Source organism: Podarcis bocagei, assembly GCF_964188305.1.
Source record: "Podarcis bocagei genome assembly, chromosome: 8".
NCBI lineage: Eukaryota > Metazoa > Chordata > Lepidosauria > Squamata > Lacertidae > Podarcis > Podarcis bocagei.
In genome coordinates this window covers 90,182,509-90,283,966 of record NC_138133.1, presented here as the reverse complement: position 1 = coordinate 90,283,966, position 101,458 = coordinate 90,182,509, and the positions used below count along the sequence as shown (strand labels likewise).

At 47.8% G+C, this 101,458-nt stretch overlaps 3 protein-coding genes across 4 annotated transcripts; 1 reads left to right on the top strand and 2 right to left on the bottom strand.

Moving 5' to 3' along the window:
• Positions 1–7,367: 7,367 nt before the first annotated feature.
• Positions 7,368–17,265, bottom strand: PYCR3 (pyrroline-5-carboxylate reductase 3). 2 transcript variants are annotated; one of them, XM_081204925.1, is made up of 7 exons: positions 17,080–17,265; positions 13,838–14,137; positions 13,030–13,094; positions 12,106–12,285; positions 9,652–9,864; positions 8,997–9,089; positions 7,368–7,850 (listed from the first exon to the last, which is right to left on the bottom strand). In XM_081204925.1, exons 1-7 carry the CDS (start codon positions 17,162–17,164, stop codon positions 7,668–7,670), a joined length of 1,119 nt encoding a protein of 372 aa, XP_081061051.1. In that variant the 5' UTR covers positions 17,165–17,265; the 3' UTR covers positions 7,368–7,667. The 2 variants fall into 2 exon arrangements, with proteins under 2 accessions (XP_081061051.1, XP_081061052.1); XM_081204926.1 differs by lacking the exon at positions 13,838–14,137 and having other exon boundaries at positions 17,080–17,251.
• Positions 17,266–17,497: 232 nt separating this feature from the next.
• LOC308592795 (protein brambleberry-like) lies at positions 17,498–46,050 on the top strand. Its single transcript, XM_081204649.1, has 13 exons — positions 17,498–17,558; positions 23,459–23,718; positions 24,902–25,030; positions 26,040–26,225; positions 26,922–27,144; positions 28,661–28,777; positions 28,902–29,081; positions 30,400–30,606; positions 32,414–32,567; positions 39,289–39,353; positions 40,543–40,703; positions 44,013–44,110; positions 45,348–46,050. The coding sequence occupies exons 2-13, from the start codon at positions 23,473–23,475 to the stop codon at positions 45,499–45,501; spliced, it is 1,920 nt and encodes a 639-aa protein (XP_081060775.1). The 5' UTR covers positions 17,498–17,558; positions 23,459–23,472; the 3' UTR covers positions 45,502–46,050.
• Positions 46,051–46,739: 689 nt separating this feature from the next.
• Positions 46,740–75,986, bottom strand: GFUS (GDP-L-fucose synthase). Its single transcript, XM_081205047.1, has 11 exons — positions 75,872–75,986; positions 73,189–73,345; positions 72,158–72,272; positions 68,765–68,893; positions 67,291–67,364; positions 60,413–60,546; positions 58,129–58,193; positions 56,989–57,055; positions 53,961–54,040; positions 53,214–53,313; positions 46,740–47,886 (listed from the first exon to the last, which is right to left on the bottom strand). Exons 2-11 carry the CDS (start codon positions 73,332–73,334, stop codon positions 47,831–47,833), a joined length of 966 nt encoding a protein of 321 aa, XP_081061173.1. The 5' UTR covers positions 73,335–73,345; positions 75,872–75,986; the 3' UTR covers positions 46,740–47,830.
• Between the last annotated feature and the right edge of the window lie 25,472 nt (positions 75,987–101,458).

Sequence of the window (101,458 nt, the reverse complement as noted above, 5' to 3'; positions counted from 1 at the left end):
TGCTAATCTCCTTCCGATTCTGCAATTCTACCTATAAAAGGGCCTCTTTCCTAACCCGCCTCCTGCTTCCATACATAGGGGGGGGGGGGGATAAGAAATTTAAAGACTATTTACAGAAATATTGTAAAATTAATGAATGCTAGAAGGATGTTGGACAGAAACTAAGTGGTTTCCAGCTGTAATGCTTTAAGAGATAGGAAAAAAGGTTTACAAAAGGGTAAAAGCTTAATGGTAAGGATTTGCTGAACTAACAAACTGAAGTGGAATACAAAAAAGGGAGGTACGAGGAGGTCCGGGGAAATAAGTGTAAGGAAGATATGTTATGGAAAATCAATGTTTTTTTTTAACTGTTTTTATTTTGTATGTTTCTTTTTATTTTTCATTTTTACTGTTATACTTTAAAAACTTTAATAAATATATTTTTAAAAAAGAAAAGGGAAAAAAATGACAATAAAACCAGGAGAAAAAAAAACCCTGAAGCAAAGGGGGTCAGACTAGATGGCCCTCTGGGTTCCCATTCCACCTGTAAGGGGCGCCCTTCTCCCCCCCCCCCGTTTTGGCGGTCCAACGTCAGGCCCCCGCGGTGCATGATGGGACGTGGGGGGGGACGGTTTCTGGTCAAGCCCATTTTTGAAGTATCCGGGCCCCCCCTCTTTTTTGCCGGTAAAGCGTCGCCTAGCAACCCCTTCTCACCTTCCCCCCCCGTAAGAAGAAATGGTCTCTACTCACGCAATAACCGTTAGGTGAGAGGAGGGAAACGGTACTTTTTTTGAGGGGGGGGACCCGAGAGGAAGAACCAGCAGCTGCTCCGCTCCGCGCGGTCTCCGCCTGAGGAAAGAGAGAAGGCACGCGCCGCGCGGGGGGTTCTGGGAACGCGGCTGCTCGGAACGCGCCATCCCCGCTTGGAAATAGGGGGGGAGGGAATGGGTGCAAGGAGAGAAAAAGGAGGAAGTTGGGGAGCCGCGGAGCAAATGGAGTATGGAATGGTTTTTTAGAGGGGGGGTTAATAATCTTATTAACGGTCAACAATGTGCAGGTGAAGTTAATCCGTTTTCTTTTCTTTTCTTCTCCCCCTACCAGAGATGTCGTCGATGGAATAGCCCGGTCCGGTGAAAGTGGGTGGGGGGGAGTGAAAAGGCAAAACAGGATGACGGCAGCGTGAGGCTAAACTTTTAGCTTCTTTTTTAGAAAGATTATTTTTGTTACGTTTTTCTTAAGGCAACATATGCGGTGAAAGAGACTTGCGGATTTTAGAAGGCAGAAATCCCAGTTTCACTGGCGGATCCCCCCACCCTCCCCGGATTGGAATGATCCAAAAGAGAGCGTGAGAGAGTCCAACAGACCGCCAAACACGGGGGAGAGCAGCAGAGGAGAGGAAGATTCCACGGAGAGAAGAGGGTGGGGGGACGGAAAGGGAGCTGTCCCGCGGCGCATGCGCCTTCTCGGCCTGCCTGCCCTATCGGAAGGCGAGAGAGGCAGAGAAGACAAAGGCGGCCGCTCCGCCCCTCCCGCCCCTCCCTCGCTTTTCAGCTCTCCCCGGATATAACGCGCCCCGCTTTTCCCGCGCTCCCCCCCCCCACAATAAGCCTCCCTCTCGCTTGTTTGGGGCGCTTCCTCAGGGGGGCTTTGAAAGGAGCCCGCCATGGCAGGGGGGCAAGGTGCCCTCCTCCCTGCAGTGGAAGGGATCGGGGCCCCAGGCAGCCCTGGGGGGGACCAGGCCTCCCCCATGAAACAGCCACCAGCGTCAGGTGAGCCTGCAGGCTCCTCGCGCCGGCCCTGCGGCAAGCCTGACGACGACCTTGCGAGGCGGGCCCCCCGTGCCGCCCCATCTTCCCCGCTGCCGGCGTCCAAGATGGCTTTCCGCCGGGCCTACTCCATCAAGGACAAGCTGCAGGCCATCGAGCGCGTGAAGAGGGGCGAGCGGCAGGCCTCGGTGTGCCGGGATTTCGGGGTCCCCGGCGGCACCCTCCGCGGCTGGCTGAAGGACGAAAGCAAGCTGCGCTGGTTCCTGGACCAGTTAGGGGGCGAGGTGGGCACCCACCGCAAGAAAATGCGCCTGGCCAACGAGGAGGAGATTGACCGCGCCGTCTACACGTGGTTCCTCGCCTTGCGCCAGCACGGCGTGCCGCTCTCCGGACCCGCCATCCAGGCCCAAGCCGAAGCCTTTGCCCGGCAGATCTACGGGCCCGAGTGCACCTTCAAGGCCAGCCACGGGTGGTTCTGGCGGTGGCAGAAGCGGCACGGCATTTCCAGCCAACGCGAGGGGGGCGGCCTAGGGGCAGCAGGCGACACGCCTGCCCTCCGAGCCGAAGCAGACACTGCTTCCCCCTGTTCGGCCTTCTCCGGCCATACCCGGCCTCCCACGGCTGCTGCGCCACCAGACGAAGGCGGCTACAGCGACGACCAAATCTACAACGCTAACATCACCGGGCTTTATTGGAAGCTGTTGCCTGGCCAGGCCCGACTGCCGCAGCCTCTCCCATCGTGGGCGGGAGACGGGGTCACGGTCTTGCTCGCCGCAAATCTAACCGGCTCCCATAAGCTGAAACCGCTGGTCGTGGGAGGCCTGCGGGACCCTCCTTGCCTCCGGTGCCGCAAGAGGGAGACACTCCCGGCTTGCTACCGCTACAGCCCCCGGGCCCGGCTGGACCGCTCCCTGCTGCGGATTTGGTTCTTCGACGATTTCGTGCCTAGCGTGAAGCGCTTTTTGCGCCGCAGCTGCCTCCAGCAGAAAGCCATCCTCCTGCTCAGCTGTGCCTCCGCGCACTCTGAGGAGTCACCCCATCTTCAAACTCCGGACGGGTCTATCCGAGCGCTCTTCCTTTCCAAGGCGGCAGGAGGGTCTTTAGGAGGCAGAGGCCGGATTTTGCCACCGCTGGAAAAAGGCGTTGTGTCGGCCTTCAAGCTGCTGTACAAGCGGGAGTTGTTGCGCTTGGCCGTGGCCTGCCTAGCAAGAGGAGCAGCCGTGGGGGAGTCCGAAAAACCTGGCGGAGAGCTGGACTTTGGCCGCTCTTTTCTCCTGGAGGATATGCTCTGCCTAGCTGGCCTGTCTTGGGATCTCATCCCGGCTGGATCCATTGAGAAATGTTGGCTGCTTGGCTTGCGTGCCGCCTTTGAGCCCCACTCCAGAGGGGAAGAGGAGGAGTCGGGAGAGGCCTCTGCAGGTGTGGACAACCTGGACTTTGCTGACCTCGTACACCTGGCTGCCCTTACCTGCAAACGGCTGGTTCCGGAAGAAGTGGCCGATTGGCTCCACTTAGATGATGTCATTCCGGACACAGAGGAAGGGGAAGGCGAGGAGGAGGAAGAAACAGTTGGGACAAGAGATGGTGGAGGTGGTGGGAGTGATGGAATGGGAGATACTCCGCCGCCCACTGCCCGGGAAGCAATACAAGGCCTGCAGAAGGCCTTGCTCTGGCTGGAGAGCCAGGATCCCCAGGAAGTTGGGACGCTGAAGGTGGTCCAACTCCGGTCCTTCATCAGCATGGCGCAAAGGCTGCAGAAGGCAGCTGAACCCGACTCATGGCAAGGCGGCTCAGAGCAAAACAGCTAACCAGATTATTGCACTCACCTACACATCTGGTGGAAGTGTTTACTTTGTGCAGCAATAGGGGATGGTGCCGTGTGCCCACTGGGAGGTGCAGATACGGCACAATCAGGGCAGAACAGGATAGTTCCTTCCCCCTCCCTATGAGCATTGGGATGAGGCTGTTAAAGGGGCTCAACTCCCTAAGTTCTGGGGGTTGGAAAAAGTGGCTATCAACAGCAGAGAGGCAGGAGGCGTACCTCTGCTCCCTAAACCGTTTGCTCAGGGTGCAATTCTTGCCTGTTCCGTGTGGTGGAACCACATGGACTTCCTTCTTACTTAGAATTTATGCATGGCGGAGGTTTCCTTTCGAACACACTCTACACAGGGTAAAATTAAAGACTTGTCCTGTCCAGCAAACAGGTTGAAAAAGTTGTCCCAAGGTGGAGACAATCTCGTTGCAAGTTCAAAGAGGTTTGGGGGGAGGGATGCTCCCTGAAAAAGGGGTGGGGAGTTTGCAGTGGTTTTCAAGTGTCAAACAAAAGATTGAGGTGTGAGTTGGCCATGTAGGCATACTTGAATAGAAAAGGGAATGCACAGAAGTACAGGAGAGGGCTCTAGAATTCAAATGTTACCTAAAAAGCTGAGTTATGTATGAAAGCAGCAGAGCTGTGCAATGGGAAGAGCGCCTAGGCAGGAGTATAGTACAGTGGTGCCTCGCAAGACGAAAAGAATCCGTTCTGAGAGTCTCTTCGTCTAGTGGTTTTTTCATCTTGCGAAGCAAGCCCATTGACGGATTAGCGCTATTAGCGGCTTTTATCGGCTTATCGGATCAGCTGATAAGCGGCTTAGCGGCTTAGAAAAAGGGGGGGAAGTGGGGAACCCGCAGGAACTCGCAAGACATTTTCGTCTTGCGAAGGAAGCCCATAGGAGATTCGTTTTGCGAAGCACCTCCAAAACGGAAAACTCTTTCGTCTAGCGAGTTTTCCGTCTTGCAAGGCATTCGTCTTGCGGGGCACCACTGTACTCCCTGATTTTATGCCATCCACAGCATCAGAACTATTTGGTAACTCCCCTCACCCAACCACCTTTTTTGTAAGCTTATCACACTTGTTGAAAGGGCTGCTTGCTATTCCCCTCCATATTTCCTCCTGAGTTTCTTGCGGAATGTCCTCTTTTAAAAAAAAAATCATGCCTTTCCAAGAAGCACACTGGATCAGGACTGGTGAGATGCTCAGGAAGCTTTGGGTGACATACAGAGATGAGGTGGCGCTAACCCTCTATGGGTTCGGAGTTACTTGGATGCTTTGGAAATAAGAGACCCACCCTGCCTGCCGGCCAAAGAATTAATTTAATAAACTGAAATGGTACAGCTACTGGACTCTCATTTGTGAAGACTTGAATTGGACTTCAGAGACTTGAATTTTCACATTGTGTGTGTGTTTGGAGCTTTTGGGGGGTTAATGCTGTCCTATTACAGAATTGAAAAAACCCCAAAATGATTCCTGAACATCCTCAATGTGTTCCTCAAGAAGCAGACTCTTTTCCATTTCAGAGTACAGCGGTACCTCGGGTTACATACGCTTCAGGTTACAGACTCTGCTAACCCAGAAATAGTACCTCGGGTTAAGAACTTTACTTCAGGATAAGAACAGGAATCGTGTGGCGGTGGCGCGGCAGCAGAGGGAGGCCCCATTAGCTAAAGTGGTGCTTCAGGTTTAGAACAGTTTCAGGTTAAGTTCTTAACCCAAGGTACCACTGTACAGCAATTATTGGGAAATAGAAGCCTTTTATTCAATTTACAGTGGTACCTCTGGTTGCGAACAGGATCCGTTCCGGAGCCCAGTTCGCCACCTGAGCAGAACGCAACCCACGTCTGCGAGTCATGATTCGCTGCTTCTGCGCATGACGTCATTTTGAGCGTCTGCGCGTGCGTGAGTGACGAAACCCAGAAGTAACCCTTTCCGGTACTTCTGGGTTGCAGCCTGAAAACGCTCAACCTGAAGCAAACGCAACACGAGGTATGACTGTAATGTTTTCCCAGTTCTGTGATAGAGATCAGCAGTGGGATCCAGTTGTTTTAATGTAATGGATTTATGCCTCTCCTTTTGCACCCTGGCTGCAATAAGACAGTCGCACCCAGTGGCACACGCACAAACTTTGAATGAAGCACACTTGCCTGGGCCTGATAAGAACCTATGAAAGGAAAAGTCCCGTCTCCCTTGCACTGTGTGAGCAGTGTACAATTTTGGTCCCCTGTGCAGCGTTAGACCCGCGTAGGACAGCTCTAGCGCAGTGGCAGAGCACATTTAGAAAGTCTCAGGCCCCATTCCCAGCCAACCCCAGGAAGAGGTGGGAAAGAACTCTGAAACGGTGCTGCTTTGTCAGCGTAAATATTGATTCAATATACCGTATTTTTCGCTCCATAAGATGCATCTGACCATAAGACGCACCTAGTTTTTAGAGGACCAGTTCACAGTTGTGCATCTTCTTTTGCAAAGGAGAAAAGCCTCTTTTTAAAAGGATCAGCTCAAAGTTGTTGAGCTTACTTGCAAAGGGGGGAAATCCTGTTTTTATGGGGTTCAACTCACAGTTCTGCAGCTTCTTTAGGATAGGAAAGGAAAGGGAGCCATTTCTACAGTTTCCAGACAGATAATCTAATCAACAAGTCACATGTCGCTGGGGAAACAAACAGCCTCCGTCTGCAGAACATTCAACAATGGAGGCCTGGGCAAGGGGCCGGAAGGGGAGCCAGCGATCAACCACACATTCGTTCCATAAGACGCACAGACATTTCCCCATACTTTTTAGGAGGAAAAAAGTGTGTCTTATGGAGCGAAAAATACCGTAATGCAGCTTCTATGCTCCTAAGCTTCAGTGCACTACCGATGGCTGTGAGCCACAAGGGCTCTGCTCTGCCTCCACAATTGGGAGGCAGAGATGATTCTGACTCCCAGTTTGCTGGAAGCCACAGGAAAGGAGAGGGCTTTGTGCCCGGATCCTGCTTACGGGCTTCCCAATAGAGGAGGAATTTGGTTGGCCACTGAGAGAACGGGATGCTGGACTAGATAGGCCGCTGGACTGATCCAGCAGCCTCTCCTTACGTTCTTATTTAACCAGCCGGCCTTTGGTTTGTCTGCAATTGAAGTTTACTCGGCCAGATGTGTTCCTATGCTACTTCCATCAACACCATCCTCTGTACTGGAAGTGCAGCTTCTTTTAAAGCCGCCTTTCTCAACCTGTGCATCCCCAGATGTTGTTGAACTACAACTCCCATCATCCCTAGCTAGCAAGGCCAGAGCTCGGGGATGGTGGGAGTTGTAGTCCATCAACATCTGGGGACCCACAGGTTGAGAACCACTGTTTTAAAGCGAGGTACAGTGTGAAAACAGGGACGCGGGTGGCGCTGTGGTCTAAACCACTGAGCCTAGGGCATGCCGATCAGAAGGTTGGAGGTTCGAATCCCTGCGGCGGGGTGAGCTCCTGTTGCTCGGTCCCTGCTCCTGCCAACCTAGCAGTTCGAAAGCATGTCAAAGTGCAAGTAGATAAATAGGTACCGCTCTGGCAGGAAGGAAAACAGCGTTTCCGTACGCTGCTCTGGTTTCGCCAAAAGCGGCTTAGTCATGCTGGCCACATGACCTGGAAGCTGTCTGCGGACAAACGTCAGCTCCCTCGGCCAGTAAAGTGAGATGAGCAGCGCAACCCCAGAGTCATTCGCGACTTGACTTAACTGTCGGGTCCTTCACCTTTACCTTTTACAGTGCAAAAGGCTAGTTTCTGCTAGTGCTTGTACGCTCAGGTAACATTGGTACATAATAAGGACACAAGAGAAGCTAACATGTCAATAGGAAGCCTAGAGTTAGGTGTGTTTAATAATATTGAGGGCTTGGAGAGAGATGATGATTGTCACTGGTGTGGATTATTCCCTTGCTGTTGAGTCATGCGGTGGGGGCGGGAGGGGGGGAGAAAATCCCATAAGTGTCAATCTTCCAAAGAAAAAACAGACTGCCATTGTGAAGTTCACATGTGCAACAGCTCCAGGCCATCTGCCCCAGAATTCTTCCAGGTGGTTCTCTATCCTGATCCCACGCATAAGATGTGGGGGCCTCCATCGCCAAGGCCACCACATGCCCACCCCCTCCTATCGCTTGCCCAATGTCTGAGCGCGGCAGGTGGCTGCCTCCACAGCGTTCATGACAGTAGAGCGTAGAGACCCCTTCTCCAGCTCATGCAAGGCGTGGATGGTTGTTCCCCCTGGGGTGCAAACAGCACTTCTCAGAACCGCTGGGTGCTCTCCTGTTTCAAGGATCATTCTTCCTGCTCCCTGGAAGAAAAGACAACAAATACAGTTTCAGATATGACGATGGGGGGGGGGAGTGGATAGCGCATTGGATTTCCACACAAGGAACCAAAGTTCAGATCACTGCTCAATCACAGTGTTAGAAACTCAGATATATAATCTAATTGCCAAATGGCACCTTAAACCTAGGTTATGGTCACCACAATGAAATGTCTAGGCTCTGCCCCCCCCCCCCCGCAATAGAGTTTTGTTGGAAGCCGCCCAGAGTGGCTGGGGGGAAAAAAATTATTATTAACATTATTTTCATTTCTATACTGCTCCCCCCCCCCCCGCAATAGAGTTTTGTTGGAAGCCGCCCAGAGTGGCTGGGGGAAAAAAATTTATTATTAACGTTATTATCATTTCTATACTGCTTTATAGAGTCATACCTCATGTTACGTTCTTTCAGGTTACGTCCCGCAGCAACCCAGAAGTACTGGAAAGGGTTACTTCCGGGTTTCGCCGCTCGCGCATGCTCAGATGTGCAAAATGACGTCATGAGCAGAAGCGGCAAATTGCAACCTGCGTGTGCAAAGACACGCCGCTGTGAGTTGCATTCTTTTCATGTTGCGAACGGGCCTCCGGAACGGATCCCATTTGCAACCAGAGGTACCACTGCATTTTAAATAGCAAATCTCAAAGCAGTTTACAACAATGAAAACATCAAATTAAAAAGTATCCAGGAGAAATTCAATCTTCGAGGAAAGAATTATAGATCCTTAGCTCGGTCTGTAGAGCATGTGACTCTTAACCCTAGGGTTTTGTGGGTTCAAGATCTATGTTAGGCAAAAGATCCCTGTGTTGTGGGATGATTGCAGGGTCTGGGTTGGTTCCTATAGAGAGAGGCAGTCCTTGAGGTATTGCAGCCCTGAGCGGTTTAACCAGCACTTTGAACTGGGCCCATAACCTACAGTAATTGGCAGCCCTTGCAGTTGGGCTGCAAACCATCTTGCCCCAGTGAGCAGCCTGGCTGCTGAATTCTGCACCAGCTGAAGTTTCCGAACTGTCTTGAGAGGCATCCCTACATATAACACATTACAATCATTTAAACCTAGAGGTTACCAAGTGAGATTATGGAGGGATGGGATGGTGGAGGGACGGAGGAGGTTGGCAGGAATCACAGCCCCTTACCAAGAGGGTCTGAGCAGCAATCTTCTGGGCCATAGCCCCCGGCATCCCCATCTTTACAGCTCCTTCCGCCAATGCTTCAGCAAACATGTATGCCTGTGGCGATGGGGAGAGAATAAAGAAGAGGAAACCATTACCAGACCGTCCAATTAGATTACAATAATCACTTTCTGGAGTTCAAAGGCTTTATTCATGCAGGAACTATTTATGGCATGAGGAGATGAGAGAGCAAAAGTAGCAGGCATCTTGGTCTCAGCAAGCGGGGAGAGAAAAGTAAACAAAATGCCTCCGCTTTTAGGGGCAGAGTTAACTTAAAGCAAAGATTATAAGCAAGTACTGTCTAGGTTGCTAGACAAACAGTGTGGTTTAAACTAACACATGCATTGACTTGAAGCTCAAGGCAAGGGTTTGCTAACTTGTGCTTGGCTAATTTGAATATGATGTTGGACTCCAACTTTCATCTTCCCCACTGCCATGCCAAAGCAATAAGATGATGGGGAGCTGTACTCCAGCAACAGCTGAAGTGGGCAGCCATGCACAATAGGGGACCCCGAACGTAGAAAGGCCAAGGCGAGAACTGCAGAATATGTGTTTAAGCCCAATGCCGTGCCTACTATTTAAGAGGCCACTCGCAGACCCAACAGAAAAGGCAGCTCACATAGGCAACGCCGCTGCCGCTCAGCCCCGTGTGGATGTCGATGTAGGATTCGGGGCCCTCTTCACACAGCCCACTGTGAGACAGCAGCCTCTTCAGCAGGGCCACATCCTCTTCCTCAGCGCAGGTGCCCCGAGCCAGAACGATGGCGCCCGACTGGACCACGCAGGGAAGGTTGGGCATGATCCGCAGCACTTTGGTCCCAGTCGGAAGCAGCTGTGGAACCCCAGAAAAGAAGAAGAGGGAATGTGCATTTAGTGTTGCAGTCAGGGATGCTTTACCTAACATTTAGCCACAAGGATTGAGCTTAAGTTGCAACATTCTGCACGGATTCCTTGCAATCGGAACAGGTTGTTTAATGAGATGTTGTTTAAGCTGAGTGGATAATGTGATTACCACCTAGAAGTTATGGGGAATTTAAGGCAGTGGTTTCCCAATGTTTTAGGGCCACCACCCACTTTGTTCCATAAACTCACCCCCGGTGCCCCCTATCCTATTAAAAACATTCAGAACAGCAGCCAGCATGACCATAGCTGTCAACTTACAGATTTGAAAATAAGGGACCAGCAGCCTCGAAAATAAGGGATCAGCAGCCAAAATAAGGGATTTTCCAGGCAGAGGTATGTTCGACTTCTGAGCCCCTCTGACCCAAGGGCAGAAAGCCCAGCCAGCAGCCAAATGAAGCCTCAAGCGGTGGTTCCCACAGCGCAGCAACCCGGCAAAGGGGATGCAGCAAGGAAAACCACCGTCACCTCTCCACTGGGAAGCGCTGAGCAAAGGTGAGTCCCCAGGCAACGAGGTCGATTTGATTGGCACAAGGCAGGCAAGCTCCACCCCCCAGTCGTTCTTAGACTCCTTATTGGGTGAGCAACGCAGCCAAGCAACACAGTTGGAGCCTCCCTCCTCCCTGGCCGGCAGGGAGGGAGGGAGAGGAGCTGCTTCCTTTGAAACTCGGGATAAGGGACTGTCCCGCGAAATAAGGGACGCTTGACAGCTATGAGCATGACCCACTAAGATAATGTTAGAAGCATAGAATTGTAGTTGGGAGGGACCACAAGGGTCATCTAGTCCAGCCCCCTTCAATGCAGGAATCTTTTGCCCAACATGGGGCTCGAACCCACAACCCTGAGATTTAAGAGCCTTATGCTCTACCGACTGAGCTCTCTAAAACTGAAAACCATAATTACTCATTTATTCAAAATCCAATTAAAACTGTTTGGTTTAATTAATTGAACGAAACAGATGAACTTAGTCCAGCGATGCCAGCTTTCAAAGCCTGATAGTCATTTCTCCCTGCCACCCCTTGCCTCTTAGCACCCCCCAAGTAATCCCAATACCCCCCCAGGGGGGCAGTACCGCCCACTTTGGGAACCACTGATCTAAGAGTTGTGCCCGACCAAGTTTTACTCTGAGCAAACCCATTGAAATTAAGTAGACAATCCTTTGCAGTATGAATTTCCTTCTTAACCAACATGTATTCACTTATGCTTTTTGATGGATTTTTTCCCCTTACATGTTGCAAACCGCCTCAATATGTTTATTTTTATTTTTTTTATGAAAGTTCAGATTACAAATAAATAAAGTAAATAATGGGCCCAGGTTAGTCTTACGCCTTCATTTCAGCGGGTCTGTTCTGAGGAGGACTAGCACTCGCTAACAGAGATTATGTTTAAACTGCAGGTGCCAAGGATTTGACATGATGTCAAATGATGTATACCTGAAGGAGCGTCTCCACCCCCATCGTTCAGCCCGGACGCTGAGGTCCAGCACCGAGGGCCTTGTTGCGGTTCCCTCCCTACAAGAAGCGAAGTTACAGGGAACCAGGCAGAGGGCCTTCTCAGTGGTGGCGCCCACCCTGTGGAACGCCCTCCCATCAGATGTCAAAGAGATAAACAATTACCTGACATTCAGAAGACATCTTAAGGCAGCCCTGTTCAGGGAAGTTTTTAATATGTAATGCTGTACTGTTTTTAACACTTGATTGGGAGCTGCCCAGAGTGGCTGGGGAAACTCAGCCAGATGGGCGGGGTATAAATAATAAATTTATATTATATTATTATTTTTATTTTTATTATTATTATTATTATTATTATTATTATTATTATTATTATTATTATTATTATTATTATTATTATTATTATGTGTGCAAAACCTGGGATCTTCCAGCGAGCTGCAGCCTCACCCTATACCTGCACATACCAGGTAGCGGTGGCACTAATAATAATAATAATTTATACCCTGCCCATCTGGCTGGCTTCCAACAAAATATTAAAATACAGTGGTCTGTTAAACATTAAAAGCTTCCCTAAACTTGTACAATCAAGTTCCAGCCCAAAGCAAATTCAATGGAGAGTACAGTGATGATTGGACTGCAAGGTTCACTAACGCCCTACTTCACCATGCTGGGTGTGCCTATGGGGATGATGGGCCCGTGGGCTCGCTCCTCCAAGAACTCACCTCTTCTAAGGCCTGCAGTGTGACTCCAGCTGCCATGGAGACGACGACGTGTTTTTTGGTGACCGCAGATGCGATCTCTCGCAGAACCGCGGGGAGCACATGGGGCTTGGTAGCCAGGAATACGATGGTGCAGTTCTCCAGAATCTCCAGGTTAGAGTGCGTCGTCTTGCACTCAAAGGTCTTTATTCAAAAGAGAGATCACAAGGTAAGAACATGAGAACTTCATGCCCTGCAGGTGGATCAGACCATAGGCCTATGTTGAGCACATGGCTCTAGGAAAGCCACAACTGCGACGAGTCCAACAGCGCACACAGCTCCCCCACTCATGTGCTCTGGCTAACTGGTGTTTAGACACTCAGTGATGTGGGGCAGAACATTTCCCAGTGCTTAATTTTCCCATGGATCAACAGATCTGAATTGCTCATTTCTTTTTTTAATGTAATTTCTATTGAATTTTCAAATTTTTGCAAACTGACTTCAAATTAAATAGCAACATCATTTCATGTATTGCCATCCCACTCACACCTCCAGAATGGTTTTGTTCATACCCTTTTCTACTGCATTATAGATCAAACACTTGTCTATTACAGAAATCCCTCTAATACATTTACTTTGTCATTTTACTTCCGCTGCTCCCATCTCTAATCCTGCCCACAACTTCATTTGACTATACTGTAGTGCTTTTCCAAATAGTCCAAAAAGGGCTTCCCTCCTTCTATAAGAATTCCATCATTTCAATCTCTTAATATTGCTGTCAGTTTGCCATTTCAACATAGTCCATTACTTTTAAAAGCCATTCCTCCTTTGTTAGAATGAATTCCCCTTTCCAAGCCATCCAAGTTAGTGGCTGCCACTGAACGGACGGTGTTTAGCATTTCACGGCCCTTTTGATTCAGGTCCTGTTGACATTTGGATTTCACTTACCTGGAACTTGTCCAGGTTCCTGTTGGATGGAGCACTGGCAAAGATGTTCACTGCCTGGACTTCTCCTGCGAGAGATGGAGAGAAAGAAAGCTTGGCTGAATGTACGACACCTTATGCTTTGCCCAAACACGAGCCCAGCAGAAGAAAGACCATTCTGTTTTTGCAAGCTGTCTTGCCAAAAAAAAAAAAGGGGGGGGCAAGGCAACAAGTTCAACTTCATCAGATCTAAGTAATAGTCAGAATGGACTCATCTGTAGCTCACAAAACTCTCTGGAAAAACATTCGTTCCCCACTATTGATAAAGGAAAGTTTTGACCATGAGCAGATTCCAGAGGGCACAACTGACATCTTCACCTCTTTGGGAAAAAGGGAAACACCCTTAGAGGATTTCCCTTCTGCAATCTCAAGGAATTTGGGCTGCAAGTGGTTCAGGGCAGGGGTGCACAACCTGTTGCCTTCCAGGTGTGCAAGACTCTACCTGCCATCTTCCCTAACCATTGGAACGGAAAGGAGTTGGGAGCATATAGAAGACATCTGGAGGCAGCCCTGTTTAGGGAAGTTTTTTATGTTTGATGTTTTGCTGTGGTTTCATAATTTGTTGGAAGCCACCCAGAGTGGCTGGCAATCCAGGATATAAATATATTATTATTATTATTATTAATCCAAACCCTGCTTCCCTGACTTAGATGGTGAGGATTAATGTATCTGTGAAAGTGTGTCCACACTTTGCTAGCTAACTATATAACACTGTAGTAGTTCATCCTTTGCTAAAGAAACTCTCCAGACCCCTAAGAATATCAGCATTTACCGTCTGGTCTCCAACTTTCCGTTTTTGAGCAAGATGCTTGGGTGTGTGGTGATGACCCTACTCCAGGACTTCCTGGGAGAGGGAGATTATCTTCAGCCATTTTAGTCTGGTTTCCAACCTGGTTTGGGGACTGAAACTGCCTCGGTCGCCCTGGCTGATGATTGATGCTGGACGCTGGACCCGGGCAGAACGTCCCTGTTCTTTCCGATGGCGTCCTGAGCCACTTTCGGTGCCATCGGCCCTGCTGTCCTTCCTGGGATGGGGTTTCTGGGTGCCGTAATAAAGAGACTCCGGCTTTTCCTGGAGGGCAGATTCCAGAAGGTAGTTCCGAGGGGCAGCCCCTGCTCGGCACTTTTGTTTTCGGGTGTCCCCCCCAAACTTCCACCTTGCCCTCTACCTACCCAACATCAACATGAAACCCACACAGAAAGAGAATCTAGAGTTTTGGAGTTCACAGTCACCAATAGGCAGATGGCACACATCTCTGGATCTCCTGAACAGGCGTGAATGGACTGGATGCAGATGAACAAGCTGAAACTCAGACTGCACAAGCCAGGTGTGTTCTCGCCAGGGGATGAACAAGCCCAGTGATAGGGTTACACTCCCCCTGAAAGATGGGGCTTGCCGTTTTGGTGTGTTCCTGGACACAGCTCTGCCCCTGTTGGTCAGGCGGCAGCTGTGGTCAGGAGTGCCTTGCTGCAGCAACCAATTGTGGAAGGCTCCTGGAGTGGTCAGGGGCACGGGTGGCACTGTGGGCTAAACCACAGAGCCTAGGACTTGCCAATCAGAAGGTCGGCGGTTCAAATCCCCGCGACGGGGTGAGCTCCCGTTGCTCAGTCCCTGCTCCTGCCAACCTAGCAGTTTGAAAGCACATCAAAGTGCAAGTAGATAAATAGGTACCGCTCTGGCGGGAAGGTAAACGGCGTTTCCGTGCGCTGCTCTGGTTCGCCAGAAGCGGCTTAGTCATGCTGGCCACATGACTGGGAAGCTGTACGCCGGCTCCCTCGGCCAATAAAGCGAGATGAGGGCTGCAACCCCAGAGTCAACCATGACTGGACCTGATGGTCAGCGGTCCCTTTACCTTTAATGAGTCTGTATGGGAGTACTGTATATTGTATTTAAAAATGGGGTATCAGAGTTTTTAGGGGCTAACCAGGTTGGGATAGCTGGGATAGGAGGCTTGTTGGGTTTTGAATGTCTTATGTAGATTTTTCAATTTCGTTGTTCTGTATGGGACTATGACAATAAAGATTATCGTATCGTAAACCAACTCTATATGGGACTGCCCATGGAGTATGTTTGGAAATTTTGGAAACCCCTCCTGGCACATAATGCCTTTCAAGAGCATGTTCCTCCTGGCTCTATCAGCTGCTGGTCATTTCCCATGTGCAATTAGATGTCCTGCTTATCATCTTGACTGTGCAACCGGCATGCTGTTAGCCAAGTTTCCCCTGCACAACTTTCTAGGCAATTTGGCCCTTCCATGGGACAGGATTTAGTTGGGGGTTTCTGCACGGGGTGTTACGTGCTACAAGGAAGGGAATCATCAAAGACAGATGAGTATCTTTCCATGAGCCGGAGTAATTTTCCATGATGGATGTAAAGCAATAAAAAGCTCAGTTACACTCGGTTACAAAACTTTCCCCCACCTCCCATTCTGGGACACAATTTGCAGTACACTTACTCTGAAGTAAGCCCCACCTATTTTGCAGCCCAGAACTAGATATCTTAAAGATGTTACTGAGCTACTGTTTATAAAACACACAATTCTGTATTGCTTAATACACATGGAGGTTGTTGTTGTTACTCAAGTTTTCTCATGTCTGAAGGCCTTGGAAAAATTCTTCCACTTGGAGGTATTTCACAGGACAAAGTTTGGCCTAAGGGTGGGGGGTGGGGACTCCACTTACCCCTTCTAGAAAAAAAACCCTCCTCTGAACCCGTGACTGAAATGGCCTTTGGTATTTTAGGGTCAGTTTATATTTTACCTTTCACTTTTAAATCCTATTCTACTTGCAATCCTGTAGCACTTTCTCAGAGTAAGCCCCATTAGACTCGATGGAACTTAAGCGTACGTAGGCTTACACTGTGCTGTAAAATTAAACGAGCTCGCTAACAATGCTATTAAGCTGCAGCTGGGCTCCGAATACTGAATTCCATGCAAAAAAAGAAGTCCTGTAGCACACAGACTCATGAATCTGTACATAGTGAGAATTTTTTAGATTGTTTAGGGAAGCTTTTAATATTTGATGTTTTATTGTGTTTTTAATATTCTTTAGGAAGCCGTCCAGAGTGGCTGGGGAGGCCTGGCCAGATGGGTGGGGTAAAATATATCATTATTATTAAGATTTTACCCATCTAATGCAACATTATCTGACTTGGGTGTAGGGAACCTTTGGCCCACCTGGCGTTGTGGAACTATAATTCTCATCACTCCTGGCTTTTGGCTATGCTAGCAGGGGCTGATGGGAATTGTAGTTCAGCACCATCTGCAAAACCAAAGTTCCAGCACACCTGAACTAGCTTGGCAGCAGAGACCTCACCATCTCCTACCACAGGGGCCAGCAAACTTTTGCAGCAGGGGGCCGGTCCACTGTCCCTCAGACCTTGTGGGGGGCTGGACTATATTGAACGAATTCCTATGCCCCACAAATAACCCACAGATGCATTTTAAATAAAAGGACACATTCTACTCATGTAAAAACACGCCGATTCCCAGACCCTCTGCGGGCCAGATTTATAAAGCGACTGGGCCAGATCCGGCCCCCGGGCCTCAGTTTGCCTACCCATCTTCTCAAAACAAGGCACCTGCTGTTGCAATGCCTCTTCCCAACAGATATAGAGGCTGCCTTACCCAAAGACAGTTCAGCCAGGGGGTGGGTCTTTCCCAGCCTCATAGAAACACAGAACTGCAGATTCTGACGAGTCCCCCCCAACCCCCGGGTCACCTAGCCGAGCGCTCTGCAAATATTCTAACCAGAAATCATATTTAGCCTGTCTTTCAACCTACGCCCTTTGCACCGTGCAACAGATCCGCCACCTTTGGCCTCTGGACCCCTCATCGCTTACAGCAGGTTTACTCAAAAGCAAGCCTCATTTGCAATCCGACGGCGTTCCTTTTTCCTGCAAGGGGTTTTGAAGATCCCAGCCCCCTGCTGATTTGGGCTTTTTCTAGGATTTTGTGCATGCAGGAGATTTCCCCTCCCCCCACAACACACCTTGCCTCTCCTACCTGCCCTTACCTGCCAGCAGGATCGCCTGGGCCACAGCGCTGGCCATGCGCCCCGCCCCGATGAAGCCCACACGCAGCTCCCGCAGCTTCTCCATCTCCGCAACCTGCCACAGATGGACCGGATTCTCTCTTTTATTTCACCTCCTTCGGATCAGCCGAGCTCATAATACCCACGTGGCCCGGCCCAGACTCCGCCCCCCGCTCGAGCCAGGGAGCCAATCAAGCCGCGCGGTTCCTCCCCACGCGGTGAGCGCGAATGAATCCCACGCCGCCATTCAGAACGCGGCCATTCATCTTTCGCCTCCGCTCTCCTGATTGGCCGTCGCTGGATTCCAAGCGGGGCGTGGGAGGGCCGGCGCGGCTGCGGGTTGGCTGGGCCGGCTCTGACGTCACCAGCAGAAGTGTTCATAAGAATGGATTTGGCAGCGCTTTTGCCGGGAAACTTTCGAAATGCGCGTTTGGGGGAATCCGGAGACGCCGGCGAGGCAGGTGGGGAGATGATTGGTCGAGGGGTTTTGTTTTGTTTTGTTTCGTTTTTTATTGACTTAAGAAAATTGTACAGAAAGCAAAACGAAGAAGCCTAAATTAACATTGCCTTCTCCAGATAAGAAATAATAATTATTGTCCCTGTCTATCTTCTCTTTTGAGATCCTTCCAAGGTGCTTAAAGGATACTTGCAAAACCATATTGAAAAATCAGAACTCCTATTAGAACAAACAAGTTCCGTTTTAAAAATACTAGAATACTAAATAAGATGGATAACGAGGTGTAATAGAAAAAGAAGCATGAAATTGGGTTAAAGGCGTGTGAAAGAAAGTAATGGAAGTGGAAAGAAATTGCAATTGAGTAGATTGGAAGTCTAACACAAAGGTGGGGTGAGGGTGGTGGATGGTGATGGGAAAAGGAATTATCTTTGGGATTGAGTGTAGGTATATTTGAACATTTTTAAGGGTTGTACGAAATGTATGTTTGTACATTCGCAATATGTGTGTATTAATGCTGAATTATTTTAACAATAAAAACTTTTCAAAAATTAAAAAAAATTATTATTACCATAATGAAAATGCTAAAAATACATTTACTTCCCCTTTTGAACTTCTATTCTGGTTACAATATATTACTATTCTATAATAATCTATTATATCCTTTGCTGTCCCATATATTATTTTATTTCCCAAATTCAACCTAACCCTCCCCTCCTCCCCACTGCTTCCCTTCACCTGTGTGAGATCTTCCCATCATCTTTTTTTCTAGTTGCTTTAACAAAATAGAATAACTTGAAAACTGTTAGATTATAATTACTTCTTTTGTCCTTACACGCTTAACAATTGCCTATTAAGAGTTCTACTTTAACACCATATTTCTTCATGTATTCCCCTATGCATTCCCATTCTGTATAGAATTTTTGATTGGAGCAGGTATTTTATTTTATTTTTATTTTATTGCATTCATATTCCTCCTCCTTCCTCCAAGGATTTCAAGGGGGCATGCATGCTTCTCCCCCTTCTCCTTTTAATAATCACAACAGCCCTGTGAGGTAGGGCAGGCCAGCGAGGCCCAAAGACACACCCAGTGAGCTTCAGGATGGCCGAGGGGGGATTTGAACCCTGGTCTCTCAGGTCCTAGTCTGACAGGCTAACCACTATGCCACACTTCTGCTGCCTAGAGGGGTGTAACACCTTTCTGGGAGTGGTCAACATTCTTCTGTCTCCCAAATTACATGGGATTTTTAGCGTTTCAGTGTCCAGCTTTAGCTTATTGCTTCTATTTTATTTTTTCCCTTAATTTTTTTATTAACAATTTCAACATAATATATCAAAACATAGCATATTCATTATTTCCCCCCTTTCCCCCCACCCCATCAAACCCACCCTCCCCCCGCTGAGACTTCCCTCTGTTCCTCTCTGTTTTGTCAACCCATGTCGCTCTCTGCATATTATAAAATTATTTCCATCCTTATATTATCTATTTACCATGTTACCAATCACTAAATTTGTATATGTTTATTCAAAACCTGCCAAGGAGTCTAATTTATTTTGTTGTCTTTTTAAATACTTTGTAAAAAGTTCCCATTCTTCTTTGAAGTCACGGTTGTCCTTATCTCGCAGTTTGTATGTCAATTTAGCCAATTCCTCATAGTTAATCAATTTCTCTTGCCACTGTTCTTTTGTCGGGGTTTCTTCGTTCTTCCATCCTTGTGCTATCAAGACTCTTGCCGCTGTTGTAGCATACATGAAAAAATAGCTCATTGCTTCTAGAGCTGCTACTGGCTCCCCGAAAATATCCAGATGCCAAGCCTTAAAATCATAAGGCACCACGAGGGTCGTCTAGTCCAACGTGCTTCAATGCAGCAATCTTGACATGGTTTTTGAAGGTGGTAGGCACCCCAAACCCTCTGCAGTTTACCTAGTATGGGTCTTTTAAAAATAAAATAAAATCATAATCTCATTTTCTAAAGAATTTCCTGTTTGATGGACAGGAAACTGCCTTATGGGACTATTGGTCAGTCTACCTCTGTATCGTCCACACTGGTTGGCAGCAGTTCCCCAGGGATTTCAGGCAGGGTATTTGTGTGTGTGGATTTCCAGTCCTCCTTGGACATGCCAGGGATTAAACCTAGGACCTTCTGAGTCCTTTCCCACCTATTTCTGCTCAAATAGTGTTTCCCTGAAAATTTCCAGGATGCCTTGTTGTTTAGTCGCTTAGTCGTGTCCGACTCCTCGTGACCCCCTGGACCAGAGCACGCCAGGCCCTCCTGTCTTCCACAGCCTTCCACAGTTTGGTCAATTCAGGTTCGTAGCTTCAAGAACACTGTCCCACCATCTCGTCCTCTGTCGTCCCCTTCTCCCTGTGCCCTCCATCTTTCCCAACACCAGGGTCTTTTCCAGGGAGTCTTCTCTTCTCATGAGGTGGCCAAAGTCTTGGAGCCTCAGCTTCAGGCTCTGTCCTTCCAGGAAGCACTCAGGGCTGATTTCCTTCAGAATGGATAGGCTGGATCTTCTTGCAGTCCATGGGACTCTCAAGAGTCTCCTCCAGCACCAGAATTCAAAAGCATCCATTCTTTGGCGATCAGCCTTCTTTATGGTCCAGCTCTCACTTCCATACATCACTACTGGGAAAACCATAGCTTGAACTATACGGGCCTTTGTCGACAAGGTGATGTCTCTGCTTTTTAAGATGCTGTCCAGGTTTGTCATTGCTTTTCTCCCAAGAAGCAGACGTCTTTTAATTTCCTGACTGCTGTCACCATCTGCAGTGATCATGGAGCCCAAGAAAGTAAAATTTCTCACTGCGTCCGTTTCTTCCCCATCTTGCCATCTCATTTTTGACCACATCCAGCTTACCAAGGTTCCTGGTTCTTCCAGGATGCCTTACTGCGTGTAATAACATGTCTGGCTATGTCAGGAAGAGCATGCAGCCTGGTCTGTTTCTGGAGCAAAGGTGAAACTTTTCGTTCTTATTCCTATAAAAATGTCTTTAACTGCTTACCTAAAGAAAGAAAGCAGTGAAAGCTCCAGGCATGCCTGCTCATGCTGTTGGGCAGTGCTTTTTTCCCTTAAAAAAACATGTTTAGGTGTACCCTGATTTTCCAACTCATATTGAAATACTGCCCCTCAATGAGGCCAAACCTAGAATCACAAAATGTTTAGGGGGGGGTGTACCCCCAGGAAAAAAAGCACTGATGTTAGGTATGTTGGCTAGCAAAATGAAACCTCCATGTTCTTGGGCAGTCTATCTTGGAATGCCAGGTGCTGCAACAGGAGGGAATGGGGGAAGCTATTGCTTTCATGCTCTGTGAAATATACCGGTACTCAGAGTCGCAAAGTGATTTCATGCTCTACAGAGAAAAATGTCTTGTCTTGTTTCTTACTCTGTATTGTCTACACTGAGTCCAAAGTTTGAAAAGAATTTCTTCCACCTCTCCTCTCCTAGGAGATGCTAGGGCGTGAACCAAGGACTGCCTGAATGCAGGGCAGTTGCTCTTTGGTGGCCAAACTTGGCCCTCCAGCTGTTTTGGGACTACAATTCCCATCATCCCTAACCACTGGTCTTGTTAGCTAGGGATGATGGGAGTTTTAGTCCCCAAACAGCTGGAGGGCCAGGTTTGGCCACCACTGCAGTCTATGCAGTAAAGGTAAAGGGACCCCTGACCATTAGGTCCAGTCGTGGGCGACTCTGGGGTTGCGGCGCTCATCTCGCTTTACTGGCCAAGGGAGCCAGCGTACAGCTTCCGGATCATGTGGCCAGCATGACAAAGCCACTTCTGGCGAACCAGAGCAGCACACAGAAACAACATTTACCTTCCTGCCGGAGCGGTACCTATTTATCTATTTGCACTTTGATGTGCTTTCGAACTGCTAGGTTGGCAGGAGCAATGGGAGCTCACCCCGTTGCGGGGATTCGAACCGCCGATCTTCTGATTGGCAAGTCCTAGGCTCTGTGGTTTAGACCACAGTGCCATCCGACGCTGAACCCTTCCCTATATTGGGGGATGGAGAGAGCCTGTGATTGACCACTGTGGGAAAATCACATGGTCGATCCCATGAGCCTCAAAGTCTCATCCTGAAGGGCTACTTCTATGGTTTTTTTCCAAGGGCTGCCTTTGCTGGAATATACCCCAAACAATTGGCTATCTTGGTCTATTGTGGAGCCAGATAGAATAATCTTTGGAAAACAATAGCTTTCAACAGGGCAGCAGTGCTATTGAAGTGCTATTAATTACCTTTATGGGACACCCGCCCCCCTTTCTCCCAAGGCTCGTTGAGCAACAGGGAATGTGAATTTTCCCCTTTCCCCTTAATTTTGGACAAAGGACCCAGCTGGAGAAAATGTCTCCCTCTTCACTTTCCCCCTAAAGTTTTCCTGTTAGCAGCAGAAGTTTATGGTCTGGTTCCCCACCATCACCACCCAATGTCTGCGTATTTTTCTAGGTGGCATCCTGGCTGCAGACCAGATGGCTTCTTTGATTTATGTATTAGTAATTTGCTGCAAAAGACTCTCTAAGCCACTTACAAAAAATTAACAGCCGAAGGCACAGCATAAAAGGAAAGAGAATACATTGCAACGTGAAACCATTAACAGGGTGTGTCGTTTTAGGGGGCGAAACTTACTTTTTGCAAATTTATTCAGTGGGGGGGGGCTTAAAATTTGTTTTTGGGTATGAGAAATTCAAATCTATTATTTTTGTGATGCGACATTTGCTTGCTACATCTAGGTTTGATGAAGAAGCACATAAACTGCTTTCGGAAAACAAAAGCATTTTGATTTTGCCTTCTGAAAATGTCATGTGGCCAGCATGACTAAGCCGCTTCTGGTGAACCAGAGCAGCGCACGGAAACGCCGTTTACCTTCCCGCCAAAGTGGTACCTATTTATCTACTTGCACTTTGACGTGCTTTTGAACTGCTAGGTTGGCAGGAGCAGGGACCGAGCAACGGGAGCTCACCCCATCGCAGGGATTCGAACCACCGACCTTCTGATCGGCAAGCCCTAGGCTCTGTGGTTACAACTTCTTAGCACCCCTCATTTTTGGTAATTTGAAAGCTGGAAAATTCAACACGCCCAGCTCAGTCGGTAAAAGCATGAGACTCATAATGTCAGAGTTGTGTGGGTTTGAGTTCCACGTTGAACAAAAAGATTCCTCCATTGCAGGGGCGTTGTACTAGATGGGTTCCTTCCAGCTCTAAAACTCTGATTACAGTGACCCACATACAGACCTAGCAAAACTTTAGCATCAGGAAACGGCAACAAACCACGACATACGTAGAATCATAGAACTGCAGGATAATAAACTGTTTCTATATAACGGCAGCAAGAGTACTATTGGCACAGAAATGGAAAGCAGAATTACCGACAAAAGAACAACGGCAGACGAAATTAATGGACTATGCAGAATTAGACAAGATGACAGGAAGGATTTGAAACCTGCGGGATCAGAGATTCTCAGAGGACTGGAGTAAATATGTGAACTATATCTGAAAAGCAATTGTAATCAACAGATTACGCTAGTAGGATTGCAAGAAGTTTTGTAAGGAGGACTATGTGAAATATTGCAGAGAAAAGTATGAAGAGAACTGTTAGTGGAGGACTATTAAAAGTAATAGTGAAATTAAGGAAATGCAGATTAAGTGATGATAATGGTAATAATAATATTGAAATAATAATAAAGTTTGAAAAATCTTCAGATGTGGTTGATGGAAGTCCAAAACATTGAATAAGATGAGAAAATACATTGCAATTTTTATTTTTATTTTTGGAAATTTCATGTAAAAATTAATAAAAATATTTTTTTTAAAAAAAATCATAGAACGGCAGATCTGGGAGGGACCCTTGGGTCATCTAGTCCAACCCTCCGCAATGCATATATCACTGTCCTTGTCTCCCTTGCAGGATACGCTCTGAAGATGCTGCTTCTTGATCGCTGGGCCTTCTGCCTCTCGCTTCTCCTGCTCCTGGCTGCGCCCTCCTCTGGGTTTTTCGGCTGGCTCACTCGAAGTGGAACCCCAGAAAAAGCCCCTGTGCCCCCCGCACCCCCTCTGGACCCAGCTCACCTGTCCCATGTGCCTTTTGAGATGACCACGGCAGATGAGAGGTTCTTAGCTGAGGCCCGGCGGCTGGATCTCTCGCCCCTGGACTCCTGCCACCATAAGGTCCGCCTGCAGTTTATAAACATCAGGGTGGTCTTCTCCCTGCAGTGTGGGCCATCTTGCATGCTGTCATGGAGGTTTGCCCCGGAGTTTTACGCTCTGCATTCTACAACGGATCGTAGAATTGTAGAGTCGGAAGGGGACCCTGACAATCAACTAGTCCAGCCCCCGCAATTCAGGAACACGCAGCTGCTCCAGGGGATCGAACCTGCGACCTTTGCATTATCGGCACCACGCTCCAAACAACTGAGCCATCCAGGCCCCAATAATAATACAGTGGACGCTCGGGTTGCGAACGTGATCTGTGCGGGATGCACGTTCGCAACCCGCATCTGCGCATGTGTGGGTTGTGATTCGGTGCTTCTGCGCATGCACGACCGCCAAAACCTGGAAGTAACCTGTTCGGGTACTTCTCGGTTTAGGCGGTCCACAACCCAAAAAAACGCAACCTGAAGCGTCTATAACCCGAGGTATGACTGTTGTTGTTGTTGTTGTTGTTGTTGTTATTTATTAATATATACCCTGCCCATCTGGCTGGATTTCCCCAGCCACTCTAGGCAGCTTACAACACATAAAAACCACTGGAAAAACATCAACCATTAAAAGCTTCCCTAAACAGGGATGCCTTCAGATGTCTTCCAGAAGTCAGTTGTTTATCTCCTTGACATCTGTTGGGAGGGCGTTCCACAAGGCGGGCGTCACCACCGACAAGGCCCTGCTTAGTTCTGTGTAACCTCACTTCTCACAGTGAAGGAACCGCCAGAAGGCCCTTTGGAGCTGGACCTCAGTGTCCAGGCTGAACGTTGGGGGTGGCGACGCTCCTTCAGGTACAATTCCAAAGAATTATAGAAGCTTCCTTTTTCTATAGCAGTGCTCACGAAGCATGTGTAGACCTAGAACAAAATAAGATTTTTGCGTTGCCTCTAAATGTCCATTGTGGAATAATGATAATAGTAATAATAATAATAGTAATAGTAATAATAATAATAATAATAATAATAATAATTTATTACTTATACCAAGCTTATCTGGCTGGGTTTCCCCAGCCACTCTGGGCGGCTGGTTGGTCTCGGATTACAAATACCAACTTTATATTCCCTTTTGCACTAAAGTGCTGTAGCAAAACAGGAGATACCTCCCCTTTCTGCCTGGTTATTTCCCTTCTCTCTCTTACCTTCATTGCTAGGTGGTTGCACAGCTTCGGTCGTCTTGCACGGACCTGACAGAAGAGGAGCTGGCCAAGCTGGGAGTCTCCCTGTTCAACTGCCAGGCCAGCGTCGAAGGACGTGGGACTTACCTGTGCACTGCCGACATGGTACCTAATCCGGTTTGGGAACCTACCTAGAATCTTACTGTAATAAACGGAAATCTGCCTTTATTCCCTTATGGGGGACACAAGAGCCCTTATAGAGTCCTTTGCAGGTTCTCCATCGGTAGGAGAAAATAACAGAGGCCAACCAGAGAATATTGAGAAGCAAAGCAGCTAGTAAGCCTGATCTTTATTGAACTGTTGCAACAGGGTGCTCCCCTCACACGCAGGAGAAGGAGGAGGACCCAGAACCCAGGTGTGCCCGCCCTTATATAGACATTTTAAATTGCCCATCCTGGAGTCCAAGACCACCCCCAGACACATCATACCTACATCACAGAAAGGGCAGTCTACAACAGAAATCTGAGTGCATTGTTTATCTCCTGTCTGGCAGGTTACCTGTTAATGGTCACTTGATTGGATACCCTGGGAAGCCCTGCCAGTCTTTTGTAATGATAAATACTTAGTTCCTGAGCCAGGTCACAGGCTCACCCTATTCACGCACAGATATACCCTTAAGACAGGATTTGTGAATGAAAAGGAAAAGACAATGGGGAGGCTTTTCCATTTTCCTTTGACCTTGCAGAGAAAACATTTGGTCAGTTTGGGAGCCAAAATGGCTCCAGGGCTGCCCTCCTGTGCTGCCTCAGACATGTGGCCCATACATTTATGTACGTGTTTGCCTGGCACATCCATGAACATTTATTATATATATATATAAGCCTTAATTTTTTTTTTATTTCATTACAAAGCAGCACTTGCCTACAAAAACAGCTGCTGGAGGCGTGGGCAGCAACCATAGCTCCTTTCCCAGAGCTATGCCGGCTGCATTTCCTTGTTTTAATGACCTGGTTCAGACAGCAAGGGTGAGGCCGATGCCCCGTTACGTAAATAAAATTAAAATTAACCAATCTAAACAGAGTTGCATGAATCCTGGGGTCTCGGATGAGCTGTAGGGTTCCCGCAATGATTCATTCAATCGCCATCTGCCGCTCCCTTTCTGTTGTCCCAACAGACTCTAGCAGAATGCACCGCGGGGATGGATCCAGACACCTGGAACGCCTACCACATCGTGAGCAACCGAGCCCGGGCTGTCTGCTATGCCACCCGTCAGATGCAGTTCAAGCGCCGAGCGGAGCACACCGTCAACGCCTTGGTCTCCACTGCCGTCAGCCAGCTGGAAGCGATGAAAATGCTTAAGGCTTGTACTGCTTGGGATTTGATATATATAAAAATTAGGATCTTCCTTAGGGGGCTGGAGGACTATCTGTGGCTTAGGACCCTCGTATCTACAGGACTGCCTCTCCTGGTCTGCCCCACAGAGGACCTTAAGGTCCATGAATAACCATAGTTTAGAGGTCCCAGGCCCTAAGGAAGTCAGATTATCCTTCACCAGGGCCAGGGCTCCGACCTGGTGCAATGCTCTGTCCCATGAGACCAGGGCCCTTCAGGATTTAACCTCCTTCCGTTGGCCTGTAAGACAGAGCTATTCCGCCTGGCCTTTAATTTGAATTCCGCCTGATCGTTTATTTCCCTTCTCTTCCCTCCCCTTTTATGAAGATCACCCTCTCCGAGACCCCACAGCTAATTCTCCCCTGGCCTCCTCGCTGGCCCAAGTAGGACCAATTCAGCCAGCTAGCCCTGGGGATTATCTAATGCTTATTTCCCCTAAATTGATTTTTGAATTTTATTGTTATTCGTGTTTTTATACTATATTTTATGCTGCTTTTACAATTAAGTGTTTTAACCCTGGAGAGCTGCTGCCGGTCCGTGCAGACAATATTGAGACAGGTGGAGCAATTTATGGATTCTGTCGTTGGGCAGCTTTATCTATTCTTCCGTTCGGCTGCCTCGCTTCTTCTGACGCTCCTTATTCTCCGACTTCCCACCCCTGCAGAGCGGGCAGGAGGAGCTGAAGGAGCTGACGTCGGAATCGCTGCAGAAAGTGGCCACCAGCCAGGAGGCGATCTTAGCCCAGCAGGAGAAGTTGCAAGGCAGCCAGGTGCAGATGGAGGAATCCATCCACGACAACCTGGACCAACTGGTTCGGGAGAAGGCTCTCATTGCCAGTGGGCAGCAGCAGGTGGCAGAACTGATTGAGGGCATCACAAAGAGGATGGGTAATAAGAATAAGAATAGTTTATTATTTATACCCCACCCATCTGGCTGGGTCTCCCCAGCCACTCTGGGTGGCTTCCAACAGAATATTAAAATACAATAATCTATTAAACATTAAAAGCTTCCCTAAACAGGGCTGCCTTCAGATGTCTTCTAAATGTCAGATTATTTATTTCTTTGACATCTGATGGCAGGGTGTTCCACAGGGCAGGCGCCACCACCGAGAAGGCCCTCTGTCTGGTTCCCTGTAACCTCACTTCTTGCAGCAAGGGAACGGCCAGAAGGCCCTCTGTGGTGGACCTCAGTGTCCGGGCTGAACGATGGGGATGGAGACGCTCCTTCAGGTATACTGGACCGAGGCTGTTTAGGGCTTTAAAGGTCAGCACCAACACTTTGAATTGGGCTCGGAAACGTCCTGGACCAGTGTTCTATGGTCTTGGCAGCCACTCCCAGTCACCAGTCTAGCTGCCGCATTGTGGATTAATTGCAGAAGGATGTCAATGAAATAGTGCTGCCACTGTATTCTGCTCTTGCCACTGTTTTTTGCTCTGGTCAGACCTCACCTGGAGTACTGTGTCCAGTTCTGGGCACCACAATTCAAGAAGGACACTGACAAACTGGAACGTGTCCAAGCCTTGTGTCCTCAAAGGCTTGCTCCCGTCTTGGGGGGCGGGGGCAGGTTAGAGTGCCAAATCCTGCCTTGGGAGTTCATGTTTTGACCCTATAGAAAGGAGCTTTCTGGCTTTGGGGGGGGTGTCAGTCTCCAGACCTTACTTACCCACCACTGAAATAAATGGGGCATGTTTGGCTTTCGGCAGTTCTCAACCTGTGGGTCCCCAGATGTTGTTGAACTACAACTCCCATCACCCCCTAGCTAGCAAGGTCAGAGCTCAGGGATGATGGGAGTTGTAGTCCAACAAAAGAAATTATTTCATCTCCTTCAATGCACATGTCTTGAGGCAATGCAAGAAATGCAATGAAAACAGCTACAGAAAGGCTGAAAACACAGAAAATAAGAGCAACTAACTTTAAAAGCTGTACGCACAGCACAGACCCTGGGAAGACTTGGCAGAACAGAGATGTCTTCAATTTCTGCAGAGTTGGAAGAGACACAAAGGGTCATCTAGACCCCTGATGGGGTTTCTTGGAAGAGCAGATAGGGGACTCTAGTCATATCCCGACGTAAACTGCGGTTTGTTGGGTATCGCAGCAGAAATTCCAAAAAGCAAGGGCTGCCCGTGTTCCTCTCTGTTATGTACTGAAGTTCTCACCCTGGGCCAGCAGGGGATACTGTAGATAGTTTTCACTCGGGTCCACATATGCAAATAAGGAATTGAAAGTGACTTTCAGTGATTGGATAGTTACAGAAAGTTTTTACTGTTGCTTTGTAGTTGAGCTCTATATAAGCAGGTTGGCTGAACCCTTCAGTTCTGTTCTGTTCTGGCCTGTGAATAAACAAGAGCTGTCTGAAGAATCGCTGTGTTGTCTGATACGTTCAACCTAACACTCTCCTTGCAGAAAACGTGAGCCGTCACCTAGATCAGCAGGACCTGGAGCTTCAAGAAGGTCACAGGGCCATCCTTGAGGACCTGTCCCAAGTGCAGAGGCGAGCTCAAGAAGTCTACTCCAAGACAGGTTGGTGGTGGGAGGTGGCGTTCAAACCCTCCTCGCCTCTGCCCCGGGCCACGGAGCCAAGACTGCCTCTCCGCTTGCACTCTGAACGCGGTCGCTTCTCTTCCCCCTCCGCCCTCCATCCCAGAGACCAACCTGGGCTTGTTCGCGGCCTACCAGAACCAGACGGCCTTGTATTACGAGGAGCTGATGCAGAAACTGCAGAAGATGAATCAGAGTCTGGGAGTGTTGCTGAACGCCATGGACCGGATGCAAGCGAGTGTGGAAGGGCAGCTGCAACACATCCGGAGGTTCATCAGCTGGGCAGGTAAGACGATTTTGGGAGGGCAGAGGCAGGAGGCTGAATGGAGCAAAGTCGATTCAACGCCTTCCGATTGTGCAAGGAAACTCCCCTCTCTTTTCTCCGCCCCAAATCTGATCTCGGCAGAACTCCAAAGAAGATTTGGGGCTTGCGGGGGAAAAGGGGTCAGGTTCTCATTTTGATTTCCGTTTCATCACTTCCCTGGCAGCCTCTGATCTCCACAGGCAGGTCAAAGCTTCAAATGTTGTCCAGGGTTGTAAAGACTGCAGAGAGAATAATTGGGTGCACTCTTCCCACCTTGGATCAAATCTACGCTTCCAGGTGCCATAAGGAAGCTGCAGAGATAGCACAGGATAGTGCGCACCCCGGAAATGATCTCTTTCAGCCTCTGCCTTCTGGAAGAAGGTACAGGGTTATAAAGATTAGGACTAGCCGCCTGAGAAACAGTTTCTACCCAAATGCGATTTTAGTTTTAAACACAGTGTAAGGTAGTCTCTAGGGATACGGGTGGCGCTGTGGGTTAAACCACAGAACCTAGGACTTGCTGATCAGAAGGTCGGCGGTTCAAATCCCTGCGACAGGGTGAGCTCCCATTGCTTGGTCCCTGCTCCTCCCAACCTAGCAGTTCGAAAGCACATCAAAGTGCAAGTAGATAAATAGGTACCGCTACGGCGGGAAGGTAAACGGTGTTTCGGTGCACTGCTCTGGTTTGCCAGAAGCGGCTTAGTCATGCTGGCCACATGACCCGGAAGCTGTACGCCGGCTCCCTCGGTCAGTAAAGCGAGATGAGCGCCGCAACCCCAGAGTCGGCAGCAACTGGACCTAACGGTCAGGGGTCACTTTACTTTTAAGGTAGTCTCTATGGGAGTATATTGTATTTAATTATGGGGTATCAGAGTTTTTAGGGGGCTAACCAGGCTGGGATAGCTGGTATAGCAGGCTTGTTGGTTTTTGAATGTCTGATGTAGATTTTTTCAATTTCGTTGTTCTGTATGGGACTATGACAATAAAGACTATTGTATCAGTAAGGTAAAGGAACCCCTGACCATTAGGTCCAGTCGTGGCTGACCTATTTATCTACTTGCACTTTGACATGCTTTCGAACTGCTAGGTTGGCAGGAGCAGGGACCGAGCAACGGGAGCTCACCCCGTCATTGCGGGGATTCGAACCGCCGACCTTCTGATCGGCAAGCCCAAGGCTCTGTGGTTTAACCCACAGCGCCATTGCAAAATGCAAAGCTTTAAACAATGCAGAATCACAACAGCTTAGCAAATAAGCGAAATACGGGAATTAGAGCTTTTTGTGCCCACCTCTGTCTCGCAGGATTCAGCCTCAGCTCCATCTATACCTGTGTCCTACACGGCAGCTATTTCCTCCTGGCAGCCCTCATCATGACCTTCCTGCAGATTCCTGGGCTCCCGCGTGCCACGCTGCTAGTTCTCGTCGTGGCCAACGCCCTGTCTGAGCTGAACCAGGCCGTCTCCTTGGGCTTCAAGTCGCTCACCTGCCTCCTAATCTTGACTGTCGCAGGCAAGCATGAAGTCTATGCAACCCAGCATATTGGGGTTTAGCATGTTGTCTTTTCTTTCTTTTAAAAGTTTTCCATTATTGTCAATTCTTCTTATTAACGTTATTATTTCACTCACACACCGCTTGATTATTAAAAACAAACCTTAGAGCAGTTGATTTTATTGTTTTATCTTTTGTTCTAAACAGCTTGGAGGTGATTCTTCACAATTAAGGTGTGCATAAATTTTATGAAATAAAAAAGATTTGCAGAACAACAAAAAATGTACTGGGAGGGAAAAGTGGAGGGGGGGAAACAGAAACAGTCTAGTGAGTGGCCAGGGGATTCCAGGAGTTCCAGGTCGAACACATACTACTACTACTACTACTACTACTACTACTACTACTATTACTACTATACTATTATTTTAAATATACCCTCCCCATTTGGCTGGGTTGCCCCAGCCCCCCTGTTGTGGCTTCCAACACACATAATAATAATAATAATAATAATAATAATAATAATAATAATAATAATAATGTTGTTGTTGTTTAGTCGTTTAGTCGTGTCCGACTCTTCGTGACCCCATGGACCAGAGCACGCCAGGCACTTCTGTCTTCCACTGCCTCCCGCAGTTTGGTCAAACTCATGCTGGTAGCTTCGAGAACACTGTCCAACCATCTCGTCCTCTGTCGTCCCCTTCTCCTTGTGCCCTCCATCTTTCCCAACATCAGGGTCTTTTCCAGGGAGTCTTCTCTTCTCATGAGGTGGCCAAAGTCTTGGAGCCTCAGCTTCAGGATCTGTCCTTCCAGTTGAGCACTCAGGGCTGATTCTTTCAGAATGGAGAGGTTGGATCTTCTTGCAGTCCATGGGACTCTCAAGAGTCTCCTCCAGCACCATAATTCAAAAGCATCCATTCTATGGCGATCAGCCTTCTTGGTGGTCCAGCTCTCACTTCCATACATCACTACTGGGAAAACCATGGCTTTAACTATACGGACCTTTGTCGACAAGGTGATGTCTCTGCTTTTTAAGATGTTGTCTAGGTTTGCCATCGCCTTTATCCCAAGGAGCAGGCGTCTTTTAATTTTGTGGCTGCTGTCACCATCTGCAGTGATCATGGAGCCCAAGAAAGTAAAATCTCTCACTTATTATTATTATTATTATTATTATTATTATTATTATTATTATAAACATCAAACATTAATAGCAACAATCAGATCCTATATAAAAAGTCACAATAACTTTAAACAACTTATACCAAATAAAGCGAGATGCAATAATGAATTAGAATCCAACAGTAAACACTAAAATTAAACATCAGCAAGTAATAAACAGTTTACACTTCTCAATTACAACAAAGAATTACTCATCTATAATTGGTGAAAACAAATCACAATACAAGAAGATTGATATATTCCACCTCTTAAGAGAAAATCAGCCGATTTTCAGTTTTACCAGCACACCAAGTGAAGTGTATTTTTCGCTCTATAAGACGCACCAGACCACAAGACGCACCTAGTTTTTGGAGGAGGAAAACAAGAAAAAAAAATTTTCTGAATCTCAGAAGCCAGAAGAGCAAGAGGGATCGCTGCGCAGCGAAAGCAGCAATCCCTCTTGCTGTTCTGGCTTCTGGGATAGCTGTGCAGCCTGCAATCACTCCATAAGACGCACACACATTTCCCCTTACTTTTTAGGAGGGAAAAAGTGAGTCTTATGGAGCAAAAAATATGGTAGTTCATCTTCTTTTTATCTGGCGCTATGAGTAGATGAGCTGGAAACCTTGAAGTATGGCAAGTGATATTGATGTGCGCTTTCTCTGCCCTTTAGGCAATGGGCTCCTAGGCACCCTCTGCCTCTGTGCCATGAAAGGAAGGAGATGGAAGCCCACCTTGCTGCGTCTGAGGCAGGGGGCAGAAGTGGGCACCCAGGAAGCACAGGTGGAAGGCTCCAGCCGCTGCCGGCTCACCTCCACGCCCGACAGGTAGGAAGGCGTGGCCAGGAACAGGCGACGCTGCTGCGTATTGAAAGGTTGTGAAGGGGGAAGGAATGGGTTTCTGTGCAGTCAATCTGAAACGGGACCCAAAATCCACATTTTTCCTCCAAGGGAGCATTTCTAAAATGCATTAACTTGAGCTTTTGAGTCAATGTATAAACAGAAAGCCAGCTGTATAAACAAGTGCTCAAAGCCCTCTCCTTTATCAGTCCGTGATGGCAATGGGTGACCTTGCCAGTTCCATGGAGCAGGGAGTCTGGGTCTTATCTTACATCCTGACCACAAAAGATGCACAGACCTTGTCAAGTCTGACAAGAGACCCGGGAACGGTGCCAGGAGTGTTCTTAGAGTTGGTGACCTCCTGCCCCAAGATAAGAGTATAGGAACAGGAACAACCTTTTACGGTCAAGAGTACCGGAACAGGAATATCTGTTAATGGTCATGGATGTCAACTTGCGTGTATGAGCTACGTGGTTGGATTCCTGGGGAGGGGGGGGGAGAGGGTGCCTGGAGGATATATATGTTGGTTTAAAGCAGAGTCTTGTGCCCAGCGGAAGGATGAGGAGTACGTGCTGCATACTCTATATTGCTTTTAGTTACAGTTCAAAGCTGGTATATTACAGAAAACATCTTGCCTCTGCCGGAGCAGAAAAATGCATCCTCTCTCCTCAACAGCTCGGAGAGAATCACACAGTGAAAAACAGGAAACCAGTGTACGTCACATCCAGCCTCCCTTTCCCGTGAGAAACTCCAACAGTACAGACTGTGGAATGTAAACACCTGTCTCGTGACAAGCCCTTTCGCTGCACAGTGAAGGAAAGCAGAAACCAACATCCTCCCCCTTTCTGTGAACATCACTGGGCAGCGTGTTCGTACAATATCAGTACAAACCCAACTTCTGCACATAGGTACAGTGTTGATCCCTTGATACAATCTTGGACAATACATCAGCAGGAATTTCATTACCTGGCATATAGGACACCGTTACGAGTCCCTTCTGAATACATTCCCTAGCATGCTGCAACTTTAATTGCAAGTGCTTCGTGCTTTGCTTACAACCTTCAGACTTCAGCAAAGCCAAACATGCTTTGTTGTCCTGGTAAACCTGGATTGGACATTTGACAGGAATTTTCATATCTTTGCACAATTGTATTAACCATTCACAATCCTGAAGTGAATAAGACAGTGCATTCAGTTCAGCTTCACAAGTACTTAAGCTAACTGTTGTTTGCTTCTTGCATGACCAATCAAACAGACCCTGATTGTACATGTAGCAAACTCCAGACGTACTTTTCCTGTCTGTAGTGTCACTTCCAAAACTTGCATCTGCAAATATCTCAAGACCACCAGACTTCTGATTGTTAAATCTCAGTCTGTAATGCATAGTGCCTTTCAAATACCGCGCTATGCGTTTCTGAGCTTTCCAATCCTTGACACTAGGATTGTTGACTTGTCTGCTTAGCAAATTACAGCTAACAGCAATGTCTGGTCTTGAACATCTGGCAATGAAGTTTAGCTTGCCTAGCACACTTCTGTACAGTGTAGTGTCAGAAAATGCTTCTTCAGTATCATCTACCTGAAAACCTGTTGTCATCGGTGTGTCTACAGGGTTAGCATCTATCAGGTTTAGTTTGCTTAACACATCAGCAATTTTCCGTGACTGGTGTACTAGAATGTTACCATCTTGATCTCTCTCTATTTCCAGAGATAGGTAGTTGTTTACCTCACCAAGATCTTTCATGTCAAAGTGCTCTTTCAGTTGAGCTAGGGCGTTATTGTACATTGCGACATCTTTCCAAAAGAATAATAAATCATCAACATAAAACAAACAGTACAGTTTCTTTTGCCCCTCCTCTTTGACAAATACACATGGATCAGCTTTCCCTTGCTGAAAACCTAGAGAAAACAATACTTCAGTGAGTTTTGTGTGCCAACACCGTGCACTTTGTTTGAGACCATAAAGGGATTTCTTCAGAGCACAAACAAATCCCTGTTTTACCTGTACGCCATCAGGTGGAAGCATATAAAGTGATTCATCCAGAGATCCGTACAGAAAAGCTGTATTAATATCATGGTGACTAATGTGTAGATTTTCCTCTGCAGCTAGCTTGAGCATAAGCCTAATGCTCTCATATCTCACTGTGGGTGAGTAGGTCTCGTGATAGTCTTCACCTGGTACCTGTGCAAAACCTCTGGCTACCAATCTGGCTTTGTGTCTGACTATCTTGCCATTTTGATCTGTCTTCGCTTTGAAGACCCATTTGCTGCCAAGCAGTTTCATTCCTGGAACTACTGGAACTAGTTCCCATGTTTTGTTCCTTTCTAAGGAATCAAGCTCAGCCTTCATGGCATTTAACCATGGCTCAGCTTCCTTTGAAGCCAAACCCTGGATTTCTTGGAAACTTGAAGGTTCAAATACCTTCTTGGAGCTTTTAACAGTTGTTACTGCTAACGTAGCAAACTCATCAGCAAATCTCTTTGGAGGTTTGCCTTTTGTGGCTCTCTGTGACCTGCGAATTAGCCTTAAGTCTTCAACACTCTCCTCTTCCTTCTTGGGAGAAAAGCGACCTATTGTGAACAATGGTTCCTCCAATTCTTGATCAGAGCTCTCAGAGGGTCGCATAGAGGCTTTCGCACTCTTGAAATCCTCTGAACCACTCGATTCAGTTTCAGACTCAGACTCAGAACTTTCATCAGTGGGTGTGGGTTGTTGTGGTTGCTTTTGATTATCCTCAGTCTCATCACCGTCATCAGGATAACATTGGAAAATTCCCACATTCTCCCCCCACTTTGCATTGTACTCAACACTTCTCGTGAGCTTAATTGTCTTAGAGTCAGTCATCATTATTCTGTAAGACCCTTTCTGATAACCTAGAAAGATACCATGCAATCCACGCTTGTCTAACTTGGAGTTTTGTGGTGAGCGAACCCACATGTCCGAACCAAAAATCTTCCTGTGTTTGATGTATGGCTTCTTGCCAAACATCTTCTCATAGGGGGTACAACCAATCGCTGAAGATAACCTGCGATTGTAACTGTAAACAAAACACGAGAGAGATTCGGCCCAATAACTCTCTGGAAGATTGGCATCATGCAACAAGGTTTTTAATCCTTGAAGCAATGTCTGATTTGCCCGTTCCGCAAGTCCATTCTTCCATGGCGAGCGAGGACTAGACAAATCGTGTTGAATTCCTTTCTCAGTCAGAAAAGCTTCAAACTGCTGAGAAGTGAATTCTCCCCCGCGATCACTGAAAAGAGTCTTTATCTTCTTACCATGCACATTTTCCAACCAAGCACAGAATTCCTTGAACCTAGGAAAAGCCTCTGATTTCTGCTTGAGATTGTACACAAAAATATATCTAGAAAATGCATCAATGAGAACCATGAAGTACCTATTTCCACCCAAAGAGGGCGCTAGTGGTCCAACCAAATCAGCATGAACAACCTGGTATGGTTCTGTAGCTTGCCTACTAGACACCTTACCTTTCGCAGCCATTTTCACCTTGTTTGCTGCGCATGCTTTGCACTTCATGTGGTACCTGCAGGGTTTAATAGTCATACCTTCAACCAAGGCAGGCATTTTAGATACTGCCTCAAAATGCAAATGACCAAATTTTCTATGAAAATCATGAATACATCCTGCATGCAAACTTTTGTTAGAACCTGCAATGCAACAAGTGTCATCCTTTTCAACATCATCATAATACAAAACAAACAAACGATCAACATATTCAGCATGCAATACATAATCATTTTTCTTTGTGATGATGCACTTCTTGTTCTTGAAGGACACGTCAATGTTCCGCTCATTCAGCTGTCCAACGCTGAGCAGATTATGTTTGGCGTCTGGCACGTAAAGCACATTCTGTATCGATAAGTCCAAACTGTGAAGAACAACAGTTCCGTAGCCTTTACTCGGAATTGTGTGGTCATCCGCCTGGTGAATCGCACCTTCCTGCGGTGTAAAAGACACAAACAGTTTCTTATCGTTGCACATGTGGTGAGTTGCCGCTGAATCAACAACGAAGAAAGATCTAGACGTCTTCTGGACCTCTGCAACCTTAGGAGTGAAGCGTGAAACCATAGCCTTGTGCTGCGTTGTCCTAGACACCGGACCTTTGCCTTTGCCTCGGCCTTTTCCACGCGATGAGCTTTCGCTGCGCTGCTCTGTCTTGGCCCTGGGATATCTGCATTCCCTCTTCATATGGCCTAGACGTCCACAAGAGTAGCATTTCACTGCCTTCAAAGCTTTGGCGCCATCTGGTGGTTCCACTGCACTAAGGGATGACGTCTGTGAAGACTCCCCCTTGCCCATGCAGCTAGCACCCCGGCGATCCGCTTCATTTAAAATCACGGCAGTTACATAGTCCACTGTCAGCTGAGCGGTTGGTTGCACAGCAATCTGGGTTGCAACAGACTCCCAACCTGAACCCAAAGATTGTAGTATCATGAAAGAATACACAGCCTCTGGAAAGTTGAGTCCTCTCTGTTGCAGCTCATGTCTCAGATTTTGCATCTCCATCAGATGTAAACGCACATCTCCACCTTCAGCAAGAGCCATATTATGCAGCTTGTTAAAGTAAAACATAGTAGATCCAGCTTCTGTCCTTAAGTGAGCCTCTCTCAAAGCGTCCCAAATTTCTCTGGCTGAGGTCTTATCACGCAATAGACAGAGCTCTTCTGGGGATACTATCAATGTAAGAGTTCCCCTTGCTTTGGAATCTTTAATTTCCCATGCATCTGTAACTGGAACTGGGGGGGTTTCTGTAATCACCTCAAACAAACCCTCTTTCCGCAGAATTGCCTCTGCATACAGAACCCAGTCTGCATAATTCTTCTTGTTGAGCTTAGGAATCCCACAAGCATCCTGAAGGGCCATCATGACTCTGGCATTAGCCTTCAGCGTCATATATGCTGCTTTAAATCTTGCTGCGTCACTGCTGCAGCTGCCTTATTCCAAAAGCGCGCTTAAAAGTTACTTTCAATTTCCCCAGCATAGTAACTTGAGCCTGGGAGCCTTTTGCCTATTCCCGGCAAAACGGCTTTAAAAGTTCAAAGTCCAGCCATAAAGCAATTAACTAGAAGCTGGCAGGCTGCCCGGAGCAGTAGCACATACCTCATCAATCACTTTTACGCGCAGAGCAGATTCCGTTCCGATCTGTCCCTCTGCATTCCGATCCTTTGCCGGCACTCCGATTCGACTTCTGGGCCCATAACCACGTGTTGGTTTAAAGCAGAGTCTTGTGCCCAGCGGAAGGATGAGGAGTACGTGCTGCATACTCTATATTGCTTTTAGTTACAGTTCAAAGCTGGTATATTACAGAAAACATCTTGCCTCTGCCGGAGCAGAAAAATGCATCCTCTCTCCTCAACAGCTCGGAGAGAATCACACAGTGAAAAACAGGAAACCAGTGTACGTCACATCCAGCCTCCCTTTCCCGTGAGAAACTCCAACAGTACAGACTGTGGAATGTAAACACCTGTCTCGTGACAAGCCCTTTCGCTGCACAGTGAAGGAAAGCAGAAACCAACAATATATACGGCATGAAACTTCTCATTTCTTTGGACTTGCTGTGGACTGACCACGCAAGTGCCTTCTGCTATCCGGAGAGCAGAATAAACTCTTTCTCTGAATCAACCTCGGTGTCATTTGAATTCCTTCCTCCCTCCCGGGAGCAACGTAGACCGCACCAGTCGGTAAAGTCTAATAAGGCTACAGTTGGATTAAGCAGAGCTTGGGTGGCCACCTGCCATGGATGCTTGAGCTGAGATTCTTGCGTTGCAGGGGGTTGAGATGGATGACCCCAAGGGGTCCCTCCCAGCTCTAAGATTCCATGAAACTCCGGGATATGCAGGTTCTCTGGCAGAAGAGGGCTGGGGCTCAATGATGGAATAGCTGAATGCCTTTACAAGGCTCAGTCTCCATTGTCTCCAAGTAGGGCTGGGCAGTAAAGGTAAAGAGACCCCTGACCATTAGGTCCAGTCGTGACCGACTCTGGGGTTGCGGCACTCATCTCGCTTTATTGGCCAAGGGAGCCGGCATACAGCTTCCAGGTCATGTGGCCACAGGGACGCGGACTTATAAAAAATATTGGGGGGGCTCGGGAAAGCTCATGAATAATAAATAAGCTCATGAATATGCAAATAAAGTGGGTGGAGCTTTTGCTCGGGAGGGAGGGCAGGAGGCATGCAGCCCGACCCTGTGCATTTTGGGCTGGGGGAGGGGCGGCGATGGCGCTCTGCTGGAGGGGCGCCGGAGATTATTGGGGGGGGCAGAGCCCCCCCAAACGAATTTTTGAGGGGGCCCGGGCCCCCTCAAGCCCCATGGAGTCGGCGCCTATGTGTGGCCAGCAGGACTAAGCCGCTTCTGGCGACCCAGAGCAGCGCACAGAAACGCCGTTTACCTTCCTGCCTTCCTTACCTATTTATCTACTTGCACTTTGATGTGCTTTCGAACTGCTAGATTGGCAGGAGCAGGGACCGAGCAACGGGAGCTCACCCCGTCATGGGGATTCGAACCACCAACCTTCTGATCAGCAAGCCCTAGGCTCAGTGGTTTAACCCACAGCGCCACCCACGTCCCACAGGGCTGGGCAGTACCCCTGCCTGAAACTGTGGAGAGATACTACTGAGCTAGATGCACCAATGGCCAGACGCAAGATAAAGCAGCGAGAAAATGATTGATTGGCCTCTCCTCTCCTCTCCGCAGCGAAGGTGAGGTTGGTCTCCTGAAAAGGGAACTGGAGAAGCTGGGAGACTTGAGCTACGCGACAGGTGAGCCGTCCTCAGGTGTGCATGGCTTTAGGGAGCCAAGAACAAAGGCTTGAGGGTTAGGGGTGATGATTTGCATTCACTGTCCAGAAAGCAGCTCTTCTGCCAACTGCGTGGATCAGGAAACATGTTAGAGAAGAATCTGGTTTGTAGCAAATCTTACCTTTTTTTTGCTTACTGCAAAGACTGTAGGTGTTGCAGAATATATCCTGTTGTCATCTGAATGTGCTTTTAATATTCTGTTGGGAGCCTCCCAGAGTGGCTGGGGTGTAAATAATAAAATAATAATTATTATTATTATCATCATCATCATCATTATTTATTTTATCCTGTGACATGAATTCTATATAATGACTTCTCTAGCCCCAACCTCTGAGGAGTTTTTTTTCCTGGCTAAGCAGGTATTTAAACTCTTCCCCATCTCTTCAATGTGTCACATTGGGCATCATGTGCTCCAGTTGTATATAAAGCCCTTGGCAACTTAGAAACTCCCTGCTTATTGATATCCCTGCTTATTGATATCTTTTTATCAATGCCTGCTAAAAGCATTTTTGTTTAGACATGCCCACCCAGGTATTTAAAAAGTTGATGTGAGTTTTAATCCGTTTTTGTTCTATTGTTGTTGTTTTGGAAGGTCTTATGTTATTGCCATTCATTTTTCTTACCGATAATTTTATTTTTTTGCAAACTGCTCTGAGGAGTTTGACAATCAAGAGGTGTATAAATATTACGAAATGACTTAAAATAACTTAATGAAATGGGTTTCCATTCTGGATTCTGAAGCTTTAAACTCGCAGCACAAAAACGGGTGCTTTCCCTTCCACCTCCATGAAGACTAGAGGCTTCATGCTTTAACCTTTGAAGCAGTACTCAGCTGTGTTAGATAGATAGATAATTTATTACAGTCGGAGACCAGCTTATAAAACACACTTGGGGGCACAATCGCAGAAGGAAAACAAACAATTAAAACAACGTACAACGATAAATTTGAAATTTATAAACGTGATAAGCGTATAGACACTTAAAACTTTGTGTGTTATGTTTGCTAGCTTTTGCTGGGAAGCGGGGTTTGGTTCCCCCCTCTTCTGAACAGAGAATACACTGGTCCTTGGAATTCTGTCGTAAACGGCAAAGGTATGTCTCCACTATTAGCCCCATCCTATGCCCAATATTTGCAATCTTTGTGTCGCAGGTGACTCTCGCCTGGCGAGTGCTTCTCCAATGAAGGGCGAGAGCATCTTTCTGGAGGAAGGCATAGTGCATCCAGCAACGGGCTGGAAGCCTCAGCGAAGCTATTCCCCTCACCCTATGAGCCTTCGGCGCCAGAGTCTGACCCGCTCCAGCAGGCATGAGGTATTTGGGGAAACTGCTTAGCTGTCTTGTGCTGAACGTGGGGAGGGAAGAAGTCTGCCTTGGGTGTGTAGTGTTTGGAGATGTTTCCAGTTCGAAAAACTCACCAACCCTTGAACTTCTGTGGAGTTCCACTTCGAACCCTACTCTGCCCCATTGTTTTTGGGGACACGAGCAGCTGAGGGAAACAATCACAATCTCTTGTGGCAGCGAGTTCCACAGTCCAAGTTGGTGCTACATTAATTATTATTTATTTATTTATTTATTTATTATTTATACTCTGCTCATCTGGCTGTGTTTCCCCTGCCACCCTGGGCGGCTTCCAACAAAGAATTAAAATACAGTGGTCTGTTAAACATTAAAAGCTTCCCTAAACAGGGCTGCCTTCAGATGTCTTCTAAAAGTTTGGTAGTTATATTTCTCTTTGACATCTGGTGAGAGGGAGTTCCACAGGACGAGTGCCACTACCGAGAAGGCCCTCTGCCTGGTTCCCGGTAACTTGGCTTTTCACAGCGAGGGAACAGCCAGAAGGCCCTTGGCGCTGGACCTCAGTGTCCAGGCAGAATAAGCACTCCATTTTGTCAGTTACATAATAATAATAATTTATTATTTTTACCCCGCCCATCTGACTGGGTCTCCCCAGCCACTCTGGGAGGCTTCCAACCAAATATCAAAAACAATACAGCGTCAGACATTAAAAGCTTCCCTAACAGGGCCGCCTTCAGGTGTCTTTTAAAAGTAAAATAGTTGTTTATTGCCTTGACAACTGCTGGGAGGGCATTCCACAGGGCAGGCGCCACCACCGAGAAGGCCCTCTGCCTGGTTCCCTGTAACCTCGCTTCTCGCAGCGAGGGAACCGCCAGAAGACCCTCGGCGCTGGACCTCAGTGTCTGGGCTGGATAATGGGGGTGGAGATGCTTCTTCAGGTATACTGGACCGAGGCCGTTGTGAATCTTTCCATCGTTAAGTAAACCTCAGTTGCAGTCGTCATCATTCATTCTATTTATATGTTTTATCCAAAGATCCCAGGAAGGTGTACAACATTAAGAACTTATTTTAGGTAAAGGTAAAGGGACCCCTGACCATTAGGTCCAGTCGTGGCCGACTCTGGGGTTGCGGCGCTCATCTCGCTTTACTGACCGAGGGCGTACAGCTTCCGGGTCATGTGGCCAGCATGACTAAGCCGCTTCTGGCGAACCAGAGCAGCGCACAGAAATGCCGTTTACCTTCCTGCCAGAGTGGTACCTATTTATCTACTTGCACTTTGACGTGCTTTTGAACTGCTAGGTGGGCAGGAGCAGGGACCGAGCAATGGAGCTCACCCGATCACGGGGATTCAAACCGCCGACCTTCTGATCAGCAAGTCCTAGGCTCTGTGGTTTAACCCACAGCGCCACCCGCGCCCCACAGAACTTATTTTACCCAGCATCACAATAAAAAACCACAATACAGGGCATAATAAGAAAGTATTCAGAACAACACCCACACACATTTAACAGGCCATGGATCACTGAATAGCCAAAGGCCTGGGTAAAGAGAAATACTTTTTCCTGACACCTAAAGACATGTAACGATGGTGCCAGGCAAGCCTCTCTGGGGAGAGCGCCCCACAGATGGGGAGCCAGCACAGAAAAGGCCTGTTGTGAGAGAGGTGGAAAAGCCAGGGGACACTTGGCTTGAGAGCAGTACATGTGAAAAGGATCTAGGAGTCTTGGTTGACCACAAACTTGACATGAGCCAACAGTGTGACGCGGCAGCTAAAAAAGCCAATGCAATTCTGGGCTGCATCAATAGGAGTATAGCATCTAGATCAAGGGAAGTAATAGTGCCACTGTATTCTGCTCTGGTCAGACCTCACCTGGAGTACTGTGTCCAGTTCTGGGCACCACAGTTCAAGAAGGACACTGACAAACTGGAACGTGTCCAGAGGAGGGCAACCAAAATGGTCAAAGGCCTGGAAACGATGCCTTATGAGGAACGGCTAAGGGAGCTGGGCATGTTTAGCCTGGAGAAGAGGAGGTTAAGGGGTGATATGATAGCCATGTTCAAATATATAAAAGGATGTCACATAGAGGAGGGAGAAAGGTTGTTTTCTGCTGCTCCAGAGAAGCGGACACGGAGCAATGGATCCAAACTACAAGAAAGAAGATTCCACCTAAACATTAGGAAGAACTTCCTGACAGTAAGAGCTGTTTGACAGTGGAATTTGCTGCCAAGGAGTGTGGTGGAGTCTCCTACTTTGGAGGTCTTTAAGCAGAGGCTTGACAACCATATGGCAGGAGTGCTCTGATGGTGTTTCCTGCTTGACAGGGGGTTGGACTCGATGGCCCTTGTGGTCTCTTCCAACTCTATGATTCTATGATTCTATGAAACCACGTCTTCAGTGATGGGGAAAGCCATTTCCTGTCTGTCTCTGTGCATGCGCATTAATATCTCACTTTTCCTCCACGGTGTGCTGTAAATTGTTCCACTGCTCCCCATTTTATGTCCCCAACAACCATGTGAGGTCGGTTAGGCTGAGAGTTGAGTGACTGGCCCCAAGGTCACCCAAGTGAGCTTCGTGGCTGAGTGGAGGATTTGAACCCACATCTCCTACTCCCAACACTCTTAACTGGTTCTTCTGCCAGAGATTCTGGAGAGCTGTATGCAGTCAGAGAAACATCGCCGGGCTTAGTAATACAGTGGTACCTCGGGTTACATACGCTTCAGGTTACAGAAGCTTCAGGTTACAGACTCCACTAACGCAGAAATAGTACCTCGGGTTAAGAACTTTGCTTCAGGATGAGAACAGAAATCGTGCGGAGGCAGTGTGAGGCCCCATTAGCTAAAGTGGTGCTTCAGGTTAAGAACAGTTTCAGGTTAAGTACAGACCTCCGGAACGAATTAAGTTCTTAACCTGAGATACCACTGTATGGTCTGACATGGTGTAGCCTCCTATGTTCTCCTTTGCAATTTCCCACTCTCCCCAAACACTCTCATTAATTTGGCCCTAGCCTTGGGGTATTTGGGTCGCCTGGTCATATGAGTAGTAGTAGTAGTAGTAGTAGTAGTAGTAGTAATAATAATAATAATAATAATAATAATAATAATAATAATTTATTCATATCCCGCCCTCCCCAGGCAAAGCCAGGTTCAGAGTAGATGATTCCCCAATGCAAATCTTCCATTTAAAAATAAATCAATCAATCAGCCCACAAAAGGGTTACGCACAAGTTAGGAGCTTCAGTGCCAGAAATCTGCACGTGCATGAGTTTGCTCTCTTCCTTGGCCATAAGGCACCCACCCTCCCAAAGTCTTTTCTCTTCCCAACAGGCCGCTTTGGAGAAATTCCCCCACCACCGCCTGGACTCAGCCTTCAACATTCCCATCTCAAGGACCAGTTCCCCAAACGAGTCCATGGCCAGCGATGTGTAAGTAACAAAACCTGACGTGGACCGATACGATTGACGAGATCTCTTTCGGGCGTGATGTCTAAATGGAGCCTCCACTCTCTGGGGCAGGCTACCTCTGAGTATCGCACACTGCAGCATAGCATGAGAATGTGTGGACGTCCAACGAAGCTGAATGTTGGGAAGATTCAGGATGGATAAAGGGAAGCACTTCGCCACACAGATCAGAGTTAAACTGTGGAACTCCCTGCCACAGTAAGTGGCGTATGGCCACCAACCTGGATGGCTTTAAAAGATTCGACAAATTCATGAAGGAGGAAAGGGCTATGGATGGTTCCCAGCCACTATGGCTCTGCCCTCCCTCCACGGTCAGAGGCAATAATAATAATAATAATAATAATAATAATAATAATAATAATAATAATAATATATTATTATTTATGCCCCGCCCATCTGGCTGGGCTTCCCCAGCCACTCCAGGCGGCTTCCAACCAAATATTAAAATACAGTAATACATCAAACGTTAAAAGCTTCCCTAAACAGGGCTGCCTTCAGATGTCTTCTAAAAAGTCTGGTAGTTGTTCTTTTTGGCATCTGGTGGGAGGGCGTTCCACAGGGTGGGTACCACTACCAAAAGGCCCTCTGCCTGGTTCCCTGTAACTTGGCTTCTCCCAGTGAGGGAACCGCCAGAAGGCCCTCGGCACTGGATCTCAGTGTCCAGGCAGAACGATGGGGGTGGAGACGCTCCTTCAGATATATTGGACCGAGGCCGTTTAGGGCTTTAAAGGTCAACACCAACACTTTGAATTGTGCTCGGAAACATACTGGGAGCCAATATAGGTCTTTCAAGACCAGTGTTATATGGTCTCGGTGGCCGTTCCCAGTCACCAGTCTAGCTGCCGCATTCTGGATTAATTGCAGTTTCCGGGTCACCTTCAAAGGTAGCCCCACGTAGAGCGCATTGCAGTAGTCCAAGCGGGAGATAACCAGAGCATGCACCACTCTGGCAAGGCAGTCTGCGGACAGATAGGGTCTCAGCCTGCGTACCAGCTGGAGTTGGTAGACAGCTGCCCTGGACACAGAATTGACCTGTGCCTTCATGGACAGCTGTGAGTCCAAAATGACTCGCAGGCTGCGCACCTCTGAATCTCAGCAATGCCTCTAAATCTCAGTTGCCGGAAACCACATTAATATCAGATGGTTTCTCTAACTGGCCTCATTAGCACCCATCTTTCTCTCTGATATATATTCATTCCAGGTCCAACTCCTCCCTGACTCCACGCCCACCCTGCCAAGGAGTCACCAGGACCGGACATCAGTGCAGGAAGAAGGCCGTCCCAGGCCACGTCTTCTGCCACGTCCATGCTTCTGGTCAGTCCTCCTACACCAGCCAATCGGGTGCCTGCTTTTAAGGTTCTCAACGGATGGATGCTGAGACTCAGCAGAGATGCTGTTTGTGGGCTCGCTGCTCGGGTACCACCCTTCCTGGTGCTCAATTTTTGACGAGAGAGGGCCGCCTTCTTAAAATTACACTTCTTTGCGCTTCTGAAGCTGAACAAACGACAATCTGATGTCCCTCTGGATCAGACTCAACTTGCCTAAGAGAAAACTGGCGTCTGAAGCCCTCCAAATTAAGAGCACAAACTCCTTCTCTTCTGACTTGTCGGCCTGTTTTGGGTTTAAGGAGCGTGGCTGGAAGGCAAAGCATTTTAAAGCCATAGCCACTACCAACTCTTTCCACAAAGGCAGATCTAACTGTGTGTGTTATCCATCTCTAGCTGCCTCTAGTTCCCACAGTGGTCGTGCTGAACCCCTAAGAACAATTTTGTCTACTGCCTCGATCGCAGGTGCTTTTTCAAGGACTTTGAGTGAAAAGGTGTCGCAAACAATCCATGTTTCTGCACCAATTTATTTTATGTGAAAGTTGCCAGGTTTACGTTTAATAAATGTTTTGACCGATAGCTGCTGTTTTTTTCTTCCCTTCTGTACCAATACAGTGGACACTCGGGTTGCGAACGTGATCCGTGCGGGAGGCACGTTCGCAACCCGCAGTGTCGTGTCTGCGCATGCGTGATTTAGAGCTTCTGCGCATGTGCGAGTGCCGAAACCCGGAAGTAACCTGTTCCGGTACTTATGGGTTCAGCGTGGTGCACAACCCGAAAAGTCTGTAACCTGAGGTATGACTGTACCTGCCTAGCCAAAGTGGGCATCCTTTCATGGCTAGGTGGGAATTCTGCAAAACCTGCCATTGGCGAGGCTGGTGCCACAGACATAGGAATGAGAACGGACCACAAGACTGGGGAGAAGAACCAGTTAAAGGAGAAACTAACAGCTGTCTGCTACAGTGAAAAATCCCAGGAAGATTAGTTCAGGTAGCTGAGACTTGTTAGGAGCTATAACTCTCAGAGTTCCCTGGGTAAGAGGAATTAAGTGTGAAACTACTCTGGGGAATCAGAGCAGGCAAAACTAATTCAGGTGAACATCACTTGTGGATTATGTTTCCCAGAACAAGAGTGCTTCCAGGATGCCAAACTTGCTGTTAGACTCATTTTATTTAAGATACCCCAGGGTTGTGTGAAGACAGAACTAAGGGGAGTGGAATAAAAACAGATTTGGGTAGGAAATATGGGCTAGAGGAAGGCCACAGGTATAAGAAATAACTGATTTATTGTCAAGTTTTATTACAGCGGTGTTCTTTTTCTGACAGGTCAAAGTGAGATGAGCTAAAGAAATATTTAAAACGGCTACCAAATGGAGGACTCCGGCTGCCTGGCTCCTCTGGTAGCCCAGCCTTCTCCAACCTGGCGCCCTCCGGCTGTTTGGGGACACAGCTCCCATCAACACCCCCCTAGCCAGCACTGCAGTTGTTACCTCGGAGTAACAGTGCCTGCCTTTGGCATCTGGTTTGCTGCAACGAGCTCCTAACCTCCCCATCTCTTTTCCATAAGTCTTTCAGAAATAAAATAACTGGAGGTTACCTATCGTAGGGCTTCCTGAGCCAAGCAAGGGTTTAAAAAATTGTGGCAGATGTAGCCCCTCACCCTACCCCAAACCCACAATGTGGGACACTGAGCTTCGGACGCTGGAGAGGGTGCAGCGAAGGGCATGCTGTATCCCTGAGCTTTGAGCCCGTGACAATATGCACGACAGGAATTTTGAAAAGCGCACTGGGTCTCTTCAAGTATTTGTTTTGAGGGTTGGATTAGAAGATCAGGTCACTACTTCTTCCGAGACTGAAAGGGTTCCTACAGCCACATCAGCTTTGGCCGTGGGAAACGGGGTCTGTTCCCCAAAACGCAAGGTGACCTTGGTGCAGTTAGCAGCGCTCTGCTCCAAGAAAGGACTCTGGTGCAACAGGACAGGTCACAGGGGCCAGTTATTGTGAACAGGGGAAGAGTGCAACATGCCTGCCACTCCTCTCCCAAGATTTCCACCAGCTGTCTGGAGTGCTGAAAGCTGCTCTTTAAGAACGCGAATGCCACCACCACAAGCCCCCTCCGTCCACCAATTCTGCTGAGTACTGCTTCATAAATAAGCAAGCTGTGCCACCTTTAAAGAGCTAAACTAAACTATCACCCCAGAGTCAGAAAAAGCGTGGCTTGCACACTATCCCGGCACCCAAAACGGTCCCTTTTGTTCTCATTCTTTATTCCAGCAAAACAAAAAAAACCTGAGTTTGATGCAAAAATTGCAGACAGCAGCGTTGGTCACTGTTGAGCCACCCTGGTACCATTCCTTTGGTCATTTTCTGGCAATGGCGTAGTTGGCGCAAAACCAGTCGCACGTTTCCTTCACGGCTGCGGGAAGAAGAGAAGAACGATCAGCTGGGGCACATGGCATCCAGATTTGGGGAGATTGGAGAGCTGCTTTTTCCAGAGGAACAGACCATGTCTAAGCTCCTTAGTTTAAAGCTAAGGTGCTTCCAGAAAACTCATGGATGTAACCCCAATGCACAGCTGTTCTAGTTGGGTTTTTTTTCTTCTGGCATTCTTGTTATGTCCTGCTCTGGGACTGACCTGAATGATGATGCAGTTATAGATTGCCTAAATAAATAAAATGCATTTTCCCCCTGTAAAGGGAATTGGGGGTTGCTTGTGCGTAGACGGTTCGGATGCTCTAGGCAACGTTCCCTGGCTAAACCTTTCCCTGGCTGGACAGCCTTTACTCCGTGGCTGTGTCAGTCACTGGCAGAATCAGTCAGTGGGCGTTTCCTGAACTTCCTCCAACATAAAAACTCCTTGACACCAAGTCTCCGCCTAGACTCCCTGCGCGGAAGTCTTCTGCGCAGAGTGGGCGTGGCCAGCGGAGGTCCTGGACTCTCCCCGCTGGTCTCTGTGGAAGAGTCCTGGAGCCCTCTCTCCGAAGTCCTTCCCTGCTGCCCTTCCTCCCAGGTGTCACGCTGATTTCCTTCCCCAAGGGAAGTGTTTTCTCTCCCTCTGCTGGTCCCTTCTCCTGCATCGTTGGGGAGCCTTACCTCCCCTCTTGGCTCCGATGGCAGTTCCCTGACACCCCCCACCCAGTTTTTGAAGTTTACGACCTGCCGGATCCGGACAGTGGCCCCAAGTCATGAGAGACTGCCCGGCTGCATGCCTGCTGTGTGTGTTCCCTTGGTTTAAGGTGCTGGTTTTAACCTTCAAAGCCCTATTCGGCCTAGGACCCTCGTACCTACGGGACCACCTCTCCTGGTATGCCGCACAGAGGAACTTACGATCTTCAAACAAAAACATCTTGGAGGTCCCAGGCCACAGAGAGGTTAGGATGGCCTCAACTAGAGCCAGGGCTTTTTCGGCTGTGGCCCCGATCTGGTGGAACGCTCTGTCCCAAGAGACTAGGGCCCTGCGGGACTTGACATCTTTCCGCAGGGCCTGCAAGACAGAGCTGTTCCTCCAGGCCTTTGGCCAGGGCACAGCCTGACCCCCCTCCTTTGGTAATCCACATTAGCCCAATGCTTGCCATTAATCTGATTTGAATTAATTTTATAATGAAATGATTTTAGAATGATGTACTATTTTATTGTTGTTAGCTGCTCTGAGCCCGGCTTTGGCTGGGGAGGGCGGGATACAAATAAAAAATTATTATTATTATTATTATTTATTGTCAAGATGTGCTTGCTAATGTTTCAGTAAGCTGTGCGCAGCTACTGATGTAAACTGCTGCTGAGGGCGGCATAAATAAATAAAAAATCATAAATGTCCCTTAGAGATCCAGCTCCAAGGGCCTTCTGGCGGTTCCCTCACTGCGAGAAGCCAAGTTACAGGGAACCAGGCAGAGGGCCTTCTCAGTGGTGGCCCCCGCCCTGTGGAACGCCCTCCCACCAGATGTCAAAGAGATGTACAACTACCAGACTTTTAGAAGACATCTGAAGGCAGCCCTGTTTAGGGAAGCTTTTAATGTTTAATAGGTTATTATATTTTAGTGTTTTGTTGGAAGCCACCCAGAGTGGCTGGGGAAACCCAGCCAGATGGGCGAGGTATAGATAAATAATAATAATAATAATTATTATTAACAACACAGGGGCATGTGTTGTGGCATGAAGCAGCTGACACAAAGGATTTGCCCCCTTGGGTGCTCACCTGACCACTTCAATGTGTGGAACTGGCAATCTTGTACATAGCAAATATTTATTCCACACTTGCCAAGAAACTGATCTTTTATTCTAGCAGCACCTTGCTCTGGAATTCCTTCCGTTTTCAATGCCTCTTTGTTCAGTCAAGGCTACCCAATTGTACTAGGCATATTTATTCTTGAAGCTGTTGATTTTACCCATGTTGCGAAATTTTATCATGTCTAATTGCTAGTTTTAATGCATGCTTTTCTACCTTTTTATGTAAACCCCAGAGATAGGTTGTTTCTTTATCAAGTAGTAAAGGTAAAGGTAAAGGGACCCCTGACCATTAGGTCTAGTCGTGACCGACTCTGGGGTCGCAGCGCTCATCTCACTTTATTGGCCGAGGGAGCTGGCGTACAGCTTCCGGGTTATGTGGCCAGCAGGACTAAGCCGCTTCTGGCGAACCAGAGCAGCACTCGGAAATGCCGTTTACCTTCCCGCCGGAGCAGTACCTATTTATCTACTTGCACTTTGACGTGCTTTCGAACTGCAAGGTGCGCAGGAGCAGGGACTGAGCAATGGGAGCTCAGCCCGTCGCGGGGATTCGAACCACCGACCTAGAATCATAGAATCATAGAGTTGGAAGAGACCACAAGGGCCATCGAGTCCAACCCCCTGCCAAGCAGGAAACACCATCAGAGCACTCCTGACATATGGTTGTCAAGCCTCTGCTTAAAGACCTCCAAAGTAGGAGACTCCACCACACTCCTTGGCAGCAAATTCCACTGTCAAACAGCTCTTACTGTCAGGAAGTTCTTCCTAATGTTTAGGTGGAATCTTCTTTCTTGTAGTTTGGATCCATTGCTCCGTGTCCGCTTCTCTGGAGCAGCAGAAAACAACCTTTCTCCCTCCTCTATGTGACATCCTTTTCTATATTTGAACATGGCTATCATATCACCCCTTAACCTCCTCTTCTCCAGGCTAAACATGCCCAGCTCCCTTAGCCGTTCCTCATAAGGCATCGTTTCCAGGCCTTTGACCATTTTGGTTGCCCTCCTCTGGACACGTTCCAGTTTGTCAGTGTCCTTCTTGAATTGTGGTGCCCAGAACTGGACACAGTACTCCAGGTGAGGTCTGACCAGAGCAGAATACAGTGGCACTATTACTTCCCTTGATCTAGATGCTATACTCCTATTGATGCAGCCCAGAATTGCATTGGCTTTTTTAGCTGCCGCGTCACACTGTTGGCTCATGTCAAGTTTGTGGTCAACCAAGACTCCTAGATCCTTTTCACATGTACTGCTCTCAAGCCAGGTGTCACCCATCTTGTATTTGTGCCTCTCATTTTTTTTGCCCAAGTGCAATACTTTACATTTCTCCCTGTTAAAATTCATCTTGTTTGTTTTGGCCCAGTTCTCTAATCTGTCAAGGTCGTTTTGAAGTGTGATCCTGTCCTCTGGGGTGTTAGCCACCCCTCCCAGTTTGGTGTCATCTGCAAATTTGATCAGGATGCCCTTGAGTCCATCATCCAAGTCGTTGATAAAGATGTTGAATAAGACCGGGCCCAAGACAGAACCCTGTGGCACCCCACTAGTCACTCTTCTCCAGGATGAAGAGGAACCATTGATGAGCACTCTTTGGGTTCGGTCAGTCAGCCAGTTACAAATCCACTAAGTGGTAGCATAGTCAAGACCGCATTTTACCAGCTTCTTTACAAGAATATCATGGGGCACCTTGTCAAATGCCTTACTGAAATCAAGGTAGGCTATATCCACTGAGTTCCCTTCATCTACCAGGCTTGTAATTCTGTCAAAAAACGAGATCAGGTTAGTCTGACATGACTTATTTTTCAGAAATCCATGCTGACTATTGGTGATCACAGCATTCCTTTCTAGGTGCGCACAGACTGTTTGCTTAATGATCTGCTCCAGAATCTTCCCTGCTATTGATGTCAGACTGACTGGGCGGTAATTATTTGGGTCCTCTCTTTCCCCCTTTTTGAAAATAGGGACAACATTTGCCCTCCTCCAGTCTGCCAGGACTTCGCCTGTTCTCCAGGAATTCTCAAAGATGACTGCCAGTGGTTCTGAGATCACATCTGCCAGTTCTTTTAATACTCTTGGATGCAGTTCATCTGGCCCTGGAGACTTGAATACATCTAAACTAGCCAAGTATTCTTGTACTATCTCCTTAGTTATTCTGGGCTGTGTTTCCTTTGCTGAATCATTTGCTCCAAATTCTTCAGGTCGGGCATTGTTTTCCTTATCGGAGAAGACTGAGGCAAAGAAGGCATTGAGGAGTTCAGCCCTTTCTGTGTCCCCTGTTTGCATTTCACCATCTTCTCCTCTGAGTGACCCCACTGTTTCTTTGTTCTTCCTTTTGCTACGAACATACCCATAGAAGCCTTTTTTGTTGCTTTTAACCTCTCTAGCAAGCCTGAGTTCATTCTGTGCTTTAGCTTTTCTGACTTTGTGTCTACACGTGCTGGCTATTTGTTTGAATTCCTCTTTGGTGGTTTCCCCCCTTTTCCATTTTTTGTACACATCCTTTTTTAATCGTAACTCAGTTAAAAGTTCTTTAGATAGCCACCCTGGCTTCTTTAGGCACCTTCCATGTTTCCGTCTCATTGGTATTGCCTGACGTTGTGCTTTCAGTATCTCCCTCTTAACAAACTCCCAGCCATCATTAACTCCCTTTCCTTTTAGTATTACTGTCCATGGGATCTCACCCAGCACTTCCCTAAGTTTTATGAAGTCGGCTTTCTTAAAGTCAAGAAATTGAGTCCTAGTATGCTTGGCTGCTCCTTTCCGCTGTATAGTAAACTTCAGAAGAGCATGATCACTCGCGCCTAATGATCCTTCCACTTCTACCCCACTAACCAGATCATTAACATTGGTTAGGACCAGATCTAAAATGGCTGTTCCTCTTGTTGCTTCTCCCACTTTCTGGACAATGAAGTTGTCTGCAAGGCCAGTGAGGAATCTGTTTGACCTTATGCTCTTGGCTGAGTTTGACATCCAACAAATATCCGGGTAATTGAAGTCCCCCATTACTACTATCTCCCTTCCTTTTGCGTGCTTGGCCATCTGTTCCAGGAAGGCATCATCTATGTCCTCCGTTTGGCTTGGGGATCTATAGTAAACTCCCACAATGAGGTCCCTGTTATTCTTCTCTCCCTTAATTTTGACCCAAATGCTCTTCTGACCTTCTGATCAGCAAGCCCTAGGCTCTGTGGTTTAACCCACAGCGCCACCCGCGTCCCTTTATCAAGTAGTAGAAACTTCTTAATAAATATAAAGCAAGTTATTTTGCTAGCTACTGGGCAAAGGCCTCAAGCTGCTCAGGGAGAAAAAGCATGTTGCAGGACAAGGGTGGGTCTCACCTTGCCGTCACCCCAGGCTCCGGCTTAGGCGATTCTGTTGTTGTTGCTCAAGCACAATCCGTCGGAAGGCTAGGCAAGATCTCAACCCTGGAGAGCAGCTGCTCTCAGAATAAATGGCGCCCTGGATTAAGCTTGTTTACAGCCGCTCCCATCCCAACCCTGGCTGTGAGGAGCAAGAGCTGCGCTCTTCTCACCTTGCTCAAACGGTGTAAACTGGAAATCGGGGAGGTATCTCTTCAGCTTGCTGTTGCTGGCTGTTTTCTTGAACTGCCCATCCGACTTCGTTGTATCAAACTAAGAAGGGGTCCAAGTTAAGGGAATAAAACTTCTCTTTCTGCTGATTTGGGGGGGGGGCACAGCTCTGGCCTCACCTGCCACTGCCATGTGGCCCGGAAATGGTTCCCCATCCCTTCCTCTAAAAACAGTGTTTCCCAAACTTGGGTCTCCAGCTGCTTTGGGACTACAATTCCCATCATCCCTGACCACTGGGATGATGGGAGTTGTAGTCCAAAAGCCGCCGGAGACCCACGTTTTTGGAAACCTTGCTCTGAAAGGTGCAACGACACACAAACTGGAAGAGTTATGAGAAGGAGATTCTGTAGTAGTTTTGTGGTTTTTTTAAAAATTGAATAGTGGCTGCACAAGGCCCCTGTTCGGCTTGGAGTGGGGAGAAGGTGCGATTCTGGTTTGTAAACCCTTTTCCCAATGGGGGAAAAAGGCCCTCGTTGGCATCAGTTGCCCTTTTGGGGAAGGGAAGAAGACATGCGCAGACCAAATGGAAGCCTTTGCTTTTTGCCGGCAGAGGAAACAATTTCAAGGGGAAGAGTGGGACCGTCTGTACTGCTTTGCATAAGAGGGGAGGCGAACCCAGAAAAGGACACAGCCCTTGCGGCGTCCTTGAGAGGGGTTGCAGTGCCTTGGGAAACTATGCGCAAGGATACAAGAAGCTCTCCCTTGAAGTCCATCGCTCTCACCACACACTCGGCTGCTTCCCGAATGGAGACTTCATCCTCTTCTCCGACTAAACAGACAGGAAGCAAAACCACACCGTTATGGAAGTGAGCTCCACTGCCCAGGGCCATATACCGTATTTTTCGCTCTATAGGACGCACCTTTTCCCTCCTAAAAAGTAAGGGGGAATGTGTGTGCATCTTATGGAGCGAATGCAGGCTGCGCAGCTATCCCAGAAGCTAGAACAGCGAGAGGGATTGCTGCGCAGAGCTCCCTCTTGCTGTTCTAGCTTCTGGCTTAGCCGCGCGCAGGGCAGCGAGAAGCTTGTTGGGTTTCTATTTCCCTCACTGTGCAGCAACTGCTTGTCACAAGACAATGTTTACCCTCCACAGTTCGAGTTACTGTTGGGTTCCCACGGGAATGGGAAGACTGGATGTGACGTACACTGGTTTCCTGTTTTTCACTGTTCTCTCGGTTTCTTTGTGTCGAGAGGAGTTGCTTCTCTGCTCTCACAGAGGCAAGATGTATGTTGTATGCTCTCGGCATAGCTTGTAAATAAACTTCAGCATGTAGCACATTACCTGCTTATCCTTTCGGCTGCGGGACTATGCTCTGCTTGGGCTCAAGATAAGACGAGCCTGTATCAGCTCCAGATGGGCTGGAGCTGGTCAAATCTCACAAAGCCTTCATCCCGCTGCCCTGAAGAGGCTGCGCAGCTATCCCAGAAGCACCGATCCCGCTTGCTCTTCTGGCTTCGGGGATAACCACGCAAAGCCTCTTGAGCGTAGCGGGAACGCTCCTGCCTCTTTGCTTTGCGTTGCTTTCTTGTTTTCCTCCTCTAAAAACTAGGTGCGTCTTATGGTCGGGTGCGTCTTATAGAGCGGAAAATACGGTGGATCATCCTGACACCCACTGGCCTGATGCCTCCTGAATTCTGAGAGATGGATTTCCTCCACTCACAGCGGAATACAGAGCAAGGTTAGCACTGAATTCTATGCTAACCTGCTTGCGGGGAGAAAAATTCATTTACAAACAGCACAGAAAGGGGAGCAATCAGTTCCACTGCGTTTCTGGAAGTGGCTTTTGGCTCACGTGAAAGCTCAAACTTAAGGCAGAAGTCAAGAGTTCAGAAAATGGCGTGGAAATGGAATAAATTGCTCTGGGAATGCAGATCTATGGGTCTGTGGCCCCAAAAAGGCCACCAATGGGGAGATGTGGCCCCCCAAGTTGAAAGAGGCTCCTGCCCTGGCTGTATAGGAAAAGCAAGGAGAAAGAGGGTGTGAGAGTTTGGGGCATGCCATTCTGTTGACTCATAGAATCACAGAATTATGGGGACCCTGGGGGTCATCTATCCCAACCCCCTGCAATGCAGGAATCTCAGCTGAAGAATAAGCAACCGATGGGCATCCAAGCTCCGTTTAAAAGCCTCCAACAGAGGAGAAGTTGACCCAGCATTTAAAAGTGTTTCCCGATCTACTGTATTTTGTGCTCCATAAGACGCACCTGACCATAAGACGCACCCTAGTTTTCAGAGGAGGGAAACAAGAAAAAAAATATTCTGAATGAAACTGGATGTATGATTTTTGTGGTTCATCTGATGGTGAATTTGGGGTGACCCAATGCAAAAATTCTGAGGATCCATGTGGATCCGTGCTTTGTAACCATGTTTTTGCACCATTGCAGCCCCAGAAAACAGTGGATGAATGGTTTTTTTTGGTGCAGGCTGTAGCCATGGACATGCTATGTGATCTGATGGTAAATTTGGGGTGACCCAATGCAAAAACCCTGAGGATCTATGGGCTTTTACCTCTCCCCTCCCAGGCAGCCTCCGCTAGCGTCCCTTATCTCTCCCCATCCCACCGATCAGCTGCTTCCTTTCAACACCCCCTTCCCTCTTGTTTGCCTTAGTGTCTTTTCCTTAGCTGGAGCCGTTTTTTGCTCCTCCTTTTCTTCTAATTCCTCTCCTCATTGCTTTAGTCTTCCTGTTTCCTCCCTTTACAAGTTTGCTGTCTTTACCTCCCCCCTCCCAGGCAGCCTCCTTTATCTCTAGCGTCCCTTATCTCTCTCCCCGATCGGCAAACGATCAGCGGCTTTGTTTCAACACCCACTTCCCTCTTTCAAAAAACAATACAGTGGTACCTCGCAAGACGAACGCCTCGCAAGACGGAAAACCCGCTAGACCAAAGGGTTTTCCATTTTGGAGGCGCTTCGCAAAACGAATTTCCCTATGGGCTTGCTTCGCAAGATGACAGCCCATAGGGAAATATCCGGGACAGCGGGGAAGCGCAGCGCGTCTTCCCCACTGTCCTCGGACCTCCTCCGAAGCCGGGCGGTGGGGCGGGAACGCCTCCTCCCGCCGCCGCCGGGCTTCGGAACGCTGCTCCGAAGCCGGGCGGCGGGGCGGGAACACCTTCTGAAGGCGGGCGGGGGGCGAAAGTCTTTGTCCCCCCTGCCTGCCTTCCCAGGGGCTTTTAAATCGCCCCGGACAGCGGAGAAGTCCTCCGCTGTCCCGGGGCGATTTTAAAATGCCGCCCGCCAGCATTCTAAGATCGCCCGCACAGCAGAGAAGTCCTCCGCTGTCCCGGGGTTTATTAAAATGCTGGGGGTGGGAAGAAAAGCCCTTGTCCCCCCCCCCCCAGCCTTCAGAAGAGGTCCGGGGACAGACTGTCCCCGGACCTGGTCTGAAGGCGGTTTCCCTAGGAACGCATTAATTGATTTTCAATGCATTCCTATGGGAAACCGTGCATCGCAAGACGAAAAACTCGCAAGACGAAGAGACTTGCGGAACGAATTAATTTCGTCTTGCGAGGCACCACTGTAATTGCACAATCTGCTTTTTGCCCCTGGGCAATTCGGCTCCAGGGACCACGCATTCGCTCCATAAGACGCGCAGACATTTCCCCCTTACTTTTTAGGATGGAAAAAGTGCATCTTATGGAGCGAAAAATACAGTAAATGTTGGTTTGGGGCAACGTGTGTGTTTGTTGTGTGTTCAATTCTGCATGGGGAGGGCCTTACCCGACAAGATGATGGGCTCCACTTCATCATATTCCCTCAGGACCCAGAGGAATAGCCGCGCCAAGTCCTGCAACAACCAGAGACCAGATATCCATCGTCTCCTCTCTTCCTCTCCAAGAGGGGCTGTTCTGCTGCAGCCTTGGGGTGCCCCCACCTTCACAGGGTCCCACGTACAACGTTGCTTGGGGGTGTTGCAGAGTTAAGGCTGGTCCACCCTAGTCCTCAAACGCTTTCCTGCCCCTTCCAAACCCTCAGAGACAAAGGGACCTCTGGAGCAGCAGAAAACAGGCTTGCTCCATCTTCCAACGGACAGCCCTTCGGATATTTGAAGATGGCTCTCCTATAAGCGGGTGGCGCTGTGAGTTAAACCACAGAGCCTAGGACTTGCCGATCAGGGGTTCAAATCCTAGCAACAGGGTGAGCTCCCGTTGCTCGGTCCCTGCTCCTGCCCGCCTAGCAGTTCGAAAGCACATTAAGTGCAAGTAGATAAATAGGTACCACTCCAGCAGGAAGGTAAACGGCATTTCTGTGCGCTGCTCTGGTTTGCCAGAAGGGGCTTAGTCATGCTGGCCACATGACCCAGAAACTGTACACCAGCTCCCTCGGCCAATAAAGCGAGATGAGCGCCGCAACCCCAGAGTCGGCCACCACTGGATGTAATGGTCAGGGGTCCCTTTACCTTTACCTTATCCTATAACCTCCCAGGCTTCTCCAAACATCCCTAACTCCTTCAACCGCTCCTCATCAGGCTCGGTTTCAAGACCCTTGGTCATCTTGGCCACCCTCTGCACACCTTCTAGCTCAAGGGTAGGCAACCTAAGGACCAGGGCCGGATCCAGCCCAATCGCCTTCTCAATCCGGCCTGTGGATGGTCCAGGAATCAGCGTGTTTTTACATGAGTAGAATGTGTCCCATTATTTAAAATGCATCTCTGGGTTATTTGTGGGGCATAGGAATCCTTTCATATTTTTTTTCAAAATATAGTCCGGTTCCGCACAAGGTCTGACGGACGGTGGACTGCCCCGTGGCTGAAAAAGGTTGCTGACCCGTTCTAGCTCGATGTAGCAGTTGGGATCTTCTTACGTTTTCCCCACACTGTATTTTCCCCTGACAATTCTCCCTCTCAACCAGCCAGCTTACCAGAGAGTAAATGAACTGCCTCCTGGGTTTTCCTGTCCCCCAGACAGTGAGAGCCGTACCGTTTACTACAGACGAGTGGAGAAAACGACCAATTAGAGCGCATCCTTACTCCTTCCCACTTTGCTGCAAAAAAGCACTCAAGTCTTCCCATTCCAGCTGCTTCTCGTGTTGGGATCAAATGAGACCCTGGGATCACAGACCCCTTTCTCATGCCCAAACTCAGCCCCCACACTCAGCCACAACACAATTGTTGTTATTTACATATCACCTTCATCTTCCAAGAATCTTATTAAAAATATTCACCGAAAGATAAATAATTTTTTCCCAAGGATCACAAGGTGGCCTAGTGGTTCTCCTCTTCCCCACTTCAACCCCACAACAATCGTGTGAGGTAGGGTTGACTAGGAGACAGTGACTGCGTCGCAGGGGGTGCAGCAGTTCTCAACCTGTGGGTCCCCAGATGTTGGACTACAACTCCCATCATCCCTGAGCACTGACCTTGCTAGCTAGGGGTGATGGGAGTTGTAGTTCAACAAATATCTGGGGACCCACAGGTTGAGAAAGGCTGGGCTAGAGGATGCCTGAAGGTCTCTATGACTGTCCCAAGGTCACTTGGTGAGCTTCGTGTTTGAGCGAGGATTAATAATAATAATAATAATAATTTATTATTTATACCCCGCCCATCTGGCTGGGTTTCCCCAGCCACTCTGGGCGACTTCCAGCAAAACACAAAAATACAATAACCTATTAAACATTAAACACTTCCCTAAACAGGGCTGCCTGCAGATGTCTTCTAAAAGTTTGGTAGTTATTTTTCTCTTTGACATCTGGTGGGAGGGCGTTCCACAGGGCGGGCGCCACCACCGAGAAGGCCCTCTGCCCAGTTCCCTGTAACTTGGCTTCTCGCAGCGAAGGAACCGCCAGAAGGCCCTCGGAGCTGGACCTCAGTGTCTGTGCAAAACGATTTGAACCCTGTTCCCCCAGGTCCTAGTCCAATACTCTAACCATTACGCCAATGCTCTGCCAGGGGCCGTAAACCTCCCATGCCGCGCTCTGGACCGAAGATAGCCTCAGACGTACCCGCCACTGGCCTGCGGCCCCCGTGAGGTTAACCAAGAACAGGTCCTTCAGCCTGGAAAAGGCTCTGGAAAATGCTCTCCTCATGGGTCACATACCAAGCCCAGCTCCCTTAGCCGTTCCTCATAAGGCATCGTTTCCAGGCCTTTGACCATTTTGGTTGCCCTCCTCTGGACACGTTCCAGTTTGTCAGTGTCCTTCTTGAATTGTGGTGCCCAGAACTGGACACAGTACTCCAGGTGAGGTCTGACCAGAGCAGAATACAGTGGCACTATTACTTCCCTTGATCTAGATGCTCTACTCCTATTGATGCAGCCCAGAATTGCATTGGCTTTTTTAGCTGCCGTGTCACACTGTTGGCTCATGTCAAGTTTGTGGTCAACCAAGACTCCTAGATCCTTTTCACATGTACTGCTCTCAAGCCAGGTGTCCCCCATCTTGTATTTGTGCCTCTCATTTTTTTTGCCCAAGTGCAATACTTTACATTTCTCTCTGTTAAAATTCATCTTGTTTGTTTTGGCCCAGTTCTCTAATCTGTCAAGGTCGTTTTGAAGTGTGATCCTGTCCTCTGGGGTGTTAGCCACCCCTCCCAGTTTGGTGTCATCTGCAAATTTGATCAGGATGCCCTTGAGTCCATCATCCAAGTGGTTGATAAAGATGTTGAATAAGACCGGGCCCAAGACAGAACCCTGTGGCACCCCACTAGTCACTCTTCTCCAGGATGAAGAGGAACCACTGATGAGCACCCTTTGGGTTCGGTCAGTCAGCCGGTTCAAATCCACTGAGTGGTAGCATAGTCAAGACCAAACAGAAGTCAATTTGACCACATGAATCTTGGAATCGCAGAATTAGAAGGGACTACCAGAGCCATCTAGTCCAGCCCCCTGGAATGCCCAGCACGGGGTTCGAACCCACAACCTTGAGATCAAGAGTCTACCCACTGAGTAGTCCCATCTCCCAACACAGTTGCCAGGCAGGCTGTAAGGTGGTACTTCTCAAAACTGGGTCCCTGGCGGTTGTTGAACCGCAACTCCCATTATCCCTGACCACCACTAGTTAGGGATGATGGGAGTTGTAGTCCAACGATGTCTGCGGACCCGAGTTCAGGAAGCGCTGCTGCAAGGGAGGCAGCTTTCCCCCCTCCTGCCGCCTGACCACCGCCCTCTCCCATTTCGGGCCCCAAGGCCAGACGCCCAGCCCCACTCACCCTTGGCCAAGTACACTTTGTGGATGAGGCCCGGCAGGACGTGTCCGTCCTCGATGTTGTAGTTGTCGTGGGGTCCGAAGACGTTGGTGGGAATGACAGCGGTGAAGCGACAGCCGTGCTGTTCGAAATACCCCCTGGGGAAAGAAAGTGGGCAGGGCGGGTGTGTGATGCTAGCGATCTTCCTGGAGAGCAGGCCGGAATCGTTTGCATGGAAAAGGTTCGGTCCCTGGCGCTGCGCGAGGGGGGAAGCCGCCTTATAGCAACCGAGGCAGATTCAGGGCATCGCAACTGGCTCCCCTGCCCTTGGCGCCAAGCCGAGGGGGGCGCTATGTCTCCCTCTGACTCACTGCAAACGCAGAACAGGAAGCGAGAGGCGACGGATTTTGGCCTCGCTCCGGACGCTGCTGAAATCTGAAAGGCTATTTTGGGAAACGATTTATGATGAGTTGGAAAAAATGTTTAAAGTAACTGCAGCCAATTGGAAGCCGTGCTTTGGGTTTCGAACGTTTTGGAAGTCGAGCAGACTTCTGGAATGGATTCCGTTCGACTTCCGAGGTACAACTGTGTATATATATATATATATATATATATATATATATATATATATATATATATGCAGGTTTTGGTGTCTTCGGGTGTCTTCCCGTGTAAGAGTTGGGGTGTCTAGGCGACGTTTCGACGAGGTCTCACTCGTCATCTTCAGGCTGGTGCTTTCGGCTTCTTGTTACTGGAACAGAGCAGGATCTCAGTGTTTGAGTTCCTATAAATACTGTTGAGGGGGTGTGGTGTATAGCCTCCAACGTTCTGGGCAGAGAGGAAGTTCCCAGGTTAGTGTGCCTTTTCTTCTTTTGTTCATTAATTACTTGAGGGATATCTTGAGTGATTTCTTGAGTGATATTCTGAGTACCACTTAGGAGGGTCATTAGGTGTGGATTAGTTGCTAAAGCTTTCGTGTCTTGACTTCTTGAGCTTGTGAAGAGTTTTTCTGAGAAGATGGCTGTATTGCACTTAGTTGTGCTCTGGCTTGGCTTCGTGTATAGGGGCGAGCTGTGGTTTTGTGCCCTGTGCCAGCCAGATCTGTGTAGGAATTGCAGGGGGGTGCAGCATCCGGAGGTGCCACTATGGTTTGGCTACTGGATGGTGTCTGTAATTTATCTGTGGAGAGGGTCTGGGTTTGGGTCTGGTGTGGTTGATTGGAGATGGCGTTCTGTGTGCCTTTGGTTCTGGTGTCGGTTTTTGTGGGGAGGGCTATTTTCCAGATGTCTGGCAGGCGGGACGTATCGTCACGCTTGTTCATGTTGTGAGGGTGTTTCTCTATCTCGATGGCTTCCATGATTATTCTCTTGTGGTGATGTTCCATGTTAAAGAGCAATTTGGAATCTGCAAAATTAATTTCGTGTCCTGTTTCTTTCATGTGTTGGTAAAGAGAGGAAGTTTTTTCTTCTTTTTTGACGGCATTCTTGTGTTCTGCGATACGTGCATTTATTCGTCTGTTTGTTTGTCCAATGTACGTGGCTGGGCAGACTTTGCAGGGTATTTCATAGACCCCTTGGTTTTCTAACTGGATTTTATCTTTGGGGTTTCTGAGGATGTTGGCTATTTTTTGGTTGGTGCAAAAGGCTGTTTTGATATTGTGTTTATGGAGGATTTTGCTAATTTTATCTGTAGTGCCCTTGATATAAGGAAGGAGGGCCATGCCATTGTTTTCTTCGGTGTCTTGGTTTTTGGGGGGTGTTTCTTTTTGGATTAGCTTCGCAACCCTGTTTTGCTGGTATCCGTTGGCGATTAACACATTTGAGAGATTCTGTAACTCAGTTGTCAAGTGGTCTTTGTCAGCCAGGCGTTTGGTTCTGGAGATGAGAGTCTTGGCTACGGAGTTTATTTGTGCAGGGTGGTGGTGTGATTGTGCATGTAAGTAGCGGTTGGTGTGTGTTTTTTTCCGGTAGATAGTGTGTCCTAGGGAGCCATCAGGTTTTTTGTAGATTAGGACGTCAAGGAAGGGAAGTTGGTTGTTGGCTTCTATTTCCATAGTGAATTGTATTTTGGGGTGTAGGCTGTTGAGATGTGTGAGGAAGCTATCTAGTTTTTCCTTCCCGTGTGGCCAAATTACAAAGGTGTCGTCAACATATCTGAGCCAAAGTTTGGGTTTGTGTTCTGACTTGTCTAAAGCATTGGTTTCAAAGTGTTCCATGTACAGATTTGCGATGACCGGTGAGAGGGGTGATCCCATAGGTGCTCCTTCTATCTGTTTGTATCTTTGTCCATTGTGGATGAAGTACGTGTTGGTTAGGCAGTGGTTGGTCAGGTCCAGGATGTATTCGGGGGGATTGTATTTGTTTTGAATGGCTGTCAAGGCTTCATTAATGGGCACTTGTGTGAAGAGAGATACAACATCGAAGCTCACAAGTAGGTCATCGGGATGTAGGTTTTGCTTCTTTATTGTTTCTATGAACTGGAAGGAGTTTGTAACGTGTGAAGCGATAGATTCTGCATAGGGCTGAAGTTGCTTAGCGAGAAATTTAGCGAGATTTTGTAGAGGTGAGCCTATGGAGCTGACTATTGGTCTGAGTGGTGTTCCTTCTTTGTGTATCTTGGGGAGACCGTAGAGTTTGGGGCATCTGGATGATTTTTCTCTGGGGATGATTCTTAGCTGGATTTCTTCACTGATAGGAGAGGCTTTTATTTTGGATTTGGTGGTTTTTTCCAGATAGGTGGTGGGATCTGTTTTTATAGGTTGGTAGGTAGGGTCTTGGAGTAGATTTGATAGTTTTGCCTGGTAGTCCGATGTGTTCATCACAACAGTGGCATTACCTTTGTCTGCTGGGAGAATGATTATGTTGTTGTCTTTCCTCAGGTTGGTGAGTGCTTTCTGTTCTTCTTTGTGTAAATTGCTTCTGGGTGGTTTGCTGGAGCAGAGGATGTTGGTGACTTCAAGTCTGATTTTATTGGCTTCATCTGGGTTGATTTTGGTTAGGCTAGCTTCGACTCCGCATATGATGTTTTCCGTGGGGATGCGTCTCGGGGCGACTGCAAAGTTGAAACCTTTGGAGAGTACTTTGGTTTCAGTTGAGGTGAGGATCCTGTCTGATATGTTATGTACTGTTTGTTTCATGGGTTGTTGTGGCGGGTGGCTGGGCTTCTGGCGTTTCTCTAGTTTGTGAAGTTTGTTGGCGTGTGTGTCTGTCTTGTGTGAGGACTCAGTTTCAGCTCTCCAAACGGCTAGTTGTTTGCATTTGTCCCAGAGTGCAGGGTGGATTTTGTTACAGAGTTTGAGGTGAAGAGTAAGCAGATCTTTGTTGGTTTGGTTTAGTAGGTATCTTTTCTTATGTAGTTCGTTTCTGATTAGGGATAGTTCAGTTCGTTTCAGGATCCTTTCGGTAGCTGGGGTTTTAGAGTGGAATTTAAGTTGGAAGCATGTGGGAATTAAGTTGTTGTCTCGGCAGTTGCGTAGGAACAAGAGATCACATAAGATGGTGGCTCTTCGGATTTCTAGTTTCTCGTAGGTTCTTGTCAGCTGGAAGGTTGTCAGCTGGAAGGTTTCTAGTTTCTCGTAGGTTCTTGTCAGCTGGAAGGCTGACAAGAAGGAAACCTTCCAGCTGACAAGAACCTACGAGAAACTAGAAATCCGAAGAGCCACCATCTTATGTGATCTCTTGTTCCTACGCAACTGCCGAGACAACAACTTAATTCCCACATGCTTCCAACTTAAATTCCACTCTAAAACCCCAGCTACCGAAAGGATCCTGAAACGAACTGAACTATCCCTAATCAGAAACGAACTACATAAGAAAAGATACCTACTAAACCAAACCAACAAAGATCTGCTTACTCTTCACCTCAAACTCTGTAACAAAATCCACCCTGCACTCTGGGACAAATGCAAACAACTAGCCGTTTGGAGAGCTGAAACTGAGTCCTCACACAAGACAGACACACACGCCAACAAACTTCACAAACTAGAGAAACGCCAGAAGCCCAGCCACCCGCCACAACAACCCATGAAACAAACAGTACATAACATATCAGACAGGATCCTCACCTCAACTGAAACCAAAGTACTCTCCAAAGGTTTCAACTTTGCAGTCGCCCCGAGACGCATCCCCACGGAAAACATCATATGCGGAGTCGAAGCTAGCCTAACCAAAATCAACCCAGATGAAGCCAATAAAATCAGACTTGAAGTCACCAACATCCTCTGCTCCAGCAAACCACCCAGAAGCAATTTACACAAAGAAGAACAGAAAGCACTCACCAACCTGAGGAAAGACAACAACATAATCATTCTCCCAGCAGACAAAGGTAATGCCACTGTTGTGATGAACACATCGGACTACCAGGCAAAACTATCAAATCTACTCCAAGACCCTACCTACCAACCTATAAAAACAGATCCCACCACCTATCTGGAAAAAACCACCAAATCCAAAATAAAAGCCTCTCCTATCAGTGAAGAAATCCAGCTAAGAATCATCCCCAGAGAAAAATCATCCAGATGCCCCAAACTCTACGGTCTCCCCAAGATACACAAAGAAGGAACACCACTCAGACCAATAGTCAGCTCCATAGGCTCACCTCTACAAAATCTCGCTAAATTTCTCGCTAAGCAACTTCAGCCCTATGCAGAATCTATCGCTTCACACGTTACAAACTCCTTCCAGTTCATAGAAACAATAAAGAAGCAAAACCTACATCCCGATGACCTACTTGTGAGCTTCGATGTTGTATCTCTCTTCACACAAGTGCCCATTAATGAAGCCTTGACAGCCATTCAAAACAAATACAATCCCCCCGAATACATCCTGGACCTGACCAACCACTGCCTAACCAACACGTACTTCATCCACAATGGACAAAGATACAAACAGATAGAAGGAGCACCTATGGGATCACCCCTCTCACCGGTCATCGCAAATCTGTACATGGAACACTTTGAAACCAATGCTTTAGACAAGTCAGAACACAAACCCAAACTTTGGCTCAGATATGTTGACGACACCTTTGTAATTTGGCCACACGGGAAGGAAAAACTAGATAGCTTCCTCACACATCTCAACAGCCTACACCCCAAAATACAATTCACTATGGAAATAGAAGCCAACAACCAACTTCCCTTCCTTGACGTCCTAATCTACAAAAAACCTGATGGCTCCCTAGGACACACTATCTACCGGAAAAAAACACACACCAACCGCTACTTACATGCACAATCACACCACCACCCTGCACAAATAAACTCCGTAGCCAAGACTCTCATCTCCAGAACCAAACGCCTGGCTGACAAAGACCACTTGACAACTGAGTTACAGAATCTCTCAAATGTGTTAATCGCCAACGGATACCAGCAAAACAGGGTTGCGAAGCTAATCCAAAAAGAAACACCCCCCAAAAACCAAGACACCGAAGAAAACAATGGCATGGCCCTCCTTCCTTATATCAAGGGCACTACAGATAAAATTAGCAAAATCCTCCATAAACACAATATCAAAACAGCCTTTTGCACCAACCAAAAAATAGCCAACATCCTCAGAAACCCCAAAGATAAAATCCAGTTAGAAAACCAAGGGGTCTATGAAATACCCTGCAAAGTCTGCCCAGCCACGTACATTGGACAAACAAACAGACGAATAAATGCACGTATCGCAGAACACAAGAATGCCGTCAAAAAAGAAGAAAAAACTTCCTCTCTTTACCAACACATGAAAGAAACAGGACACGAAATTAATTTTGCAGATTCCAAATTGCTCTTTAACATGGAACATCACCACAAGAGAATAATCATGGAAGCCATCGAGATAGAGAAACACCCTCACAACATGAACAAGCGTGACGATACGTCCCGCCTGCCAGACATCTGGAAAATAGCCCTCCCCACAAAAACCGACACCAGAACCAAAGGCACACAGAACGCCATCTCCAATCAACCACACCAGACCCAAACCCAGACCCTCTCCACAGATAAATTACAGACACCATCCAGTAGCCAAACCATAGTGGCACCTCCGGATGCTGCACCCCCCTGCAATTCCTACACAGATCTGGCTGGCACAGGGCACAAAACCACAGCTCGCCCCTATACACGAAGCCAAGCCAGAGCACAACTAAGTGCAATACAGCCATCTTCTCAGAAAAACTCTTCACAAGCTCAAGAAGTCAAGACACGAAAGCTTTAGCAACTAATCCACACCTAATGACCCTCCTAAGTGGTACTCAGAATATCACTCAAGAAATCACTCAAGATATCCCTCAAGTAATTAATGAACAAAAGAAGAAAAGGCACACTAACCTGGGAACTTCCTCTCTGCCCAGAACGTTGGAGGCTATACACCACACCCCCTCAACAGTATTTATAGGAACTCAAACACTGAGATCCTGCTCTGTTCCAGTAACAAGAAGCCGAAAGCACCAGCCTGAAGATGACGAGTGAGACCTCGTCGAAACGTCGCCTAGACACCCCAACTCTTACACGGGAAGACACCCGAAGACACCAAAACCTGCATTCCTGTACCCGTGAAAATCTACGAAAGCATATATATATATATATATATTTTTGCACTTCAAACTCCAAGGATCCCCTGCGAATTCTGATCACCTCCCTCTTGTTTTTCAGGTGACCTCGCTGTGGCTCAATGCTTGTCAACACTCACCACCTGAACTTTCTGTAACAGGAGATGATCAGCAGATTAATATTAATCCAACTAATCAAATTTTTAAAAGGAAAAACCAGAGATCCCGTAGAAATGCCAACATGCTGGTAATGAATTTCTTTGGAAGTTGATAACATCAGGAGGTAAGTGGTAGTTTGGCAGGTGAGGGCGTGGCAGAGCTTTTCTGGGGTGGGATGCAGTGGAGGGCAATGGGAAGAGCGAAGCGAGGCCTACCTGTTCTGAACATCTATCATCCTCTTTGCATAGGAATACCCAAAGTTGGAGTTGTGCGGGGGACCGTTGTGGATCTGGAAGAGAAGGCTGACCATCAGTTCAGATCTGGGAGTTCAAAATGTTCCGGGGTCAAAGGTGGGACCACCACCCACAAAACACCCACTCCCCATTGCTGGAACCCCCAGAATAAGCGTGGGGAAGGACAGAAAGACCTCTAGGTTCACAAGCAAAGGAATGTCAGCTGCAATTCCTGAATTGCAGGCAGTTGCACAAAATGACCATTCCAACTCTACAATTCTTTGGATCTATGATTTAGCAGGGACGCGGTTGGCGCTGTGGGTTAAACCACAGAGCCTAGGACTTGCCGATCAGAAGGTCGGCAGTTCGAATCCCTGCGACGGGGTGAGCTCCCGTTGCTCAGTCCCTGCTCCTACCGACCTAGCAGTTCGAAAGCACGTCAAAGTGCAAGTAGATAAATAGGTACCTCTCTGGCGGGAAGGTAAATGGTGTTTCCATGTGCTGCTCTGGTTCGCCAGAAGCGGCTTAGTCCTGCTGGCCACATGACCCGGAAGCTGTGCGCCGGCTCCCTGGGCCAGTAAAGCGAGATGAGTGCCGCAACCCCAGAGTCGGTCACGACTGGACCTAATGGTCAGGGGTCCCTTTACCTTTACGATTTAGCAAGCTGAGTCAAAATCTCTCTATACATTCTTACTTAGATAGAATGAATGGTTATGAGAAGTTAGCAAAAAAGATTTAAGTTTTTGCTCTAAGGTCATTTTTATAAGACAAGATGATAATAGAGTAAGGTAACGTAATGATAAAATATTATGAATTATGGAAAGGATTTGCTGTGATGATTATTAATTAAGATACAAGAGATGGGAGGAGGAGGAGGTCATGGAAAGAAGGTAACGGAAATTGGAGAATTTGAAAGTGATGGTTTTATTTTCTCTTTTTCTTTTTTTAATTTTTTTTGTGTTTCAATAGATATTATTTTTTTAAAAAATAGATAGAATGAATGGGGTGGGGGTTGGGGGAGTGGCAATGTAGCAGCAGACCCCGCCCTGATCACAGAAGGGGCGGAGCCTGTCGCCACAATTAATTTCTGCAGATCACAGAACCCGGGTTTCCCTTTTTGGGAAGAGCAGCCTTCCAACTTCTTAAAAACAAATATATTATTTGTTACATTTTACATATCTATCTCACTTTTCCTTCAAGGTGGTATACGCAGTTCCCCTCAACTCCCCATTTTATCTCCACAAGAACCCTGTGAGGTTGGCCAGACCAACAACTAGGACAACAACTCTGCGAGGTAGGCGAGGTCAAGAAACAGCGACTGCCTCCAAGTCACCCAGTGAGCTGAATGGCAGGGTGGGAATTTGAAGCCTGGTCTCCCCACTCTCTAACCACTATGCCACATGAGCTCTAGTGAATAAAAGGGCACAGAACATGCAGATCAGGAGGCAGCCCTTACCATGGTCTCGTCGATCGGGTAGGTGGTCTTGTCGGGGAATATGCAAGTGGAGAGGCAAGAGACCACCTTCTGGACACCAGATTTGTACGCCGAGTGCAGGACGTTGTCATTGATGTGCATGTTCTTCCGCTGGGCGGAGAGAAAAAAGAGGGGCGTTTAAGGGTCTCCAAGATTTCTGCAGGCAAAAATCTAGGACCGTATTGTGGGCGCCGCGAGATATGCATTTTACGTAACAGCTCAGAATCTCCAAAAGTCAGCAATGGCGACCGCTCCCCCCTGAAAAACAAACAAATACCGTATTTTTCGCCCTATAGGATGCACTTTTTCCCCTCCAAAAATGAAGGGGAAATCTGGGTGCGTCCTATGGGGCGAATGCAGGCTTTTGCTGAAGCTTGGAGAGCGAGAGGGGTCGGTGCGCACCGACCCCTCTCGCTCTCCAGGCTTCAGGAAGACATTCGCAGCCTAGGCAGCCCTCTGGGAGGTCCCGCAGGGCTGTCTAGGCTGCGGCTAGCAGCCTGCTTCCCGGAGCGTCGGGCGCCCTGAAAGCAGAGTGCCCGGCACTTCGGGAACACATCCGCAGCCTAGGCAGCCCTGCGGGAGTTCCCGCAGGGATGTCGAGGCTGCGGATAGCAGCCTGCTGCCCGGCGGGCGAGGTGCCCTGAAGCAGAGCGCCCCTCGCGCCAGGCAGACATCTGCAGCGTGGGGAGCCTTGCAGGAGTTCCCCACGGCTCCCCACGCTGTGGATAGCAGCCTGCTGCCCGGCGGGCGAGGTACCCTGAAGCAGAGCGCCCCTCGCGCCGGGCAGACATCCGCAGCGTGGGGAGCCTTGCAGGAGTTCCCCGCCGAAAAACTAGGTGCGTCCTATGGGACGGAGCGTCCTATGGGACGAAAAATACGGTAAATAGAATGAGAGCACCCCTCCCCATTACCGAACCTACTTAGTTTTAAAAGATTAAAAACTGGGAGGGGTAGGGATCCTAGTGCCCATGGCAACCACTCAGGGGACCCCCCCTGCAACCAGAGTACAAAGGGGGCAGTTGAGAATGGTAATTTTGTTTTTTGTTTTTAAATTATTAACAACAACAACAACAACAACAACAATAATTTATTATTTGTACTCCACCCATCTGGCTGGGTTTCCCCACTCTGAACAATTTCAACATAACAAATCATCAATACAAATAATCTTCATTATTCCCCCCTTCCCCCCCCCAACAAACCCTCCCTCCCTCCGGACTTCCCTCAGCTCCTCTCTCTGATTTCTCAACTCATATTGTTCTCTGCATATTGTAAAATTGTATACATCCTTCTATTATCTATCCACTATATTAACCCAATAAATTTGTGTATGTTTATTCAAAACCTGCCAAGGAGTCCCGTTCATTTTGTTGTCTTTTTATATATATTGTAAAAGGTTCGCATTCTTCTTTAAGGTCACAGTTGTCCTTAAGTTGTGCGCGGTAATTCTCAAACCACGCATCAAACACCCGTCTCTGTTCAAAGCACATCCCAGCAATTTTTCCTCCTTTTCCAAAAAGGATTTTCATTTCATTTCGTGGGTTTCTAAAGGTGCAATTGTGCACGTCAAACACCGTGCCGCCTTCCCAAGCAAACAGCAGTGGGGCCTTCTGGCGGTTCCCTCACTGCGAGAAGCCAAGTTACAGGGAACCAGGCAAAGGGCCTTCTCAGTGGTGGCCCCCACCCTGTGGAACGCTCTCCCATCAGATGTCAAAGAGAACAACAACTACCAGACTTTTAGAAGACATCTGAAGGCAGCCCTGTTCAGGGAAGCTTTTAATGTTTTAACAGACTATTGTACAGTGGTACCTCTGCTTACGTACCTAATTCATTCCAGAGGTCCCTTCTTAACCTGAAACTGTTCTTAACCTGAAGCACCACCTCCCGCTGCCACTGCGCAATTTCTGTTCTCATCCTGAAGCAAAGTTCTTAACCCGAGGTATTATGTCTGGGTTAGCGGAGTCTGTAACCTGAAGCATATGTAACCTGAAGCGTATGTAACCCGAGGTAACACTGTATTTTAATATTCTGTTGGAAGCGGCCCAGAGTGGCTGGGGAAGCCCAGCCAGATGGGCAGGGTATAAATAATAAAATTTTTATTATTATTACTTTTATTATTAATTATTTTATTTACTGTGGAGCAAAATATACACAAGGAGGCTAAATTTGGTCAGCATCAAGCAGCACACCCAGTCTGACCGCAGGTCAGCAAAGAAGCCAGACCCCTGAATGAAGCAGCTGAGGAGGAGCACAGCATTCTGGGATCTGTAGTTTTCTCTGCTTCCTGCAGCAGACCTTTGGGATTAAGGATGACGTGGCTGCAGGCTTGCACAGCCCCGCCTCGGAGCAAACAAACCGGCTCGGTGTGATGTGTTCCTTGCGTGCGAGAGTCTGCGGACGTGCGTCTCTTGACCGCTAGAAGCTTCTTGTATCCGGGAGAGGGAGGAGAGGGGAAGAGACGGGGCAGACATCTGTAGGGAGCAGATGGATCGCCACCTCTCCAAGCCAGCGAGGGATTAATCTCTCGCAGCAATAAAAAATAAATAAAGGCTACAGGCTTGTGCCAAGCAGGTGGCGAGGACGGAAAAGGGGAGGGGAGCAACGACACTCTCTCCATAGGGTAAACTGCCCCAAGCTGGTGCCCTTCAGCCATTTCAGACTTCTGTACCAGGTACAGAAGGCAGTCTCTCAAGTCCACTGGTCCCAAGCTTTCTGGTGCCTGGCATGGCAGGAAAATTCAAGGCAATCAAAAAAACATTTTAATATTTTATACAGTCTAGAACCCTCATACCTACGGGACCGCCTCTCCTGGTATGTCCCACGGAGGACCTTCGCCCTCTCCAGCCGAAGCCGGGCTCAGAGCGACTAACAATAATAAAAGTAACACAATTTACATAAAATCACAATCTATTAATTGAAATACATCCTAAAATCAATTCATTCTAAAATCAATTCAGAGTCAAATTAATGGCACCATTAATTTGGGTAGATGGAGTACTATGAGAATTACCAAAGGAGGGGGTCAGCTTGTCCCTTGGCCAAAGGCCTGGTGGAACAGCTCCGTCTTGCAGGCCCCGCGGAAAGATGTCAAGTCCCTCAGGGCCCTAGACTCTTGTGACAGAGCGTTCCACCAGATCGGGGCCACGACCAAAAAAGCCCTGGCTCTGGTTGAGGCCAGCCTAACCTCTCTGTGGCCCAGGACCTCCAAGGTCCTCCGTGGGACATACCAGGAGAGGCGGTCCCGTAGGTACGAGGGTCCTAGTCCGTATAGGGCTTTAAAGGTTAAAACCAGCACCTTAAACCTGATCTTGTACTCCACCGGGCGCCAGTGCAGCTGGTATAGCACCGGGTGAATAGAGAGATCAGCGTCCTTACCCAGAAATCCAGGTTGTACTTGATGTTCCGGAAAAGTCCGCCCACCATGGCTGCCAAGTGGATGACGTGAGTCGGCCGGTGCTTCTCAAAAAGGGCTGCGGTTGCGGCAGAATCCCTGGAAGGGAAGAGAGGGGATGAGGATGGAGAAGGAAGCATCTTTCCCCTTAGGCAAAGCTGCGCCACTCGGGCTGTGCAGGGAGTCAGGTGTGCATTTACGCCTTCCTTTCGTAAGCCCTCCGCCTCAAGGCAGCCTTAGGAAAATACTCAAAAGACGATTAGAAGCAAGGCTTCCAGGGCTGCGCCCACAACTTGCTCCACACTGCCACAAATCGTGTGTGCGGAGGCAGCGCGGCTGGTCTGTGGATCCCTCCTTAAAAATACTTTCTTCCCTAAGCTTAGACGCCCCAAACCGACTAAATTTGGGGGGGGGGGAGAACGAATACCTATGCCCCACAAATAACCCAGAGATGCATTTTAAATAAAAGGACACATTCTACTCATGTAAAAACACGCTGATTCCGGACAGATTGAGAAGGTGATTGGGCCACATCCGGCCCCCAGGCCTTAGTTTGCCTACCCATGATCTAGTCCAACCACCTGCAATGCTGGAATATCCAGCTGTCTCATACGGGATTCGAACCTGCAACCTTGGTATTATAAACAAAATGAGCTGTCCAGGCTCTTCTCACCTTAGTTTGGTGCTCAAGTCCCCCTGAACTCCCTGTCTGACCTTTTCTGCACCTTTCCGTGTGCTCTATCCTTTTCTAGAGACGTTCGATACTCCTGTATTCTGTCCTTATATCTCTTATTACGAGGTCCGTTGACCAGCTCAATACACCAAATGACTCACCGCATGACGCTGCGCTTGCCTGCTTGACTGGGCTCTCCGGAGAGCCCCCAGTCTTCACAAACACAACCAGACTTCTCACAGAACTGTAGAGGTGCGAGGGACCCCCAAAGGTCATCCAGCCCAACCCAACCCCCCAGCAAGTGTGGGTTTTTCTTAAACCCTGGAGGGAGGACTGGCTCACGTCAAGTCGGCATCCTTGGACGAAACGAAGATCCACTCCTCGTCCGGCCGCGCTTCTCCCTCGGCCACCAACTTTGCGATGGCCTTGCCCACCAGCCCCGAGCCGCCGGTCACCAAGATGCGCTTCGGTTGCGCTGGCTGAGCCATGATGAGAAGATCTGTATGGCGAAAAATGAGAGGTCGAATTACTAACCGCGTCGGGTGTGAAATGCGGCCCTCCTGGCTTCTCCAATCGGCCCCCAGAACATTCACCAGGTCACAACCCTCCTCACTGGCCCCGATTCACCCTGAGTGGGACGTGCCCTTGGCACTCCGGTCATGCTTTTTGTGGCCCCTGGGAACAGAACGTTTAAACTGGAATAGGGTCCCCATCTCTTTGCCCTTCGCATCCATTGTTGGACTATGAGTTCGAATCCCCACTCACTGGGTGATGCTCGCTGGGTAACCTTGGAGCAGTCACAATCTCTTAGGCCCTCGTATTTAGGGGACTGCCTCTCCTGGTCTGCCCCGCAGAGGACCTTAAGGTCCATGAATAACCATAGTTTAGAGGTCCCAGGCCCTAAGGAAGTCAGACTATCCTCCACCAGGGCCTTCTCAGTGATGGCTCCGACCTGGTGGAATGCTCTGTCCCATGAGACCAGGGCCCTGCAGGATTTAACCTCCTTCCATCGGGCCTGTAAGACAGAGCTAATCTGCCTGGCTTTCAATTTGAACTTAGCCTGATCTTTTATTCCCCTTCCTTCCCTCCCCCTCCCCTTTTTATGAAGATTACCCGCTCTGGGATCCCACAGCTAATTCTCCCCTGGTCTCCTCGTTGGCCCAAATAGGACTAATTTAGCCAGCTAGCCCTGGTGATCATCTAATGCTTATTGGATGGATTTTCCCCTAAATTGATTTTTGAATTCTGAATTTATTGTTATTCACGTTTCATACTGTATTTTATGCTGTTTTTTGTTGCATCAATTCAGTGTTTTAAATTTCTTGTTAGCCACCCTGAGCCTGGTTTTCTGAACCAGGAAGGGTAGGGTAGAAATAAAAATTTATATTGTTATAATTTATATAACCTGCTTCTTGGGGCTGTTGTGCGCATGAAATGGCGAGGAGAACCATATTGGCCTTTGACCTGGAAGACCAGAGTTCAAATCCCTGCTCAGCCGTGAGACTCACTCACTGGGTGACCTCGAGGCCAGGCATTTGCTCTCAGCCCAGCCTACCTCAACAAACAAACCAAACCGGGGCACCCATTGGGGAGTCGGCTTTAGAAGATTCCTGCTTTGCAGCGGGTTGGGCTAGATGACCTCGGGATTCCCCTCCCAACTCTACAATTCTATGGTTCTACTTATGCAGAATTCATCATGCAAAAGGCTGGGCTGGATGAATCCCTTGCCGGAATTAAGATTGCCGGAAGGAGTATCAACAACCTCAGATATGCAGATGACACAACCTTGATGGCAGAAAGTGAGGAGGAATTAAAGAACCTTTTAATGAGGGTGAAAGAGGAGAGAGCAAAATATGGTCTGAAGCTCAACATCAAAAAAACTAAGATCGTGGCCACTGGTCCCATCACCTCCTGGCAAATAGAAGGGGAAGAAATGGAGGCAGTGAGAGATTTTACTTTCTTGGGCTCCATGATCAGTGCAGATGGTGACAGCAGTCACGAAATTAAAAGACGCCTGCTCCTTGGGAGAAAGGCGATGGCAAACTTAGACAACATCTTAAAAAGCAGAGACATCACCTTGCCAACAAAGGTCCAGATAGTAAAAGCCATGGTTTTCCCAGTAGTGATGTATGGAAGTGAGAGCTGGACCATCAAGAAGGCTGATCGCCGAAGAATGGATGCTTTTGAATTCTGGTGCTGAAGGAGACTCTTGAGAGTCCCATGGACTGCAAGAAGATCAAATCTCTCCATTCTGAAGGAAATCAGCCCTGAGTGCTCACTGGAAGGACAGATCCTGAAGCTGAGGCTCCAAGACTTTGGCCACCTCAGGAGAAGAGAAGACTCCCTGGAAAAGACCCTGATGTTGGGAAAGATGGAGGGCACAAGGAGAAGGGGACGACAGAGGACGAGATGGTGGGACAGTGTTCTCGAAGCTCCCAGCATGAGTTTGACCAAACTGCGGGAGGCAGTGGAAGACAGGAGGGCCTGGCGTGTTCTGGTCCAGGGGGTCACGAAGAGGCGGACGCGACTAAACGACTAAACAACAACACTTCTCATTGCCAAAGGGGACTGCCACTTCTGCGCCAGGGCCGCCGTCTCCAACCTGGCGCCCTCTAACGTGTTTGCACTACAACCCCCATCAGCCCCTGTGTTTTTTGCGGGCTGATGGGAACTAGAGTCCAAAACAGGTGGCACGCGCGGATGGTGGGGGGTGATGGGGCTAGAGAGGGCGCAAGATGCGAGGGCTCTAACCCGGGAGGAGGTCGCAATCAGAAACCGGCTAAAGGAAACGAATCCGCGTGCGTAATTGCGCGCAGGTGGGAGCCAGGCAGGAAAGGAGGACCCCCACCCGTGCCCGTGGGTCTCCTGGGGTGCCCTTACGGATCCACGAGCACCCAACAAGCGGAGGAGGAGGAGGGGAGATAGAGACCCTCGCGTGGTGGGGGGTAGGGGGAGATAGAGACCCTCGCGCGGGGGGTCCCTCTCGGGGTCTCTTCCCCCGCTTTCCCCGGGGAAAGTCGGCTACCTTTGCAGGGCGCGCGCTCCTCCTGTCGCGTCTCCTTCTCTTTCTTGTCGGTGGCGCTTCCTGCAAACGCGGCAGCCGGGACTAGGCACACCCTCCCCGGCCCGGCGGCTCCCTGGGAAATGGAGTCCCCAACCGAAGCCGACTGTCTCCGTTTCTAGGCTTGTCTCTTTTTCTCCCCCGAGCGGAACTGCAAAAGACACCTTTGCCTTGCAGAGAAAACGCTGCGTGAACAGACTCCCGCGACATAGGGGTGGACGCCCCTTCGGAGAAGGTTGCACGGGGGTCGTCTAATCCGATCCGGTGCAATGCAGGAATCTTTTGCCCACCCAAGATCGAACCCACGCGTGTACGGCCTTAATAATAATAATAATAATAATAATAATAATAATAATTTATTATTTATACCCCGCCCATCTGGCTGGGCTTCCCCAGCCACTCTGGGCGGCTTCCAACCAAATATTAAAATACAGCAATACATCAAACATTAAAAGCTTCCCTAAACTGGGCTGCCTTCAGATGTCTTCTAAAAGTCTGGTAGTTGTTGTTCTCTTTGACATCTGGTGGGAGGGCGTTCCACAGGGCGGGTGCCACCACCGAGAAGGTTCCCTGTAACTTGGCTTCTCGCAGGGAGGGAACCGCCAGAAGGCCCTCGGCGCTGGACCTCAGTGTCCAGGCAGAACAATGGGGGTGGAGACACTCCTTCAGATATACTGGACCGAGGCCGTTTAGGGATTTTTAGGTTCATTTCCACAACAAAAGTCCTTTAGAGCAGCAACTAAACAAGGTCACTCTAAACCACCATAGATGACCTGTTTGTTGAGACGTCTGTCGCGATTTGCTTGCACAAAATTTGCAAGGGGACTTTATGAGACTGCCAGCAATTTATTGAGTGTTCTGTTTCACTTGCAAGTAAGTTAGGCCATGTTGCATCAAGGAAGTGCTTCCCTGCGTCTCCTCCAGTCTCTTTCCTTATCCTCCAAAGTTTGGTTGTTTCTGAGTCCTTAGTACCACTCACTCTGCAATGCAGCTGTGATGGAGAGAATCACACATCATTTGAGATTTCGACTGGAACTTCCAGACCAGACACTTTCTGTATGATTTGGCATTCCTCTATGAAACATGCAGTACAACAGAACCATCGCTCTCAAGCTTCATCACAAGCCTGGGAAATCTGGAACTATACCTGATGACCTGAGGGGGGGGAAAGATAGTTTTTACTTTGACTTTGTTATTTCAACTCATGTGCAACTACTCATTTTAAACGTTTTTCATCTTTCAATTTTTGCCTGTTATCATTGTTCTCTCTGCTTTAGATACATTATAAAAGAAGAAGAAGAAGGTATTTTTGGCAGGGGAAAATTGGTTTGTTTTGCAAGAGCATTAAATCACCTTAAAGCAGCATAAATTCACCACTAATGCACTCTATAATCATAGAATCAAAGAGTTGGAAGGAACCCTGAGGATTTAGACCATGGGTAGGCAAACTAAGGCCTGGGGGCTGGATCCGGCCCAATCGCCTTCTCAATCCGGCCTGGGTACGGTCCGGGAATCAGCGTGTTTTTACATGAGTAGAATGTGTGCTTTTATTTAAAATGCATCTCTGGGTTATTTGTGGGGCATAGGAATTCGTTCATTAATTTATTATTTTTCCAAATTATAGTCCGGCCCCCCACAAGGTCTGAGGGACAGTGGACTGGCCCCCTGCTGAAAAAGTTTGCTGACCCCTGATTTAGACCAATGCCCTGTGACACAGGAATATGCAGCTGCCCCATATGGGGACTGAACCTGCAACCGTGGCCTTATCAGCACCACATCCTCAGACCCTCCAAGTGTCCCTATTTTCTAGGGCCATCACTGATTTAGAGAAGCCGTCCTGGTTTCTGATTTGATCCCGGAATGTCCCACTTTTGCTTAGGATGTCCCTATTTTCATTGGAGAAATGTTGGAGGGTGTGGGGTTATCTGACCCCCGAGTTGTCCGAAGGCAACCTTTTTAATGTTTTTAGTGTTTTATTATGTTTTTATATATGTTGGAAGCTGCCCAGAGTGTCCAGTAAGATCTGTGGAGTATAAATAGAAAAATTATCATTATGTTATGGAATGGGACGTCCCAGTCTTCATCTGAGAAATGTTGGAGGGTATGCATTCTAACCGACTGAGCTACCTATTATCTTGTTGAATGGTCTCCTTAAATTTGAAGGTTCATTATTGTTCCACAAGATGTGTATTTCTTTAAAGGCCAGAGCAAATAACGTGACCTAGTTTTACAGCTGTGAAGCAGTATAGTAATAATAATAATAATTTATTATTTATACCCCGCCCATCTGGCTGGGTTTCCCCAGCCACTCTGGGCGGCTTCCAACAAAGTATTAAAATACAGTAGTCTGTTAAACATTATAGCAGGTGCTGTTAAGTTGTGGTAATTAAGCAGTCGGGTATGGTATATAAAGAGCAGCATATAGCTCTCTCAGTACCCTGGTGGATGGGTCATGCTTATTGATATACAGTGGTACCTCGGGTTACAGACGCTTCAGGTTACAGACGCTTCAGGTTACAGACTCCGCTAACCCAGAAATATTACCTCGGGTTAAGAATTTTGCTTCAGGATGAGAACAGAAATCGTGCTCTGGTGGTACGGCGGTAGCAGGAGGCCCCATTAGCTAAAGTGGTGTTTCAGGTTAAGAACAGTTTCATGTTAAGAATGGACCTCCAGAACGAATTAAGTACTTAACCCGAGGTACCACTGTATTGTAATTTAGTGTAAAAGGAGTTTTTGTTTTTGTTAGTGAAACCTAGCAAAAGTTATTTTGCGTTTCTTGAATGTGTGGTCTCCCCAGCAGGCCTTCTGCAGCGCAACTAATCTGCAAATAGCCATCATATCTGTGTCAAGCATATGTTGCCGAACACACCTGTGATAAAACACCAGTTTGGATGGGCCTTTTATTTGCAAAAGCTCCATTGTCCTCCCCCCCCCCCCCAAAAAAGCAGGCTTGTCGCGCTTAAATCATTTCAGTTGTGCAAACCTGGATTTCTGGTGCACAGCTGAATTTCCTCCTGCCAAGTGCTGACAATCCGAAGGCGACCTTAATTCACTTTCTAGCATAGAGGAGGAGGAGGAGGTTGTGGGGCAGGCACGGTCTGGTGCCACGTGGTGGCAGCGTCGAGGCAGCTTCCTTGCAACCTGCCGCTCTTGGCGAAGCTTCTGGAATCCCAATGCTCTCCTTTGAGGTCTTTGTCAGGCCCTGTAAGGTGATGCCAGGAGTGGAAATGAAAACCCGAATGTACAATTGCAGGATTCTGTGACCTTGGCACCGTGGGGGTCACTGGTGCTTTTACTTGTAGCATCAACACAGCCAGGAGGGAAAGACCCAGGAAAAAACACGAACCTTTATAGTACAAAGACGCATCGCTCTGGTTAAAGGAACCAACAGTTGATATGATATAAGTAAGAAGTTCCCCCTTGCAGTCATTGTAAGCCTCCTTCTATGGTCAACATCCACAACACCTGCTTAAAACACATGGCTTTCTGCAAAGAGGGACGCGGGTGGCGCTGTGGGTTAAACCACAGAGCCTAGGACTTGCCGATCAGAAGGTCGGTGGTTCGAATCCCCGCGATGGGGTGAGCTCCTGTTGCTTGGTCCCTGCTCCTGCCCACCTAGCAGTTCGAAAGCACGTCAAAGTACAAGTAGATAAATAGGTACTGCTCCAGCGGGAAGGTAAACGGCGTTTGTGTGTGCTGCTCTGGTTTGCCAGAAGCGGCTTAGTCATGCTGGCCACATGACCCGGAAGCTGTACGCCGGCTCCCTCGGCCAATAAAGCGAGATGAGCGCCGCAACCACAGAGTCGACCACGACTGGACCTAATGGTCAGGGGTCCCCTTTACCCTTTACCTTCTGCAAAAAATAATCCTGGAAACCTTAGTTTTTACAGGGCACGGGGGATTGTAGTTCAGTGACGGCTCAGTTACAGTTCCCAATATTCTTTGGGTAAAGCCTTATGCTTTAAATGTAATTTCTGGATCTCTTTCAGCTGATTTGTGGGTCTCAGCAGATTGGCAGGATTTTACTTTGTTGTATTTATTTTAGTTCAAATCCAGTTTCATTAGGCTTTTGCTGTTCTTCCAATTCCGATTCAATTTGCACAGCGTGAAGGAACGTGTTCTGTGTTTGCAAGAAGCTGCTCTAAAACTGAGTGAAAGCAGGTTGCAAAGATGCAAATAATAACTTCGCTTTGTCGGTTATGCATAGCACACGTGCGTCACACACACGTTTCTAAGCACAATTCAAAGTGCTGGTGCTGACCTTGAAAGCCCTAAACAGCCTTGGTCCTGTATACCCGAAGGAGCGTCTCCACCCCCATCATTCCGCCCAGACACTGAGGTCCAGCGCCAAGGGCCTTCTGGCAGTTCCCTCATTGTGAGAAGCCAAGTTACAGGGAACCAGGCAGAGGGCCTTCTCGGTGGTGGCACCCGCCCTGTGGAACGCCCTCCCACCAGATGTCAAGGAAATAAACAACTACCAAACTTCTAGAAGACATCTGAAGGCAGCCCTGTTTAGGGAAGCTTTTAATGTTTAATAGACTATTGTATTTTAATATTCTGTTGGAAGCTGCCCAGAGTGGCTAGGGAAACTCAGCCAGATGGGCAGGGTACAAATATATTATTATTATTATTATCATTATTATTATTATTATTATTATTATTATTATTATTATGTTTGCAGGCATCTTGGTGTCTGGAGCCTGCTCTCCGCAGAGCACGTCCTTGGGGATCCTGCCATCTTCATTTATATATATATATATATATATATGCAGGTTTTGGTGTCTTCGGGTGTCTTCCCGTGTAAGAGTTGGGGTGTCTAGGCGACGTTTCGACGAGGTCTCACTCGTCATCTTCAGGCTGGTGCTTTCGGCTTCTTGTTACTGGAACAGAGCAGGATCTCAGTGTTTGAGTTCCTATAAATACTGTTGAGGGGTGTGGTGTATAGCCTCCAACGTTCTGGGCAGAGAGGAAGTTCCCAGGTTAGTGTGTCTTTTCTTCTTTTGTTCATTAATTACTTGAGGGATATCTTGAGTGATTTCTTGAGTGATATTCTGAGTACCACTTAGGAGGGTCATTAGGTGTGGATTAGTTGCTAAAGCTTTCGTGTCTTGACCTCTTGAGCTTGTGAAAAGTTTTTTCTGAGAAGATGGCTGTACTGCACTTAGTTGTGCTCTGGCTTGGCTTCGTGTATAGGGGCGAGCTGTGGTTTTGTGCCCTGTGCCAGCCAGATCTGTGTAGGGATTGCAGGGGGGTGCAGCATCCGGAGGTGCCACTATGGTTTGGCTACTGGATGGTGTCTGTAATTTATCTGTGGAGAGGGTCTGGGTTTGGGTCTGGTGTGGTTGATTGGAGATGGCGTTCTGTGTGCCTCTGGTTCTGGTGTCGGTTTTTGTGGGGAGGGCTATTTTCCAGATGTCTGGCAGGCGGGACGTATCGTCACGCTTGTTCATGTTGTGAGGGTGTTTCTCTATCTCGATGGCTTCCATGATTATTCTCTTGTGGTGGTGTTCCATGTTAAAGAGCAATTTGGAATCTGAAAAATTAATTTCGTGTCCTGTTTCTTTCATGTGTTGGTAAAGAGAGGAAGTTTTTTCTTCTTTTTTGACGGCATTCTTGTGTTCTGCGATACGTGCATTTATTCGTCTGTTTGTTTGTCCAATGTACGTGGCTGGGCAGACTTTGCAGGGTATTTCATAGGGCACTACAGATAAAATTAGCAAAATCCTCCATAAACACAATATCAAAACAGCCTTTTGCACCAACCAAAAAATAGCCAATATCCTCAGAAACCCCAAAGATAAAATCCAGTTAGAAAACCAAGGGGTCTATGAAATACCCTGCAAAGTCTGCCCAGCCACGTACATTGGACAAACAAACAGACGAATAAATGCACGTATCGCAGAACACAAGAATGCCGTCAAAAAAGAAGAAAAAACTTCCTCTCTTTACCAACACATGAAAGAAACAGGACACGAAATTAATTTTTCAGATTCCAAATTGCTCTTTAACATGGAACACCACCACAAGAGAATAATCATGGAAGCCATCGAGATAGAGAAACACCCTCACAACATGAACAAGCGTGACGATACGTCCCGCCTGCCAGACATCTGGAAAATAGCCCTCCCCACAAAAACCGACACCAGAACCAGAGGCACACAGAACGCCATCTCCAATCAACCACACCAGACCCAAACCCAGACCCTCTCCACAGATAAATTACAGACACCATCCAGTAGCCAAACCATAGTGGCACCTCCGGATGCTGCACCCCCCTGCAATCCCTACACAGATCTGGCTGGCACAGGGCACAAAACCACAGCTCGCCCCTATACACGAAGCCAAGCCAGAGCACAACTAAGTGCAGTACAGCCATCTTCTCAGAAAAAACTTTTCACAAGCTCAAGAGGTCAAGACACGAAAGCTTTAGCAACTAATCCACACCTAATGACCCTCCTAAGTGGTACTCAGAATATCACTCAAGAAATCACTCAAGATATCCCTCAAGTAATTAATGAACAAAAGAAGAAAAGACACACTAACCTGGGAACTTCCTCTCTGCCCAGAACGTTGGAGGCTATACACCACACCCCTCAACAGTATTTATAGGAACTCAAACACTGAGATCCTGCTCTGTTCCAGTAACAAGAAGCCGAAAGCACCAGCCTGAAGATGACGAGTGAGACCTCGTCGAAACGTCGCCTAGACACCCCAACTCTTACACGGGAAGACACCCGAAGACACCAAAACCTGCATTCCTGTACCCGTGAAAATCTACGAAAGCATATATATATATATATATATATATATATATATATATATATATATATATATATATATATATATATATATAGTATTTATTAAGATTTCATAGAAAAACAATAACTTCAGATTTTAAACATAAAGTACAAAAGCCAATAAGGATAACAAAAATAGAAAGGATACAAAATAAAACACCTATAGAATACACAATAAAAAACAGTTTACAAGATAAAAGAAAAAAGAATAAGGAACCCAAAAAAGTAAAAAAGATTAGTCTTTTCTTATCTTATCTTTCATTCACTAGTTTCTTGACCTCCTCACACCTCCCTTTTTGTATTCCAGTTCAGATATTTAGTTCAGCAAATCCTTACCCTCTATCACATAACCTTACTCAACATCTTAACCTATATTAAAAATACATTTCCCCTCATTATCAGTCTATATTTACATATTCTTATTAATCTTTTTACCAACACCGCTTATTCTGCCATCTTCAATCCTGTGGACATCTACAGCACAAACAGAAAATGGTGTGTGTGTATGTGTGGAATTATCCCGACAGGAGAACCGCGCAGTCCTGTTCTGATAATGCCGATTGCAGTCTCAAGTGCCGCTATCGCTGAGCCACGCCACCTCCTGCCACACGGGAAATCAACACTTAAGACCTGTTGCCCCTGCCCAGTGAATTGCAGAGGTTAATCAGGCGCTCCAGGGACCAGACTTTCCCATCTGCTGCGCATCAAATCCTTCCCTTCCCCACATCAGCTCTTCCCATGCTGTGGGCATCTCCAGCAAACTGGAGGGTGGTGACACAGCTAGGTGTCGCTGGGCACAGCTGGCGTGCCGAGAGTGAGAGAAGCCACTGCTGCCAGCTCGGGGTTTCCTCGAGAGCCGAGTGACACACGCAGACTCAGCAGTTGTCACACTTGATGTGACTGCGAAGCCTGATGGGGCTGAAGACGCAGCAGGGGCGTCTGACGCAGAATTACGATTCATTAGATGGAGAGCTAGAAATCACACAGGCGATGGGCAAATCGCTCCCCAGTGGAGACAAAGAAGCACCTCCCCATTCATTAAAAACTCATTTTCTTGGTTCCAGCTATATATCTGTACTGGGTCTCCCACCCTTCTGCTCATTTGTTCTTGATGTGGAGAGCAGGAGTAGTTCACACCAGTGTCAGGAGTGCGTGCAGGAGCCAGGCCCTGTGACCAGTAGGGCTTCGCAGGACTAGGGCCTTCCTAAGTTCATTCTGAAGAGGCAAGGCGCGGCCGCACAGGTGAGGCTGCTTGGCAACTCACTGCACCTGGTGGCAAGAGCTGGGAAGGGATATAAGGTCAGCAGTTCCCTTCAGCTCTTTGCCACAGCAACACGTTTCTTGCCTTGCAGCCTTTGGCTTTTTGCTTCCTGATCCTCGGACCCTTGACTTCGTGAGTTGTTGCTTCTCAACCCTCGGACCCTTCACTTCGTGACTTCCTGCTTCCTGACTCTCAGACCCCTGGCTTCTGGACTCTCGTTCCTGCTCCCACCTCGCCATCTTGCCCCCGGTCCTGACGTCGTCAGCCGGGACTTCGATCACCCATAGACCGGACTGTGACAACCACATCCGTTGCCCAGTTCTCGTTTACGGCTTAAACCTCCACTATTTTTGCACCACCTCAAACAGTGGTGCTGTGGTCTAAACCACAGAGCCTAGAACTTGCCAGTCAGAAGGTCGGCGGTTCGAATCCCCATGACAGGGTGAGCTCCCGTTGTTCAGTCCCTGCTCCTGCCAACCTAGCTGTTTGAAAGCACGTCAAAGTGCAAGTAGATAAATAGGTACCGCTCTGGCAGGAAGGTAAACGGCATTTCCGTGCGCTGCTCTGGTTCGCCAGAAGCGGCTTAGTCATGCTGGCCACATGACCCAGAAGCTGTACGCCGGCTCCCTCAGCCAATAAAGCGAGATGAGCGCCGCAACCCCAGAGTCGGTCATGACTGGACCTAATGGTCAGGGGTCCCTTTACCTTTAAAACAAACAAACAACAGCCCTTGAAAGGAGGTCTTAGGGTGCTATCCTGTATTCAGAATATGCTGGTGAAGGAGCTATAGCAAACTTCCCCAACCCTACAAACATTTTGTGGCACAATTCCCACCTGCACAGGGCCTTTGCTGTTGAGCTTTTTCCCACCTGAGCATTGGCTTTGAAAGATGATTAGACAAATTCATGAAGGAAAAAAGCTATTGATTGCTACCAGGGTGGATTTGATTTAAATCAAATTGATTTAAATCACTAGTCAGTAAAGGCCAGGCGGAACAGCTCGTGTCTTGCAGGCCCTGCAGAAAGATGTCAAGTCCTGCAGGGCCCTAGTCTCTTGGGACAGAGCGTTCCACCAAGTCGGGGCCAGTGCTGAAAAGGCCCGGGCCCTAGTTGAGACCAATCTAACCACCTTGTGATCTCCAGAATGTTGTCGTTTGTGGACCTTAAGGTACTCCGCGGGGCATACCAGGAGAGGCGGTCCCATAGATACGTGGGTCCCAGGCCGCATAGGGCTTTAAATATTCTTCCACTTTAAGTCCATTTTAACCTGTGCAACAGGGCTGGTCTCCAAGGCTCAGAGCATGCATTGATGCATGGAAATGCATTTATAACAGACAGCTAAAAAAACAAGAACACAAAACTCAGTCAGAAAAGCTTCACCAAAGCTTGCCAGGATCATAACCCCTCGGGGGACACAGAACTGGGCTAACTCGGGGAAGCTGTGGCGGAAGCTCTTGGCTGTGAGCCTGACACCCCTGTGTGCCTTTTTCTGTTGCCACGATTGAAACTGAGAACCTACCACAAGTCTAGTCAAATTCTGCACACTGAATGCATTCAGGGCATCTTCCCCGTGATCTCAGGCAGCAAAATGTTTCGTGGCTTCTCTGTTAGCACAGTTTAATCCCTCCTGAATTAGGCTTCCGCATGCAAGTATTTTTTTAAAGTGGGAAAAAATTATACGTATGATCCTTAGGTCGAGCAACTCATGAAGGACTCATGTCCTGTTTCCAGCCTCATGTTTTATTCTGGGTGTAACTGCACAGCATATTCTTGACGCACCGACTAAGCGGTGGATTTAATCTGGTTTGTTTTCTTCTGCGATGCTACCATGTTTTTGCTCTCCGGAGGGGCTGCTGTTATGTATTGAAGTTCTCACCCTGGCCACCAGGAGTATCATGTATATAGTTTTCACTCAGGTCCACGGCATGGGTTGTTGTTGCTACAATGTTGACAATCGGCTTCCTATAAAAGCAGGCCGGCTGAGCTGTTTGCTGTTCAGTTCTGTTCCAGCTTACAAATAAAGAGCTGCTTTGGAGAAATCACTGCGTCGTCTGCTATGTCTACCCACAACTTAACAGCTGCAGAGCTAGAAAAGCCAGAGGAAAATAAACCAGGGCGTTTGTGGTTTTAAAAAGTTATGGTGGGTTTTCAGCAGGAAGTTATAGGTTATGCACTGGATGGAAAGGAAGCAGTGTGACAACCCCAGAACTTTTGCAGGTGCAAACAGTACTGAGAACGGATTGCATGTGACTGTCCCAATAGCGTCATGAGCACAAATCAGGGGTCAGCAAACTTTTTCAGCAGGGGGCCAGTCTGCTGTCCCTCGGACCTTGTGGGGGGCCGGACTATATTTTTGGGAGGGGGGGAATGAACAAATTCCTATGCCCCACAAATAAGCCAGAGGTGCATTTTAAATAAAAGCACACATTCTACTCATGTAAAAACACGCTGATTTCCAGACTGTCCGTGGGCCGGATTCAGAAGGCGCCAGCCACTGGGCCTTAGTTTGCCTACCCATGGCACAAATCAACATGAATGTGCTGTTAAAAGGATATCAGTTATGTTAAGTTGTGGGTGAACATATCAGACAACACAGCGATTCCTCAAACAGCTCTTGTTTATTCACAGACCCAGAACAGAACTGGGTTCAGCCAACCTGCTTATATAGAGCACCACTACAACGCAACAGTAACAATTTCTGTAACTATCCAATCACTGAACGTCACTTTCAATTCCTTATTTGCATATGTGGACCTGAGTGAAAACTACCTACAGTATCCCCCTGCTGGTCCAGGGTGAGAACTTCAGTACATAACAAGTTACATGAAATGTTTAAATTAGATAGAAAAAATGGTTTCTCAGACCAAAGCTCACAATTCGAAAAAGAACTTATACAAAACAAAGAGAAACCTTTGTCTAAAATGTATAATTTGTTATTAGACTGGGAAACAAAATATGAGCTTGTTAAAGGCTCAATGACTCACTGGTCCATAGATATAGGACACAATATACATTATAACCTCTGGGGAAAACTCTGGAAAAGTGACTTGAACTTAACAGCATGTTATTCTTTGAAAGAGAACTACCTGAAAATGATTTACAGATGGCCTTTAACTCTGAGTATATGACTGAATCAGATAAGTGCTGGAGATGCAAAGAGGTGGAGGGAAATTCTTTCATATGTGGTGGACTTGAAAAAGGGTAAAAGGGTATTGGGAAATGATACATAATGAATTGAAAAAAAAGGTTTAAAAGTAGCCCCGCCCCCCCAAAAAACCAGAGTCCTTTCCCAGGTGTCAGAAAAGGTTATTTATGTATGCTACTATTGCGGCTGGTGTTTTGTTAGCCCAAAAATGGAAAATGAGTGAGGTCCCAACCAAAGAAGAAGGGCAACTTAACTTGACAGAATATGCGCAGCTTGCAGACTTAACATATAGAAAAAGAGAACAAGAAGAGCATAAGTTTAAAGAAGATTGGAAAACGTTTATTGAATATATGGGAAATAATTGTGTATAGCTGAACATGCTGGGAGCATTCAGATAAATTCAACAGTGTAAATAAGTTTTGATGGATGCAATAATGGAATTTTAAATGGTATAGTTTTTGTAAAATATGCAGGGATTTCTTTTATGTAAAATGGACCATGGAAAGAGAAGAAGGGAAGCCATCGTTATCTTAAGGATGTAACAATGAGTATTTTAAATTGTAAAACAGAAAATTTTATAAAAATTATATACAAAAAAAGAAGAAGAGGACATTGGGAGCTGGCCCTGAATAGAGTAGAAATCTCACCTGGAAGTTCTGTCTTCTAGGTTTTCTGCAGGCATAGCAGATGTCATTTCATAATTGTGGTGAGAGCCAGAAACTCCTCTATTCCCCAAATTAAAGCTAAGACTCCCCAGATGTATTTCCTTGCACCATATTCCAAATTTAGGTGTTATGCCCCTGTTCTGAGAACTTGCAAAAGATAACCAGAAGGTGTTGGAAGAGGGGCAGAGACTGGAACCCATGCTTATGAGAAGATATCAGTGGTGTATCGTTTTGCAATATGACAGTATCTTTACCCAAATCCTTGATAAAAGCTTCTGGGAAAGATGGAAGGGGGGGAAAGAGAATATGCCCACCCCTTCCTTTGCCCACCCTAGCCCCCTCCTTCCTCATGCAACAGGATTGGAGCTTATCTGAGCTCATTAGGAATAGATTCCATTGAGGCTAGAATGAACCATCTTTAATAACACTTAATCTGAGATTAAAGTATTGGGGGAAGAAGAATCGGGGTGGGGTAGGGTCTTAAGAGGTCCCAAGGCTTTTTCTCCAGCGGGAATTCCGCAAAGAAAAGCAATTGCTACAGAACCTTCCGAAATTAATACTTCAAAAGGCTTCTCCCCATCTCTAGATAAGAAATGGGAGTCAGCCATTGTTGCTGGCAGTAATGGGATTTTCAGATTTTCGCCCCTTCCTCTTGGCAGAAAACTGGGCCGTGCGCATGGAGGGAACATGATTGCCAGCAGTAGTAAAGTGTGAGAAATCCCTGGGATGTCATTTGAGAAAAGTCGTTCTTTGGGACGTTCTTCCCCTGTACACAAGCAACCAATGGTTAGAGGTCCAGGGGTTTAGCCCTTTGAAGCCACAAACCATCTCTTTTGGAAGCCAACCCCCAACTGCTGTCATTAAGGGTTTCTGGCCCTATAAGCTCCACCTGGCAAATATAATAATAATAATAATAATAATAATAATAATAATAATAATAATAATAATAAAAAATATTTTTATTTATACCCCGCCCTCCCCAGCCAGAGCTGGGCTCAGGGCGGCTAACACCAATAAAATTTCAGTAAAAACATAATAAGAAAAAAGAAAAAGAACATTTTAAAATACAGGTTGAAATGCAATTTAAAATGCAGCCTCATTTTAAAAGATAAATCATAAAGGGGAGGGCAACATAAGGGTCAGACTGAGTCCAAACCAAAGGCCAGGCGGAACAGCTCTGTCTTGCAGGCCCTGCGGAAAGATGTCAAGTCCCACAGGGCCCTAGTCTCTTGGGACAGAGCGTTCCACCAAGTTGGGGCCAGTACTGAAAAGGCCCTGGCCCTAGGTGAGACCATTCTAACCACCTTGTGTTTTGGGACCTCCAAAATGTTGTCATTTGTAGACCTTAAGGTCCTCCGCAGGGCATACCAGGAGAGGCGGTCCCGTAGGTACGAGGGTCCTAGGCTGCATAGAGCTTTAAAGGTCAAAACCAGCACCTTAAACCTGACGCTGTACTCCACCAGGAGCCAGTGCAGCTGGTAGAGCACTGGATGAATGTGATCCCGTGGCAAGGACCCCGTAAGGAGCCTCGCCGCGGCATTCTGCACCCGCTGGAGTTTCTGGGTCAGCTTCAAGGGCAGCCCTGCATAGAGCGAGTATAATCTAAGCTCCACTGGGCACATGTTCTCTCTCTGAGGTGGCAATGGGGGGGGGGGCGTCACAGGACTGGATGGTCCGCCACGAAAACAATTCCCTCCAAAAGATTCAGGGCAAACAAAACAAAGCACTTATTTGCACAGCGCATCATTAAACTGTGGAACTCCCTGCCACAGTGGTGGCCACCAACCTCGATTGCTTTAAAAGATGATTGGACAAATTTATGGAGGAGAGGGCTATTGATGGCTTTTAGCCACCGCAATGGCTAGGCTCTGCCTCCACGGTCTGGGGCAGCAATGATTCTAAATGCTGATCATTGGAGACTGCCGGAGGGGAGAGGACTCTTGTATTCAAATCCTGCTTGATGCCGGACAACATGGGCCATTGGCCTGACCCGCTGTGGCCTTTCAGGTGTTCCAACTTGCTAAGTCCCACTTCTTGCTAAGTTCCACGGTGGCAGGCAGGTTCGCAGACACCTGTGGATATCATAGTTTCCGAGTGCCCTAGGAAAAAGGGGACATTCCGTTTTTTTCACATGAGATCGCAGTGGTCATTTTGGGTGCTGTGATTTCACTCTCTCTCCCAGCCCCCAAAAGCGCCCTTTCTGGGTGTGAGTGAGGTCACGTGACTCACCAAGGAATGCGTCCCGGAAGACATGCGTCCCGGTTTTGGTTCTGGAAAAGTTGGACAGTATGAGAGCTGGATGACGACCCAACCTCAGCTGCTCTCTTGTCTATTGACCTGCATAACACTGCTTCCCACTGTGGAGGCTGACAGCCACCGAGAGCCCTTTCCTCACTCTCGCAGACCCTTCCTGATTCCTTGGCCCAGTATACCTGAAGAAGCGTCTCCACCCCCATTGTGCAGCCCGGACACTAAGATCCAGCGCTGAGGGCCTTTTGGCGGTTCCCTCCCTGCGAGAAGCCAAGTTACAGGGAACCAAGCAGAGGGCCTTCTCGGTAGTGGCACCCGCCCTGTGGAACGCCCTCCCACCAGATGTCAAAGAGAAGAACAACTACCAGACTTTTAGAAGACATCTGAAGGCAGCCCTGTTCAGGGAAGTTTTTAATGCGTGACATTTTTGTGTATTTTTAATCTTCGTTGGAAGCCGCCCAGAGTGGCTGGGGAAACCCAGCCAGATGGGTGGGGTACAAATAATAAATTCTAATTCTTCTTCTTCTTCTTCCCTCCATTTCGGTCTGTCTTGCAAACTCTGCATGGAGCCTTGGACGCTCTTGCTTGGTTTTTCTCCTGCTCCAGAGGGCAGGACTCGAACCCATGGCTTCAAGTTGCAAGAAAGGAGATTCCGACCAAACATCAGGAAGAACTTTCTGACAGTAAGAGCTGCTTGACAGTGGAATGGTCTCCCTCGGGAAGTGATGCACTCCCCTTCCTTGGAGGTTTTTAAGCAGAGGTCAGGTGGCCACGTGTCCTGGATGCTCTAGCTGAGATTCCTGCATTGCTGGGGTGGACTAGATGACTTTTGGGGGTCCCTCTACATTTCTATGAGTTCCACCTGTTATGTATTCAGTGGTCTGTGTTAGCCTGAGCTTGAGTCTGAACCAAGGATTCTGAGCTCCTGATTCGATACATGATGTCCAATCACAGAACATTTCAGGATTTGGGCCTCTGCCATTGGCCCTTGAACTCTGAGTCGTGATTCGCAGCTTGGAAGTTTAGATAGCCAATCACATTGGGAGTGGGAGTGGCCTAGGCTTTCAGGAATGTATATAAGCAGTTGCTTTGCCCTTGTTTCTCAGTTATGTCGTTCAATAAAGGTTCTTGCTGTTATCGCTGTGTCTTGCCTTGTCCACCCCCTTTGCTTTTTTGGCTCCAGACTTCTGGAGCTCCCCACTTCCTGGGCTTCCTGTTTTGGGGGCTCTTGGTGAGGCTGGCTAGGCCCTCCTGCCTGTATTTCACTGGCTCTCTGTGACGGAGGAGCTGAGGAATTCGGGTGAGCCCTGGGACAGGAGGGGGCGGGCGGCTGAAGCCACCTCCTCACTCCCCTCCTGGCGCACACCAGCCGTCTTTGTCGCGGCAAGAATGGCTCCTTTGACGGACGGACGGGCTCTCTCTGGGCCCCATTGTGCAGAGCTAATAAGATGCGCCTCCCAGCTTATCGGGCAGCACAGAGAGCTGGCTTGGCCAAAACATGCTGCCCTGTGCCCTGACATTTACAGCCGGAATAATGCCCTCCTTGAAGAGAAGAGAAAAGGCCTTTTCTCCCGGCGGCTGGGCAAAGGTCAGGACCCTTAGCGGCGGGATCAGTGGACTCCTTTGAGGAACGCCCCCCCTCTCCAAGAAAACCAGGTGTTTCGGACAAAGTTTGGCAGGGTGAGAGGAAAGGAAGGTGACTCCTGCAAGCGTTCCCAAAGCCGGCGCTTGATCCTAGGAGCTTAATTTTGTTGCATTATATTCCCCGCTTTGTCCAGTGCAGAGATGTTCCAGGGGTAAACTGTGTGGTCCAGTGGTTAGGGAAGATGTCCCCAACCTGGTACAACTGGTGTAAATGGAAACATCAGCGGCAAAGTCTTTTGGAACCTCATAGACTGACATATGTATTACAGCCTGAGCTTTTATGGACTCCAGACTATTCCATTGGCTGCAGGAAATGTGATTCTGAATTTTGTTGTTGTTGTTTAGTCATGTCCGACTCTTCGTGACCCCATGTTTGCATTTCTTAGTGCAGAAAGTTTTGATCTGATCTGTAGAGATCTTTCCTGTTCAAATTAATTCAAGAGGGTTCTGGAAGCTTCTGTGTGTTCAAAGAAACAAGCAAAAGGTTCATGATGTTTGGGTTATTCCTTCTGAGTACAGCTGGTGTAAGCTGGTTCTCTTATCTCTTTCTGTCTAGGTCATGTTGTTGTTGTTGTTTAGTAGTTTGCTATTATTTTAAATATACCCTGCCATTTGGCTGGGTTGTTCCAGCCCCTCTGTTGTGCTTCCAACACACACAACAACAACAACAACAACAACGTTGTTGTTGTTGTTGTTGTTGTTGTTGTTGTTGTTGTTGTTGTTGTTGTTTAGTCGTTTAGTCATGTCTGACTCTTTGTGACCCCATGGGCCAGATCACGCCAGGCACTTCTGTCTTCCACTGCCTCCCGCAGTTTGGTCAAACTCACGTTGGTAGCTTCAAGAACACTGTCCCACCATCTTGTCCTCTGTCGTCCCCTTCTCCTTGCGCCCTCCATCTTTCCCAGCATCAGGGTCTTTTCCAGGGAGTCTTCTCTTCTCCTGAGGTGGCCAAAGTCTTGGAGCCTCAGCTTCAGGATCTGTCCTTCCAGGGAGCACTCAGGGCTGATTTCCTTCAGAATGGAGAGGTTTGATCTTCTTGCAGTCCATGGGACTCTCAAGAGTCTCCTCCAGCACCAGAATTCAAAAGCATCCATTCTTTGGCGATCAGCCTTCTTTATGGTCCAGCTCTCACTTCCATACATCACTACTGGGAAAACCATAGCTTTAACTACAATTTACAAGTGCACAAATGTATACATGGTTGTGTAAACAGTAAGGTCAGAAGGAAACGGAAATGTCAGGAAAACCACACTTTCCCTCTTGCCCACTCAACAGGTCATCTCGGCAGATCAACCTGCTCAGTTATTTGATGAGGAAGGAGTTCATATCGGCATCTGTTTGCCTAGTGTGACCCTATCCTGGGCAGGAGTCCTGGTCAGCCTGAGCTGTGCCAACTGAGTGATTACCTGCAATGAAGGCCTGTCAATACACTTTGTGCTGCCCAGTCAGCTTTAAACACTCAGCCAGGGGGTGAAGTCCCCTGTGCTGTGCCAAGTGCAAATCACAAGAGAGAAGGCCCATGAAATATACTCGGAGTCGTGAGTGGATTTCATGCTCTTTATTCAGCTCATAGTGGTGAGGAGGAATGGAAGTTCCCCCAGAATGTCTGCTTTAAATACACTATTTACACAACGGGCCCCACGTGATTGGCTAATTATGGGATTCTCCTGTAGGCCAATCAGGTTGCGGATTCACTTCCACCTGGAGATGGATTGGGTGGCTCCTGTGGACCAATCAGACTGCTGCATTCTGGATCCTATTCCAGGGCCAATCAGACTGCTGCATTCTGAATCCCATTGTTCTAGGGCCAATCAGACCGCTGCATTCTGAATCCCATTGTTCTAGGACCAATCAGACTGCTGCATTCTGAATCCTATTGTTCTAGGGCCAATCAGACTGCTGCATTCTGAATCCTATTGTTCTAGGACCAATCAGACTGCTGCATTCTGGATCCTACTGTTCTAGGACCAATCAGACTGCTGCATTCTGAATCCTACTGTTTTAGGACCAATCAGACTGCTGCATTCTGAATCCTATTGTTCTAGGACCAATCAGACTGCTGCATTCTGGATCCTATTGTTCTAGGGCCAATCAGACTGCTGCATTCTGAATCCTACTGTTCTAGGACCAATCAGACTGCTGCATTCTGAATCCTATTGTTCTAGGACCAATCAGACTGCTGCATTCTGAATCCCATTGTTCTAGGACCAATCAGACTGCTGCATTCTGAATCCTATTGTTCTAGGACCAATCAGACTGCTGCATTCTGAATCCTATTGTTCTAGGACCAATCAGACTGCTGCATTCTGAATCCTATTGTTCTAGGACCAATCAGACTGCTGCATTCTGAATCCCATTGTTCTAGGACCAATCAGACTACTGCATTTTGGATCCTATTCAACTCACATCTTGGATCTGGCATATTGGGGGTAGGTTTGGGGAAGAAATTGGTGGTCGCTGGAATTGTAGGGCAGGGAAGAATAGAAAATCCTTTTTGAAGCATCCCATAGTGGGCCCTTGTCCTTGAATCCCGCTTGCTGGTTTCTCATAACTGGCTTCTGGTTGGCCACTGTGAAAACAGGTTTTCTGGACTAAATGGGCCATTGGCATGACCCAGTAGGCTCTTCTTACGAACTACAATAAAATGTTGCAGTGCAGCATCACAGCAGTGCTCCTGTTCAGAGTTCCAGCTGGCCAGTCAGCTGGCTATACCCTCTTCCACAATCCTCCATCCTGCACTTTCCCCCATTCACTTCCTACTGACACTCAACATTCCATGCCAACAAAGCATTATTAGTGCTAAAAACTCTTTTTTGGGGGGGGGGGCTCAACCCCGAGGCCATATAGCAACAGAGGAGCACAGCTGGGAACTCAAGTGGCATGGCAGTTGCCACCTGAAGTGGTTGCCTCACTCTGCCTAATGGTAGGGCCAGCCTTGCCCCAACAGCAGCATTGCAGAAGGTTGGGGGTTGGACTAGATGGCCACTGAGGGGCTCTTCCGACTCCACAATTCTACGATTCTGTGACCCAAGATTTACACACACCGACTCCAGGACTGTCCCGCCTTATGGGGTCAAGCAGACTTCCTGTTCTCTCTCGTCTCCTAAGCCTGTCTTGACTTAAAAAAAAAAAAAAAAACACAGCGAGAGAAAAGTGCTTTAGAATCATAGAATCATAGAATCATAGAGTTGGAAGAGACCACAAGGGCCATCGAGTCCAACCCCCTGCCAAGCAGGAAACACCATCAGAGCACTCCTGACATATGGTTGTCAAGCCTCTGCTTAAAGACCTCCAAAGTAGGAGACTCCACCACACTCCTTGGCAGCAAATTCCACTGTCGAACAGCTCTTACTGTCAGGAAGTTCTTCCTAATGTTTAGGTGGAATTTAGAGGCATTAAATAATCCCGAAAAAGCTTCCAGACAAGAGGAAATAATTGGAGATTGATTGACAGCCCGGAGAAGGGAGAAAGGAAGCGGTGAGATGCTTCTGGTCTGCCAGACGTTGTTTTTGCAGAAGGACCAGACGGCTGGATGTCTTCCTTGGCTGATGTTCCTCCCCGGCTGAAGAAACACAAGGCTGAAACCACGCAGATCTGCAACGGGACTTCCTCTGTAATTACAGCGCTTCGTAATGGCCACGTGCACCCAAGACTTTGCACAGCACCATGCAATCACGGCCATTAGGCCTAAGAAGATTAGGGGGCTCCCAAACTGCTGCTTTCGCCCCGTCAGGTTAGTGCTTTTCTCAAAGTAACAGAAGTGCTGACACAGCATTCGTATCACAAGGGAGTTGCGCCAATCTCTGTGCCACAGGCCCCCTCGGCCAGCCTTGCAAGATCAGCAAATAATGCAGCACTCTTACTAATTTCCATTCTCATTAATTGCATTTGTAGCCCCCCCTTTTTTACCTTCAAGGTAAAAAACCAACCCTGCAATGTAGGTGAGGCTGAGAGGCAGTAACGGGCCCAAGTTCAGCCACTGAGCTTCATGGCCAAGTGAGGATTCGAACCCTGGTCTCCCAGGTCTTGGTCCGACACTCTAACTCCTAGCCCACACTGCCTGGGTGAGACCATCTACTGTCCATGCCAAACTAGGGATCCCCTCCTCGTTGAGGTTCCTCCTCAAAGGTGGCAAAGGGCAACATCTGGCTTTCAACTTCGCGATGTATCACCAGCTAAACATTGCGATATACTGATACAGTGGACACTCAGGTTGCGAACGGGATCCGTGCGGGATGCACATTCGCAACCCGTGTCTGTGTGTTTGTGCATGCGTGGGTTGCGATTCAGCGCTTCTGCACATGCGCAAAGCATGATTTAGCACTTCTGCGCATGCGCGACCGCCAAAACCTGGAAGTAACCCATTCTGGTACTTCTGGGTTTTGGTGGTCCGTAACCCGGAAAAAGGGACGTGGGTGGCGCTGTGGGTTAAACCACAGAGCATAGGGCTTGCCGATCAGTAGGTTGGCGGTTTGAATCCCCCTGACGGAGTGAGCTCCCGTTGCTCAGTCCCTGCTCCTGCCAACCTAGCAGTTCGAAAGCATATCAAGTGCAAGTAGATAAATAGGTACCGCTCTGGTGGGAAGGTAAGCAGCGTTTCCGTGCGCTGTTCTGGTTCGCCAGAAGCGGCTTAGTCATGCTGGCCACATGGCCTGGAAGCTGTGCGCTGTCTCCCTCGGCCAATAAAGCGAGATGAGCGCCGCAACCCCAGAGTCGGTCACGACTGGACCTAATGGTCAGGGGTCCCTTTACCTTTAACCCGAAAAAAACACAACCTGAAGTGGCTTTAACCCAAGGTATGACTGTACATCACGACATCTGAAATAAGAATGGAGCCATGTAGAGGCACTGGCTCCCAGTATCACAGTTTTCCCAGTATCGTGATTTCCGCATAAAACACACACAGATATCACGAATTGCAATATATTGCCAGGCCAAAAACTATGAAACTGATATCACAATATGGACATCGAACTGGTTTGGGACGATATATGGATATATTAGCCAGCCCTAGTCCCTGCTTCCTTGCGTCTCTGCAACCACTACAGATTCAGGAGCTCTGATCTCTTTGCCATCTGGCAACCCCATGAACGGATCACGCTCCCCCTTTCATGCCATAACGCTTAAGGTCTCTTTGAAATCCCTCGTCCTTCTTGGAGCATGAGCTCTGGCGCCGGATGTCCGCCTTAGCATCTGTGCGCGGTTAAGTGGAAGAGTCTTTTCCTGCTTCTGTGCAATATAAAGCTCTCATCGCCTTCTCTTTGATTTCGTTCTCTCATCCACCCCGGGATGGTTCAATGTCATCTTATCTGGGATGCAGGTGAGGGAAATGGAAAAGTCTCTGGTCTCCGCTCTCTGGGACTTGCAGTGCAACTTTTATTACAACCTCTTGACAAACAGCTGGAGCCCAGATTCCCAAGGAAAGCTTTTGCCCATTTGGGATCAGGTTCCCTGGGGAGCTTGTGTATCTCCAGAAATGCCTTCTCCCTCCTAGGGTCCTGTCAGTTTCAGTTTCTCAATCCCCACCCCCAAGTTGGAAGAAAGGAGATTCAGACTATACATCAGGAAGCGCCTTCTGAGACAAGGGGAACTCAGTCACGGGAACAATCTGTTGGATTGGCTGTCTGCCTGAATATCGGCAGAAAATGGCTAGAGTTGAGCTGGTGAGAGTTCTATCCATGCGTCCGTTCACTGTCTTTGACATCTCTAGCTTCCTTGGCCAGTGTGGTGTAGTGGTTAAGAGTGGTAGACTTGTAATCTGGTGAACCGGGTTCGCGTCTCCGCTCCTCCACATGCAGCTGCTGGGTGACCTTGGGCTTGTCACACTTCTTTGAAGTCTCTCAGCCCCACTCACCTCACAGAGTGTTTGTTGTGGGGAGGAAGGGAAAGGAGATTGTTAGCCTCTTTGAGACTCCTTCGGGTAGTGATAAAGCGGGATATCAAATCCAAACTATTCTTCTTCTTCTTCTTGGCGATACATCGTAGCCAAGTAAGATTGTCTTCCATGAACATGGTCTTAACAGTGAGTCCATAAGTGAATGTGGAGACCAATTCTGGATCCATACGTCCTTCTTACAGTGGGGACATTGGGCAGGAGCTGATCACAGTGAGCCAAGCATGTTTGCTCTTAGGATATTTCTCCCTTTTGTCCTGAATTCGAGTGTCTTCAAAACCCATGACACCTTTGGCAAAGGCTGTTCTCCAACTGGAGCGCTCGCAGGCTAGTGTTTCCCAGTTGTTGGTGTTTATACTACATTTTTAAAGATTTGCCTTGAGACAGTCTTTAAACCTCTTTTGTTTACCACCAGCATTACACTTCCCATTTTTAAGTTGGGAATAGAGTAGTTGCTTTGGAAGACGATCATTGGGCATCCACACAACATGACCAGTCCAATGAAGCTGATGTTGAAGAATCATTGCTTCAACGCTGGTGATCTTTGCTTCTTCCAGTACACCGACATTAGTTTGCCTGTCTTCCCGAGTGACATGTTAAATAAGAGCAACTGGTGGTGGACTCTCCTTCTTGGAGGTTTCTAAGCAGAGATTGGATGGCGTCTGCCATGGATGCTTTAGTTGAGATTCTTGCATTTCAGAGGGTGGGACTAGATGACTCTACGATTCTATGACTGGATTTGCTGCCTGAGATAAAGGCCAAGGTGACGCCACCCTGTCCTATGTGCAGAACCTGACCGGATGGGCTGTTATTCCAGCACTGTTGACGGACACTGGGCTATCTTAGGAAGGGCAGAGCAGGCTAACCTTAGAGGAATCTGATGCAATGCCACCCTACAGCATCTGCCATCTGATGCATCTGCCCAGTGGCGTAGCGTGGGGGGTGCAGGGGGGGCCGGCCACACCGGGCGCAACATCTGGGGGTTAGGGTTAGGGAGCGCAAATCCATGGGTTAGGGGGCGCAAATCCATGGGCTAGGGGGCGCAAATTACTTGCCTTGCCCCGGGTGCTGACAACCCACGCTACGCCACTGCATCTGCTTCAGTCTGCCTTATGACAGGGCCGGCCTTCTCCCTCTCCAATTATTCCCATCAAGAGGCTTTTTTCAGTGGGTGCAAGTTTATTAAATTTGTGAGGTCTATGCCTTTACACAAAATACCATAAAACATTATTAAAAGATAAACAATAAAATTATGAAAGTAAGCTAAAATTCATACCATGCTGTCCCAGCAAGGAAACTACCCAATAAACCCCACCATTCAGGGAAGAAGATACAGCAACAGGTTAGGAGAGCAATGGGAGGGACCTCGCCGTTTCATCCAGGAACCATACCCTAGTTTTCATAGCCTTCACCACAAAGACCGCTACCACGTGAGAAATCCGTGGATCGGCGTCCACCAGTAAAAACTTTACTTGGTCCTCAGAGTTGACTATTGATTTGGGAATAGTTTGTAACATCGCATCCCTGAAAGCTGAATAGATAGGACAGTACAACATGTAATGTATGAGATCCTCTTTGGTTCTCATATAACAAGGACATATACGCTGCTCTACTGGAATTTTTGCATATCTGCCTGACAGATAGGCCGTAGGAATGGTTTGAAAACGGGCCATAGTAGAGGCTCTCCGAAGAGTGGGATTGATGATATTCGCCAAATAATTGGCGCAGATTTTGACTGCTTTCAGTCGGGGAAACCAGTGGGAGGACCCTAGGATCTGTATTTTTGTGATATCTAACAAAGCGTCTCTCTCCAGGATCCATTTCCGGACTTTGTCCGGGCTCCACAGTTTAAGGATATTAAACTCCGGTAGGGTGTATCTAACCAGGATCTCAGATAAGTTTTGGCGCCAAGTGGGTGGCTCCTTCCATGACTTAGGATTCTCCTCCAGAGAATCTGTCTCTCAGCCACATCATTAGGTGTAGGTGGTGAGCGAGATTCTTTCCATCCTGTTAGGAAGTCAAATCCAAAAGACGGTTTTGATTGATTTTTTTCTGACGTCAAAGTTATGATACTTTTCTTCACTGCTGTTTTATGGTTGTTTTTTATCATTTACAGCGCTTTTACATCTGTCTGCCGTTTTTTATTTTATTTTTATGGCACAGTTTTGCTGAGCACTTCATGTGCCCGATTGTTGGAAATGTGGCCTATAAATTGATTTCGCCCGACGAACCTTGTAAATAACGTCTGCCTCCCGCATGCGCCCTGTTCCTCCCTGCAGAAGATACCCTCTTACTGAAATCATCTATCAACCAGGATTAGACAGCAGCGAGAAGAAGAGGGTTTTCTCAAAGGCTGCCTCCCCACATCGCCTTAAGGAATCCTCTCCAACAGAAGATCCTCCAGAGTCCAAGCCTGAGCATCTTCAGGAGAAGCATTTAAAAAAAAATCTTTTAAATTAATCAATCAATCAATTTTTATTACAGTCCAGAGACTCAACTAATCGTTACAAAGCAATGCACAATTCAGACAGCCTACCTCCAGGTTAAACAAGCATTTTGTTCAGACTTAAAGATAGGGATCTTTGGTTCTTGCAACCACCGATAAAAACTTCGCCACTGCTAATGTTCTAGCGTTTGTCCAGTCTTCCAATAGGAACCTGACATAGTGAGCCTCTGATTTTCCCAGGAAAGATACCAGCAAGGGTAATATCAGTTCAGCCCTGGCCTGCTCATATTTCGCACAATGCAACAAAATATGTTTTATAGAATCGATGTCTTGAGCACACGAGCAAAGTCTGTCCTGGTAGGAAACTCCTCTCAACCTGCCATCCAACACTGCAGAAGGAAAGACGTTTAGTCTGGCGTTGGTGAAAAGCCTTCGATAGTTTGGTACTGTCAGGTTTTTAATGTAAGGTGTTAACTTAAAGACATGCCCATATTGTACTCCTACTGCCAGCGGACTACAGACTGCGCGTGATCGAGATCGCAAGTCACTGTGTGCATTATCCCATAATCTTTGCTTTAACGTCTTTTGGGTGCCTTCATAACCCAGGTAATACAGTTGGGGGTGGGGGTGACAGACCAATAGAGGTGGCTTTTCTCGCCATGGTTTTCTGCCATTTGCTGACAAACTCCTCATTGGTCAGGTGTTGGTACAAACCCTTCCCTAGATCAAACACTGAAATTCTGAGCCAATGTTTTAGGGCAGCCCACCACACTTTAGTTGAAATTGGGCATTCACCAGCTTCTAACAGAAGTATGGAGTTGGGGACACAGTTGGGCACCTGCAGCAGAGATCATAGAAATTTTGCCTGAAAGCCATCTAGCTTTGGCAGGTCCCCATTATGCCAGACATTTGCAGTGGATTTTGCGTTGAAAACCCTTAAGGCTTCTGGAACATATTTGCCGCCCTTTGTGAAAAAGAATCTGAATATGGCTAGCTTTGTGATCTCCGCCTTTTGAAGGGAGGTTTGCCAGTGGTGCTTCGAAGATGTTGTATGATGGAATGTGAGCCCTAGATAACTGAAGTATTTAATCTGTTCAAGGTTATGGCCATCCAGCACCGTTTAGACCAGGAGAAGCTTCTTTGGAATACTAAAATTTTAGATTTTTTCATAATTAAATTAAATTATTTCAATATATAACAGCATTGTACAGATAAATAATTAAATGTCCCATCTCACCCAGGAGCTGGTGTTTAGGCAATGCATGCAAAATAGCGACTAAATAACATAAAGCAATGAGACCCCTTAATCTCAGGGTTGTGGGTTCGAGTTCTACGTTGGGCAAAAGACTCCTGCCTTGTGGGGGGTTGGACTAGATGACCCTCAGGGTCTCTTTTCCAATTCTACAGTGCTATGATTGACTGTATCAAGGTGTGGAATAGAGGCAAAA

Bases quoted from the DNA above. Each gene is read 5' to 3' on its own strand.
- PYCR3 (XM_081204925.1), bottom strand. From the start codon at position 17,164: ATGGAGAAGCTGCGGGAGCTGCGTGTGGGCTTCATCGGGGCGGGGCGC. The intron at 13,095-13,837 runs GTAAATGCTGAT...CATCTCTCGCAG, and splicing joins GGAAAGTTGGAGACCAGACG to GAGAAGTCCAGGCAGTGAAC. The intron at 7,851-8,996 runs GTAAGGGGCTGT...CTTTTCTTCCAG, and splicing joins TTGCTGCTCAGACCCTCTTG to GGAGCAGGAAGAATGATCCT.
- LOC308592795 (XM_081204649.1), top strand. From the start codon at position 23,473: ATGCTGCTTCTTGATCGCTGGGCCTTCTGCCTCTCGCTTCTCCTGCTC. The intron at 23,719-24,901 runs GTCCGCCTGCAG...CTTCATTGCTAG, and splicing joins TGGACTCCTGCCACCATAAG to GTGGTTGCACAGCTTCGGTC. The intron at 27,145-28,660 runs GTAATAAGAATA...CTCTCCTTGCAG, and splicing joins GGGCATCACAAAGAGGATGG to AAAACGTGAGCCGTCACCTA.
- GFUS (XM_081205047.1), bottom strand. From the start codon at position 73,334: ATGGCTCAGCCAGCGCAACCGAAGCGCATCTTGGTGACCGGCGGCTCG. The intron at 72,273-73,188 runs GTGAGCCAGTCC...CTTCCCTTCCAG, and splicing joins TCCAAGGATGCCGACTTGAC to GGATTCTGCCGCAACCGCAG. The intron at 54,041-56,988 runs GTAAGGCCCTCC...CTGTCTGTTTAG, and splicing joins GGAGCCCATCATCTTGTCGG to TCGGAGAAGAGGATGAAGTC.